The sequence below is a fragment of the Gymnoscopelus microlampas genome, assembly GCF_963454915.1.
Source record: "Gymnoscopelus microlampas genome assembly, chromosome: 24".
Lineage (NCBI taxonomy): Eukaryota > Metazoa > Chordata > Actinopteri > Myctophiformes > Myctophidae > Gymnoscopelus > Gymnoscopelus microlampas.
In genome coordinates this window covers 34,830,025-34,974,203 of record NC_139961.1, presented here as the reverse complement: position 1 = coordinate 34,974,203, position 144,179 = coordinate 34,830,025, and the positions used below count along the sequence as shown (strand labels likewise).

The window sequence follows — 144,179 nt, the reverse complement described above, 5'->3', positions numbered from 1 at the left end:
GGAAGCCAGAATCCATATGGCGAAGTTTGAGCCGACCAAACTGTACCCGAATGTGTCCCAAAGTGCCTCTGCCTTTCTCAAGAAGATGTTGAGTAGCTACCCTTGGTAAGTGATAATTTAATTTAAGGAATAATCTCTCAGGGTTCTTGGGTGGCACACTGGCGCCTGGGTAAAGCACCTGCCCACCACTATGGAGTCTAGCAGTTTGAATCCACCATGGTGCATCTGGCTTGCCAGGCATCGATACGAACACAATTGGCTGTGTTGAGGACTCCTCACTGGCATGTGAGCCAGTACTGCACAACAGCAATGGCAAGCTGTGGGAGGAATTAATAACCATAATGAAATTGGGACTAAAAAATAGGAACTAAAAAAGAAAAATACACCACCGCTATTCTACCATATCTACCGTATGTCTTTATCGATAGGAGTAATGACCAACACAAGGTGATAACTCATTCTTTGTATCGCCAAGGCAAGGAAATCAAATGCACTGCAGATTCCCCATGCAGTGACAACCCCGCAGACATACGTACAACTACATCCATTATAACCTCAGCCACTAGTGGCTACCTGCGGCTATGACCTTGGGAAATTCTCAAGAACCAAGCCTTCACCATGAATTCTGGGTATTGTAGGATCAGACAGCAGAGTGCCATGTTGAGAATAAAACAGAAACATTGTTCTATTTAATTTAGTAAAAATGCTTTTGCATCGATCGACACAGGTAATATCACAAATTTTACAGTGGATTATTACATTAGTTTACATAAAGCATTTAGCTGATGCTGTTGTCCATAGTGTTTTGCAGTGAATGAGCAGCTCACTGCAGTATATTGTCTTGATTGGCTGAGAGGATTCTACTGACAGATTACAATATGTCTGTTTTATTTCAGGTGCAAAATAGTGAGAAATTGTTTCAGTCAAGCAACCATCTTCAATACATCCATCTTTTCTGACGCTACATTTGTATTTGTTGAAATCTATGCCCCCACAAAACCCAAGCTTGGATATTGGTTGGGTTGATTTTTATGAATAATAATAATAATAATAATAATAATAAATGTGTTTTGTTCAGCTGAATGTTACATACATAAAGCAATGTTGTTGTCATTGCTCAGTCTGCCTTGTGTCAACTCTTGTGTTTACTGTGTGTCCAGGGCTCGTCCGACCACGAAGGACTGCTTCACCCACGCTTGGCTGCAGGACTCCTACCTGATGAAGCTGAGAAGGCAGACTCTTACCTTCACCACCAGCCGCCTCAAAGAGTTCCTGGTGGAACAGCACAGCCGTCGCACCGACGGTGCCACCAAACACAAGGTCCTGCTGCGGACCTACCAGAGCTCGCCCCAAACCCAGACCTCTGACACCTCGCCGCGCTGCCCTGACCCTAAATGAAGTGTTGGTGTCAGTTAGAACTACGTAGCAGGCAGAACCATTGCGGCGAATGCAGATGTGCCCACAGCGAAACCAAGTGACATCTTCTTGCATCTCCTGTCCAGAAACTGTTCTGAAGTCCCACTGCTGCATAGCAAAAATGTCTACGAAGCTCCTAGAGGAAATGGCACTACAGATGGGCATGTGGTTCAGTCATAGAGTTATAAACAGTATAGCCCTATGGATTCATTACCTACAGGACCCTCTCATGTAGGAGATTGTGGCAGGATCATTTCAGCTCTAGTAGGATTCCACGGTTAAATGAAAAACATACCCAGAGGGGAACAAGGTAGACTCTCATTTGAAGTGGGTATGAAAACGAGAATGTCACCAGGATTATGGATTTTGTCTTTCTTTGATTGGCTGCACGATGTTTTGTGTCTTTTGATTCACAGAATTCTGTCGCATTGTGAATTCTGAAATTGCATATCGATATTTGGTTTAAATGAACATTGCTCTCCACTTTGCACGATCAGCTTGAAAACATGTATATCAATACCTTTTTTTTGCGCACAGTCTTGTTCATATCACCAAATTTGGTATTAAACTACTCTTGTGAAGGTACCATGATTTAAGCTGCTAATTTATTTTGCATTTAATTACACATTTTAAAATCACCAAAACAAAACAAAAATATTCTGTTTTTCAAACTTGTTTACTTTTTTCCATGTTAATTTATTTGCATGAGTGTGCGTGCCAGCATTTTTGATTCACTTTCCAAATATGTTATCATCAGAACAAGGTAAACATGGGGACTGTGTTCGTGGACGGTGTTCATAGGATTCACACAATAAAGATGAAACTTCATAGAGTAACCTAGCAATTACAGTTTGTGGTTCAAAATATCGTTCTGTGGTTAATAACTGAAGTTAACTGTCAATAAGGTTGTATGAGAAACATACGTCAATAATGTAGATATCGGTTTACTAGGAAAAGTCATACACACTGTTAAGTTACTGTGGTTTCTCAGTATTATCCATTGGTTGGTCAAGTTGCTCCAAGCATGATCACCCGATCAGTGCCTCAAATGGATAAATATCCACAATGATTTATCTTGTAAATGTGTTATTACTGCTACAGTACCAGTTCACAATAGATCTGTTTATTGGTTTAAATAAAGCAAAGGTTTGATTATATTGACCTATTTGGACATCATACTGTTATAGATTCTTAAATACATAAGTACATACATATACAGATACATGCACATGCATTAATACATTAACATACTTGCATACATAGTACATGCACAGTCCTTGTAAGAATAGAATGTCTTGTGAATTGCTCTGTTGAATTTTGTATGAATTTGAACGGTTGAAGATTTGTAAATGTAACAATTTGCGGTGTTTATATGTGGGGAAAAAAGTTTAAAAATGTTTTTATGATATAGAATGTAATAAACTTGATACAATTGGAAGTCCATTGTTTCTTTTTTATGACACTTGAGTGACGTTTCAAGGGCACTCGTTTGTCTCATATATTCTTAAAGTTTGTGTACATGAGAAAATTAAGCTAAATGATTAATGTGCTGTATGAAAATTATAATGCACTGTAATAATTAATAAGATAAATTCAGTACATTGATCATTTAGTTCTCTCTTATAGACACAAATGTAACTCCATACTCTCTCTCTCTCTCACACACACACACACACACACACACACACACACACACACACACACACACACACACACACAGACACACACACACACACACACACACACACACACACACACACACACACACACACACACACACACACACACACACACACACACACACACAATGTACTGTATGAAGAAAATATAATACACTGTAATAATATACTACAAAAGAAAAGCTTGAAGTGTAGATAAAGCCTCAGCTTGTATGATGTTTATTTTAAGGGTTTAAAAGATCCGGCAAAACTTTTACAACTTTTTTTTGGGCTACTGTAAGGGATTGGTTCACAAAGTGGGGTTTGACGACCCCCAGGGGTCCTTGGGGGGGTACCAAGGGGTCCCGAGAAAAAACCATAAAGCTCAGAGTCATAGCGCCTCACTTTGTGCTGCACTATGAGCTTGTAGATCTGCTATTTTTGAAAAATCTCTGGCACAAAATATTTTTGAGATGGGGAGTCCGCAGCCAAATGCATATCATTTTGGAGGTCCTTGACATGAAAAAGTTTGAGAACCAATACTTTAGAGACCTTGGCTTGGTCTAACTCATATTATAACTCTATGGTAACTACTACTAGTCATTGTAATGTTGTGTTGCTGCCTTTAAGTGAAATGGGAGGCCTTGAAACCTCCCACACAGTCAGTCCCATCATGTTTGTATCTTGAAATGGTAGAGCGTATATCCCATAGCCCGAAGGCCGGGCCATTCTGTTGCGCTCTTTGATTGGCTATAGTTGGTTCTCAGGGCAACCGCTGGCTTTAATTAATATATGCGGTTTTAAGGTTTATTATATAAAGTCATTTTAGTTGATATACAGTGGTGTAAAGTAACTAAGTACATTTACACATTTTGAACTCATGAAATGGGACATTCTGCACAAGGAGTACTTTCTACTTTTGGTACTTTGAGTACATTTTGATAGTTACCCATACTTTTGTACTTTTACTCAAGTACATTTTTGAATTCCGGACTTTTACTTGTTACAGAGTGTTTCTACATTGCAGTATTAATACTTTTACTTAAGTTAAAAATACATTTTCCACCACTGTATGTGTGATAATATTTTCTCCTCGAAGTCAATTGTTGCCCGGGGTAACCAAGTAGCCAATCACAGAGCGACAGATCCCCGCGGGCCATGGGATGCAGCCCTACCTCCTGAAACTTTAGAGGAGAGAGAGTAGAACTGAACTCCATGTTGAATCAAAGTTGTCAACTGTTTGCCAAATGTTCTCCATAACCTCCAGTCTTCAGATTACAGATAGATAACAACTTTACACGGTTACGATTTAAATGGACGATAATTCGATGTATCGTTTATCACCGGGGAGTTCCACTTGTGTATCGATGGTGTTATGTTTTATGTGTGTTTAATGTACTGTGTTGGCGAACAATCAGTTTAAAGGTTCAGTTTAAAGAGTAGATATTATAATATTAATATTCTGGACCAAATCATCTGGATGTGATGGACGATCCGTCCTCGATAATAACTCAAGTTAGTCGCGATGAAGAGGCAAAGAAGTCCTCCAGACAGAGAGGTAAGAAAAGTGCATTTTAATTAAAAAGTTTGAGCACATATCACGTCATAGTTCATAGATCTGCTGCTGCACGCATGCATGTCAACAACATGTACAACTTAAACTATCAACTAATCTCAACAACAACTTTACAAACGTATTCAATCAGTGGTGTAAAGTAACTACATTTACTCAAGTACTGTACTATAAGTACAATTTTGGGGTATTTTTTACTTTACTGGAGTATTTCCAGTACTTTTACTTCTACTCGCACTACATCTCAGAGGCAATTATTGTACTTTTACTCCACTATTATTTAAAAACTTAGTTACTAGTTACTTTGTAGATTTGGATTATTATTACAAAACATACATAAACCTCTTCAGCCCTACATTTCGGACATTTGAAAAGATGCATTGTGAGCTTATCAGCTATTATCAGTTTGATTTAAATACATTTAGAAAATCAATGCGACATTCTGAATAAGTAGTACTTTTACTTTTGATACTTTAGATATTTGATGGCAATACTTTAGGTATTTGATGGCAATAATTTTGTACTTTTACTCAAGTAAAATTAGTGAGTGCCAGACTTTTACTTGTAACAGAGTGTTCTACATTGTGGTATAGATACTTTTACTTAAGTACTTCTTCCACCACTGCAACTCACCCTCTTCTTGAAGAAATAGAACCACAATTGAGCAATTTAAAATACTTCACTTGAAAATAGCACTTTGGAACACAGTGTCTTTGGACATTGATTACATCAGGTTTAATTTCCATTTCATTCGTTCGTTTGATATTATTTGCCTTCCCAAACGCTGTTCTCCTTGTTACATGTCTGAGAAGACCATGACATTAAGATTGACACACTTTCCAGATGAACACCTAGCCTCATATTAATAGCAATAGGCTCTATGCACAGCAGCCATATTATGTGAAAGAATTTGGACCTCTACTTCCTTACTTCCTTCACAGGTGTTACCAATGATATTAATGAAGGCCCTGTTCCATTCTGGTCAAACAGAGTCAGGGTGCTGATATTGTTCATGTTGGCTCACTGGAAACACTCTGCTCTCAAAGTGGGGTTCAGGGACCCTCATGGTTCCTTGAGGCAAGTTGAGGGGGTTGAATGGTCCCTTACGGGTGTGTAACTCTGAGAGTGTCCAAATGGATTTGGTTCCATTTGGTACACTCTCAGAGTTATGGGGGTCCTTGAAATTAATACGTTTGAGAACCACTGTGCTACACTAAATGGAACAGAATCATTGGTAAGACCTGTGAAGGAACAAGGAAGTAAGGAAGAGGCCCAATTTCCTTCCAATATTGGCTGCTCTGCATACTATAGAGCCTATTAGCAGGTCACTGTGCAAGTACAGTATGTAACTCTGAGGCCTACAAGAAAGACCTTTTAGAGAGCTGGAAAGCTGGGCTACTATTAGTCTGCCATTCGTCATCTCTGAACGACCCTGTATCATTATATGATTATATTATTGTCATTATCTTAATTGCCATAATGTCGTCATCATCATCTTATGACTGCTGTATATTTAAACGTGTCTGCTGTTACATTTCAACCGCTTCTTGGATTTGTAGCATCTGAATGTTGACATTTGCGTGAAATGTAAAGTGACATTTAGTTCATGCAGAACTACTACTGTGTGTGTGTGTGTGTGTGTGTGTGTGTGTGTGTGTGTGTGTGTGTGTGTGTGTGTGTGTGTGTGTGTGTCAGACCCGGTGTGTGTGTGTGTGTGTCGTGTGACACAGACAAGCCGTGTGTGTGTGTTGTTGGGGTATCTATTTAGTGTCTATGTTTTATATTGAGGTGAGGATAAAAGTAGGTGTGTGGTGGTTGAATTGCTTGGTAGCTGCGTTCTAATTGGGCCTTATAGTAGCCTAATCTGTTGCATAACCGTGTCCCCAGCCCACACATTGTTGTGCATTTGTTTACCCAGTCAAAACACACTTTTGCTGCCTCAGAGAGCATGTTTACACTCGGCAAAAAATGTGGTTTTTCACATCTGGTTTCACAGTGCTTATAAGGACGTATATGAGCTACCTATCCCACTGATAAAACATTTAGAAGTTCCACTGCAGTATTTGATATTCTTCTTCAAGCCTAGTTAATAATTTGGAACCATGTTGGCTGCAGTGCAGACAACTGAAGTGGTACAATAATATTCTGCTGTACATCAGATAGTGATTCTCAACCTTTTTTAATTTCAGCCACCCCCAGTTTGATGTGCATTTATACAGCCCCATTTAAAGAGGTAGTTCACCCCCAAAATAGTATTTGTTTTCTTCTATCAATCACTCACTACATGAAGCCTTGCATTTATGGAGATTTTTTTGCTTGTCGCATTCCTGATCAAATATTCCAATGAGAATATTCGCACTGAGAAGTTTTAAGGGAATGTTTTAAATATAGTTTTGCTCTTGTTAATTTAAAAATATATATATATTTCCAGGCTTTATGGGGTAAGTAATTGATAGAAAAAAAGTGATTTTGGGGGTGCATTAAATACATGTTTTTTTTCATCTCTGGGGCCCCAATCTACACCTGTAAATTGTTAATTTGAGAGGAACTTTGAGAGGGTACAAATGAGAAGGGCCCTATAAGGGTCTTCCTCTATCAGTCCTTACCAGTACCAGTGCTGTACAGTATACCACTAACTATGCTGCAGAGATTGGTCTATTACCGGTACGTAAATTAATCAAGATGTTGGCCGGATAGACCTAAATTGGCATAATTAAGTATTTTGGGTTCATTCACCATACTTGCAAACTGCGTGCTATGTATTGTTGCCCTCCTATTAACATAGTATCTTTAGAATAGTGGCAAACACAGTGAATAATCAAATGAATAATTATGTGACAAGGGTGCAGCTCCCAGAGTTTACATTTTACACCAAGCGTATGAGTCTCTGTATGATTTATTTAACATCATTCAGTGTTTGTTGTCAAACTCTTCTGGAATTCACACAGCAGAGGAAAACACAGAAGAATGTATCAGGGTTCGAGGTTTATTTTTGGCTCGTCATCAAATTCAGAATATTAATAGACAGATAGACAGGGCCAGGCACTCAGATGAGGGTGTTTGAAATGCAAATTATTTCATAAAGGTTAACAAGCCCCCAGCAATAAACTACAGATTGAAGATCCCTCATCAAATATAATAGTGCTGGAATGAGCTTGTTTAGGGAGAGCAGGGGAAAACATGGGCTCATTATTGACAATAATAACATAATCAATGTACTCTAAAACCGGGATTCTCAACCTGTGGGCTGCGAGGGTATTGCAAGTGGGCACCCAAATAATTGGCAAAACACTAAACTATACTAAAACATTAATATAATAAAATAAAATAATTGCATGTATTTATTCTACTACGTTGGTTCCATTAATCCAAGCAAGAACACAGTCGATTGATTGGTCATTAATAAAGTGGGCCCTCAACCAGAAAGGTTGAGAACCACTGCTCTAAAAAAATGACCCCCCTGGGACACTTTTAATTGGTAAATCTCTACAGATTTGTTTAATAAAATGCATGTCAGAGTTGCTGTTGTTGTACATGTGAAGAGCATTCCTATAACTCTGAAAAAGGTTAATGCCGTTCTGGTACATGACAACAAGACTTGGTTCTGGCCGACTTCCCCTCTCTCTTCCCTGGCCTAACTTCATGTCTAAGAGCGCAATCTACCAGTAACAAGTTTGGCTTCTTGTCAGAAAATAGCTTATGATTGTAACATTTTAAGTTATTTGGAGCATGTTAGGTTTCATGTTACCAAACAGGTGTTTTCAAAAGGTGTTTTTGGTCTGTATTTTGTTTTTGGTCTTATCACATGTGTGACTAAACACATGAGGGTGGAACCTGGGGCCAGAGGAAGTGGATAAGGACCCAAGGGAATGGGAAAGAGGCACACAAGAGTGAATAGGGCAACGGGAGAGAGATTAGGGGTAAGAGAACTAAACTGTCTTGTGTCCATGGGAAAACATGTTATAGTCGGTCAGTAATTTTGTGATTCTGTCCAAGAATTTAATATTTTGTAAGACCGAACACAGGATTAGGAAAAAGGCTACCAAAATTCAGGTATACTACAGTACATAAATCTTGCCTTGCACTTAGCCTTGCACTTAGACTGCCTTGGAATGAAGCATTTGTGACCTTACATTTCTTCCTCGTGTGATACCCTTCTGTTTCCTCTTCCTGTTTGTGTGTGCCCATGGCAGAAGCCGGCCGCGGGGTCAGACGGGCTTGAGTCCACAAATAGAGTAGATGGGGAATAGGGGAGAGGTACTGAAAAGAGAGGGGGCGAGACAGAGACACGGACAACAGAGGTTTGTGTGTTTGTAACGCGGTCACGTCCAGAGCAGGACAGAGAAAGAGATGGGTTGGGGTGTAAGAGAACGAAAGGGGGGTGGAGGGGCTGGGATGGGGAGGGTCCATTCTAACACTGAAAAATTTGAAATCTATCTGTGGAGAGACCTGTGTGTAGGCCTGTCACAATTATTACATAATTGTCTAATCGCAATAATTTGAGATAATCGCAATTATTTGTTTGCATAATCGTCATCGTTTCCATGTTGAAAAATGCTCATACATTTTCAATATTAAAAAAAGCAGATCTTCTATTTTTACATTATTAAATATGTCAACAATTTCTTTGTATATTTAATTATTTGTCATAGAAGCCTAAAAGGCAAACAGAAATATTTCTTTTATTCATATGATCCAATGTTCAATGGCCAAACACACAATTAAATTGTTAATCGCAATTATTTGAGTGACAATTAATCGTCAACTTCAATTTATAATCATGACAGCCCTACCTGTGTGTAGTTAAGGTTGTGCATAGTTTTTTCTCTAAATCAATACACAGTTTATTTCTTATCTCTATTTTTGTACTAGTGTACAGTCAGTCAAGGTTACGAATGCTTCTCATTCAGTTGTTCCAGATAAGTGTGTCTGTAAAATACCTTAAAGGGGAAGACCACTCATTTTCAACATTAAACCAAAATTACACAGTGCGTATGTCACTGATCACATGACCTCAATCAATTATCCTTTTCTAGGCAACATAGAAGGGGGGGGGGGGACTTTTTTCTTATTTCCACACAACAGCTCTCTAAGGTGTATTAAAGACATAGTTTAATGTTGAAAATGAGTGGTCTTCCCCTTTAAATGGTAAATGTGAGACGTGATTGAGCACGCTGTTGAGAATTCTGAATCATAATTGATTTAGACTCTTCATTCTCAATACTGTACAGGACATTTCTTTCATATTCCAAGCAGGTGTTTTTTTGTTAGTGGCTTCATCATCTCTTAGCCCTAGGCCAATTCTTTTCAAGAGTACAGTAGGTAATGATGGTGGTGTATGCCATTCATTGGTAGGAACTAGGAAAGAAAGCGCCGTGCTCTCCCAATGGAAGTCCTCATTGTCATGTGTAAAGCAGCTGGTGACTCCAGAAATGTCTATATGACATACTTATTGCTGTTGTTGTTGCACAATTACACATCTCTAAAAATTAGGCCGCTCATTTTTGACACCCATGTAGTTCTGAAATTATGATGCAGGCGTTGAAGAGGTTTTGAAGGCCCTGAGGGAACAGGAAACTTGTTCAACACACAAACGTCTTATGTCACTTCAGGTAAGAAAAGGCAAAAATGTTAAACCGTGGTTAAATTTATCCAGGACAGCTTCTTAGAGCTGCCTTAGCAACACTACCAAGTGTTGAAAACATTCATTGGTGGACTGAGGAGAATGTCTGTCACTGACAGCAGTGTTATGGTTATGCAAGAACTCCTGTGAGGCACGTGTTGGCTTTATTGTACTGTACATGAGTCTAATTAAATGGTAAATGATGCATTTATATAGTGCCTTCCAAGGTGCTTAACCCATTCAATCCGGGAACGCATCTGTGTCATTTTAGATGTTAGCCATAACCATTATTTTATACTTTGGCTATTCAAAAATGGCAGATATACAAGCTCATCTATGAGCTTGTATATTGTATTTTTTTTAATCTTGAAAATGGTTGCAAATCTTGATTGATTTTATTGAACATTGGTTGACTATTTTTGGCGTTTCATGTTTTATTGCTGATTGGGAGGCCAAAGAGCAGGAAGGGCTGGCCATCCCACCTGCGTAAAGGAAAATCTAACAAACTAGCAACACGGGTACTTGTTAAGAAGGAGTAAAGAAGAAAAATGTAAAATGTTGCACAACTCATCTGTCTGCTGTGGTGTTCCAGCAAAAGAGGAGGGGTCCGGGTACCTTTTTTTTTAAAGGTTCAGGAGAAGTACAACATGGAAGGGATGTTCAGGAATGTGAATTGACTAGTGGAGTTATGTTATATTTAGTAGTTATTATATGGGGTGGGTCATTTTGTAACTGTGTCGTTTTGTATATACTTACTTTGATGGTTTTATGGTCATTATGCATTTCATCTATGTATTTATTAGATCTATGTGGTTAGGAATTTCCCCCAGTGAATGGTATCCTCCAGGTAATTACCTGCAGGAGGGGCCATGAAAGGCAGTTAGTATGTTGGGCGCATTGTGCTGTGCTGTAAATAAAAAAGTTGAATGCCCTGCCTCATGCCTTCTCACTGTGGTAACTCCAGCCGTTGTATCGGTAAATCCTACTCTTAGGTTTGGGGCTGAAACCTTGTTGCATCACTAAACCAATAAATCTTCTGTCAATCTATTCATTAATCATTGCAGTAATCCATTAAGACCGGGAACGCATCTGTGTCATTTTAAGATTTCTTTGGCTATTCAAAAATAGCAGTTCTCAAACTTTTTCATGTCAAGGACCCCCAAAACTATATGTATTTGAATAGCCAAAGAAATCTGAAATGACACAGATGTGCTCCCGGATTGAATGGGTTTATTGTTTCATCCACAAATGACACTATGACTAACATGAAGCCCCCCCCACCCCCTCTGTCCTTCCTCATTTACTCCCAGGTTCCTCCCAGTCGTCCAAAAAGCCCAGAAGTGGAGGCCTCCTCTCCAGTCTGTTCTGCTGCCTGTGTGAAGACCGCTCAGAGACCCAGCCGGTCAACAACAACGCCCCACTGCTGGTTGAAGAGAACGGAACAGTCTCCAAGGTGCCTTTTACTAAGCGGTTCTCAACTTTTTTTAATTTCAAGGACCCCCCCCGCCCCCATTTTAATATGCATTATTAGGCCACGGACGACCCATTTGATATGATTTTGTTGAATTCACACTTTAAAATCCTGTGTTAATTTAACTCTTGATTGAATGATTTGGTTCCATTTGTACCCTCAGAGTTACAGATCCATAATGGTCCATTTGGACCCCTGGTGGTCCCTGGATGAGTTGATGCCAAATCAGATGATGTTGTTTATTGTGTCTGTCTGTTTAGACAGCAGCGGCAGCATTAGACTTATGTTACATGAGAGTGAAACCAAAAAATACATTTTCAAGCTGGTAGCGTAGATTACGTACATCTGACCTCTCACTCTCTGTCTCTCTAATGACGCTTTTCCTCTGTGTGGTAACGGCTCAACTCAGTTCAACTCTACTCGCCTTTTCTCCGTTTTACATTTAGGCAAAAGTACCTGGTATCACCTCCGTCAGAGTTGAAAGCGAGCTGAGACGAGAGAAAAAGGTGATGTCAGAAAGACTCATCACAAGCATGATCATGACAGACTCCCCTAAACTGCATGGAAGTTCCCAAATAGGCCTGTCACAATTATTACATAATCGCCTAATCGCAATTATTTGAGATAATAGCAATAATCTTTGCACAATCGTCATAATCATTTCCATGTTCAAAATGTTCATATATTGGCCCGGACTGCTGGCCTTGCGGTCCGGGCACCTAGGCTGCAATGCTAGCCTGACAGCGTGTCGCGGATTCAAATCCCGATCCCCAAGACCTTTGCTGAGTGTCACTCCCCGTCTCTCTCTCCCCATTTCCTGTCTATCTACTATATACTATCAATAAAGGCAGAAAAAAAACCTTTACCAAAGCATAATTTTGCTTTAACAAACTTTTAACTAGCCATTGTAAATGTGAAAGGAATCCATATTGAGTAACTGTGTGGCCTATTACTCACCTAAAATGTTATCGGAAACTATTTTTGTTGGACCGCACTGGTGAAATAGATATTGTTTCCTGACAGCATTAGCGTTAGCCTCACCTTTTAAGATGAGCATTGTTAAGCAACTCTCCACTCTAAACATGTTTAATGGCAACGGCGATCAACACGTTTCCACGTGTGAAGGGGAGAAGGTATTGACCTTCAAGGGACCCTGGATACCGTCATCCCAAATACATAAGTTATACAGGGTTCCGAAAGGGGCTAGTATAACGACCAGCTACATTGAGGCCGGGGGTGTTACTGTGTCTGCAGTGGAAAACAAAGTAAAACAAGTAGAGTTGAGCCGGTACCATGCAGTGGATAAGCGGCTTTAGAGTCTCTCTCTCTCTCTCTCTCTCTCTCTCTCTCTCTCTCTCTCTCTCTCTCTCTCTCTCTCTCTCTCTCTCTCTCTCTCTCTCTCTCTCTCTCTCTCTCTCTCTCTCTCTCTCTCTCTCTCTCTCTCTCTCTCTCTCTCTCTCTCTCTCTCTCTCTCTCTCTCTCTCTCTCTCTCTCTCTCTCTCTCTCTCTCTCTCTCTCTCTCTCTCTCTCTCTCTCTCTCTCTCTCTCTCTCTCTCTCTCTCTCCACACATGGCATTCAGTCTCTGACTTTCTCATCTTTTAGATGTTGCTTTGTAAGTCCCAAGTAAGCGTTGCTTAATGTTTTTGTTTAGAGCTAATGGTTCGTTGTTTTGTGCAGCTTCAAGTAAATGTGATATATACTGTGTGTATTTATTCATTTTTAAATCCAGGTGAAACCATTGCTGCCTCCGGCAAAGTCCAAAGATGCTGGAAAGATCTGTGTGGTTATCGACCTGGATGAGACATTAGTTCACAGCTCTTTTAAGGTAAGTGTATACAAAAATATATAATAATCCCTCTGCATAGTGTAAATGGGACATTTGTCTGCCTAACTATGTTATCTAATCTACTGTATATAATTTTGACATGGTTAACATTGCATTTGTGAATTGTGATACATGGTTTGCTCATTTGGAATAAAACTTAAGATTTATTGGTCATGGCTTGTGGCATGACAATTTATCTTACTGTAGGAACCTGTCTCAAACGGCTCCCTTTGAGAACTGCTAGTTACTTGTAGTCGACATTGCAGTTACAATATGGTTGGCATTGTTCAAAGATTGATATATGGACAGTGACATGTCATTTTATCTTTGTGTATCTCCTGGCTTCTTTTTATGGAAAGAAAGAAATAATCTGTTGCCACTTGTGGGTGCATTACACCATCAGATGCGTATGGTCTATAGTAAGACACACGTAAGGTCTAGCTAATCGTCCTCTGGTTGTTGTTGGCAGCTACAATGACATTGCTGTCATCTTTGGCAGACACCAAACCCAGACTAGCTGGTTCTCGAACACAAATAACCGTGGATATCCTCCTACTTGCAGCTGATAGTAAAGCCGCAGGCATATTTATGTTTCCAGGTAGAGTGTGGCTCTAACCCTGTCTGAGTTGTGGGTTCTATTCCCTATGTAGCCGCAGAAGCGTGGGTCAAGCACTACAGCAGCATACTATAAACAGGGGTGCACATAACTAGTGCGCAGGTGCGCATGCGCACCCAAAATAAAAAATGAGCACCACATCAGACGACGCGAGGCGCTTTTGCGTACCAACAGCTGGGACAGGAATTTCCAAGCTTTAATTTTTTAGCAAAACTAAAAAATAAAAGCCTGGAGATCGAGGACGCATGCTGCGAGACACTCGCGATGCGAGACACTCACACAATCACGTGATTGTTTGAGTGTCTCGCATCGCCTCGCATTGCCTCACTGCGTGCACGCAGCCAGCAGCGGCTGTTTAGAGGCACTCGTCACCGATGATGAACGCACTGTGATGGTGCAAAATATGCCGTGAACGCCCAATCTGGCGGATAAAAGCAGCTGCCTCTGAAATCCTGACTCAACCACCCGCGGCGCGCGTTGACCCGCGGGTTACGGGTCGGCCCGCTCATCACTAGTATCTACGTAGTTAGTGCGCCTCTTTCCCCTCCTGGCTATGCCCTGGGTTGGCTCCCGCAGTATCCGTTTGCTTGCCACAAGTTCCGGGCGCCTGACGCAGTGCCCAGCCAGCCTCATCCTTCTCTCTCTGACCTCGTCTGTGACCTGTGGTAGGTCCCCGTAGATGTCCACGTTTCTGATGGTGTCCTTCCATGTGACACCTAGTGCCATTTGTAGCATTCTTGTGTAGACACCATCCAGGGCCCTTTCCTGCTGTGCTGTGAGCGTCCATGTCTCGGCCCCATACAGCAGTACTGACTCCACTGTAGTGGCCGCCTCTTAAGCTCTTCTCCCATGTCAGATTTCCACTCTCTTCTCATCCCATGTAGGGCATTCCAGGCAAGTGCCCTCCGGTCCTTCAGATCTTGTTCCCTTTGAGGCAGCACAGAGACATTTGAAGTCCACATTGAATTTAGAATCTCTGAGATCTCTGATCGTCTGGCAATACAAAACAAAACTCAGTGCCTTGCTGAAGTCCAATTTCAAATGAGCCATCACTAGAGAGACACCAATGCAAACATCATGGGTGACTGGTCAGGCACTCAATGCGCTCGTGATTTATATTGTTTTACTTCTGCAATGTACCATTACAGTGTTGAATAAAGGTTGTCTGAGGAGATTTGGAGGTACAAACACATGTATAACACGTGTGAGGGACTACAAACACAACCAGATGGCAATGAATTAATGGACGGAGATAGCACACACTTTGTCCAAAGTATCTATCGCCAAATATGACGAAACCTCAGAGACAAATTGCTGCTGACTGACTGCTTCCGATGAGAAGGTTGATGATGCCTTCCATGGTTTACTCCGCCATTGGCGTGTGTGTGAATGGGTGAATGTAAAGCGCTTTGGCGTTATTTACAGTAAATGCACCATAGTTGGGGTTTGCATTGCCTTTACAGTAAACGCACCATAGTTGGGGTTTGCATTGCCTTCGTAGATCAATGGGTATGTTGTTGAACTAAGACCACCAACGTTACTGAGGCTGTGGACCACCAAAGATCATTCTTTGTTTGATTAACACTTTGGCGAAGAATGCACTCAATGATGGAAGGCATTGTGGGTAAGTACATTCACAAAACGATAGCATATGTTTCATTAATTCGTCTTTGTTACTCCCAACAGCCAGTGAACAACGCAGACTTCATCATTCCAGTGGAGATTGACGGCACGCAACACCAGGTACGGATGCCCATACTACTAACTGTCAACCATCCTACTGGGATTGTATTCTTTTGATTACACTGTGTGTTTAGTTGGTTGTATGATGTCTCTAATGTTACTGTACATCAGTAGCCTGGGACCAGATGAATCTGCCAGTGCAAAAAACAAAACAAAAACGTCCTCATAGAAGCACCAGACTCATACCAGACTCAAGACCGCAAGGACTTTCATGAACGACCTGTTAAAAGGAATTATCCTTATCCTTATCCTTATATCCACGCAGTGATATAGTCTGGCTACGCGAGGCTAGTACATCAGTGCCCTCAGATTTTTGTGTTTAAAACCCACCAAAAATGAAAGTGCACATCCAGAAAAAGACCTTGTTCTTTGTTTTTAAAGTCAGGACACACAGGCATGTGTTAATGTGTTGTCTAGTCAACTACTCAGTCGTACCCACACAGGTAACGTTATGTGTTCTCATCCACTGACCCTTAATTCTACCTGTGCTGGCCCGAGGTCTGCACTCTGGAGTTTCAAATTGCTACGTGCCGGTGCTGCTAGCATTTAAGGGATTTTGAAAATGGACGTGTGAAGACAGATGACGTGCCCCAGGTCCGGGCCTGATTCAAGTAATCCAGGATAGGTTTGTTCAGACAAGCAGAGCCTATTCCGGATGACTTGGTTCAGGAACGCTGTCCTCATTCGCGCACACCTGGGAAAGAACATGGAAGGAAGCTCAAGGAACATCTTTATTTGTTTGTGTTTTTTTGCCATTGATCTGAGTCTGGATTTTTAAATTTATTTTCATGTTGTTTTTTTCTAACCAGGATTTCTACACATATATGGAAGAATTAAATTAAATAACATTTCCAAATTTTGAAAGGTTTAAGAATTGAACAGAACAGTATATAAAACAATGGGGAAGTGTTGGTGAGTCCTTATATGCCTATAACTATGGATTTCTGTCTACTGTATGCTATGCTACCCTCCTCCTGACATAACGGTTTTGGAAATCTGGGGTGTTCCAGGTGTACGTGCTGAAAAGGCCTCATGTAGATGAATTCCTGAAGAGGATGGGACAGCTCTTTGAGTGTGTTCTGTTCACTGCCAGTTTAGCCAAGGTGAGAGGATTGTATATTCAGTATTAAAATGGATTATCAGTTCAACTTTTATCACACATCCAGCCCTCCAGATGCCTACAACGGGAAAATAGTTCAACATTTTTAAACTATGTAGCGGATATTTAAACATGTTTAAAACAAATGCTGCTGTCTGCCTGTCTGTGCCCCAGTATGCAGACCCTGTCTCTGATCTCCTGGATAAGTGGGGTGCGTTCCGATGTCGCCTGTTCCGAGAGTCGTGCGTGTTCCACCGCGGGAACTATGTCAAGGACCTGAGTCGCTTGGGCCGTGACCTCAACAAGGTCATCATCATAGACAACTCCCCCGCCTCCTATATCTTCCACCCTGACAACGCAGTAAGACACCTTACATGTACTATTAATCAGGCATAATTATGCAGGTCAGGTTGACTGAGCACACCCTCCTCCACATGTGTACTGTCACTGATAACATCTTTGAGCTGGCCAGAGTTAAAAGTCCATAGCATGGTCTGGTATGTTTAGCCTATTGACCATGATTCACCGTATACTTGACATTACTGTTAGTGTTAACCGTTCTTAACATTTGTGGTCAAGGAAATCAAATCTAAATAACAAAAACATGTGAACAAGTAACCCCACATAGATCTATTGAAAATGGTGAAGGGATTCAAGGAGAGAGGAGTGTGAGGTGAAGTCGGAAGAGGTGAGTTTTCAGACTGGGGTGGAAAGAGGGGAGTGAGTCTGCAGTTCTGGCTCCAAGGGGGAGTTCATTCCCCATTTTTAGAGCCAGGAGGGAGAAGAGACTAGGACGTGTGGAGCATTGGCATCTTAGGGAAGATGGTAACTTATTTCAGTACGGTATGAAACTCAACCTGCAGAGACTTCAAGCTTGAGACTTGAGATAGGTAATCCAATACAGTGAACTTGTGCCATTATTCCCTTTGGCAAAGTTGTGGTTTCATTGCATTTGAATGCATTTGAATGCACAGGCTGACTTTCAAAGGCTTGCCGAAAACAGTCCCTGCATGGATTTACAAACTAAATTGAAGTTCAGTAACGTTTTGATGAGAGCCAAGTCTAAAAGGAAAACAATTAACAGGACAATTGTCTATGTTTATGGCCAAAGCTGTGATTAGATAATGATTGTGAATGTAAATAAGGTCGGAGAGGCTTATTGTCAGTATCAGCTGAGAACACGGGAGTCTATCGCCGTTACAATGCGCTAGACCCTTAGGAGAGGTGGATCGGCACTCCAACCATCAGCTCCCAGTACTTACCGCACGACTTGCCGTACCCAACCCGTGCTACTCGTACGCTGAGTTGGCCGTGCCCGGGATTGAACCCAATGACCTTGTGGTCCAAACGCGAGAGCTCTACCGACTGAGCTACCCGGACACAAATGGTCCTTTCAAGTGCCTTGCTCAAAGGTATTTTGTTAATTGTTGTTCAGGGAGGGGGGAATACATTTCACTCTCAGTGTCTTGCTCAAAGACACTTCAGCATGAATCCTGGCAACATATTGAGGCACGTTTTGCTGTGAAGAGTGAACCTGTTTTCTCTGACTCCCACCCCCCACCCTCTGTGTTTGTGTCCAGGTGCCTGTGGTCTCGTGGTTCGATGACATGTCTGACACGGAGCTGCTGGACCTCATCCCCTTCTTTGAGAAGCTGAGCAAAGTAGATAACGTCTACACAGTCCTCAAGCAGGAAGGTATCATGAGCTAGCAGCATCACTTTGTATCTGAATCAGGAAAAGAAAGTCACTATCAGGCCTTACACAGCATTTAGATGTCAGCTTGGCTGGATATTACTCCCCATCAGAAAAACACACCTAAAACATCCCAAGTAGATGCGGGAAGCTGATTAAAGCGCTTGGCTTCACAACATCGTCGTCTCGACATCACTGTCAGGGCATGCGCTTGGTGGGCAAGTGTTGCCAACACTGCCCTCTTGTTGTCAGACAGACAACTTGACTGACTTTTGAGTTATAACTGTGCCCCCTCCTATCAATACTCAGCCTGTCATGAAACATTTGATATTGAATTGATGTCCAGAATAAGAACACCCCCCACACACACACACACACACACACACACACACACACACACACACACACACACACACACACACACACACACACACACACACACACACACACACACACACACACATAAACACAATTTTCTTTTTAGATTAAATAAAATCTCATTGAATTTACAGTAAAATAACAATAGTCAAAGGCATCCATAACACAGAACTGGGTGCTGGAAATTGTCTGATACTGTAGGTCAGATGCAGTGATCTGGTCCTGCAAACCTAAAGCAGGACTGACATGGAGGATTATCTTTTGTTTGTGCAACAAAAGTTGAAGAATCTAGTTAGTGTAATTGGTATGCATAGGCATTTTTGACAATACTCTGAATGATTCATGTTTTAGCCTCACACTCTCTTTTCTCAACTTGATTTTAACTTCAACACGTTTTCCCATTTCGGTGAGTTTGGATTCTTCTGTGTACTGAAGCGCGTGTGATCCATGGGGATTCGGGAAACGGCTAAAACCTTAGCCACGTTTATCAAAATTGTGACTTGAGAACTTCCACATGGATAAGCGCATCTCATCTAATGTTTTTTTGTATTTTTGTTTCTTTTCTACATTTGTCCCCTTCTGATGTTGGTTTTGTAATTTAACCCCTTTGTAACAGAATAATATAAGACTGGACAGCACTTTACATGATAATCTCTAGGACTGGCCTCAGTTCCACTGTGCTGCAGAAACCTATTTTTGTGAGACAAATTGTATCTGTTTTGGACACCAAAATTGGCACAGTGAAATGGCCCACCCCCTTCAAAGGGACAGTGCTTTGAAACAATTGAGTGTTTCTACACTAATCCTGAAACTAAAATGGTTATCCAACCAGTCGCAAATGACCATGAAAGTGCAGCTAACATGTGTATAGGAGGACATGGAGCTCCAATGGCAGCCTGAAAGACCGTAGATCAACTTAAGTCCTTGAGGACCCCGAGCACTGCTCGCTTTCTTTCCATATATATATATACATATACTGTGTGTGTGTGTGTGTGTGTGTGTGTGTGTGTTGAATTTTATGTCAAATAGCCAGAAGACATTTGGCTCTTCGAAAATCCTATCGAAGGTATAAAAAAAAACTTTTAGTTATTTATATTTGATGGATCTTCCATTGTCTTTGGTTAGACACCAGTTGAATGCAACTAGCTAACTGGTAGAATTCAGGATGGCAGTTTACAATCACTGCAGTGGACTTGGTTGTCAACAGATGTTGATGCCAGAAATGAGAGGACTGGGATGTATACTTGATTGATTTAGTAATGTTCCTACACAGTGAAATGACTTACGATTGAGTATTGATGAGCTCTGTTAACAGAGTAAATCTTTCGAAGACCTGGGAAATGATTACATCTTACTCTTCAGTGGTTGAACTGTCTAGGTTTGTGTTGGGAAACTGTATGTAAGTGCAAACGGAAATGCATCGATGTTCATGTTTTGAGCAACAGAGTGGCCTCAGTTGCATTGGTGTATGAGAGTTGGTTTTGTAATGCATCTGTTGTTTGTTTTATAACCTTAAACAAAACTTGAACCTTAATAGCATTAAAGCGCTGCAGCTGTGTGGCAAACGAAAGTTGTGAAGTTCAAACAGAAATGTTTTGGGGGCAGTTAGTCGTTTTCGCTCCATCATAAGCTGCAGTGTAAAGATCTTTTTCTTTACTAATCGGTACATATGGGCTTGAAACAATTTCAGGATCTTGTTATAAATCATAGGGACTGGTGGAAATATGTCTTGTGAGTTGTTAGCGTAAGTTTCGGTGCCTTGAAAGATCAGCAACAAGTATCAATACATGTCTGAATGTGCCAACCTTTGTGTAATAGCGTCTTTGATCATTAGCATTTCTTTGCAGAGCATATCAGCAAACATAATGCAAATTGTCATTGTTGCCTAGGTATTTGTTTTTCATAAATTATATGACAGGGTTTAAACAGGGACTACATCATATATTGCAATATATTTTCCATACAATATTTGTTGCCCTATACGTCTGCTTCGGCAATGTTATGTTGACACGGATGAATGCAACAGTGGATTTGACTAAGCTAACAGGCTTGTGAGACATGATAGAAGTGGATCAATGACAACAGGTAAATCCACAGTTGAAAACAGATTACACTATTTTTCTAAACTTTGACCGTTGTTCTCAATAAAAACAAACAAAAAAATAACATCTTCAGAATAATCACTAAAATGATTAGATGCCTTTTTTTCTTCTTTTTTTTACCCAAGATTGTAATGCTCTGATATTGTTTCACAGAGGAGAAACATGGTTCTTGCTATTGTAATGCAATTTTCGGTTACCTCATATATCAACAGGTAATAAATCACACCAGCAAACGTTTAAAAGGGTAGCATCTACTGTTGTAGGAACATAACGGGGTAAATATATTTGAAACATACAGTATATTCAATGTACTGTAAGCCAACACATATCTCAATTAGATCAAAAGTTGCAATTGAAGAGATTCACTTAAATGTTTTAATATAAATTCAATTTTAAATTACATGCGCATTGCTTAGTATTTCAAACGTTTTTTTTTACAAACAAGATGACTAACAGCTGTTAAAATAAATAGTACTGAGTGAGATTTACTTACATACCAGCAATTACTTTGTAGACGTAGCTATCACCTGGTACTTTTTCATTTTGGAGTAGAACTCTTTCGTAGAGTTTTTAAATATCAGGACCTGAGGGAGAGAATGACTTTGGAGGAATATTCATCTTGTTTCTAGTTACTTATTGCCTTTTAAAGTGAATGTTCTGTCACGATGGGGCACATTCCCTTGTTACTGTACTTATACATTCGGTGGATATGTATATTCTGTTTTGCACAGTAATAAAGCAAACAAATGACATTAATATATGGAAATATTCATGTATGTACTCATGATTGAATAGATGTAACCTAGTTTTTGGCGTCTGTTTATCATACCAAATTGTATTGAACTGTATGTAATAAGATGTTTTGTTCCATAAATTCTAAATGAAAGTCCTGGTTGATTTGCGAATTTCATTAAAAAAAATATATGTTTAATTGAACTATATTTTTATTGTGGGAACTCACAAATGTAATTATGCCTCATGTGAAGCTATAGCTACAAACGTGTATCACTGCTGTCGGGCAGAAACCTCCATGTATATCTCCATAGTCTAACTTTTTGTGTTTATTCATAAATGAATGCCCTACTTGATCATACTACAGAGTCACACAAACACACCAAAAGCAGCAGATCCACTAGCTTGACATGTGGTGCGTTTTGAGCTTGTAGATCTGCTACTTTTTTATTTGAATCCTGAAAAGTAAAAAGTTTGGACAAATGAGATTTCCACTCGACAGACGATATGTTTGTACATCAGCTAAGTAATCAACATTGTCAAGAGTGTATTTTGTCATTTAGCACTTGGTGTGTCAATTCAGCCATAATGCAGGGCATATTCTTACTCTGATCAGTTCAGAATAAACATATTGGAATCACGTATTTGTAACATCTTTGTCTTATGAAAAACCTTCCAAACATAGACAAAGAGCAATATAATTCCATTTATATACTATAAATACTACACTATACTATCATGTACTGTGTATATTTATGTATGTATTTTAACATCTAGAACAAGGTTTGTGTAACCCAATCACAGCTCATGGAATTGCGATATGATGTCATTAAACAGAAGTCTATGCCTACTAAGACATTCACACAAGCAGCCAGTCTGTATAGTAGCTTCACAACTGACCACATTGTGATTTTTGTGGCTTAATGTGTTCACAAACTGCACTCATAGTAACTTACTATCGATACATAGAATTTGGGCTGGAAGGCCACAAATATTTTTCAATGTGTCCAATCTATTCAATTCCCAAGCTACATACTGTACAGTACATGTACAACTTTACAGACTCCTCCAAAATACGCTGTCATGTGCAGTGCAATCTTTAAAATAGACCAGAGTTATCTTATGGAATAAAACGCTGCTACTTTTATCATATTTATTTATTTTTAATTGTTTTGTTCCGGAGAACATCAGAATGTAAAGTTATTGTCCACCAGAGGAACTGTATTTGTGAAAGTTTCTATGCCGTAGAACCCTTCCATTACATGACTTCAATCCAATCAGAATATCTCACCTTGCTGAATACTGTCCGTTTGAAATCAACGCTGACTTCGGATGTTTCCTCCACAACCACTAGCTGTAGACAAGCTGTAAGGAACGTGCATTACAGTAAGTAATTCACATTTACAAAGTCACTTTCTCTTTCTCACAAAGTCACTTTCTTTTGCTCCTTCCCGAGTCATCTACTCTCTCTTCACGCACAGAGAGGCCGTGCTTTTAGCCTTGCCCGTGGTAAATCGAACTGTTCCACTCATGTCCACACTGGTGTTTTTCAGTGTGAGTTTGTGGACTGTCCCTTTGTTCTCGATGCGGACCCCTGGGCCCGACTGTAGGGCCTCCCCGTTCAGGGTCCAAATGGGGGCCTTGCTGATGTCCACGGACACTTGGCACTGGAAGCACGCCGCATCTGGTTCTGTCACTTCCACATCCTCAAGCTCTTGGACCATCAGAAGGGCTTGGGCTGTGAGGGGAAAACATGTATAATTTTAAGATAGACATGCAGGTAGTAAAGGCCAAATCAGTGTTCCAAATATAAAGAAATAAGTAGCCCCAAAACCAAAAGTTTTGTTTTTATTCTACTGATAAATTGAAGCTGTAATGTTAATACACTACTGTACATTGTTTCCATTTGTAATGTTTATAAACATAATAAAACATTACAGTAAAATAGAACTGTCATTTGACACAACACTGTGATTAGATTCATGGAGTAGGCATATTTTACATCTACAAATGAAACTCTTGAAGAATATATGTGAGTAACAAATGTACTGTATGTGTTCAAACGATCCCAGATTGGGCCTTTAAATACATTGATCATGTATTTGTTCAGCAGCAGTGTTATATCACAGTATCAAACAAATCTGTATGATATATATACTGACCTTCCACCAATAGCTTGGCTTTGGACTTGTGCTCGCCAACCTCGATGGTATACGTGCCCTCGTCCACTACAGCCACCTGCTGAATCACCAGTTTGTGTGAGCAGCCGTCGGCGAGGATCTCCAGCCGGTCCGAGGAGACCAGTTCCTCCCCATCCTTGTACCAGGTGACGCCACAGCGAGCTGAGGACGCGGTGCACTCCATGATGACACGGTGCTTCTCCAGGGCCGTCCGGTCACGCAGGGGTTTCACAATGGACACCGGGCGCTCTTGAACACAAAGAATGTAAAGAAAAGCAGATTTTGGTGAGTTTAGGGTTTCCTCATCATTAAATAAGCCTGTTAACGAAGAAAAGTATTGTGGTGGAAAGCACGTTTACCTTCTATCTCAAGGTAGGCTGTGGATTCAACATCTTTGGCCACAAAGCGGATATCACCAGAGTCCTCAGCCTTGACGTTGCACATCAGAAGGAAGTGCTTGGTCCCTGGGGGAGAAAATCACAGTTTTGAAATTCTGCTAAATTACAAAAATGTATACACATTTTTATATTTGTAATTTGAATTACTTTGTTTTCTGTGCTTTGAAGTTTCTCCAAACAGAATCTGCCTTAACTAATTAATTCCCATAACCAGTAAACCACCTGGTGGCAGTGAACAACTGGAGTGGTTGCGTTCTCTACCTTCAGTGCGGATCTTAATAGTGTCGGTGGGCCGTATCTTGTGTCCATCCTTGTACCACTCCCCTGTCACATCCTCCAGGGACACCTCACACATGAAGACGGCATTGTGGTCTTCCTTCACGAACAGATCCTCCAGATGTTGGACAAGCTCCAATTGATGTTCTGTGAAACACACAATGGGATTCCATCAGGGGAACTGGGGGCCTGGGCGAGCTGTGTAAAACACACAGCCTCCCATGGAGGTATGTATGCTTGAAGAGTTCATAATTGGATGTCTCTGGATTTATGGATGGATGATGCAGTCGATTCCAACTTTTTGTCAATGAATCTTAAGTATTATCCTTGTTTGTGCTGTGAATTACTTTAGAAGAATTGGTACATTTTGTAACAAGTCTTTATTTTCCTTCTACAAAAATAGAAACCACTAATACTTTTCTATAAGGAATTGTTCTTGGATGTCATCTCCTCCTTATAACCACTAGGTGGTGCTACAGTAAAACATACAGTAAGTACAACTGAACTTTCAGTTGCTTGTTTTTCAATCAACATGCAGCATAAAAGCTATAACATAAGTAATACCATTGAACATAATAGTGATAGGATAATTGTTAAAACATTAAATTCCTCAAATGTCCCATATAATACACAATGTTGGTGGTTTAAAATTAAATGTACAGTATAGCATTGTTACAACGTCACAAAGATATTTTTTTCTGTTTAAATGAACGTTAAATGAACAATATCCAATTAGTCAGACATCTGCAGATTTCTGAGTGAGACCTTCCATCTTTTCACAGTGGTGGAAATAGTACTGACATTTTTTACTTAAGTAAAAGTGTCAATACCACAATATAGAAGTTCTCCATTACAAGTAAAAGGCCTGTGTTCAAAATGTTATTTGAGTAAAAGTACAAAAGAATTGGCATCAAAATATACTTACTTAAGTACCAAAAGTAAAAGTACTAAAATGTTTGAAAATAGCAGATCTACAAGCTCACAACGCGTCGCATCGCGACGCGTTGTGAGCTTGTAGATCGGCTATTTTCAAATAGCCTAGGTATAATATAGCGCTAAAGTGGTTAATGTATGTTTTATAATATAATAATTTATATCTGCAAAGTAACTACAGTAGTAACTAAAGTTTTCAAATAATTGAAACAGTTGGAAATAATCCAGTAAAGTAAAAGCACCTCAAAATTGTGCTTAAGTACAGTACTTGAGTAAATCTACTTAGTTACTTTACACCACTGCTCATGATGCATACCGTAAACCTCCAGGGAACAGGAAGTGCTCATCTCTCCCATGTCACATGTGTAGGTGCCGGAGTCGGCCACGCTGCTCTCCAGGATCTGACAGAAGCGCTTTCTCCCCATGGAGTAGATTCTGCAGTTCTTCCCTGGTTTCATCTCCACTCCCGTCTATGTTCCCACAACAGAATGAACAGGTAGACATGCCGTAGGATTAATAGGATCTGAATACTTCGGTGAGAGTAGAGTAGAGGAGAATCCTGGTGTAACAATACAATATACAGCAGGGGTCTTCAACAGGGGGTCCGGGACCCCTAGGGGGTCCTCAGAGCTACTATAGGGGGTCCGCCAAATCTTTGTGTGATAGGATTTCGTTTTTTTACATTAACCACTTGAACCCTAGAATTCCTTTTCTGAGGGGGAACATTAGCCGAAAATAGCAGATCTACAAGCTCTCAACGCCTCGCGCTGCGAGGCGTTGAGAGCTTGTAGATCGGCTATTTTTGGCAAAGAGGCTATAGGTGTAGAGGGAAAAAATAGCAGACTAAGTAAAAAAGAAAAAACTTTAATCTGAAACACAATTTTATACAATATAGAGTAAGGGGTCCCTGCTTCATCTCTCTCTCAGCTAGGGGGTCCTTGGCCTGAAAACGTTGAAGACCCCTGATATACAGCATTGGCTAGAAAACAAACTACTTTAAAAACGAGCCCAGGTCAGGTTATGAGAAGGTTATGTTTTGCATGATGAGCAGGGTGATGATGATGATGCTAGTGAAGTCGTCCAGTAAAATAATGAAAATGGCTAGTTAGTTTTTCATTCACCAGCTACTGTGGTCTGTAAAGACGAAAGAAGCTTAATTTTGTCTCTACCTTGAGCCACTTGACCTCCAAGTGTGGCCTGGAGAACTCGCACTCCAGGGTGGTCTGCGAACCCTCCTCCACGCGCACGTCGGCCAGCTTTCTTAGGATCGTCACCGGTGTCTCTGTCAGTCAGTCAGTCAATCAATCAATCATTACAGTCAAACATGGTTCTGTTATGCTGTTGGTCTCCACTGTGAATCAGGGTGACCTATTTGTTGATATTACTGGTATTTTTGTTTTACTATTTTAGTAGTTTAGTGTAATCTTTTTAATTAAATAATAATAACTCCATAGCTCTAAACAAATTACCATAGATCAGTAACTTTTTTTAAATTACATTTTGGAACTCCGAAACTCCGAAAGTTAACTTGCTGAACCTTTTAAAGCTGCACTGTAACTTGTAACAATGTAACTTTCCTCTTCTACCCTGGATTTTAACCCGGTTTCCTGCTCTCAAGTGCTGACATTTTTGCTATTGAGCTAATAGAGTCGGCCTGCTTATTCAGGGGATAAATTGAATCTTGATCATCAGGTCAAACATTATGTCAGATCCTGTGTGTAGGTGAGACATGACCTTTGACACAAACTAAATGTCTGAGCAGGGAGACAAAATACAACCACCCCAATTGTATGTTATATTGTATTAACATACTCTACCATACAGTTTGGACACAATTACATTTTCTTCATAAAAAGTTAAATAGTGAGGCTTTAACTTTGGGATTATTTGGCGCCTTTATATGGAAACCTTGTGTAATGCACTCAATACCACAAAGTTTAAAGGTAGCAGGTCTCTCATTTTACATGTGCTCTTCTTGTGGTTTCGTGCTCAAATGAATAAACCTGAAAGTAGAAACCTCTGCCGGTATGGTACCTTTAACGGTGAGTCTGGCGGTGGAGCGGACGCCCTCGCCGGAGAAGACAATGGTACCCGTGTCCTCCAGTGTGAGGTTGGGGAGGGTGAGACCGTGCGTGAGTCCGTTGACGCTCACTCGCCACTGGTTGTTGGGTTTGATCCGGATTCCGTCCTTCTGCCACACCCCCTCTACGTCAGCATGGGAGAGCTCCACCTCGAAGGATGCTGTCTCATGCTCAAACGTCTCTGTGTCGTGGAGGCCCTTGCGGATGGAGATCTTACGAGCTGGGGGCAGAAAGAATGCAGAGAGAGATGAGCTACACATTTACATTTCAATAATTTAAATTAAACCTGGATTCTGAGGAGCAGACTCGTGACTGAAATATCTGGTGAAAATTGAAGGACGTCACTTCAAATGCCATTTAATTGAGAGTCAAATTTAACACTCTTTCAATTTTGTCTCCTCAGTTCGGGGATTTAAATGTGAGTCTCCCACACAAGAACCAAAATGTCTACTGCTGAGATAAGATGTAAAGCCTGCAGGGGAGAACCCCCACAGTTGTTAGTTTTGATTTATTAACATAGTCTACTATACAGATTGGTTAAAATAATGTTTTATTTACACAGAAAAAAGGTATGGATTGCAGCTTTAAGGGATTTTTTTGATTTGTTGCATCTATAACTTTCATCAGATAAAGCCCCAGCAAAAACCTGAGTTGCACAGTAATACACAGTAACAGTGTTGAGTCTGTTGTTGATTATGTTACAAAGGACAATCAGGGGACATTCAAGTATAGCCTCTACACAGCAGCTGCTTCTGACATGTGGCAAAAAGTACCTCACACCTAGGTCCATGATCCCTTTTAGTCCCAGCATCACTCAATACACTATTGTATAACAGCATCGCACCCTTTCACCAGCAGGCTTTAGATACTATTTTTAGTATCTGTTTGTGTCTCATGCTAAATAGTGAGTCCCAGCTACTGTATAATGGAAGAACTGGCTGGTCAGGAGGACAATAGTTGGCCGCTGCAGATCATTTTGTGCATTTGTTTTATGTTACAGGATGTACCAGATGGGATAACTCGGGTAATGTCAGCCAAGATGCCAACGATAGAACGGTAGACCTACAGTATACTGTACGAGTTTTGGATGCTTTTCCAGTCATTGAACTTTCTGTCACTGGTGTACATGAGGGACACAGGATAGGTGGGCACTGGGAAATCTGGGCACCTCAATGTAAAATTGTCTATTTTGTCCAAAATGTTAAAAATATATATATATATTTTGGTATACATGATGTGAACATGCACGGTACATCATTATCAGACTTAATTTTATCCTTCAACTTCTTGTTTATTCCCCAAAATGACTGGATACCGGTATACAGGTCTTGTAGCAATTGTAGAAATATTAGACCTTAATTGTCGAATGTTTATTGTATTCTTTACTTAAAACGTTTTCCAAATATTTTATTTTTTAACATCTTAACAAAATAGCCAATTTAACACAGAGGTGCCCAATCTTCCTTGATGCCCACCTATCCTGTTACGTACATGAAGAGCACTTGAACACAAACCACAAAATGCAGTGAGTCGTTCTGTGATGCTGAAAGTGTTTTCAGACATCTAACATCTATTTCTTCTCTTTGTGCGACTGTATACCCTCGCTTACGTTCCACGTTGAGCTTGACTTGTGTGCGGTCGTGCAGGGTTTCACAGCGGTAGGTGCCCCTGTCGGACAGGGTCAGGTTGCAGATGGTCAGGGTGCGCTTGCAGCCGCCCTGCCCCAGCGTGTGTCGGGGTCCAGGCTGGATGACCACGCCTTGTCTCATCCACTGCACCTCGCCCGTCTCCAGACTCACCTCGGTCTCCAGGGTGGCGTCGCCAAACTCCTCCGCCATGACGGCGTCCATCTTCTTGGTGAACATGACCTGAGCCTCTGATGCAGAACAGAGATGGGGGGAGAAATGTAAATAATCACACATTTAAAATGTGTGATTACGCCAATATTTGTTTTCTAAAATAAACTAAAATGATTTTAGTTTATTTTAGAAAACAAATATTGGCGTACATAACTTCTGATATCTCTTCATGGTAGAAGGCTGAGACTGCTTGCATTTCCAAGCTTGTCTCAAGCCACTTCTCTTAGATCACAACCTAAAGCAGAGAGTGTCTATAGGGGTGGAACTTCCGTCGTGCGCATTTCCCCCGGAAACTATATTTTTCGACCAATCACAACACTCGTTTCATTCACGGAGAACGTAAACAGATTTGTAAAGCGTCAACGACCGCGAAATTCCGGTACTTCCGTTTAGACACTCAACCAGCTAGGTCTTGCCCAGCGTGTATCCGACTGGATCAGATTTGGATTTGGGGTGTTACTCATTTGTAAGACATCATATATTGCTGAGATAATTCTTATGATCACAGAATGGATATCATTCCAATACTGTTTTTTGTTTTGTTTTGAACTAGTCAAAATCCAAATTTCAAAACAAGGGATTGCCCTTGTTTTGCAATGATAATTACTGTCTCGCTGTACATCATCCTTTCTATACGTTCTCTCACTCACCTTGCACTTTGAGGCTGGCCTTGCTCACTGTCCCCTCAGCCTCGGCTGTGATTTTGGAGTTGTCCACCAGCTGACACTTCTTGATCACCAGCGTGTGGCACAGGCCATTCTGCGACACCTGGAAACGGTCGGCGAGGGAGATGGGTTCGTTGTCCATGAGCCACAGTAGCTGGACGTCGTCTGGGGAGACTACGCACTTGAAGGTAGCGTCCTCTCCCTCCAGAACGGTGGTGTTGTGCAGCTCTGTGAGGAACTCCACCACCCGAGGCACTGTGAGAAAAACAGGTGTACAGTAGGAAGGTGAAGAGAAGGGTGGGAAACATTTTTGGAAGAATAAAGGGAAGGATGGATCACGTGAAAATATGTATTTATTTAGGCAGATTTTCTGAGGTGCGTTGACCATGCAATCACTTCTGGTTTGATTCCGGCTGTTTTTCTCCGCCAGAATACCTGTTTCTCTGTACGGTCTTGTAAGCTCTAAAAACATATTTTCTTTCATATACAGGTTTTGAAAATACACAGTTTTCAATTTTTTATCCTCCCAATTTATTTTGTGTGCTTGAAACACATTTTATTGTATTATCTCCACCAGGCTAAAGGTAATGGGGGGAGATAATCTTTATTATGAGATAACACCGGTCAGTGCCTAGTTTCTTGTACAAGCTGCAAGTAGGCCATCCGTTGTCCTAACCACCAAGTAAAAAGCATTGTCATCACTTTTCCCAGAAAGATGGAGGGGAGGTACTGTAGGGCATGCCTTCTGGCGGAGATGTATTCTCTACTGAGCACACCTTTTGTAGTTTTGTTTTGTTTAATTTCATTTGATTTTAAAGTGCATCTCTTCACTTACACTCCACTCTCAATTTGGCCACGGTCCTGTCGTCTCTCGACTCGCAGGCATATTCCCCGGCGTCCTCCTTGGTCAGACGGTGGATGGTCAGACTCCTCTCCACTCCGTCCGCGCGGATAGTGAAGCGCCTGCTCGGCACCACCTCCACGCCGTTCCGCAGCCACTGGACGTCGGCCTTGGGCTTGCACACGTCGCAGCGGAGGGTCACCATTCCGTCGGCGTGGGCCATCGTGTCTTGAAGCGGCTTCACAAACTTGATCCTCATCTCTGTGATGGAAGCCATCGAAGTAGATGTTAATGTGTACTGTAAGTGTCAACTAGAACTTGTTTTTTGTTAATATTTTCTAGTTGTAGTATGATAGACGTCTCGTCATCTAGTAGATGACAAATAAACTCAATCACCGCATCAATAAATTAAAAGCTAGTCTGTAAAAACTGGTTTTGAGAAGACATTTAAAAGATGAACATGACCTTGCTGCCCTGACGTCCTCAGGCAGGTTGTAAATGAATCTTACCTTTGACCAACAGGCTGAAGTGGATGCTGTCGGTGTTGACGTCGCAGGCGTACTCTCCGGCGTCGGAGCGCCTCAGCGGGTCGATGGTCAGCGTGCGCGTGTGGCCCACCATGCTCGTGCGGAAGCGCTCCCCCTCGACTTCCGTCCAGTCTCGGAGCCAGCGCACGTGGGCACTGTCCTTGGACACCGTTCCCGTCAAGGTGACGCTCTCCGCCTCATACCCGGTCACCACCACGTCCTCTTGCTTGTTCACAAAGGTGACTGGATGCTCTTTTGACGATTAGGGAAAGAGAGAGTCTAATCACCATCAATTGGCTTAACCTTGTTATTAGAAACAAATTATTTAATTTCCAGTTTCTCTGAAGGGTTTAATTTCAAAATGCTCTATATGCATTCTAGGTAAAAAAAATATATATACATATATTTCAATAACAATATTTCATTGTTCGATGTTCAAATTGATCAAATCTACATTACATCAAGAAATTATAGTCCCAGATTAAATCAAATCAGATTAGATTACTGTCTGTAAGACGTAAAAGGTTCAGGATGGCCAGTAGTTCCAGTAATATTCAATTTTCTTTTACTTTCATACCGGGAACCGTATTTGAATGAAACTTTGTCTCCTCAACCCCATGAAGCTCAGTACCTTGAATCCTAACCATGCTCATCATCTTGTCATCCACCGCATCGCACACGTACTGGCCGGAGTCCGAGGAGTGGACGTTACAGATCATGATCCTTCTGAGAGTGCCGTGGCTTTCGATGGTGATACGAGAGTCAGTGGTCAGCAGTGTGTCGTTGCAGTACCACTGGACGGGAGCGTTGGCACGCGAAACCTCACAGGCCAAAATCAGGTCTTCACCTGCCATCATCTCCTGGTATTCGGCGTCGTCTGAGTTACCCACGATGGCTACCGGGGGCTCTGGGAGATAAGAGAGTTTTTAGGAGCGTATGCACGTTATTTAGCCTAGTCCAATTTAACCCATTCAATCCGGGGACGCATCTCTGTCATTTTAGATTTCTTTGGCTATTCAAAAATAGCAGATATACAAGCTCGTTAATTAATCCATGACCCAAACATTAAACACTACAATGTGTTTCAGAGCAAGTCGTAAAGGAGTAGTTCACCCAACAAAATGCCTTATTTCCTATCAATTACACACCCCATGAAGGATTGAATTATGGATTTTTTTTTTGTCGCATTCCTAAGCCAATAATTGATGATAATAATAAAGATGCTTATGTATCTGGTAGGAGATACAAAGGAGACTCTTTGAGAGACCGCCGGTAATTAAATGATTGACTTAGGAATGCGACAAAAACAAAAAGATCTCCATTAATTCAATGCTTCATGGGGTGTGTAATTGATAGGAAATAAGTCATTTTTAGGGTGAACTACTCCTTAAAGTCAAAGCATAAATAAATGTCCACTCTGTTTACAAGCCACAAGAAGATGTAAAATCACCACTGGCTGAATCAGTTTACCTTCTACGGTAACATGGAAGGTGATGTTATCATCGCCAACGTCCAGGAGGTACACTCCCGAGTCTCCCAGTTCAGCGTTGAGGATGATCAGTGAGCGGAACGTCCCTTCCTCCTCCTCGCAGAACCTCTCGTCATCCTCAACACGTTGGCCATCTTTGTACCATTTAGTTCTGGCGGTGTTGGCCCTGGACAGCTCACATTCCAATTCGATATCGGCAGAAACCAGCACCTTCAGGTCTGTTTTCAGTTCTGCCTTCCCAACGATCTTCACCGGAGGCTCTGATGATACAAAAGTGGAAAATGTTAAATCATTACATGATAATCTAGAATATCTAATGGATAACTGTCATGAATTATGTTAACTGTAATGTTAATATCATTAGACTACAACTGATTGAACCTTTTTATTATGGCGTGTGTGTGTGTGTGTGTGTGTGTGTGTGTGTGTGTGTGTGTGTGTGTGTGTGTGTGTGTGTGTGTGTGTGTGTGTGTGTGTGTGTGTGTGTGTGTGTGTGTGTGTGTGTGTGTGTGTGTGTGTGTCAAAGGAGGGCTGTGGACCGTTCATAAACCTGCCTACTGTACGGTAAGCAGGTTTTGGTCAGATGCAAAATTAATTTCTTTAACACATTGACTGCCAGAGTTTATTCCAAATTTACCCCCTTGACTGCCAGCGATTTGCGTGTTTTTTTGTTTTCTCTATTTTACTCTATATACTCTATATATTTTTCTCTGGCCATGATTTTGAACACATACGACGATCGACCAGCAGAGCGCAGCAAAATGACACCCTCGATGACTCACTGACTCGCCCCCCCCCCTCCCTCCAGGCTCAAACAGTCAAACAACATGAACCGGATGTGATTGTCTTCGACAATCTCTGATCGGCTTGTGATACGATGTGATACACGACGACGATGCCTGATCGTCACTCGGACCAAAGAAAATAAAAGGGGAGCTCTCCCTTTGTATTTTATAGCGTGTGAAAAAAAGTGTTTTTCTCTATTCTGGACGAAAATGACCGGAGAAAAACAATGTGACCCGGAAACGAATTTTTTTTTTTACATCCAGCTTCGGGTGAGTGTGACGTAGATGGAAAACGAAAGTGATGATTAAAAGTAAACAGACCCGCGCGATCACAGATGAAACCAATGAAAATACCTAATATCGAGTTAACTCGATCTAGGCAGTCGAGTGCTGGATTACTAATATCGAGTTAACTCGATCTAGGCAGTCGATGTGTTCGAAATCCTCATTGATGATGTTATTGGTACAGCAGGCAAGTTTCCACAGTCCAACAGTGAGACAAAGAGTGAGCAGACGGAAATTGTACCATTTTATATTGAGCATTAGTGAGGACCAATTATACGAAGATAAGGCAAAAAATGGGTGAAGGGCTTCTTTAAACTATAACGGTTGCAACACTATTAATTGTAGCACCAATTATAACTTAAGCTGAATAACTTTAGCTGAATTTAATGAACGTCAAAAGCAAATAAAGCTTCAAATAACAAGACGTTTTCTTAAACAAAAAATAAATAAATGAAACAAAACAGTCCTCAAAAGGTTATACCAAATTAAATATTCAGCAACTTTTGTCACTGTCCAAAAAAAACAAAATCATTCAAGTCCAAAAGTAAGCAAACTTCAAACTGCAGTTGCAAGTCAGTCTCCTCTTATCACCAAAAATACATAGAAAAATATGTGACTCTGGGCACAGAGGTTACAAAACAAAGGAAAATATTAATTCAATCTTAAACATTCCTACATCACAAATTTCCTTACCTGAAACGTTGACCTGGAACTCGACCTTATCGTCGGCAGCATCGCAGGTGTATTTCCCAGAATCCCCGGCTGTAGTAGAGTGGATGGTCAGCCGACGGATGAGTCCGTCCTCCGTCATGGTCACATTGCTGCTCTCCTCCACCCGTCTTCCATCCACCCACCATGTCACCTCTGCATTGGGCCGGGACACCTCGATCTCCAACACCATGGGATCACCGGCCAAATGCACCATGTCATCCGACACTGTTTTGGGACGGGTAAGCGTCACGGGAAGATCTAAAACAAGGAAGGAGACAAAGTGCAGGATCTGATGGTCATAATAATAAACGAAAGATAGAATCATTATAAGAGTCACTGTCGATAGTACAGCACATAATATACTTCATAAACGAGGTGCCCTTCTGTTACAAATAATGCACAATAGTAATGCAATGTACGGTTCTTTTACCAATGAATTATCCAGGTCCACACAACTAGTACTCTATCAAGCTTTATTTATATAGCACTTTTTACAGCATGGCTCTGAAAGAGGCTAGCCGTCTGTCTGTAAGGCGAGTGTACAGTATTTACCCACTTAAGCCCATAAGCCTTATGTACTTCATTGTCTGACGAACAGCAAAAGTGACCGATCTACAAGCTCACAATCCGTAGCTTCACGATGCGTTGTGAGCTTGTAGATCTGCTATTTTCTTTTTTTTGGTGCTATTTTCAGATTTTTTTGGGGGTTTTTTTTAAATGTATTTTTGGACTTTTATGCCTTAATTTGATAGGACAGTAGGCTAACCGGAAATGGGGGGAGAGAGATGAGGAGTGAAATGCAGCAAAGGCCTTCGGGAACGGGACTCTAACCTGCGACACGCTATCAGGTTACACTGATGGTGCCCTGACCGCTACGCCAACGGTCCAGGACTGTTTTTTTTTTTTAAATGACATTCAATTTTGAAAACATTTTAGAATGTGTCCAAAACATGTCTTATTTTATTATTATTTTGGGGTGTAAAACAATCACTTTGCTCCTTTAATTTGACAGTCTATCTTCAAATCCTGGTGGCTGGCGAGGAACGATCCATCATCACACCCAAGTGTCCTTACCTGAAATAGTCACAAGGAAGGCCACAGAGTCATCCTCTGTGTCACACACATACTCCCCAGTGTCGTCCGCCGTTGTCATGGGGATGACGAGCCGCCGTACGGCACCTTCCTCCTCCAGGATGAGACAGGAGCTCTCCTCCACTTCCAGGCCGTCCTTGTACCAGCGGACAGAGGCGTCTGCCTGGGAGATCTCACAGCTGAGCTCCAGCCGCTCAGAAGCCGACTGGGTCAGCTCCACTTCAGACTCTTCAGGGGAGATGATTCGGATTGGAGGTTCTGAAGCAGAAAGATGGGTGCGTAGAATTGTTATTAGTGTTTAGGAAAATAAAACGACTTGCATCTGTGTGTGTGTACTGTTCTCTCTCTGCTCTGGCTTATGAGCTGACAGGGCTGCTGCATTGCATAAAGTATAGACCAGAAAGGCACCTTACTTTCCTTATTATACTGCAACTATCGATTATTTGGTTATTCCATTGATTCATTTTTCGATTAATCTAATAATTGGAAACTCTGTATTTGTTTTTTTCAACGAACTGACGCGGAAAAAAAACATATCTTTCATAATAGACTATATCAATTAGTCTGATTAACCACTTAAGCCCTGTTTTATACTTTGTCATGCAACTGTGTAATGCAATGCAATGTGTTGCACATGCTTGAGCTGCAATTTTATTGGAAAATAAAAAAGAGAAAAAGATGAGATGCTTTCCCCAAACATTATAATTGATTAGTTCGATTAGCTATTGCACCAACCCTATTATATTGTACTTTCTGAAACTCTTCATCCTACCTGTGATGGTAAGCTGGAAGAAGACAGAATCTCCATCTGTGTCACAGACATATTCTCCAGAGTCTTCTACAGTTGCACAGAGGACGGTCAGTCTCCTGTACGGCCCCTCGGACGTCACTCGAACATTACCGTCGCTCTCCTCCACCACCTGGCCGTCCTTGTACCAGTGGACCTTGCCGCTGGAACGAGAGAGCTCACACTGCAGGCTGATCTCCTCTGAAATGCAACGCTCCATGACCACGTCCTGCTTGGGCTCCGCAATCATGACTGGAGGCTCTGCAATTGTATTTAAGAGGTACAAAGATGCACATTCAGGAGTTTGTTTTCTCTGCCATAATACAATTTGCATTCTATGCACGGAACATACTAAACAAATAGTGTTCAGCAAACTACTTAAATAATTTAGCTATCTAAGCTACAGTACTAGTTACTGCCCAACACTGCAAATAGTTTATTATTATTAATAAACCAGGACAAAAGGAAGCGCTAACACTCACCCCGCCCCCCCCACCCCCATCCCTCACACCTCCCCTCTCCTGTCCCTTTCTTACACTTTAACATGCTTGAACTGTTCCTACCTAAACTGCTGTATTAAGAAGATACTGTGAAGTTGCTTACATAAAGTAATGTGGCACCTACTGAAAAAATATGCTCTATCTTTCTTTTTTCTTTTTTACGGTTTTATTATTATTGCTATTATTATTACCTATGCTGCTGCATTGTCTGAAGGAAGGCGAACAAAAATAAGTTTTACTTTTATGTACCTGTACACAAGATGTAACAATAAAGCAACCTTGAACCATGTAAGCTAAATTTGTCCATCATTTAGATATGTGTTGCTAGCTGATATGTTTTAACAAATGACCTCTAATGTTGACAGTGAATGCCATGTCGTTGTTGCCAGCCTTGCAGGTGTAGATGCCAGCATCTGAGGCGTCTGAAGAACGGATGATCAACCTCCTCATGGTGCCCTCTGCCTGCAGGGTGATGTTGTCACTGGGCTGGATCTCACAGCCGTCCTTATACCTGTAGAACGCCATAGTGAATAGGAAATTATAAACTTTTAACACAATATTTTATGTTTCGACTTCTAGGTAAACATATTAAAGGTAGAGTAAGGGATATTTTTTGGTTAAAACAAAAAGTATTTTGTTTAAAGGTTAAAGCACTATATTCTGATAGTAATCATTGCTATAGTGTGTTTGTTCAGTAACAGGAGTCTCCCCGTCTCTCCCCAGCTCTTTAATAAACAGAAAATACATTTTCCAGTAGGTGTCAAAATATCAGCCAATCAGTAGAAAGTACCCATTTTTAAACTTCATTTTTATAGTGTTCCAGTTCCAATTTTGCCTGCTCATTTCTTAGTGTCATCACTTCCAATTTCAGTTGTTTAATCTATATCCTGATTGAGTTCTCTATCCTGATTGGATAAAATTGGAAATGAAACGGAAACTGAAACGAAAATGCATTTTCTGTTTTATAAAGAGCTGGAGAGACAAGGAGACTCCTTTTACTGAACAAACACTCTCTATAGCAATGAGTACTATCAGAATATAGAGCTATTTAACACTTATTTTAACCAAAGAAAATCACTTACCCTACCTTTTAATCAATTTTGAGATATGGTTACTTCAGAACTTCAGTTGTGATGAGAATTGTACTACTTTATTTTATAATGATTTTATGCTCTCGATAGACTAATCGAAAAATAATCGCCACATTGTAAAAAATAAAACATTGGTTGCAGTCCTACAGCAATCGAGCCAATTTTGTCAGTGTTCTCAACTCTGTTCTTAAGGGACCCAGAACGTAGTGTACATACTTTATCATACTGTATGTGCAGCCTTTATTTTCCCTGGGTGAGGGGAGTGATTCAAGGATTGAGAGGGTGATATGCTGATCAATCCTAGGGCTGATACAGCCAAAGTCCTTTTCAACTTCGCATCATAGACCATATTCACACGGCGGCCATGTTTCTATGAAGTCAATGAAAGTAGCCACTTTCAATGTTAAATTCCAATATGGCCGCCGTGTGAATATGGTCTATTGAGACAGTTCTGTCTCCCAGTCTCCGTCAGTCTGTTGTGTTTGTGTGCACACTGCACAGTTCTGAACTTCCACACAGAATGCTACTATGAAGAGGAGAGCACAATTAGACAATTGGAAGCACCTGCTAATCAGTTGTGCTTTCTGAGTCACTCCCCCCACACTTCACCCACAGCTGTATTAAGTATGTTAGAGTTCACAAAAATGGTAAATAAACAGCTTTGGGAAATTAAGTAAAAAAGTATGCCAATGGTCTATGCCCATGTGCAATTAATCTTTCTTAGGCACTCCACCCACAGCTGTATTAATTATGTAAGAGTTCACAAAAATGGTAATTAAACAGCTTTGGGAAAAGTGAAAAATAATGGCAATGCCCATGTGCAAGTTCAGGACGTGTGTATGTGTTGGTAGCAGTTAACTAATGAATGTTCATTTGTCATACCACACAGTTGCAGCATCCTCTCTAGAGACCTGACAGTAGAGAACCACAGGGTCCAGCTCCATGGCACTCTTATGCAGGTCCTCTTCAGGAATGGGAGTGAATTCCACCACGGGTCCTGGGGGAAAGAAGGCGAGAGGGACAAATGGTGTGTAAGCAACTGGAGGTGAGGAATGATGGGGTGGTGGGGGGGGACAACTTTGTCACCTGAAAGTGTTAGAAAAGTGTTTGTGTTACATTTCGGGCACGCATGTTGTTGTGTTTGTGGCAAATCCCAGCCACTTGACACCTAGAAGTCCTAAAATGTACAGTAGGCTATCATTACACACACACACACACGCACACACATTACTAACTTGTGAGGACATCACCTTTTTAGGATGCAGATTTTATGAATGCCATTTAAAAAAACATAGGTCGTTATGAACCCTAACCCTAAAGCCGAAAATAGCCAATCTACAAGCTTACTACTTACTACAAGCTAAGTATAAATCAGGCACAATTACAGCCTTAACCCCTAAACCTAACCCTAATCTTTTCCAAATTGTAAGCCTATCTCCTTAAAACTTTTTAACCATAAAAATGGTGTTGTGAGGACTCAAACTCTACTATACTTGTGGGACATTTGGCTCTCACAAGTATAGAAATAAAAAACACACACACTAGTGACCATTTGTTAGTGGTAGTTTTTGACCATATGGCCAGTGCACTAAATGTCTACACTACTTGGCACCCTGAATATTCCCTTTTAGTTGGTTTAAACTGAAACACTCATTCATCATGACCACAAGGAATGTTGTGAGTAAAGAACACATTCAGAATAAACATTCAGTTGCAATAAATGATCAAAGTGAGTAAATTAAATACAATTAAAATAACAAGCTGCAAGACGAGGAGACAATTAGATGGAAACACAATGTTACAACATTCAACAGTAAAAAACAACAACATCGACCTTGATAACAAGCGATTAACCAAAACCCCTGATTTATGTTTGGTTAAAACACCAGTCTGGTTAAGAACACGACGAGTCTTCAGCTTTATCACCTTTGACCTCGACCTGAAACGCAGCGAAATCGTCGGCCGTTACACACGTGTACACGCCCGAGTGAGACCAAACAGCTGATTGGATAATCAGTGTCCTTCTATGCCCTTCCTCCAGCAGGTCTACGCCTGGATGGTTGAAGACCTGCTCGCCGTCTTTGTACCAGTACACCTGGCCGCACGGGTCTGTGAGATAGCACTGGAGAGCTATGGGTTCACCCTCCTCCGCGGATTTGGTCCGTTCATCCTCTGGGATCTCGTAGAACTTGACGGGAGCCGCTATGAGCGTTTGGAGTTGGTTAGTGTGGCAGATGAGAGTTTAGATGAGAGTTTAGAAATGGCATTTTCAATGTACAGCTCATTTTGAAATTGGGCTCAAGGTTGAAATGGACTTTTAACCACTTTAACCTGGGCGTCCCTATTTTGGGCATGCCATGCCATTGTAGGTGAAGATTTGACATAAAACATTTTTTTAATAAAAAATATAAGTAAAGAAAACAAGAACTTTAAAACAAATAGCGAAAATAGCAGATCTACAAGCTCATAACATGCCGCAATGTGACGCGTTTTGAGCTTGTAGATCGGACATTTTCGGTATTCGTAGTATGACAAATTATACAGGGCTTAAGTGGTTAAGCGATCATCTAAATATTTGAAGACTACAAACCTGTTATTTCACTCCTTTCATTAAGTCCAAATTAAGTCAACTGTATCTGTGGCTTTTTGCAATGATGCTTTTAGGTTGATTGTGATTATGGTGGGATGTAGGATGGTTGTGATGGCATGATGTTCAGTATAAGATGGGGGTTATTCATATGTGCCAGCTCTTTCAAATTAAAGAACCCCTACACACACACACACACACACACATACCTGCAACTTCCACTTTGAATTCAATGACATCCCCTGTACTTTCACAGCTATACAGTCCAGAGTGTGACGCCTCAGCTGAATGGATCACAATCCTCCTCATGTTCCCCTCTGACTGGACGTTGAGGCCGTTGGCTATCTGGAGCTCCTCCCCGTCTTTGCACCAGCGCACTATGGCGGTGGGGTGGGAGACTTCACAGTAGAGGACGATGGGCTCGCCCAGGTCCACCTTTTTGTTTCCGTCCTGCTCTGACTGCGGGCTGAACTTCACCTCAGCATCTTGGTAGGTAACAGAGGAAGAACTGAAATTAACAACTCATTGTACTACTAACACAGTGGTTCTCTTTTCACTTCTCAACCTTTTCTGGGTCAGGGCCCACTTGAAAATCGTGAAAGTGTTCGTGGCCCATCGTGGCCCACCCATCTGACCACTTAACAAGTCAAGTGGGCAGATGGGTGGGGCGTGTGCATTTTCAGAGCATGTTTATTTTAATGATCAGTCAATCAATTGTGTTGCAGCTTAGAACAATGAAATTAACGTAGTATACCATCACAATGAACACACATTTTTCAAGGTTTTAATGAAAAAATACCACAATGTTTTTATATCGATGTTATATCATCATTATAATCTTAATTATTTGCGGGCCAACATGCAGTATCCTCAAGGCCCACCAGTGGGCCCCGGCCCACAGGTTGAGAATCGCTGCACTAACACAATACATACACAGTATTGCCGCTAAAAATACTTTTTGAGATAGCTAGAAGGTTAATTCAATAGAATAAGGTCATTGTTAAGTGTTTCACTTAACAATCAATTTGCCTCTTCACATACCATACAATGTAATAGTAATGAATTAAATAAACTGTGTTTACACCTACGTTGAACCTTGAGGACGGCTGAATCCCGGACGCCGTTGGCTATAAACGTGACCTCGGCTGCGTTGTCTGTGGTGCAAGTGTCGCGGATAGACAAGGAATGCAGCGTCTGGCAGTGCTTGACGCAGTACCGCCCGCCGTTCTGCAGCTGCGTGCTGTTCAGGAACCATGTTCCGGCCATAGAAGCCGAGAGTTCAATGGAGAAACGGGCGTCTTCTCCTTCTGTGACCTCACAGCCTTGGAGTTGGCTGCGGATCTTGGGCCCGGGTGCTAATGAATGAGAGTATGAACAAGAAAGATCTAAGTAATAAAGAAGTGACAATGGTATGTGTTGTGACGAATAGGTTAGAGTGTGGATTGGAAAATAAACAATATGAGGCACCTGGTCTCTCCATGAACCATTCAAGTCCGTTTACAGTGTTTGAGAATTTTCATTTAGGATAAGCATAGTGATCCACCGTAATTTGTGTACACTTATGTTGAACAGTAAACATGCCTCTGAATAAGGCAATCAGCCATGGTTCCAAAGTCATAGATGCAAAAAAAGAGAAGCTCTGCTAGCTGCTCCAAGTTTCATGGAAATCGATCCATTAAATTCAGATTATGTTGTGTGCAAGTGAACGTTTTGGCCTCAGGGTGGTGCTAGAGGAAAGGTCATGGGGTCATCGTACTTGTTCACCCTCTGGGTATCATGAAGGTGCAGATTTTGAAACATCTTGTTTGGGACCAAGGTGTTGCATGGACCTACCGACAGACTGATATTTCCATCTGAAAACCCACAATCTTGTTTGACTCACCCAGATGGACCACCTTGGGGAACTCCACGTGACCACTTCGCCCATACTTGTTGATGCAGCACACTCTGAAGCGGAAGTTCCCCTCACACGGCACGCTGTCACCGGTCACCTCTGTTGAGGTGGCGGTCTCTGATGTGAAGCACTTCTGCCACTCCTGGGAGCCCACCTCCTGCCTCTCCACCACGAAGATGGAGCGCGTGGTGGTCGGGGTGGCCGGGGCCGGTACCCAGGTGAGGAGGGCACCGTTGGGACCGTCTATGTCCATTTTGATCCCCACAGGGCAGGTAGGGGGACTGTGTCTTGCAGCTGGTGAGGAAATAAATTGTGGAAGGATAGTGAAAAGAGAGAGTAATGTGAGCAAAGTTGTCAGATGAACCATCCTTTAACTGAGAGATTACAGTAAAAAAGAAGTCGAGTACTGAAGACTGATCTGAGCAATAAACTGGAGGAGAGGGCGTAAAAACCTGTTAATCTGCTTGAGTAATTTTTTTCACAAAAATGAAAAAGAGCAATCTGTAGACATTTCATTTTTAGTCTTAACACACTACTGCTGACATTACCCGTAATAGGCTCTATGCACAGCAGCCATATTGGGAGGAAATTGGGCCTCTTCTTACTTCCTTCACATGTGTTACCAATGATACTAATGAAGGCTCTGTTCAAATTCTGGTCAGGGTGCTGATATTGTGCATGTTGGCTCACTAGAAACCCTCTATTTTGGCTCCCAAATGGCCTTTTATGTTACGGGTCCATTTGGTTCCATTTGTACACTCTCAGAGTTATGGGGGTCCTTGAAAATAAGACAACCACTATGCCACACTAAATGGAACAGAGCCTTAATTAGTATCATTGGTAACACCTATGAAGGAAGTAAGGAAAGGGCCCAATTTATTCCCAATATGGCTGCTGTGCATAGAGCCTATTGTGGAGATTAAATCACGTAAGCCCTATATAATTGGTCGTGCAACAAATAGTGATGCAAGATGTGAGCTTGTAGATCAGCTATTTATTTTAATTTTAATTTATTTTTGGACAATTTAATAACATGACCAAAATTGGGACACCAGGTTGAAAGTGTTAATATCTCTGGCTCCTATTTCTTACCTTTCACTTTAAGCCGCGAGGACGTCTTTGACCTTCCTGCCACAAAAGTGACGACCCCCGTGTCATGATGGGCCACGTTGACAAACACCAGGATGTGGGTTTTCCCAAAGGACTTCAGGATCGTCTGGTGCGACTCGTGAAGCGGCAAGCCGTCTTTGTACCAGTTGACCTCCATATCGTCATGTTCCACCTCAACACAGAAAGCAGCGTTCTCCCCCTCCATAACCTCAAGCTTGCGGGGAAGTTTGCGAACAATGGTACCTAGAATATAATATCAAATCAAATCAAATCAAACTTTATTTATAAAGCACATTTACAACAATCGAAACTGAACCAAAGTGCTGTACATGGTGAGACAAAAGAAACATCAAAACAAGAAAGTATGCAAGTGTAACAACAACAAAGTCACAGATCACATACAACAAGAGATAAAGACATGAACTTAGATGTGATTGAAAGCTAAGGAATAAAAGTGTGTTTTAAGAAGGGATTTAAAAGCCTCAATAGAATTGGCACCAATACATTTTAACCATCATTGAAAACTACCGTATTTTGGCTCTGGTGATTGAAAAAAACACAGCCCCTCACGTACAGTATTTGAGGGACAATATCACATTTTTTTTTTCATTTATTATTTTCCCCAAAAAATTATAAAAAATAAATGAAAAACATAATTGAAAAAGCACGGCCCCCTCACACAGTACTCATTATGCAGAACGGCCTATTTCACTATTGTATTATTGGATTTATTAGTAATGCATTAATTTGTTCCACACTTTAATGTTGCAGCTGTTGAATTATCACTTTAATGTTGCAGCTGTTGAATTAATTTGTTCATCACTTTAATGTTGCAGCTGCTTAAAGTGTGGCTGATTTTAATTAGTTTATGTGCTGCTGGGCAGCTTAAACTATAATAAATACATAATGTATATGTTTAAATTTGTATTTGTATCTAAATCTGCAAAGTAACTAGTAACTAAAGCTATAAAATCATTAATAAATAATACGTAGTTGTACAAAATACAATATTTGCCTCTGAGGTGCTGTGGAGTATAAGAATAAAGTATAAAATAATGCAAATAAAGGTAAAAGTACCAACATTTTTACTTTAAGACAGTACTTGAGTAAAGGTAGTTAGTTACTCCCCACTTGCATGGAATATCAAAATATAGACGTAATCATGTACATGCCACCAATTGCAGCTGGCAATAGAGCATAGCAGTGGTGGCCATTTTCTGTTTCCACTCAAAAAAAGCATGCATTTTCCCATAGAGTTTTCCAAAAATATTTCTATCAATTATTTTAAGCCTAGAATCAAGCCATCCAGGTTCCTGGTGAATCATGACCATAAAACATTTGATTCTGTGAAGAAGAAAAAAGAAAACCGCGGAACAAAGGGTAATTATTAAATATAGTATATCATATAATTAAATATTAAAACTTATTTTTCAAAGAATAAAATGTGTTATGGTCATGAAAATGGCCGCCACTGCTATGCCCTATAGTAAATGTCTCAGTGGCAATATCAGTTTGTTGAAATGAGATAGTGCTTCTAACAATACAGTTTGACCTCAGCATACCTTTCACAGCCAGCTCTGCAATGCTCTTTCCACCATCCGGCATCTCACACAGGTATACCCCGTCGTCGTCTGCCCCGACGTCGTGGATTGTGAGTCTGCGTTTTCCCCCCTTCTGCTCCATCGCGTATTTACTGCTGGGCATCAACCTCTGGTCCTCCAGATACCAGGAGATGGGCATGGAGTCCTCAGGCACCTCGCACTCCAGTATGGCTGCATCTCTCTCCCTCACCTCCACGTCTTTTAGAGGACGCCTGAACCGCACCGCTGGGCCTGCAGACCAGAGACTAAAGTTAAGTGGCAATAACTTTTAAGTGTGCTAACTAAGAAGGCAATGTATACATACTAGAGTTGATGTTTAATATGACTTCTGTATGTTCATGCTTGGCCGGGTTGAATTGTTCTCACGTAATGAAGGCCAGCTAGGGGTTGGCTTGTGCTGAGGCTAAAATAAATTCAACCATTTTGTTCTAATGTAAAACTGCCCATTTTACACTGTCAGATCACCATTACTCTCCATTTACAGACATAGCTTTTCGAGAAAATATGAAATACTTTGAAAAAGACAAACAAAAAGAGAATGATTAACGACGAACGAAAGTGATAGTCTAGCCTAAGCTTTACAGGCAGCCTGTGCTCTCTAGCTGCCATACCATGGCATAGCCCATGATTCAGGTACTAAAAATATACAGAGACACGAGTGCTTTTGTAGAGTGAAGGGTCACAATTGGGAGGCAAGAGGCGTTGACGATACAAGGAGAGTTGGAATAGTTGTTGACCATGCCTGTCTGCTTTAATTCATTGATACAGGAGTGGGGAGCGAACTTCAATATTGGCAATAAGATTGATGCTTGAATATCTAAATGTGCAGCAACTAAAATAATAATGTGATATATTTCTAATAATACTATACGTTCTCATTGTGGAATGAAACCCTGGATCTTTGACCTTTGGCCCTCATTGTGAGTCTAGAATACTACACATCAACGCTACATTTCTTCTAACCACTTAACCACCAAAAATGTCAACATTATTTTCGAAAACTAATATTCCAAATAAATAATCTACAAGCTCACAACTAAATTTGCCGCATTTATTTTTTATTTTCACCTGATGACATGCCAGGGTTAAAGTGGTTAAGCTGGACTCGAGCTCTATAATTAAAGATCAAAATGTGAGACAAACCTAATACAGCTGATGCTGCCAGTTGGCAAAGTGTTTTCTATGAAAGAGCTATGTGACCCTAGACTTATCCCTTCCATTATGATGGGATTAGGAGAAAATGATTAGCAGTTAGAAACATGACGTCTGTGGGCCATTTCTACTGTCCATACAGAACGATTGATGACCGATGCAGCTTGGGACTTAAAGGACCATAGCAGTCTCATTTTGATTTACTGTATAGCCATTAGCAGATATTGCCCCGGTCTTCAAAACATGTTGTGTACATTCAGTAAGTGTATGCAGTGCAGGCTATACTTTAGTAGCATACATTATTAAATGTCATTCACTGCCATTCATGTTGAGACTTTAAAGTTAGGTATAGGTTATTCAGATTCATCCTTTTGAAAGTCACTACGCCATATATTTAATCTGAAATTACTGTATTTCTCTAATACAGCTGTTGGGCTGAATTGTATGTATGACTGGAAATATAGTTCCTTTCAATTGCTGCATTTTTACCTTGAATTTTTGCTTGAAGAGGGCTTTTAATGATGACAGCGAGTTTTAGCTAAAGTTGCCAAACATTTTTGGGTACATTTTGTAAAGTTTATTGACTATGGACAAAACATAAACAAGCACGATATCTAAAGAATAAAACAATTTTAGGACTACTTTGGTCAAGGTTTATCTAAACTTTGTGACCAATGTTGACAATGAAATGTAAGAACGCTTATGGTCCTTAGTGTAGTGAGTATCAATCACTGACATTTTCCAATGCCCTGCTGGCTGAAAATGATGAGTTTAGGAGTTAAAGGAGGGTAGAGTAAGTGATATGTTTTGATAAAATAAGTGTTCAATGGCTCTATATTTTGATAGTACTCATTGCTATAGAGTGTTTGTTCAGTAACAAGAGTCTCCATGTGTCTCCAGCTCTTTATTAAACAGAACATGCATTTTCAGGTCGTGATAGCAATTTTATCTAATAAGGAGAGAGAACTCACACAGGATACAGATTAAGCAACTGCAATTGGAAGTGACATGGGACTGGGCCACTATAAAATTGAAGCTGATGAATGGGTAATCTCTCCAGATTGGCTGAAATTGGCAACCCACCTGAACATTTATTTTCTATTTATTCAAGGGCTGGAGAGACAGGGAGATCCCTGTTACTGAACAAACACGCTATTGCAGGGGTCTTCAACAGGAGGTCCGGGACCCCTAGGGGGCCCTCAGAGTTACTTCAGCGGGGGGCTGCCAAATCTTTGTGAGATGGGAACTATTATTATCTTTTTACATTAACCACTTGAACCCTAGCATCCCTATTCTGGGGGAACATTCCCCAAAAATAGCCGATCTCCAAGCACACAACGCATTGTGAGCTTGTAGATCAGCTATTTTCAGCAAAGAGGTTTGGCATAAAGGGAAAAAAGAGCAGACCAATTACAGAGCCAAAGGTCAAGTGTATACTAAGAATTGAGAAAACATAAAGTGTAATGAAATGAAATCTATGAAAAAGTTTAATCTGTAACATCATTTTATACAAAATGTAGTGGAGGTCCCTGCTTCATCTCTCTCAGCGAAGGGGTCCTTGGCCTGAAAAACGTTGAATCTTTTAACAAAAAACTTACCCTACCTTTAAGTAAGAAAAGATAATGCAATAGAATTACATGGGAACGTATGTCAGTTAGTGACTATGATAAACTAAAACTATGTCATGGATTTCATCACTTGTCATTACTCATTGCCTGTGGTTTTGTTCCTGTCTTTAATGTCTTTTTAATGTCTCTATAAAATAGGATTTTGCCAGTCAAAGTTACATTCATCAACCAACAACTTAAGATACCTCACACCTTTTTTAAGATATAGAGTCCTCACCACAGTCATGTAGGTTGCAGCTAAACTGTTTTTAAATAATCAAAATGTGTTCATAATGTAATCTTTAATTACAGAATAGTTGCCACTTTTGAAAAGATTGGAAATCTTTTTTTGTGATCAAAACTGTTTGTTAATAAGAATGGTATTGACATGAAATTATGCGATTATGAAAATCTATGGTTTTCTAAAAAAAAAAGCAGAGGTTTACCTTTGACAGACAGGTGGACAGCGCTGAGAGTGTTTCCCAGGGCGTTTGACGCTGCACAGACATAAAGCCCTGTGTCTTGCACCTTGCTGTACAGAACCTTCAGCGTGTAATAACCCTCTCTGTCCTCAAATATGAGGTGACGTCTCCCAGGATCTAGAGGCACTCCATCTTTCTTCCAGATGATCTCGGGTTTTGGCTTCCCGGTCACACAGCAGCGGAATTTTGCATGTTTGCCCTCTGCCACCGCAAATTTTTTAACTTGGGCCGAGTTGACGGGCGGCTCCTCCGAGTACCTTGTTAAACTGTGCCTCCCTCCCCTATGTTTCGGTGACATCAGGCCGCTAGGGAGACCATTTGAAGACCTCTTGCTGTCCTCCCGCTCTGGAACGGGCTCCACCAATAGAACGGCGCCGGCTAGTGCCTCGCCATGGCAGTTGACAGCCTTGCAGGTGTAGACGCCTTTGTCGGGCATGCGTGTGCGGAAGATCTTGAGCTGGACCCAGCCCCCCTCTTGTTTGCCGACGCTGAAGTGGGTGCTCTCGAATATGTCGTTCAGCTTCTTGCCGTCTTTTTCCCAGTCGACCTCGGGCAGGGGCGTACCCCAGAGTTTGCACGAGAAGGCAGCATCCTCTCCCCGATCCACTCGCAAGGACAGAGGCTTGATTAGGAATCGAGGCTTATCGGCCGACGGCAGGTCTTCCTCCCGTTGAGGCTGCCGTCTCTCACCTACGTTGCCATTGCATTTCCCCGATTCTCCATTCTGGTGTTCGCCAAGTATACCATTCAAGGTTTCACCATTTTGGTTCAAAGGTGCATTCTGGTGCACTTCAGCATGGCCGTTAACTTGTCCTCCGAATTCTCCATTTTCATCTGTCGGCTGCTTCACGCCGTTGACCCCTGTATGCCTCTGTTCCCCTTCCTCACTCGGGGCTTCCCCTTCCACTTTTAGGGTGGCTGCGGCATAGGTTTCTCCTATGCTATTTCTAGCCTTGCAGATGTACTGGCCGGCGTCCTCCGGGGTCACTCCAGCGATGGTCAGCAAGTAAGCCTTTCCGTCCTCTGAGAGTCTGTAGCGTCCTTCAGTCGAAATCTGAACGTTCTTGCGCTCCCAGATCACATCTGGTCGTGGGTCACCGCCTATCTGGCACTTCAGAGTGACAGTCTCACTCCACTGTGCCACCACAGGACGTGGATAGCCCAATACACGTGGGGCACCCCCAAAGATGTCCATGACGCTGGCCTTTTCGAGCTCTTTCTAGTTTTTGAAGGATGAAAAAAGCTTTATCTGGAATCTCCTCTGAAAGTCCCAGTTGTCTTGGGTAGATATAGCAAGAGAAAAAAGAAAAAGAAAGTTTACTTATGTTGCCATACAAATTTAACGTTTATAGATAATTCACACATGTAAACAAAGTCATAATTTCAGAATCTCAAGTTTTGAAACAGAGAACATACAGTAAGCTATATTGGCTTAACTATTCTTCTAATAATCCATGAATCCTTTTCCATGAATGCTTTGTCCTCTGTCTGTTTATGTCTCCTTTACAGTAGTCTTAGCCAGCTGGCATCGCGGTCACATGACAAAGTGTCTAATTTGGGAAAGAGAGCAGACAATCTATTCCAAAATGACTCCCATCAAGGTATTTGGATCGCAGGGGGTGAACTGAATGACACAGTTTCCAAGTTATTCAAATGTCTTAAAATGCCAGTCACCGCAGCTAATGTTAAGTGAACACACAGAGCTCTGAGCATCCAGTCTATGTTGACAAGTCTTCAACAGCTGGTGCTGTTACTCATTAAAGAGTGTATTTATACAGCAGTGTGTCCAGGAAAAGACACGGCATGTGTCACAATCTCAGCGCGACATCACACCTGCAGTCAGTAAAACCTAATTGCTATGGAACACTGTACTACTATTGTTCAACCACATGGATGCTGGAGTCCCGATTCTGGGTATACAGTAGCATGATATGTAAACATTCTGCAAAAATAGGCGAACATTTGGCGCAAATGGCAGATCTACCGGCACCGTCTGGCGCATGCTACTACAGTAGCTACTGTATCCTCCCTGATGGCTGTCCTGATGTTGATAGGATTTAGAACTTGAGTGGGATCTAGGGTGTCCAGAGCAAAATGTGGAACAGTTGAAAGACTTAAAGGACCACTTAACCCATGTTCAACCCATCTTCGTATAATTAGTCCTCACTAATGCTCATTATAAGATCATACACAGCACCATTTCTGTGTACTCACTCTGTGTCTCAGGGGAGGGCTGTGTTCAGTTCAGTTTTATTCATGTGAGCAATGCTTCTATTTCAGCATGCTGTAGGCTGTAGTTTCTATTAGCTTCGAATCCCCATCGAGGATGTCATTGGCAGCCAGTCTGAAATGTCCACAGCACCAATAAGACACAGAGTAAGAAGATGGAAATTGGCAATTCAAAAAGGGACGAGTCTACAAGCTCACAACGTGTCTTAATACAACACGTTGGGGGAATTGCGAAAAGTTGACAATTGTTCTCTTATGGGAGTCCCTGGCACAAAATATTTTCAAATGGAGGCCTGTGGTCAAATATCAATTTGGGGGTTCTTTACATGAAATAGTTTGAACGACTGACTTAGAAGATAAATCAAGCCTTGAAGTTCCTATCCCGTTATTTCCATAGGTTTAAGTTTCAGACATTTGTGTAACCAACATGTCAACAATATGTGTATTTTGTTGTTCGATATGATTCAGTTATAGGCATGTTTTCATAAGGTTTGTCGTACAGTAGTTATTAACTATGCACTTCATCAATGTGGGTTTAGCTTTGCTTTAGGAGCTGTTTGTTTGATGTAGCCAATGGAAATGACACACCAGCATTTCACAGAAGATGCATAGGCCTGGAAACTATTTAATCAATCCAAAGTTAACTAAGTATTTTCATGTTTTTATTTGGGACGGTGATATTTAGAAAAACAAACCCATAGGGTAGAAAACATTGACTAGCTACAGCTGGTAGCACAATTACCACAATTTTGCAAGCTGCTCATATTTCCCACATCCTCTATTTATACCTAAATAGACCCTCTAATTATAGTAGATCCACGTTACTAACCAATAGTCAAATATCTTTGCATTATTGATATCAAGGTATTTGGTCAAAAGTATTGTGATATTTGATTTTATGGAAATTGTTGTTATTTGAATTCATAGGCTGAGCTTACCAGTGAATCGTCTGTGTCCTGTTTAGAACATTACATTGACAGTATGGTGCTACAGACTCTGCTGAAGATCAACAAGTTCAAGTAGATTTATGATGCCCGTCTGCTTAGTTGAATTTCCGTTAGTGACCTTTGCCCCTTGTGTGAAGTGATTCTCAGAACTACTCAAAATGGAGAGCATCCGCCGCCTGTGTCGTACCGTACCAAGACTCTTAACTCCTGTGTCCTTCCTGAAGGATTTCGCTCCTGTGGGTTCACGTCATCCAGTCCTGTATATTGTCTCTGTTACATAGTATGACAGGACTCAAACAGTCAATATCAAAGTTACAAAATCAAACTTAAAAACCTCCATTCACAACTTCGAGCCAAAGCTTTGGTTCCTCCTCAGTTCGTCTTGGTCGTGTCCCCTTTGGTTTTAGCATTGGTTAGTGATGGTAGAGAGTCACCGGGAAATGGACCACGTTCATCTATTCTGAATGCTTGATATTTGTGTCAGTTAGTCCAGTGGTGGCCTGGCACGACAGGGAGAGTGAGAGAGAGAGAGAAAGAGGCAGAGACAGAGAGAGAGAATTGGGTTTGGAGGCGGGCTGAAGAGGGCAGTGGGGGGTATTAAGCGCTTTCTCAGCTGCTGCCACTGCATGCCACCCCCTAAAAATAGCACCAGCTTCGATGACAGTGAGTCAGATAAAGTTAGGCACTCCATTCACAGACTGTGGCCTGCTAAAGATAGAGGAGAGGCAGAGCTCTGTGGTGGATCACTCAGCTTAGCAGATATCCTGACATAAACCCCACAAGAGAAGACCACCCCACCTGCTGGGCCGCTGAATCCTTGCGTCATGGTGTGTACTCACTGTATGTGACCTCATTGGCAACGCAGTGTAGATTGATGTGTCATTGAAGAAGCATCAATACCGTATGGATTTCTGGTGTTGGTGTCTGTTTTGAAAGTTGCCAGAGCTCATCATGAGGGATTCCTTTAATTTGATCTGGAGTCTTGGCTTGTTTATGGAAACCTCTTCAAAGAAATGTTTTCTGATTTTGGGGGGAAAAACAAAGGGGATCAGTCATGAATTAACTGGGATTTAATTCAAAACACGCAGCTATGCAATTCAACCAGTTTTCATGTTGCCTACAACTTATTTCTGGTTCCAGAAAGCCCCTCAAACAAACACCAAACTTTGCAGTGTTACTATCACTTTGGAGTCAAGAATACACAGTGAAATGGAGTCGAGAGGTTGTGAGTGACACGCGTGTCACGTCACGTGTGAATGGACCCCTGTACGTCATTTGTTGTGATAAGGCCAGTATGGACCGCTCACTCAGTAACGTATGGGACAAAGATAAGGAAGTGACAGTGGGTATGTTGTGCACTGAGGTTCATTATGACCTGGCATATATAGAGTCCTCACCACCAGGCCGTTATGCTTGATTTATACTTGGTTGTGACTTGTGCATCATGTTTCACACCGGAAATAGACGACATTTTTGTACTACAAAGACAATTAGTCTTTTAGTTTGCACAGATACTGCTTCAAAAGTGGTGAAATGCACATAAAACTGTATTATAGTTTATATTGAGTGCAGCATTTCCTGTTGACATATAGTTATGAGGAGCCATTTTACTTGTGTTTATGTCTATGTCTAATGGTAATGCATAAATATTCAGTCATATCATTTATACTGTAGGCCTACCTCTCAGAGGAATATTTGACAATATAATCTCAAGCTGTTTTGTTTAGTTTTCTTTTGTCTAAAAATGGGTAGCAGTTGAATTCAATTTGTCCAAAACCAATGGAAAATTACACATTTATTATAGGGGTTCAACAGTTAATCAAACTAATCGATTTAATTGATTATAAAAAAATAATAGATTTTCTTTTAAATGCCGTAAATAGCAGATCTACAAGTTGTGAGCTTGCAGAACGGCTATATTCAGTATTTTGGTGCAATGTTGTATGTAATCATCCACATACAGTACATATGCACATAATGTACCTATGTGGACCTGCTGTGTGTGTTGCCACTTTCGCACATGCACCTTATGTACATACGGTGTACTGGTCTTATTATATGTGTATGTAGATACATTGATATTTTATGTTATGTTTTCTTTGGCATGTTTGATTTTTTTTCTCCCTTCTGTCCCGCTCCCTGGCCCCCATCTTCTTCTCCCTTTCTGAAAAACAACAAAAATGGAGCTTATGCAAAAACAAATTTCACCTGTTTCTTTACACCTCTAAACCAGTCTAAACCTCTAACACTTGTTCAGTGTCACTGGTACTTGTGCGGTAAGGAAACGGCCACCCTTTGTGACAGGTCTGAATCCTCTGCTGATACGCATGCGTTCACATTCTCAGACGATAACTCGCTAAGCTGTCACTGAAGTGGAGTGTTTGGGCACCCAAAGACTGATAGAAAACGCAAGCTGTCATCATCAGCATTTGACCTTTTAAAGGAGGTCTCGTATCCATTTCCTTTGTTTTATTTGCGTGACAGTTGTTGACTGACAACACTCAACATTCCTTTTCAAACTGGCTTTACACAGGAGAATCACATTGTGTTCCTTATTATCTAACCAGACCGTGTTGTCCTCGGGGAAAGGGCGGTGATCCTCTAGTCTCTTCTATAATGTAAGTTTTTCTACGGGATATCTCCAGTTTTCTTTTGTGCTATATTTAAATTAGGGCGTACTTAGTATCCTGGCTCGGATGTTCAAGAAATTAGTATTGGATGAGAGAAGGTTTGTAACTGGGATCTTCAACTGGACTCTTTGTGTCAAAGTGGTACGTTTTAATGCAAATGCAAAAAAATCATACCTCACCCCATATAGATGAGTAGATTATTTTCACAAGCAACAATGCACATACTGTAATGGCCTCTAGGTAGCAAAGACCCTTCGATGACATTAAATGTTTTCTCCATGCCAGCTTTGTCAGACAAATTGTCACCATTTTTAAAACGGCCAAATCCAAGTCCAAATCCCTCAAATCTGAGAAATGTATTGAATAGAAATTAAGATATTATCTACAGCTATTAACAGCTTGAAAGAAAACAATGAACTCAACATGAATGTATTGATGTAATGATTTATCTTTATATATATATTAGTGCCGTTTGAAGGTCTCAAGCCACAGTGACCACTCCACATAAGGTGATTAGTACTTCTGACATTCTCATAGCCACCACAGTCATCCCTCAACAGCTGTTAGTAAGCTACAGTATGACAACCGTACTAGGAATCAAAATCATACTGTTGAGTGATTGGATTTCAACAACAGTATGTGCTCTTCAGTAATAGAAGGCAGATTAAAACTCTATCTGATATGTACATGTATTTATTTAATAGAAACACTGTCTTTTCCTCCAACATCAAAGCTACTGTAGGTTGCTGTGTGTAGATGCTCACCCTAGCTGAACCAACCTTGATTTTATCAAAATCTCAACTTTTTTACAAAAGAAAAGCAGTAATTTGGAGGGAGAGGTGTATTTTATCAGGCACTTACAGTTAATGCTTTAATCCAGAGAGAATTTAAAATGAGAGACATGGCAACGTTCATTGTTTTCTTTTGCACAGGAAGTGATTTAACATATAGTGAGTAATATGTGGTTTGTTTGTTTGTTTGTTTAGATTTTTGCACTGTATACAACCCACCATTTCCCAATGGAACAATATGCAATTTCTTTGGATTGGAACTGAATTATGCTGAACTGAATTGAACTGATCAAGGAGATTGCCAGGACAAACTTCTTGTTCATTAGCTACTGCATGGATCAACATCTCTCAGTTGCAAGACTTGTTTTGCCTGAGGGGAGGTAAGTTACTGTTGCATTAGAAGCTACAGTCAAACAACACTTGTCAGAAAGAGAGATAGGGCTCATCTCTGCCAAGAACACAAGTGCTGACACCCTTACTTCACTTGTGTGGGTGAACGTATATCTGTGTCTGTGCGCATGGCGCGTGCATGTGTGTCTTTGCAAACCGGCCACATAGAAGAGGTTTAGTGAGGTGACTGCAAACAAATGTTACTTTCGCCGCCATGTCCACCTATTAGTGGCCGATACACTATGCCAGGGGTCTTCAACCTTTTCAGGCCAAGGACCCCCTAACTGAGAGAGAGATGAAGCAGGGACCCCCACTATATATTACATAAAATTGTGTTGCAGATTAAAGCTTTTCATAGATGTTGGATTCATATTAATGTGTATTTTCAGACATTTAACGACTTAAACCATCAATACTTAGTGAACTTTCACTCTGTACTTGGTCTGCTCGTTTTTCCCTCTTTGCCGAAAATAGCAGATCTACAAGCTCACAACGCCTCGCCCTGCGAAGCGTTGTGAGCTTGTAGATCGGCTATTTTCGGCTAAAGTTGTCCTTAGAATAGGGATGCTAGGGTTCAAGTGGTTAATGTAAAAAACAATGATCCTATCACACAGAGATTTGGCGGACCCCCTGTAGCAACTCTGAGGACCCCCTCGGGGTCCCGGACCCCCTGTTGAAGACCCCTGCACTATGCAGTATGCACACTTGTGCAGTCCTGGTGCAGAAGGCCAGGTTGGATGTTAAGTCATCTTTATGCTGTCTTTTATATTATTGTGTTACTATTGTTACTACTTCTCTGTATTGCTCTCTACTTGTTCATCCTTACTGTGGTACTGCTATGACGACAGAATTTCTCTCTGTATTAGTAATGGTCTATATCCTATCCTGACATATCCTATCCTAATCTGTCCTGTCTATCCTATCCTATACTAGGATTAACCGGATTCACAATGTGCTGTGTGCCCTTGTCCTGAAAAGAAAAAATGTATACTTCACTTTTTAACACTTCTTTCTCTGCTTCCTTCAGGATTAGAAGAAAATAATCCGGTTACTGTAACTCTGGCCTATGTACTTCACACAATTGGTTGCTTGTGTGGAATGAGGGCTTTTGTGCTCAATGTTAAAGTGATACTTATGATTTGCAAGATTATCGCTATATAATTTGCTGTAGGGCGAATGTTCCATTTGCAGCCATACAACTAAGCAGTCTTTTGTGTGTCTCTGACACGCTGCCAAAGCTGGGCTGAAAGGTTGACTCCAGTGATGTCACTGGGTGGGAACGCGATGCGATACGTTGTGACCGCGAGCTTGTAGATCGGCTATAGGCCTGAAGTGGTTAAGTCACTGAATAGAAATACTTGAAATGTCACCTGAATTGCATTACATTACGTTCAAAATGTAACAGATAACCAATTAACTGCATGCACTGTCATTGTAATTAGGAAGTAATGTGATTACTTTCAGGTTACGGGGTACTCCAAAATCAATAGAATACACTGTTAAATTAAGTAATTACTGTAGTTACTGAAATACATCAGTTTACAATACTTATTAGACTACTGATGCAGGTAATTCGTAATCTGTCTGAATTTGCGATGCAATGTTGCTCAACCCCGGTGGTATACAGCGTGTGTTCAACTTTGTGTGTCTTTGTGTGAACCTTGCCACATCTCCTCTTTTTCTTGTCAATCAAAAATGCTTTCCACTTATGCCAGGTTAGATCTCCTTGATGGTGGCGGTCCTACCTGACAGGTGTTTGTGTCTCACCACAGTCGCACACAGGTCGCAGCATATAGTGGCACCTCCGAAATTGCCCTTCCTGAGTTCTTGACAGCTAATGGTAACAAAGACGACGGCTGGAATGTCGATGCTCTACGGAGGGCCCTAGTGAAACACAGCCGAGGGCAGGATTTTCGGAGCAGTGTGGTGAAATCACCGCGGATAGCGACCTTCTTTTTTGGGGTTTTACGTGTACAGGCAGGATTGACATTAGAAATGAGCACGGGGGGGTTCAGAGAGACACTTTGCATCCACAGGGGGAGTTGTCAAAGGGATTCTTCTGTTCAATTGTAATGGTTCGCCTCTTTTAAAGAGGGCATGTTCTGACAGACCCTATTAAAAGGCACTGATATTTAGGCCTACTTACCTTGGCTCACTGCGCTGTGGAAAACAAACTTTCTTAGGTTAGATCCAGCAAAATGTTTGGGAAATGAAAGCAAGTTAGGACTTTCAGAATGCCCTATTCTATTCTATTGTGTTGAGTGATCTATGTGACCATGTGGGCATGTGTGACCTGGACGAGCTCACCATGCATTATGCAGTGACTTAATGTCTTCAAATAGATTACTTGGACAATGTTAGCTTACTCAAATGACAGATATAAAGTTTACTGTATGTCATCATGAGAGCTGGGATTTGTCTTGCTGGCTTTTACATTGAAGTTGACCAGGTAGATGTTTGTTTGTGTGCGTGTGTGTGTGTGTGTGTGTGTGTGTGTGTGTGTGTGTGTGTGTGTGTGTGTGTGTGTGTGTGTGTGTGTGTGTGTGTGTGTGTGTGTGTGTGTGTGTGTGTGTGTGTGTGTGTGTGTGTGTGTGTGTGTGTGTGTGTGTGAGAGAGACTGTGTTGGTGGATGTGGGATCTGTCATTCTCAAGCCTTTCTCTATCTTTATGGAATGCAGTATTTAGGCCAGAGCTCAGACAGGTGCTGTATATGCTACTATAAGCCAACAAGTCTGGACAGGGGTATAGTCAAATACATGCAATGCTATGCCCTCTGCTTATATTGCACATTTTCTGTGTATCACAATTATAATGACTGCTGGCTTGGCCTACCATAAAGTAAATGAAGAAATGTTTAACCTTAGAGACTTTATCTTCCCATTACGTTACTGTGTGTGTGTGTGTGTGTGTGTGTGTGTGTGTGTGTGTGTGTGTGTGTGTGTGTGTGTGTGTGTGTGTGTGTGTGTGTGTGTGTGTGTTCTATGCACTTTACCCGCCTCAAGGCAACACAAAACCCATGGCTTTTCAATCTCGCAATCGACCTTGTCAGAAATATTAACTCAAATGCCCCGGAAAGTATTGACTACTGTGAGCTAATATCGTCTTCTTCTGACAATCAATCACTTGGAAGATTGACAGTAATTTTACAACCCTTTAATTAGGACCTGGGGGTAATAAGTCGCCTCACAAAGTTCAAGTTCATTCAATATTGTATCTTTGCCCCAGGCGTGCACTCAGTGATGTAAAGTAGCATTTACACAAGGCCTACTTAAGTACAATTATGAGGTACTTTTACTTTACTTGAGTATTTCCAGTTTTCAGTACTTTTACTTTCACTCCACAATACTTTTCTCCACTACAATTATTTGAAAACTTTAGTTACTAGTTAGGCTACTTTGCAGTAACTAGTAACTATAAATGATTATATTATAAAACATAACCACACATTAACATTAACCACTTTAGCCCATATTTTATACATAGGCTATTTGAAAATAGCAAGCTCACAACGTGTCCCGATGCTACACATTGTGAGCTTGTAGATCTGCTATTTTCTAAACATTTGGTACTTTTACTTTTGGTACTTTAAGTATATTTTGATGCTAATCCTTTTGTACTTAAGTAACATTTTGAACACAGGCCTTTTCCTTGTAACAGGGTATTTCTACATTGTAGTATTGATACTTTTACTTAAGTAAAACATTTGAGTACTTCTTCCATCACTGATTGTATATTTTTGATTGATTGATTTGATTGATTGAATACTTTATTTAGCAGTTTGCAAAAAAAGCATATAAAGTACATCTATACAAAGGGATGCTAAAAGAATGAAACCCAAGAAAGCACTATGGCTTGTTTCCATTGGGGTCCTGTGTGTGTCTTGCCCAAAGCGCGCACTCTGCACGAATTCCTGGAGAGCTTGGACAAGACAGTTGCGCGTCAATTGGTGCAGAGCCTCAAGTTCACATACAGCGCTGCACTGGCAGGTACACGTCAGGATCTTCTGGATCTAGCTGCAACCACCCGGACGGAGGACAACTTCTCAGTCGTTCATATGAAAGGACTTAAGCGCTTTATTGCCGCATATCATGCATAAACCCAACAGGTGGTCGATCGGATCGCCGATCCCCTTCGTTTTCCTCCTCTTGATCGTTGTCGTCTCACCGATCAATGCACAGCGACGAGGTAATGCATCATTCATGATCACATGTGTTTTTACAGTTATAATTTCCCATATGCTATACATTTTGTGTGTAACATGCTCTCTTAATCAGTGGTTCCCAAACGTTTTAGCTCAAGACCCAAAAGATAAATGAGATTAGCCGGGGACCCAAAACTTGTGAAAATATCTACAAGCTCACAATGGGTCACAATTGTGTGAGCTTGTAGATCTGCTATTTTCTCTACTTCTTAAAGTTGTTTTAAAATTATTATTTCTGGAATGTATTTTTTCTCCATTTATTTATTGATGAAAGTATTTTTGGAAATGTTTTTTATTGATGGGGGGAAAAAAATTGGTCCGCGACCTAAACATGGGTCCCGACCCTCTGTTTGGGAAATAGTGTTTTAAACTGTAGTTATAATTTCCCATAGGCTATTCATTTATTTTGTGTAACATGGTCTCTAAATGCTACAGAAAGGAGGATTAGGAAGTTGCGCAGGATAAACGAGGGCATTTATAGCCTAATTGTGCAATATTGAAAAAGAAACATCTTGACATCTACAACTTGCGTTTGTTTGGATTTTAATTACTTTAAATGACAGTGTTGTGTTCACAGATTCAAACGGAAATAGACAGAGTCAGGTTGAATACATGATTGTTGATTTGATGAAGATAGGAAATTAGGAATTAAAGTGCGTAGCCAATGCCATGGATCACACGACGGTTGTCTGTCACGACCGTGATGGGTAAACTTCAACCTGGTGTTTGCACTTTAGATATCCTTAAATATACATAAACGTTCAAATTTCAAATATAAAATGCAAACTCCATGGCCACGGATGTTACAATTATGTAGGGCCCTCAAAGGTACCCCTATGTTCCGTATTGTTCAATAGAAAGCATTTTAATCTGATTGGTGGCCATTTTCTCATAGAGTTATCACGTATCAGAGTGCAATACACCTCCCAACCGATAGGGTCATGTAGTTGAAAGCATGTGGTAAAAGTACGAAGAAAATGGCCACCGATCGGATTAAAATGCTTTTTATTGAGCAATACGGAAGATATGGGTATTTCTGAGAGCCCGTACATAATTGTAACATCCGTTGCCACGGGTTAAGACTTAATAATTGAAATCTGAACGTTCATATAGATGTACGGGCCATAAATGGAGAAAGTGCAAAGACCAGGTTTGAAGTTCATCCATGACGGGCGTGACAGACGACCGTCGTGTGATCTATGGCTAGATTTGATAATGATAGGAAAGCGCGTTGATATTGATATCTCAGCGCTTGGTTTTTGAGGGCGGAATGGAGGTTGTTTGTAGCCTAAATGCCTGGACTTGTCTCTTGGAAAACATGAATGTTTTGCTCATTAATGTTGAGTTTGAAGTTGATTTTCTGTTTCTTCAGGCCAGGTATGCTAGAGGCAGTGGTTCTCATCCTGTGGGTCGGGACCTCCAGGGGGGCCCTCACATGATTTGGGGGGTGGGGGTCCCCAGATGACAGTAAAGTGACCATTAAGGACTTTTAAGACCTTTTAATACCTAAAAAAGTAAAATACATAAATCAAAAGTAATCAAACTACCATAAAAACTGGTCAAACATTGGCCAAATTGTCAAATAATGTAAGAAAGAGGCAAAAAAAAAATGAAAATAGACAATCTACAAGCTCACAACATTGAGAGGAGTTGTGAGCTTGTAGATCTGCTATTTTCACAATATGTGGAACCAAGTCCAACTAAATGTAATGCTTCAACTCCTACAATTACAAGTGCTTGTCAGGGTGGGGGGTCCCAGTTCAAATGTGTTTATTTTTGGGGTCACGGTCTGAAAAGTTTGAGAACCACTGGGCTAGAGCATGCAATGCATGGGGCCTAGTAAATTGCTTACATGGATGAGTAGTATATTTACCTCCAGCTTAAGTCTTGCAACAATGAGAGACATTCATGAGTTGGATTTAGCCTCTTCTAATCTTAGTTTCCTGACTTTCTGCTAAATCAGACCCAACCAACCCTCTTGTTGAAATAAAGGGCATGCAGGAGCCAGCCTTAATGCACTGACAGACATGAGTGCCAATTTTTGTGCATGTGTGTGTTATGTGCATACTGAATGGGCTTGTGAGTGCAAGTTATTGTGATTGTGTGTTTGGTATGTGTCTGTGTATGGGGGTTAGAGAGAGAGAGAGGTGTGTGTGTGTGTGTGTGTGTGTGTGTGTGTGTGTGTGTGTGTGTGTGTGTGTGTGTGTGTGTCTGACAGTGTGTGTTGCACTGTTGTAGTCTGTGATAGTGTGTTTGCATGTGCCTGCTTGTGTGAGTGAAAGTGTGTGTATTTGCCCACAGGGTGGTGATTTGCGGTGAGTTCAGATTTTCCCCTCTTCAGGGCTTGTCATTCCCTCCAAAGGGAAACAGACGGCTCTTCATCCCCTCGCCTGACTTCATCTGCCTTTTGTTTCCTGTTCCTGTTGAAGCAGCGGGCACCATGTTGTGGCTGCATGGACCGAGTCCGTTTTTTACACCCATGACAGCTAAACTAAGACCCGACCCTGAATCCTTCACTGTATTGCACTTACTTATAGATGCATATAGTTGCACACATCTGCACCATGCATACAGACAGATAGATAATGCTGTATGCATACAATGCATGTGTACATAGATAGACATGCAGGCATGTATGCACCCATGCACATACACTGGTGGACACGTGCATATTGTCCACATGCAGTGGGATGTCAATGTCAAGTTTATTAATATGTCCCAAACTGGGCAATTTATGTTACAGCAGATAATAAAAACTCAAAAACACAGTAAACATACATATACAAGAACATGGTGTAACAACAACCATCCTCCCCACCCACCTCCATAATTGTGGACAGCAGACTACGACCATATTGCACCATAGCAACTAAAGACAGAAACACATCAGCTCATCGTTACCATCCTCCCAGATGGAGATGGGCCGGTCAACTGTCCCCTGAAACTGAACAACAGCTACCTCCTCCTGCTTCCACCAGCGATGGCACGAATGGAAGTAGGAATAAATGAGAATGTGTTCCTATTGTTTTTAGTTGCAGGGGCCTCTAACCGTTGGTCGGAAGGCAAGAGTTCATATTCAGAATTTAGGGGATGAGAGCTGTCCGCTCTAAGAAACAGACATGCAACACACATGTCCACAGAGGATTGTTGTTTATAGCCACCCAGAAGATTATTAGACTGTGTGTGCGGGCATGGACATGATTTACGGGGATATACCATAATCAGTCTTTGTACTGTGGACGTTATGTCAAAACCAGTCACGACAGAGGGGTGGATGGATGACCTTTTTCTTTTCCAACCAAAGTGCCTCAGGGCTGCCTCAGGCTTGAAAATAACAGGCGTTTCATTTCAGTAGATTCTTTTGGTATTGGTGGGGCTTGAACATGAAGTCCTACTCTCTGGGGAATTCAACTTATCTCTACTCACATATGAGTTTCTCTGACCGTGTTACAGTACAATACACGGAACAGATGTTTTATTTCCCTTGACAAACAAAATCAAAGTCCCCCTTCTCCACCTGTTTGTCTGGAAACAGAGATGCTACATCCTGTACGTTCGACCACAATACAGGCTACTGTCTTTAACACTTTCCAGACAGTAAAATACAGTACTTCAGACGTAGGATGCAAAGTGGGATAAAGGGAATATTTTCTGGTCCCTGGAGAAGGGGAAATTACTTTTTCTACTGCTTCACCCAGCACATGGCTGCTCAGATGGCTTAGATGAGCGCAGGCACCGCAAGAAGACGTCTTGCTCAGGGACACTTAAACATGTAGACTGGGCCAGCCGAAAGTCAAACCAATGACCTAATAATTCAAAGACGGCCACTCTACCTACTCGGCTACAGCTGCCCATAAGTACTAAAATCACACCCTGTGTGAAGGAAGCGGTGCCTTTGGGGCGGGCCTTAACGCATTTCAGTTCGTCCCTATTGGTGGTCTGAGTCCACTTACCAAATCTGTACTTGGTAGCATGCTGCAAACTGGAATGATGGCTGTTTAAAGGCCAGCCAATGGGCAGACAGAGGGGGCGGGGCTTAAGTAATGACAGTTAGTCCCTATTGCTGGCTTTAGTCCATGTACAAAATTTGTACTCCATAGCATGCTGCGAACTTGAGTTATGGCTGTTTGAAGGCCAGCCAATGGGAAGACAGAGGGGGCGGGGCTTCAGCAATTCATGATGGTCCCTATTGGTGGTCTAAGTCCACATACCAAATGTGGACTTGGTGGCATGCTGCAAACTGGCGTTATAGCTGTTTAAAATCCCATGCTCATCCCGTGCTCATACGGGCGCTGGGGGTCCCTGGACCCCTCTTTGATAACTTCATCAATGCATGCTCGTGCCTATTGGTGGTCTAAGTCCACATACCAAATGTGGACTTGGTGGCATGCTGCAAACTGGAGTTATAGCTGTTTAAAATCCCGTGCTCATCCCGTGCTTCCACGGACATCCCGTGCTCAAACGGGCGGACGGACATAACTTACGGGGGGGGGGGGTCCCTGGAGCCTGCTTTGATAACTTCAGCAATTCATGCTCGTCCCTATTGGTGGTCTAAGTCCACATATCAAATTAGGACTTGGTGGCATGCTGCGAACTGGAGTTATAGCTGTTTGAAATCCCGTGCTATAAACGGGCGGACGGACATAACATCATTGGGGGTCCCTGGACCCCTCTTTGATAAGCAGTGGCACGTGTGGCCAAAGAGAGGAGAGATGGCATAGGCAATGTCCAAGGCCGTGTGTGTGTGTGTGTGTGTGTGTGTGTGTTTGTATGTGTTTCTTCTTTGCCGCCAGGCTCATACGGACGGACGGACGGACGGACATACGGACAAAGTCAAGTGTAGAGCGGTTGGCACCGCTAAAAACAAGATTGACGTAATAAGGAATCATATCGGGAACATTAAAAAGCTCAATTCCATTCCCCACCAACCTATGTATTTGGCCAAACAAAAGCTTATTTACAGCTGTTTCCGTAGTGATGTACATAACTATTTCACCTACAGCATACATCGGAAATGAAGCGGCAGATGTAATATAGGGAATCTTATGGTATAATTACACCTGGGGATCATATACAGTATGGTGTATAAATATGGGTTATTTCCTGACTGCACATCTGGTTCAAACCTGTATGAACACGAGTCACGTCTCTACCATCACAGTTGTTCTCACTGCATTTTATTATAGCTATATTTGTCGGTTGACATTTTGATGTGTTGTGGGTTTTAGGCATCTTAATTGCGACGAACATTAGCGTCTGTCGTTATTGTCTGCTTGGCTTTGGGGAAATTACTGTACTGTATGACCACCCGTACGACCACAGACAAGACAGCTTATGTGGATGTCATTTAGATGCAGTCAGTTTAAGCAGACTGTCTAATCAGTTCAGTTGTTTTGTTTCTTTTATGAGATACTGTTAACATACTGCACATGTACTGCAGTTCATAAGATGAGTCATAACACATTCTGGAGTTATCAGGAGTGGTGTAAGTTTTTATGATAATCCACTGTATTATTAATTATTTGAAATGATTGATGTCGTTGACTATGCTATAGTGGCCAATGAATAATTGATCAATTAAAACTGACAGGAAACGTACAAATGATAAGCACAAATGTAATGCACCTAAAGGCAATGAAGGCAGTTGCTTTTCGAGGCAGATGTACAGTAGGTTCCTCCTCTGTTGCTCATTATGGTGTAAAAGGGTACTTATGAGCAGGAATCCAGCCCTTTGGGCATGGCTAGAAAACACGTCTGGCTCGATTCTGTTTTAGCATGTCGGGATCATTAGCATCTAGCTTCTCTCTGTGCTGTTTAAAGGTCCAGCACAGAGTTATTTTGAGCATATAAATTCACATATATTCTGAACGAATTTGTAGATTGTAGATGGACAAAATACGGTATTTGGAACTTTCCTACCTCATCATCATGAAGCAATTTCTGTTTTATTCCAATGTTTACAAACATTGTCAACATAAGTAACCAAACCCTGTTACAGCCCACAAATACAGCAAATACAGTTTTAAAACCATTTATTTGTTGTCTGTAGTATTTATCCTTATATCAAGAGCTGAGTCAATCATCCTTCTATAAATGCACAAAATCACTGTGTGCGTGTGAGAGAGTGCTTCCTCCGTGTATCTCGAGAACTGCCCGACCGATTGACTTCAAACACGTATCGCCAAGAACCCATGAGAGTGATGCGCTGAGTGGGAAGTTGGTTGGATGGGTGGTTGTCCGAAAATATAGATACATCTGTAAATCCCTATTGGAGTACCTGATGTCATCAACATGACGTTGTCTATGACGTAGCTATGACTCCAAACTTGGGCAGGGTTTCAACTTTCAGTGAGATCACAGCCCCTTTGCCTTCCATTATGGACCACTTCACCCATTTTCAACCTATCTTAATATAATTGGTCCTCACTAATACTCATTATAGATGGCATCATTCGCTCTATGTCTGAGGAGAGCTGTGGTCATTTCCGAAACCTGCCTACCAGTAACATCATTGGTAGGTAGGTAGGTTTGGTCATTTCAAACAACATTTTTATTTTTTTATTTTTTTATTAATACAACAATGGCTTCTGCCTTCTAACGTAGGTAGAAAATAGGTGAAGTGCTCGTTTGTGAGATTAGCTGCCACACACAGACCCTCTCATAGACAGCTAGCCTCTTGCAGAGCCTTGCCATAAAAACATGTCTCTAGAGTTATTTAATATTTTTGGTGGTGGATCGTGGAGATACCCATTTGTTTATGTTTGTATCACTGATTGGGCCTTTAAGAATTGGATTCAAGAATAATATCCAGATATGAAGCTGTCTTGAATATAGTATAGCTTGAGCTTCAAATTAGGTTACTGCTTGTAGTTTGAAATAGCAGATGGAAACGATGATTAAAAGAAAGTATAATATTCAGCTTGAGAGATGAGTATACAATTTACACAATGCACATTTATATGCCTTTTTTTCTCCATGCACTTATTATACTATACTGATGTGGATATACTGCTTCTTCATATTGTTTTTTAAGTCTTAGGTTTTATTTTTTCAGAATCAACTTTATTGTCAAAACACAGGTTTACAGGTGCTAAAAAGCGGGTGAAATTAGTCTTGATTATTACTATTGTCATTGTTGTTGCAGCACAGTACTTTGTAGACCACACACAATTGCATTTCGTTCTTGTACTGTACCTGTATGAGTAGTGACAGAAAAAAATAGATTTTTGATAGCAGAAGCTCTTATCCAGAGTGATTTACATGTGCAAGATCAGAATAAATGGCATGAACTCTTGTCAACATGGTAAATTAAATGGTCACGTAAATAGTGCAAAAAAATACAATCAAGTGCTTCAGAATAACCAGGATACCAGGTAAACAAACCTACAGTAGCATCTGTCTAAACAACATGCTACTGTATCTTAATAACATTCTTAGCATTTATGGTCAAGCAATCAGTATACAGTACATCTATCTAACAAGTAACCAACATGCATAGCATAACTACCATCCATAAAAGAATAGGTGACAAGAAGGAATACAAGCAGAGAGGATTGGTAGGGTGTGAGGTTGAGTCTGAGTTGTAAGACTGAAAGAAAATAGGGAGCGATTCAGTCCTGACAGGTGGAGGTCATTCCACAGTTAAGTTGTGAGCCAGGAGGGAGAAGAGTCTAATACACTTGGAATGTGTGCTTCCCACAAGTTTAATTCTCTCAGACAAAGTCAAGGTACTCCTCCTTATCTGTACGCAGCTTTGAGGACAGTTCTTAGTAAGGTTAACTCCCATATTCTGATTTTCCTTTTCATTTGTAATTACTGCTTTTATCCTCTGTCTGCACCGTTTTACCTGTCCGACCTTGACAAAGCCTGTTTTTACTGAGCTATTGGCAGAAGCAAATTTAGACTTTTCTGGACCCAAACAAATACTTTTAATCAAAAATCCAATCCAAAATCTGAAGTAGTGGTGCACGATTTGGGGATTAGAACAATTATTTAGTCAAATATTGTGAAGACAGCTATTAATATATTCGATTTTGTGAGTAAAGGTTTTCCCTGCAGTCTATGAGGCTGAGAAGAATCGTACACAGGAAGTATAGAGACGAGGGTACTAGGTGATTTTGAGAGGTGAGAGGATGTTTTGGCTTGCTCTTTCAGCCACTCTTTGCACTATTATCAGATCTCCAGTCTCAACTGGCCAGTGAATAATTAATCTTCGACAGTGGGGAATGTAATGTTTCCCCAGCTGCTGACAAAGATGATAGCTGGCTTTGAAGTGGTTTGGTTAAATGTTGCTGCACTGAGATGAGGGTAGAGATATGACTTGTTGTGAATCTCCTCCCTATTCAGCTCTTTTTGACTACACTTATCATTTTAGATATTTAGATGATGCCCTCATCTCACAATGAGTGAGCCGACAGGGGTCTATTTGAGCAAGGAGATGCAGAACAGGAGCTGTTTTTGGACACATTGAATGTCACAAGGACAAAACCTGTGGTCTTCCAGTGATGATGGTCCTTCCAACTATTATGTACTTAGACAGTGGGTGTTGAGTTAACCATTTGAGCAATATTATACTTCGTCGTACGATGACAAAGTATCGTACGACTTGCGACTATCATAGGATGAAAATCTAATTTAGTTGGTGGTCTCTATATATGGCATTTTACGTTTGTGATGCCCACTCACGGTCCACTCATCAGGCAATTTTAATAGAAGATGTTTAATGTATAAATTTAGATATATAAATGTATGTCATGATAAGATAAGATGTTTCCATCGACCATGAACCGAAACCTCACATCTGATCAGTGAAGAAGCCTAGATTAGGCCTTCTACCTATTGGGGCATTGTGATGTGACAGTGCCTCGACAAGGATGACAGACTTGATTCAAGTGTACCACTTAAAACCACATAAAAGCTCATGGAATTTACGTCTATTCAGCAAAACCGCATTGATAAATACTCTAGGTGTAATTTCCTCTTCCAGGCCTGCCACCTTCACTTGGTACTGTATATCATGTCCTAACACACACACATGCTGGAGGGGCAGGTGTTGGCAAAGAAGGAGAACAAATTAATACTATATATATATATATATATATATATATATATATATATATATATATATATATATATATATATATATATATATACCGGAAACTCAACCCTGAAGGTATTTTGAAAGTTCATTTGAAATGCACATAAAGGACCTTAGATATCTACGGTTCACTTGACTGCACAAGCACAGGCCCTGATGACTCCTGCTGTGTGTACCTCCCACTGCAACAGCGGTGCTTCTACTGGGAAACTGTCCATAGATCAGTTAGCCAGTACCTTCTTCTCCCTGAATAAGAACTCCCAAGCCGTGGCACTGCCTTTCTTCCAAACATGTTTTTCTTTTCTTTTCTTTTTTTTGGCTGAACCATCCTTAACCCAAAGCAGAGATTCCATCTCATTCTTTCCACATTTTTTGGGCATGTTTTGTGGCACTACACAATGGGCTGAGGAGACATGTGAGAGCGACATTAGGAGGAAGTTTGTTTTAAATCATTTCCACCATTGTTGGCCAAACGGGGCACCATGCCTGTATCAGCCACAAGAACTGGCCAGCTGCCAAGAATTGGGGCGACCATGAACCACTTAAGACCACCACCACGACTACTCCACTGAGGAATGACAAAAAAAAGAGTTGGATGAAGGGATCACATTGTGCCTGTGAGGACAGCTTGTCTTTTTATTGACTAGCAGATTTACAGACCAGCGATTCACCTTTGAACTCTAGTCATGGTTGGTGTTTAGGCCTGGCCAGTATAGAGTTGTTATGCCGGCCTAGAGTTGTGGTAGTTGTTTATGCCAATCTAGAGTTGTGGCTGGTGTTTATTCCAAGCTACAGTAGAGTTGCGGTTCGTGATTATGCCAGTCTAGAGTTAATCCAGAAAATGTGGCAACTAGTGACTGTAGTGAATTGTGTTGTAGGAGTAGGAGGAGCAACTATGCAAAATACATAATTTGTATGTGGGAGACAGACAATACAATATTGTACTATCTTACTGTTGTTTTTTACACTCATTTACACTATTTTAATTGGACTTGACTATAGGAAATCAAGATCTTCTCTGACATACAGTATACAGTATGTTTATTTGAAGACCAGCTGTTGTGCAAAAGTGATCCTGATATCAGACTGAAGAGAAGCAGCCCACTCAGTGGAGTGGGCAGAGTCTATGGTCTGCACCCTGGCAAGTGCAAAAGCAACACAGAGTACATCTTTCCTTTGTCCATTGATAATCACTGATACTCAGTCAAATCCTCAGTGTTAATGTATCGCATTGTAGCTCAGAGTTAGATTATATCTTCAGATATCTCAGAGTTAGATTTAGCTGTGTGGTCTTTCTTAATTTGGGTATGGTGTCCCTGTCCTTGCACTTGTGCCCTGGATGAGACAATGTCCGTGCGGCTTGCCTTTTATCTATACCCCAGATGGTACAGGGCCCTGTCTTGCTGGGATTGCGAGGGATTCTTGCGTTCATGCATCATTGTGTACAGTTACCAGGCTCCTCTGTCCTGGAATGTAACCCTAGCAGTGAGCCTGACAGGGTTTACAGCCAGCCTCTTCCACTTGACTTGAATGTCACATCCCACTGGAAGCTCCAGCAGAATGCATTAGTCACTGACAGGTGAGAGGCGGAGAGCCTGAGACAAAGAAAGACGAGTGGGGAGGGACGCTCAGCAGAAACAGGAGAATGAGGATTCAGTACTATATTCTGTTAGAATATTGTTATGTCAGTTGTGTATGGCATGATAATAGAAGAACATTATTAGGCTATTGTGAGCTTTAAGAGAGAATAACTCAACTAAATAAATACAGTAGTTGCTGTTTTACTTCCGACGTGTCCTCATGAATACAGTCCACTGCTTTACTTCATCCGTCCTCTGACCTCCCTCTGCCAGGTCAAACCCGAAACACTCTGCCAGTTCTTCCACTGTGATTTAAATTAGATTTAGATTTTTTTTAGATTTAAACAGACCTAGCAAGCACAGATTTACTTTTTATTTTCACAAATTTCCAATTATTTAGAAAATTTAAAATTCTTTGAACATTCTTTTCTCAAGATTTCAGGCTATAATGACATGCCCAAAACAGGAACGCCCATCGTAGAATGTACAGATGATGATGATTTTTTAAGAACTGTATTTGTTTGTTTATTTTTTTCTGCTGGCTGTACGTATGTATTCATGTGTATGTGCAATTGTGGCACACAGCTTTTCACACAATCATTGCAGCTGCATTTCGCACAAACAAATGTTCTTGTTTGTGCACAAACTGTCTCCATAACAAAGGATGGGTTGTCTGGGTTTATCCAGACCCTCCTGTCTTATTTAATGCTACTTGGGATGAAACCAAGCTAATCCGTCTGACACCCTCTCGTATGAAAATGCCCCGGTGCTGTCCTTGCCAAAAAAACAAACAACCCACTTCAAAATACCACAGGGTGCGAGAATGGCGACCAGGGAGAGGGTGAAGAGGCAAACAGAGTGGCGTTGCTGGTGATTTAATTTCTCCCTCACATCCGCCAAGATGTCACGCAGGGCGGCTTTCTTTTCTTCCTCACTCGGTAGAGGAGAGGTGGGACATGAGATGTTCTGGCACGGTCACAGACACCAGCGTTCATAGAGGAACGTTGTGTGGTCTCATAGAGTTTGGGGCGTGACTGCATGGTAAACATGAACGGTGTGAAACCAGTTAAGAAGCACTGTTGCTTTAAACTTTAAAGTTTAAAGTGTTTCATTTATTTGAAGGCTTGAAGTCTGTCTGTACTTCCGTCTGTCTGTCCGTCCGTCTAATCTACCTCCAAGTGCATTCCCTCATTCCTGTCACCTCAAGCCACTTTCATGCTTTACAAAAAGAGAAGCTGATAAGGAGTTTGTGTAGGTCTGTATATCTGCCTCAAAGTGCATTTCTTTTCCTTTAACACCTTAAGTCAGCAGTGAGCAACTTTGATGATGGAGAGGGCCACTATATTTCCACACTCACTCCAGAGGGCCACATTGCATTATACTGTTTATCCGTATTTTAACTTTTTTCACCATTCTATGTCACACAAAAGTAGCAAAAATAACTACAAGCTCAAAACACGTCGAAACACTGTGACGCGTTTTGAGCTTGTTATACTTAGTTATACTTTGGTAACTTTATGGACCTAAATACAAATACATTGGACATAAAAAAAGACAATATAATTGTAATACTAGTCATTTACCTACTAATATAGACTGAAGTAATTAAAGCGGAAATACAGCTGAAACCAATAATATATCAGTAATCCGATATTAACCTGCGGGCCTCATTAAGTGAAGGTGGGGGGCGCATGTTGCCCTCTCGCCGCCAGTTGCCCGTGTATGCCTTAAGTGTATTACATACCTCAAACAGCAGATGGCGGTATTTCATCATCTTTGATTTTCCTGTTTTTTATTGCTTAGCCAGTATCAGTCAAGTATCTTGACTGTATGGAACCTCAATGCAGTTTTTAGTTCAAACAGAGTTTTGCTTGTAAATGAAATAAAATGTTAAAATTGAATTAACATTGAATGAGGGTTCTTGCTATTGTCCACTGATTAGTGATTACAATAGGATAGTGAAATGTTTGGGGAAAATGGGACATAATTAATCATTATTTCTTTTTAAAATATATGTCTGTGCGTAAAGTCAAGAATATAAAACAATAACATGGTTATTAGAATATTTTCACTTTTTTGGGGAACATAAAAGTGAAGTTCAGGATATTTCTTTGGACTAGACCTTCAGCATTGTGTTTTATTATAAGCTATTTAGACAGGTGACACCAGGTGTGCAGTAGCTGATTACAATTGGACAAGCACCACTGCCTCCATAGTTCTATCTTGTGGCCAGTGTCAGTATTGCAGACATAATCTTCACATTACAGCACATTTTACTTTGACTGCTAGGCCTCCCTGTGTGCTCTAAATGAAATATCAATGGAACTAATGTAGTGTACTAGTTCCTATTTATCGATATCACAATGAAAACAACATTTTCAAGGTTTTAAAGAAAAAATAGCATGACTTTTTTATATAAACATTTTTATGTTAAAAGGAATTATCCTTATCCTTATATACATTTTTGGCCCACAGGTTGGTAATAGCTGGCTTACAGTGCACACGGATTGGACACTAGATGGACCGACACCTTAATTGTAGTTTTTACTCGGTTGCAAATTGAGTCAAATGACCCTCCATTGGGAGAGGGAGAACATGGACAATACACTTCTGGATTGCAGCTTAAGTGCTAGGGTACAGAGATATGGAAGGAATTTAAGTCATTGTCCCAAAAAGTGTGCAAAACCAGTGTGTGTGCGTGCGTGTTCATGCAGCTGTGCTAGATTTTCGGTGGAGGGTCCTGTCACAGGCTCACTCTAAATCACTACTTTAACCTGAACTAATCCTCACAGCAACAAGACACTTCCAGAACTGTGGGACTGCTGGGGGTCTCTCACTCTCTCCCAATCTATTTCTCTCTATCTTTGTTATCTCTGTACCATCATTCTCGTCTCTATCGGTCCATCTTTCTCTCCTCTGTCTTTGTGTTTACGTAATTTGCCTGCATGTTTGTTTACACACGCGTGCGTGCGTGTGTGCGCGTGTGTGTGTGTGTGTGTGTGTGGTTGCATGGAAGTGCATAATTATGGTTGTATCAGTACAACATTGTGGTTTCAGTGAGTGAGTGAGTGAGTGTGTGTGTGTGTGTGTGTGTGTGTGTGTGTGTGTGTGTGTGTGTGTGTGTGTGTGTGTGTGTGTGTGTGTGTGTGTGTGTGTGTGTGTGTGTGTGTGTGTGTGTTCAGACTTGTCACCAACAGATAATAAGTCACTGATTAGTAGCAATTACATCTGGACAACCATCTACTACTAACACACCCATTTGAACAAGAGCCACTGTATCCTACTTACAGTACCACTTTAACCCCCTAACCTCACCTCATTCAATCTCTGTCTGTCTGTCTGTCTGTCTGTCTGTGTGTGTGTGTGTCTCTCTCTCTCTCTCTCTCTCTCTCTCTCTCTCTCTCTCTCTCTCTCTCTTTCTCTCTCTTTCACTCTCTTTCACACACACACACACACACACACACACACACACACACACACACACACACACACACACACACACACACACACACACACACACACACACACACACTTGCTCAATCTCCTCTTTCTTGCCCCCCTTTTCTCTCTCTACCATCCTCTCCCTCTCTGTCTCTCACTCACTCACTCTACAGTAGGGGTGGGCAGCTTTGATGATGGAGAGGGCCACTATTATATCCAAACTCATTCCAGGGGGCCACATTGCATGGTGTTGCATACTGTCGGGCAGAAACCTCTTATCTCCATATTTTCATAAATTACTACTACTTAGTCATTCTAGTACGGTATGTCACACAAAAGTAGCAAAAATAGCAGATCTACAATCTCAAAACGCGTCACATCGCATGCGTTTTGAGCTTGTAGGTCTGCTATTTTTGTTACTTTTGAATTGGAATCCTGAATACCTTTTTGCTATTTTTTAATTGGAATCCTGAAAAGCATTTTTATTTAATTTCAAATGCATTTAATTATATGTATGTTAACTTAATGAAATTAAATACAAATACATTGGACACAAAAACCAATATAACCAATATTAACCTGTGGGCCACATGGGGGCCGCATGTGGCCCCTGGACCGCCATTTGCCCATATGCTCTACAGTCTCTCTCTCTCTCTCTCTCTCTCTCTCTTTCTGTGCGTACATGCACGTCGCTCCTGTGTGTGTATGGGTGTGCTCATTTGTGTACTCGTGTGAGGTAAAACAGCGAACGAGAGAGAATTATTTGATGGAATATGATCCCATCCATCTGTCCCTGGACTTCATGGACGATTGACAGATGTCATTAATAATGTGTCACGTCTCATTGTGACTCCCTGAGGTGTCATGCAGCTCACAGACTCAGACCCACGGCCATGAACCAAAACACGCGTGTTTAAAAACACACATAAACACAGGCACGCATGCCTTGCCGGCCTGTATGCACCAAATGTGCATGTGTGCCTTGGAGTGTGTGCACATCCAGATTTATACTTGATTGCGCATCGTCTCGCACACTGAAAACCAGCAGATCCACAAGCTCACAACGCGTCGTGCTGCGACGCGTTGCGAGCTTGTAGATCTGCTATTTCCGGTGCGCGGCACCGGCTCGCAACTAGGCATAAGTCAGGCTGTGCACTCGAATTACACTCTCTGCAGTAAGGAATGCGCCTATAGGTGTTGCCGCTGAACATTTCAAGCGGTAGGTAAATACCAGGTGGCTCTATAACTCACATCCACCGAGTCACTGAACCGACCTCGGTTTGTTGACTTGCCCCGCTCCCGGCCCCCCGTCCAGGTCAGTGTCTCTGACGTCTACTCTCTGATGAAATGCATCGGAGCAGCGTCTCAGAGAGGTACAGGGAGGGAGGGCTGGGGGGGTCTCAGACTGTATGGAATGCACCACGGAGAGGTTAGTCATCTATATTCATACAGTACACTGACATTTGTTTGAAATACAGCAGGCTCCTTCTCGCTCTGAGTACATACTTTGAATAGCTGTTTTGATTTTTTTTTTAATTATACCTGAAGTTCGTACTGTACAGTAGGTTTGATTTTTAAAGTTAGGTTTTTGTTGGTGGACCTATACATGCTAAAGAAGTAGTTCTGAATTCCGTCATATCACAATGTTTATGTATGAGCACGGTGTTGTGCATTATGGCTTTTTTCAAAAGAGGTACTGTATACCGTATAAAACTCCTGCCACATGCAATTTTTCAAAAATGACGCACCACTTAACCACTTGAACCCTCTAGAATTCGTAAACTGGAACAGTGGAACCAAGTTGGCTCTGTACTTGGACGACACGTTGCGAGCACGTAGATCGTCTATTTTAGAATATCCGTATATTTTAGAAATAATATGGATGCTGGGGTTTAAGAGGTTGAAATTATAAATAATTCTGTGTGTGTGTGAGCATTGCACAGCTCTTAAGTATTTATCCTCTGTGTGCATGCTGGCAGTGCATGTCTAAACAAGTGGCAAATCACGTCGTACATACTGTGCACACAGTATACACATGTGTATATACGCTATGTAAATATACTGTATACCGTGTATATACTGTATGTATATCATTACAAAAGTACACAACCACCTCTTTCTCAAGTTTGAATGCCAACACCACAGTGGTCATTGCCAAAAGTGTATAGATTCAATCCCCACAACAGCCAGTGTGTCCTTTTGAGCAGGTTTTGAACAGGATGGATCATTCAGTGCCATTGAGCAGGGCACTGATCCCTCACCTACCCAGCACCTTGTAATTTGCTGAAGAGATGAATCACTGGCACCTGAAAGTATAGCAGTTATTTTCTAAATTAATGGTAAAATGAAAAGCAAAACCGAGCATAGGAAAATAAAATGACAATTTAATACACCAGTTAGTCAGATGTGATAAAATATTGTAAACAGAGTTGAAAAGGTGTATTTTGAGTGTTTTTACAGCATGGCTCCTATAGTAGAGCATGATGTGTGTGTGTCTGTGTCTCCAGATAATCTCGCAAACTGCTGGACCACTCCATGCCAAATGTCTTGTGCACACAGCCAGTAGGCCAAGAAATTTTGTGAATATTTTTACGCCATGCTTCTACTACACGAACTGTCTAGGAGAGGGTCTGTCTGTGTGTCTGTCTGTCCCAGACCAATCTCACAAACTGCTGGACAGATCAGCGCCAAATTTCCCGCAGAGTTCGCCAAAGTAAAATATACTGTATATCTCTATTTGCATACTGTTCACATCTTGTTAATTCATAACCTTATTATATGCACCTTCCTGCTATCCCTCCATATTTGGGCAAGACTTTTGCCATCAATATGACGTCATCAACATGTGTCAGAGAGACGCCACACCATTATTAGACACTGTCTTGTTATGAAGGATTGGATTTCCTGATCTGAGCAAGGGAGAGATCAGTTTCAGAGGGTGGGATTTAATAGAGGAAAGGGCCCTGTCAAGTTCTTTGTACTGTATGTAACCCTATGTTTATGTACAAGAAGCAAGTGTTCTGGTAGCATCATAGCTTTATAAGTGGCAGATTAAAAGATTCTCAGATTCAGTTAAGAAGATAAATCTGCCCTGAGCAGAAAATCTGACGTAATGCCTGACTGACTAAATACTTCATTGCACTGGGATGTCTCAGACAGCTGGTTTCCTAAATGATAACACAAATCTCGATTTGGAAATCCCATGTTTTGCTATCCATATTGATATATTGAAATCAATTCTTATTATTACTCTCCGTAGGAGAGTATTGTTTTCACTTTCTAAATATGACACACCGATTGGTCAAGCCTCACGTGACACGTGACAATACGGTGAAATACTGTATAAATACATGGCGTCACTTTGACGGTGTCTTTGCCACCGTCAAAGTGAGGTAAGACAGGAACCATCACGAAATGGCTGCATGGCTGATACATAATTGGCAGATAGGACAGATAGGACACTTATATAGACAGGAGGGATATGACACTTACACAGACGGATAGGACACTTACAGTACACAGACAGGACGGATAGGACACTTATACAGACAGGACGGATAGGACACTTATACAGACAGGACGGATAGGACACTTATACAGACAGGACGGATAGAACACTTACACAGACAGGACGGATAGGACACTTACATAGACAGGAGGGATATGACACTTACACAGACAGGACGGATAGGACACTTACAGTATACAGACAGGACGGATAGGACACTTACAGTATACAGACAGGACGGATAGGACACTTACAGTATACAGACAGGACGGATAGGACACTTACACAGACAGGTGGGATAGGACACTTACATAGACAGGACGGATAGGACACTTATACAGACAAGACGGATAGGACACTTATACAGACGGATAGGACACTTATACAGACAGGACGGATCGGACACTTATACAGACAGGATGGATAGGACAGTTAGAACATAAGAATTAGAACATTCCCAACATTCCCAACACAAGTCTGGTAAGAGTGAGGTAAGACAGGAACAATCACGAAATGGTTGAGAAATGGCGGATACTGTAACAATTGGATAGGACACTTACACAGACAGGACGGATAGGACACTTACACAGACAGGACGGATAGGACACTTACATAGACAGGACGGATAGGACACTTATACAGACAGGAGGGATAGGACACTTATACAGACAGGACGGATAGGACACTTATACAGATAGAACATTCCCAACATTCCCAACAGCGGAGAGTTGTGCTCCGAGGAGCACTTTTTCTAGTTTGTTTTTCTTTTACATTTTGTTCCTGAATCCACCCTTTCTGCCCCTTTGAACAACACACACTGAAGGTTTGATCCAGATCAAAGCTTCAGTGTAATTACGTGATCTAATCTGATTTCTGATCTATTTCAGAAAAATACATTTTTAAGATTTGATCCAGTCAGATTATTTCTGAACAACTGGGCCCAGAAGATTCTCGGTCCAAATTAAAGAAAATATGGCACCTTGTCTTACAAATGATTGCACACATGAAAGTCAAACATACTGTACAGGTATATTGGAGCAGCCCGATGGTTCCATTTAATCACAATTTTAATCCTTCTGCCCACTTAATGCTACGTCTGTGTGGGTTAGAATCTTGTATCATATTTTCAAACTAGGTAATGATAAATGAATGAAGTCTTATATTTTTTCCACACCTCAAACAGTCCATCCTCCATACATTACTCTGCTGACAGGGCAGCCGGTCAGGGTGCATGAGAACGCTGGTTCACACCGATATCGGATCTTTGTGAATGTGCAGCTTATGGGGAGATATCGCAGCAGCTTTCAGGCCTCCAAATGTCACAGAGTGCGTGACTGCGTGTGGGCGTGGGAGGTCCACGCACTGGAATGTGCAACAGCTGGAAGTGCCGGCTTGGCAGATGAGGGCGACAGGGAGGCGAGCAGGGTAGCTGGATGATGGGGGCACCCAGGGCCATGCGGAGGAGGAGAAGGAGGAGGAGGAGGAGAGGAAGGGGAGCCAGCCAGCCCCCACACCTCCCTCCACCCCATCTGTGGGAACTGGGAGCTGGGCAATTAACAGAGTTTTTTTTGCAATGAGGCAATGAGCTCTGTCCCCGGGGAGCAGAGCTTAAGACTTACATCCCATCAGATACGCCTCCCCCCCTCTCTCTCCCTATCCCTTGCTGCCTCATTCTGTCAGCTGCTGTGCTTCATTCACCCCTCACTCTTCCTGAAGATGATTTGCACATCTCCTGCTGGTGTTCTGTCCACCCATTTAGCAACACACATGCTGGGGTCGATTCATCCTTAGTAATAAGCTACCCTTGCATTCGTTTTATTTGCCACTTGAACCCTTACTTAGTTGTACGTCAAGTAGTGAGAATTACTTGTAGATCTGCTAGTTTTGCCAAATGTTCACCTATTATGTAATCAGTAAAATAATTCAATGTTTTTAATGGCACCTGTCTTTTTAAACATCTGTGATCATGCTGAAAGCTGAACATAAACATAAACTCTTTTATGACATGCCCAGAATAAGGACTTCTTTTCTATTAGTGAATATTGAGTATTCTCTCTCCAGTGTATTTGATTGTATCCTTTTTGATTAATTTCAATCTGAATGGCTGTATATCACTGTCAAGAAATTGTGTGTTTTTTGTTGTTGTTTTTTGCCTTTAGACAGGACAGTGTAGACAGAGACATGAAATTGAGCTGGAGCAGAGAGAAAAAAATCACACCCTGTGTGAAGGTAGCGGCGCCTTTGATACATTTTGTCATCGATATGTGTTTATAATGTGTTTATAGCCATGTGTCACGTGAAGCTTGACCAATCACTTTGTTGACGCACCTGACCAATCAGAACGTTGACGCACACGGACAAAGTCAGGTATAGAGCGGCTAGCGCCGCTAAAAAGACCTTCAACACAGGTCTCCACACAGAATTGAACCGGTGATGTTGCAATTACAGTATGTGGTCGTCATCAACTACTGGCGGCGCTCCCTACTTATGTGTTTTTAGTTCTAGCAGCGAGGCCCTGAGGATGGTAATGTTGTTGGTCAGTCACTTCATCTGCAGGTCTGTCCGTCCACCGCTTTGGTTTCAGACAAGATATCTCCACTGGCTGTACTGGCTGTATCGTCATGGCATTTGCTATGCACCTTCATGCTCCCCACAGGATACAGAATACTGATGATGACCCAATGACCTTTCCTCTAGTGCCACCCTCAGGACAAATTGTCAACTTTGCATGCAAGACCCCATGGCCTAGCACCACCCTTCAATCCAAAATATACAGTTGTAAGGAGAAGCATGGCGTCTTATAGTCTTGTTGAACGACAACATCTTGTCATTATTTTGTGTTGTTTTAAATAGCGATTTTGCGTAATAAGCATGTCGTCTGACACCGTCAGACGACATGCTTATTACGCAAAATCGTATACAAAAAGGATACAATCAAGCTGTTTTTTCACCCAAATCTTGGCATCCTCAAGTTCACCATGTTGGTATTATTCCAATTCACAAGTTCCCTTCTGCACTGAACCAAACGCCAGGCATGATTCAACTGAATCTCTAAGGGATTCACTTCCTAATGAAAAAACGTATGTCAGTGCAGGTGTCTGCATGTTTGCTTTCCTCATCCATTTACGCTAGACGGATGTAGCTGAGGTTCTGAGTTCTGCCCTGGGACTCTTATGCCTAATTTATGCTCCCTTGTACAACGCTGTCATACAACGAAGTATAAATCAGGCTTTTTAGCCAAGTAACATGGCTGTCACGGAGATCAGACATGTGACTTTTCAATTACATGGTCTGTCTCTGTAATTACTTAAAGCGCGTTCAACTTTCCAGACTCATGATTTGCACATTTTGAAACGTTGTTTTGAAACCCGTCCTGAGAAGGTTGCAGCATGTCTGTGCAGTTGAAGCTGAGGGCTGCATGCACACATGTGTTCTCTTCATGCTGGAAACACTCTGAGGAGACGTAGACCCACTCATCAACTCCACATAAGGGGGGACAGGAGGGGAGGAGTCACGGTGTGACTCATCACTCATCAGCCAATGAGTTCTGCAAGCCTAGACACTGGGGTCTCCCGCTGTGCGTGTGTGTGTGTGTGTGTGTGCGTGTGCGTGTGTGTGTGTGTCAGACTGAGAGCGCACAGAGCTCTGGCAGAGGGAGGGTCTCTGAGCGTGCAGTGAGGTGTTTGTCTGTGTCTGCATCATTTGGCAGTTCCTCAGTGGCCCATGGAGGAGCAGGGATTTAACTGTTGACCCGCTGGCTAACAGGTGCAACGTCACAGAAGTCACTCATACCCTGACAACCTCAGAGAGCGAGCAGGAATGGCGGGGATCCAGCTGTGGTTCCTACTCTTGGTTCTGGGTACTGGGACCTTGGATGCGTGGTTTTGGATCAAGGATCCGGACCCGACGACCACGCCAGGACCCAAGAAGGCCGCCCCCACGGCGCCCAAAGGAAGCAAGAAAAAGGACGACCTGGCCGGGGTCGGGAAGGAAATCATCGATGTGGCCAGCGGCATCCGTAAGTTTGTCGAGAAGTGGGACGAGACCCCGACCGCGTGGACTACTAACGGAGGACTGGGAGACAAGACCCCTAACACCACGGGTAATACAGACGGGTCCAGAGGGGCGGGAGGGGGGGAGGAAGGCTCTGGGGCAGGGGACGGGTCAGGATCCGGGGTCGATTCCCTGGACGCCTCAGGTGCGCTTTCTGTTTCTGGCTCTGACCCGTCGTGTCTACCCACGCCCTCTGATTGGCCCATTTGCTCTGGCAGAGGGTCCAAGCGGCTCACGCTGCCCAACTTTTTCAACCACACCTCTGTGGAGCAGGTGGGGGCGGTGCTGCGGGAGTGGGCGTGGCTGGCAAAGGCCGGGTGTCACCACGGCGCAGAGTGGTTCCTCTGTCTCCTGTTGGCGCCCGGCTGCCCCGAGTCCCCCGGCGGCGAGGCGCCCGCCTCGCTGCTGCCGCCGTCTGCCCGGGAGATCGCTGCTGCCGCCCCCCGCCTCCTGCCTTGCCGCAGCTTCTGCCATGTTCTGCAAGACAGCTGCTGGGCGGCCCTGGAGAACGGGCGGCTCCCCGTAGAGTGCGATCTCCTGCCTGACAGGGAGCTGGAGCCCGGGTGGCCGCCCTGTGTATCAGTTAGTAACCGGAAAGGTAACTCCGGCGGGTTAAAATGTATCCGTCCCCCACGCGGATACATTTTGAATCCGATGTTGTCTGCCTTGACATCGTTGTGGATGGCATGATGTGCGTTGCTGTTTGTTGTCGTTTTTTTGCTGGCTGCGTGTAGCATTTCCGTTTTGAACATGTGCTGTGTCTTGGCCGATCACAAGGTCCCTTTCCAATGCTTTTGGTCTCTGGCTATAAATGTGGAGCTGCAGGTGATCACTCCTAATCGTGTGTTGTCACTGTCATTCTGCTCTGCATTCATTTAGAGAAGTTGCTTGACTGCAAAAGCATGGCCCGCGCATCAAGTCACTTACTGCCACAGGTTGCATGCTATGCCTCTGTCACTGTCCTGTCAGCTGCACAGCAATAAGCCCCACCCTGAGCTAAGCACCGACCACAGCTATAATACACAGCACAAATATGTGATAATGCAACATTTTGAATGCAATGTACTGCAAGTGAGTTTTATTGCGCTCAAGCCTTTTGGGGATTCTGCAACACTGATTTTACCATACTGTACATTCCAAGAATGTTACATTAGTTATTTATAGGAATTGAACAAATGAATGTGTCTGATAGGAAAGGTTTTTGGGAACAGTAAAAGACCTTATAGGTTTTGAGAGATGTAATGCCTTGTTCCAACACAGCTCACACTGTGGAAAAAGTCATTATGTTGCCATGTTCAGTGCACTTGTAGAGGCTAGAATCTGTAGAAAAGGTAAATGATTTAAAATGGCCAGAAATCCATTCCCCTGAGCAGAGCCTCTTAAGACAGGAAACACTCCCGGGGCCTCAGAGGTCAGGCCAACTTGCTTTTAGCAGCTCCATAAATTGCACATTATACTTGATTCATATGGGAATTGATGGCCCGTGTTCTAACACATAAAACGACAACTCTTTCCATGTTTATCAAGCAATTTGTTTTTCCCATAGAGGTTTCTGGTTGGAAAGAGTAGGAGGTCTGGTTTTAAGCGTCAACTCGTTTTACTTTTAACGTGAAGTGCCACTTTATGCCAGATAGGGTTCTTGTTTGGATAACCTTTACATCTTTTACATAACCTATGTTCTCAGTCGGAGCCCATACAAACAGCAGCCATTTTGCTCTTACATCACACTCGTTGGGGTTTCCCACACCTATAGACTTTTACAGAGTAGTAAACAATGTGCCAATGAACACAAGTTTTTGTGCATTGTCCACCAATAATTTGTGCTTACTGTATGTTTAATTTGACAAGTACAGGGGAAATGACTTCTCCATATACGGTTTTGAGTATATGCTGTCTCACTTGACAAGGGAAGATAGCAAACCTTGCTGTGCTTGACAGTTCACTGTTTATATTGGCTATACACCAAACACCTTAGTGCTTAGACACAGTAAAACCCAATGTTCATTTATCTGAGTGTACTATAACAAAATCCATTTGGTTACATTAACACAGAGAATGGCGCACATAAACTTCTTGGATTATTGGATTTTCCGTATCTTGTATGTTCTATATCCATGTTATGTGAACGCATCTAATTTCAGTGTGGAGTGCAGCTATTACTTGTTGTGTAGACATCTCGTGCTGAAAACACAAGTCTATAGCATTGTCCGTACGCCGTCAGAACATTGACCTCTGGCTGCCATTGCAACACAGCCTGCTGAGGAGATAATCAGAGGGCATTGCTCCCTTATCCTGTGATCGCATCCTACTACCAAGGCCATGCCACGCATATCTAGAGTATCTTCTGCACTGTGCGATTGTTGTGGATCACAATCTGCGGTCCACCATCAGCTGGATTGGAATGCGCCATGCGTCTAGTGAGCTCTGGGGTCTCAGCATCTAAAGACATAGAGAAACAATAGCGCTATCTGATCCAGATTTTTAGGAGGGGGTGGGGTCTTTTGGGTTTATGATGCAGGCCGTGGGTGGGGGAATGATCTTGGGAAGAGTGTTGCGATTGTGTCGCCCCGTGTGAGAGAGAGGGGCGAGGGTGGTGTTGTTGACAACAAGGGAATCCTTGTGGCGGAGATGAGACAGTACTGCTCAAAGACTCCATCAGGGGTCAAAGGGCAGCGGCCAGTTGCCCACCCTCTCATGCACGCAGTTGCTGCCAATAGCAACCAATTATAGTGAATGGTTGGTAATTAGATTTGTGGCTGGTCATCAGAGGATGAGCTGAGACAGAACAGGGGTGAACGTGTGACCATGTAAGAGACACTTTTATGTAGGCAGGAAACAGTCTTTCACTCGTTTGCACTTGTTGTCGAGGACAGAAATACAGTCTTCCTGTCCAAAGAAGAGATCAAAGCCCAATCATAATCGCTTTAGACAGCCAGGGCAATAAATAGTCAGGATTCGGCCTTGGTGACATTCGTCCGGAGACACAACAGTACTGCACATCATAACACCCGTGGTGTCATCAAGGGACATCAAATTACAAAGGGAGCCATGGCGTAATATTAATAGTAAACAATACATATCATTCAACATGTATTATAATAGTACACAGTCAACTTTACAGGATATTAACCGTCAGTGTTGGAACAGCATACAGTAAAGCAGTCATCTCTACACAGTGTCCAGATTGTCCACTCGGAGGAACAATAATGCTGGACTGGATCAGAGCCGAGATGACCCAAGTAGTGCTTCAGACCGGCAAAGATGCCCTTACAAAGTCTAGCACTGACAAAAGGGCTGATGTCATCCAAACTGAGGCTGCCGTTTGTTTTCCCTGATCCCCCTATCAGCCAACTTTAATTGCCCGTGCTCTTGGCGAACCAAACATGGATTAAGAGCTGACGGGGGGAACAGAGTCGCCCCAGCTGTGTCGCCTCTGTTTTGAAATGTTAACTGATGGCCAGAGTTTGTTCCTGTGCTCCCCCCCTTTCAGTAGTTCAGTCCAGTTGGTACGTTTCCCCAGCGTGTACAATTACCTTTGAGTGTGTTAATGGTTGAACCCATTGGCTTTTGTCTTCGACAGGGAGAGGGGAAGAGGGTCACTCGACTTTGGTGTGAATTTAAGTGTTAGATATTTAGACCTGACATATAGTGAAAGTCTGATGTGTCTCTCTAGAGCAGTCCAGGATTTAATGGTTAAATGTATTTTTCTCAGCTTTCTCAGTCTTTGAAAGAGATTGTTCTTGTTTTTAAATGTTGCACATACGCAAACGTTCGCAGGCCAGCTTCTTGCTTTGTAATTGTAGCTTTTCAACTTAGGCGGGCCCCAATTTGTATGCCAATGGAAAGATACAGCAAAACTACCTTGATGTCATACATATCCTTCTGCACAGTTGAGGATTTGAAAATGAGGTGTAATCAATATCCACAAAATAAAGGAGCATCTAGTCTGTAAATAAAATATGTGATTTTGGATTTAAGTTGTCATATATTCATTATACTGTAGGAGTCGAGTCACATTTCCTTTTCATATGATGGCTCTCCCATTTTGGAATAAAACTCAACCAGTTTATTTTTCTTCTCACATCTCTGCAACAGACATGAAACTATCTCGCGCTACCCTGGGGAGGCGCGCTCACACTTTGAAGATCCCGCGAGCAGACCATTGGTCCCAAGAAACTAATGGAGTGTGTTTTAGCTGGCATGTAGTTTGCAGCGTCAGCCCATTGTGGGCTTTAGGGACTGGTATTTAATGTGCGCTACAATGCACTGATTCCCTCATGGTCCACTTTGTGACTTTCCCATGGACATGCATTTCCTTAGACTCTTGTCTTTTGCATGTCTCGCCACACACACGCCTGTGTCTGTGTGTGTGTGTGTGTGTGTGTGTGTGTGTGTGTGTGTGTGTGTGTGTGTGTGTGTGTGTGTGTGTGTGTGTGTGTGTGTGTGTGTGTGTGTGTGTGTGTGTGTGTGTGTGTGTGTGTGTGTGTGTGTGTGTGTGTGTGTGTGTGTGTGTGTGTGTGTGTGTGTGTGTGTGTGCGTGCGTGCGCGCGCGTGCGTGCCCGCCCCCCCAGACCTGTCTTTTCGTGGTATCCTCATTGCATTTCCTGTGTGGAAAATACAGAGACCCTATCTCAATGATCTACGGAAGTAGACTGGGTCAATGTCTGCAAGGCCGTAAAATGTCCCTCAGCGTTGCTGTTCCATAAATTGGAAATTCCAAAATTAACCATCAAATTAGAGCTCAAATATGAAGCGTTACTTTTGAATATTATAATAATTTTGTGAGTTATGCTGCACATTCACCATTATTCATTTATTAGATCAACTATCAATCAGATATATCAGTTCAAGTTAAAAATATTTTCTCCAAAGTTGTATTTTGCGCTGCAAAAGGTTGAAACTCCAAATTTGCATGTTATCATCACTCTGTAAACGTTTATCTTTTATTCACTAATATTAACCCTATTTCATACTTTCATAAATGCAATGCGTTTTGAGCTTGTGAATCTGCTATTTTGGAAAATTTGTGACATTTATAGAAAGATATATAGAGATTTTATTGTTGTCCAGCACTTGTACTTTTTGGATGTGTGTGCTTTCCTTTGGACTCTTCTAGATGGAATAACTTACTATGTTCTTTGGCAGCGTTGTGTTAGAGATTCTCCCTCGGTATCTTACTCATTCATGGGATTCAGGAACGAGGAATGTTTGGCCTGAAAAATGAGCATTCATTCATCTGGAGGTTGGGTGTAATGTTACAACCGTCCCAACCAGAAAACTCGGAAAGTCCGAGCTTGAGCACATGTTATGCTATTTTCCCATTGTTCCAATATCGTATTTTAAATAATTTCAGAAATGCATTTTTTAACAAATTATCTTAATTAATTATATGACTATGTATTCTCAAACAATACTTGGACCATGTAGTGTCACTATTTGGTGGCACTGGTAGGGCAGTTATAAAGAAATCGTAGAAAAAAAGAGGGACATTTATTAAAAAATCAGTCCCGACTAGATTGTTTGGGAAACGGTGTTCTGATCTATTCATTCTATGTCTATGTTTTGACCACAGCTGGACGGGACCTGTCGCCATGTGAGATTAGCCAATAGCAGGTGCACTCTGTGGGAATCATTGTAACCCATATTCGCCTCTCCAGCTCTAATTGGCTGAAATCCCACACAAATCTAGCTGATTTGTACTGTATGTTAGATACGTCACTGACCACTCAGCACTTTGCATGCGCGTGCATGCGTGCGTGTGTGTGCGCGCGCACGAGTGTGTGAAAACATGTGTTATGCATTAACCCAGACAGATTCAAGTTATCCGCTGCAGATGTGTCAGAAGTTAGTGTGCACCATGCATTTACATTGACAAGTTCTCATGACAGCTTCTGCCCCAAGGGACACATAATGGCACTGTTATCACCCTGTAACTGATTATTGCACTGAAAGATTATTGCAGTGAACACAGCTCCCCAGAGAATTTATTTTAGCACTTTACATTTGCCATGCCGGTGATGGAAGTCCGAAGGGTTTGCATTAGCGGAGTGTAGATTGTAGTAGCAACCAATTAAGTCACACTTCAGTCAGTGCTAAAGAGGCAGTATTTCATAAATCACTATGAGGAAAAGAAATATAGTTAATTTACCTTTGCTTCAATTTTAGCATTGTCATTTGTCATGCAGGGCCAAGTGTGACCGATTTTAACTACATTAAAGTATCTAACAACGGGAACGTGGTGAATAAACAATACAAAAATGCTTCGTGAATACCTCACATCAAACTCTAACCCTTAATAAAAGCATCAACCTGTATGAATGAGGCATCACCAAATGTTGGTGATGCCTCATTCATACAGGTTGATGCTTTTATTTGAAAATGAATGATGTTGCTTTATTGCCTTTATTAATGTCCTCATGTTAAAACAGTAGTTTAAATTAATGTGACCTTAACCCTGGCCCATCTCTATCTCTATTTTGAGCATTTCGACATACTGAACAAAATAGCCAAAATCTACGGGCTCACAATGAAGCCTGATGTGAGGTGTTGTGATCTTGTAGATTGGCTATTTTTGCCTTGTGACACGTTCATACAGTGAACTATAGCATAAGGGCTTCAGTGTTTATCCAGGTTATACTATACCTGAATTCAGCTTGAAGGTGTTAATTACACACCCAACCATCCAAGGCTCATTTAGGGACCTCTGTTTTAAATATGCCAAAAGACAAAATCCAGTTAGAAATTTAAGTTCACATTTTGGCCTTTTGGAAGGCAAAGAAGTACAATTCCCAGCGTAACTTGACAGGTAATTTGCACGTTACCACATGGATTCGCAACACCGGTGTCCTGTGTGGGAAACCAACCAACTACCGTTCAGCCAAAACGCCCTGTCCAAGACAAATAATAGGTTTGTGGGCTACAGGCAGGGCTACTCTGCTAGACAGCCATGTGAAGTCCAAGTCAAAACGCTTTTATTTTCTGCACAGAATTAGTGAACATCTATTCTACAAGCTACAGAGCTTTTTGTACGGTTCGACAGCCAGTGTGTGAGCCCTCTTTCACACAATGGTTTTTATCATATTTGTACAGTTAAAAGCTTTTGACAGTCATTAATGACAATGGGTGGAAAATGTAGCTCTATACCCTGGAGGCATCTGTCAGACGGCCTTTGTGTATGAGTTATAGCTTCCTCTGCACTCAGTTGTGCTACATTTGTCATAAGCAGAGATGTATACACTATAGAGTACGCCATTAGCTAACAAAAGCTTGGGAAAATCCTATAGTCTGTGACCAGTTAGTGACCTTTTAATGTGCAGTTAGGACGTTTTGGTCAGCTCCTATCGAGAAAAGGCCGTAGTCATGAATTTATTGTGACAGGCCACCCTCGAGACACTGTTGTTAGGAACTACTGTATCTGCTGATCTAATGCTTTGGTCCCATGTGGTGAGAATTCATGTGAATCTAATAGTCTCACAGATAGTTGCTCATTCTGCCCTAAAGGCTATTTCAGTCTATGGGAACTGAATCAGCAAATCTTTTCCATGCGCAAAATATTCCTTTGACCTCTTCCTGTCTCACCAACACCGAAACTCACTCTGAAGTGCGGGCGCTTTAGTATTGTTTTGCTTACTAGATTGCCATTATCATGCATACCTGCCATTTAAAGACTACATTAATCATATTCATTGTGATTAATCCATGTTTGTATAACCCATGTGTTGTGTTACCAATATAACCCATGAAATGACATCACTGCCTTCAAATGGTTTTGTCATACAGTACCAAATATGTTATATAAATAATAAATATATAAATACATCTTCTTATTTGATTTAACAGACTCTAAAGGCTGTTCTTTGAGCACTTAAGCCCTATATACTTTGTCATACAACAAATACGGAAAATAGCTCTACGGTCTGGTAGAGATCAGCTATTTGTTGCTATTTCTGAAAATATATTTTTTTTAAAGATATTTGTCCAAAATAGGGACGTCAGGGTTAGTGTTGTTAATGATCTTTGCAGGAGGGCTGCAGTGTCTTATGAAACAGGAACTGTGATGAGATGGAGGGGGTCTGAACACGCCAAAGGCAAGGGGTCTTCCGACAGAGAGCAGAGCAGGAAGTACTGTCCACATAGGGGAATTTATGGCATGTATGCTGCAGCATGAATTATGATTGCACATGTGTTGTGTGCATTTGATTTACACTTCTCATGGCACAGAAAGGTGCCATACAGTAGTCAACATCGGTGTTGGGGGTATTATTGCATTGCAGAAGTAACACATTATGTAATCATGTTATTTTCATGAGTAACAAATTGTTACCAACAATGTAATAGTATCACTTCTGCAGCGCATTACTTTTTCTAATGGATAATGTATTATTACAGGAACTATGTCAAGTTATGCATTCATTTCAGAGATTAATTTAAGCTTGTAATGAATTCATGCAGGGTTCGATTTTGTAAAAAACAAAAAAAGTGTGGGGGTTATTTTCTGCTTATGGCACTGTATACTGCACAACTGCTTACGGACTATATACTTCTTCGTACAATTGATAGTAAAACTAGCTGGTCTACAAGCTCAGAACAGGTTGCAATGTGACGTATTGTAAGCTTGTAGATCAGCTACTTTTTCCCAAAATAGGGATGCCAGGATAAATTTGATTAACATATCTATTTATTTTAATAATGTTTTTAAACTGTGGTATAATCAAACATATTAGTCTACTTTTCCGAAAAGGAAATGCATACATTGTGCCCCTCCTGCAAATTGAACCCTTAATTCATGCACACTAATGACATGCAGTCTGTTTGAGATAAGGTGCGTAGAACGGCTATTTTCAGAGCGCAACGCCGCCGAGCGCAACCAAACATACATTAAAATGACTTGTCTTCTAATTCTGCTGGATCTTTTCTCAACTAGTCCTTCCCTAACATTTTAGTCTACTTTTTATTTGTTGACGAAATTGTCAATATATATAATCTTAGTTTTAGTCATCATAGCTTTTTTATTTAGTTTTCTTCAGTGAAAAAAGGTAGTCGATCACAGTTTTAGTCGACGAAATTAACACTGTAACAGGGATAATATACTGAGCTGACTACTAAATGTACCAAAAGTAACTCTAAAGTACCCAGGTCCAGCATTGAAATGTTTTCAGAGTTAGCCATAATGTGTGTGCTACACTGTATACACACTATTCAGCAAGAATGAAGTGCATAGTTTCCATTTCAAGAATGGAAACTAGGAAAGAGTCCATATTGTTGCAACACAGAGTTGATTGTTCACTTATTTCACACTTATTTCACTGTCTGGGATGACACTGTATATTGACTATTTAGTTGTTGTTTTTTTTACAATTTATGACATGATTCATTCATAGTGTGTTGCTATCCGTGCAATGTATGATTATATTATAGTTTTTTAAGTGAAAGGATAGATACACTGTGCATGTGAAAAATATACTGTGCATGAGTCTTCTAACTCTAAGATTATGATTTGTTTTCATTTATAGTAATATGGAATAGATATCACCTCCGATATTGTATATGATTTCTGTACTTGAGAATGGTATTTGTGGTCTATCTATTTATTTTACTGTTTCTCATGACTATTTTGTAAAAAAAGATGATGCATTATACAATAGATGCATTTCTAAAGTCCCTGTTTCTCCCAAAAGCCCTTGAGCGTTTTGTTGTCAATGACCACAACCAAGACATTCCCAGTCTATGTCTGCACGCCAAACCTTACCATCCTACATGTTCTCTATCCTGGCTGTTCAACTCTTTACTCTGCCATGTCTTTTGAACAGTTTTCTGATCACTCTTTCTCTGTATCTAAATTTCATACATTTCTTATGTCTGTATTTATCTGCTGTTGTATTTTGGCTGGACCAGTGGGGCCAGCCCTACAGATGTGCATGACTTTTGACTGACTGAACGACCGACTGAGTGACTCAGTCACTGAGTGATGAAGTTACAGCTTCGGCCGGCTGGCTGGCCTAACATCAAACAAGCCATTCACAATCCCTCTGGGCAATGGGATGTGGTCTATCCTCGGTTGACCTAACAACAAAGTATCAAATAGCACATCAGTGGGATGTACAGTTTAGATTAGGCACACTATGTTCACATTCACATGTGTAATCATTACAGGTATATTTGTGATTATTAATTTGAAATATTTGTGTCATCTAAACTTCTGCAAACTTCTGGTTGTGTCGACTGATCAAATGATAGTGAGCGTTACTGTTTCTAGTGAGTTGCTAGTTTAACTTTTATGCATTTTGCCACTGCCTGATTTATCAAATCAATATAGCAGCAGCCGTGGGTTGTGTGTTTGTGTGAAAATAGAAGTGGAATGCCCCTCAATCATTTCTGAGGAGTAATATGTTAATTGTTTGTCCTGGGCGGATGGTGCAGTGAAATCATTAATGTCTGGACACATCTATGTAGTCCGGTCAGGGCTGGTTTTGTACTATCACAATCCCATGGGTGCATTAAGTTGGAAGTGTTTTTGTGAGGCTTTGATATTTAATATTTTGTTAGTCCCTATAGACATTGTCAGTGGAATTGCATTGTTGCTAGTTAACCGCTTTGGCCCAAGTTTATTTCCTCTCAGCTGCTGATATTCACAAACACTGCAACAGGAAATAAACTTGGAACCGTTGAATGTTAAATGTTGTCAAGTGTGAAAAGGTACTGTAATTGTATTGTTGTTTGTGTCAGGGTGGCATTTCAAGTTTTCAAAACGTAGTTTATGCGCATACTATTAATACAAGTGCATCTACCAGGTGCTTGGTGCAATGCAGACAATACAACATAAGTATAGAAAAACACCTGCATCCTATGTCTTCTGAAAATACGACAAGTCAGTGTCAAAACATAGTTGAATACGAGTGAGAAACTATACATTAGAGGTATTCTTCTTTATCAACAGTAAATCGTATTTGAAGCTTATCACTCCCTGCTGTCTAGTATTTCATTGTTTGGGAGCATTCAACTATTTAACACAGGTTACAGCCAGGTCCAGTATTGATTTATCAGTGTATATTTGATTTGTTCCTCTTACAGCTGGCAGGCTTAAAGTTTGAAAGTGTTTCACATTCTTGGTTCATAAATGTAGTTAATGTTTTGTATTTTCCTCTAAATGTGGCTGAATAAATGTTCAAATGGAAATACCCAAATAAAGAACACATGTGGTGTAGTGAACATGAAGATTTCCGAGCACATATCAAAGACAGACATTGTTGCTTTTAATATACATACAGTCAGTATAAGTAGTTCAAAGTTGGCCAGAGTGGAGTGGAAGTGAGAGGAATAGAATTGTAAAAATTGCATCTTATAATGTAAATTTGGTCGTGACATTTAGAATGTATATTAATGCAATATGAATTTAAAATGAATATATAAGTAAAGAAATGTAGATTGCATGTTGAACTACATGTTGAAACAATAAGTATTCATATCATGTTCACTGAAAATGATGCAGGTAAGACAGTAAAGGGTCCAGCCATACTTAGTATTTGTACTTGTTTTGTTTTTTTGGCTTTTCATTCTGGGTGAGGTGTAGATGGCATTATAAAGCTTGAGTAACGCTTAGTTGCATGTCGTTGTCACGCTCAGAAAACAGCATATCTACAAGCACTCATCATATTGCGCTGCGACATGCATTGTGGTCTGGCAGAACGGCTATTTTTGGTGTGAGACACCGCCGCACAACTATCTATAAATCAGACATAAGAAGAAGACATAAGGAAGGAGACCTCACTCACTGAATTGTTTCGAATTCATCCTCGCGGGGATAGGCTTGACTAACTTAAAACAACAGGAACACAGCATCAGTTAAACCAGTCGTGGTCAATGTGCGGTCAACATGTCGGTGGGATTTTCCCATTGAGGTCTGTGGTTCACCATTTTGACCTCAGGGGGCTACGGGTGGTTTGGCCTATCGCATTAGACGTTTGTATTATTCCACCACATTATGACCTGAGGGATTTTGGTCGACTCAGTGAATCAGACTTAATTGACTACTACTTATGTGCACTTCCTTCTCACTGGCCATTTAGACAGGCCAGATGCTATAGGTATATATGCTTACTTGCTATCCGTGTTACTTTGTACCATAATATCGGTAACTATAATATCTTTGTTTTCTTGCACTCTTAATTTCTTGACCACTTACCCATGTTGTTTTGTCTGTGAATATTAACTTCTTGTCTAGAGTTTTAAGATTTGAATAACTCAATAAAAACAAATTGTTTTGTTTGTGTTCCTCTAAAACCATGAATATCTTAATTGTTTTATTCCACAGAAGAGAGTGGTGTTTCTCTGCTCCAGTTGATTGGAGACCCTCTGCCAAATGAAATCACCAGGATATTCGGGCCGGGCGGCACCATGGCCTACCTCTTCGGGCCCTCGGCGGCGGCCGGCCAGCCGGCCCTGGCCCACGTCCCCAATCCCTTTTACCGCCACTTCTCCCTGCTTTTCCATGTCAAGCCGTCGACCGACGACCAGTCCGTCCTGTTCGCCATCACTGACGGCCCTCAGAAGTTCATGTACATCGGCGTCAAGCTGAGCCGCGTGGCGCCCGGGGGGACCCACCGCCGGCTGCACTTCTTCTACACCGAGCCCGACTCCGAGGAGTCGTATGAGGCGGCCGCCTTCGACGTGCCGCGCCTCACGGAGACCTGGACGCGCTTCGCGCTGTCCGTCTTCGAGGACCAGGTGACCTTCTACCAGGGATGTGACTCGGTGCCGCAGGTGGTGAAGTTCGAGCGCTCGCCCGACGATATGGAGCTGGACCCCGCGGCGGGCATCTTCGTGGGCCAGGCGGGCGGCGCTGACCCTGACCGCTACCAGGTAATGTGTGAGCGCGTCAGACTTTCATGTGGATCATAACTGTCAGTGGGGCTGCATAGTGTTTATGAATCATTTCAGTGCCCTAATCACTTCTGATAATTCAGCTGAAATACTTTATACCCTTTTCTAAATTGATTTCATATTTCAGAATCAGAACTGTAATCTCTTTTATTCGCCAATAAGGCAATAAATAAAGGTTGCCAGCTTGGGGTCTTTGCCAGCAGTACAGGGATGTAGGTCTGTCCTCGACCAAAATTATTCTTAGCTTACTAATAGTCATGGGAATTTGTCAACTAATCGATTAGTTAATTTAATTTAAAAATAAAATTACATTGTGTTTTTTTCTGCATACAATCATGCAGAGGCCAGCCTTTTCAAGTTGGTGAGGTTGAGAACTGAATTATAATGTTGATTTCACTATGGCTATTGGCCTATAGACTGGTAGAATTAAGTGTGTTGCAGGTAAAGTTGTCTTGTTGCACGGGCCTTCTTTACGCAGAATTGTTTGTGGACGCACGTGTACTGTATGTGTGTATCTTTATGCATCTGTGTGCGGTTAGCAGTAGCCTGTGTAGATTTGTTTTGGTGAGCGTGCACAGCTTGAGCTAGCACACATGTTGAAAACCTAATTTATATCTCAATTCAGACTAAATCCCTACTTGAAGCTCTCCCTGTGGCATCGTAAGTGTCTGGGTCAGTGCTAACAAGAAAGACAGACTTAATCCTCCTCCTATCCCCTGTAAAGCTATGACATGACCTTTCACCTCTGACCCTGGCCTTGTGCCCAATCAGTGACCCAGCTGACCACATGTGATGGTCACATGAACCTTGAAGTGACAAAGAAGACTGGTGGTAATTAAAATCCTTAAATATTTCTCGTGGCCTGTAGTTTCCAACGAATGTCTCCCATGGGTTTGCACTTTTCCCCCTGTAAAGTTTCTGCCATGTGTGTTTTTTTGCACCTCTAATCGAATCATGCACATACCTGCCACTATGTGGACCTACCAATGAGTTACCACTTTCACACCTTATGTTTCATACTGTATCTGCTGGTATTATGCAACAGTATGTGTATATATTTAGATTTTTTTTTTTTTGATTACAGTTTGTCAAACATAGACGACGATTTTAACTCAACACTGCTATTCAGTTCTACACTATTCTATTCTTCCATTTGATACCTGTCTGATCATTCTTTACATGTACAACTCAACGTCTTTTGTTTCCATTTTGTCACCCAGGGGCAAAGGTCATAATCCATCTGGCCTGCAGCCTGTACCACGTTTAACCTCTACTCACGGGGGTGTGATTCTTTTTTTAAAAGTATAAAAAATCTGGCAAAAACCTCTTGTCTCTCCATATTTTAACTTGTTGTGTTTTTGTAAATGAATGCCCTACTTGATCATACTACAGTGTCACACAAAAGTGTACACACTGTACACGCCGGGCTTTGAGCTCGTAGATCTGCAATTTTTGGGGGGGAATTCTGGAAAGTAACAGTTTTGGACATACTGTATGAGGTTTCCACCGCACAGAGACGATATGTGAATACGTACCTCTGTGGCGTGCATTGAGCATGCTAACTTTGGTGTTGATCGGTTCAGAGGTTTGTGGGATTAGCCCCAGACACACGGAAACACACACAAAGACCCTCTCTCATAGATGGCTAGCCTCTTGCAGAACCACGCCATACAAAACAACACCCTATGTCTTCTGTGATTTTCTCTGTGTATGCCCGGTGATGTCAAATGTGTCTTTCCATTTCAATTATCTCGGAGAGTGTACGGATGTTTTCAATAACACTTGAGGGTATTACTGTGGACTGTGAATGCTATGAGTCATGTCTCTGCCACGCTCGCATTTTCCACCTCTCAGGAGATTCATGGAGGATTCATGTTGTGACCTGATTGATTGCAAGCTGTGGAATAACAGACAAGAGTTTTGTCATTCACAACGGAAGAGCTCACTGTGTGTGTGTGTGTGTGTGTGTGTGTGTGTGTGTGTGTGTGTGTGTGTGTGTGTGTGTGTGTGTGTGTGTGTAGGGTGGCATTGCCATGTTGAAAGTCGTGGGGAACCCTCAGGCCGCGGAGCGCCTCTGCGATGACGAGGATGACACTGATGCTGTGAGTATTTCGTGTAAAAACGTAAATGAAAAAGTAGAACTTTCCTCAACTATTTCACACGCCACTTTTTGCCGGCTGTCGCAACGAATGGCCCCTCGCCATAGACAATGCATGGAACCACACCACTTTGTCAGAACGTGGAAAAGGAATTCCAGACATGGCCATAGCTGAGTGGTAAGTGCATGAGCCCGGCTGGGGGAGCCAGAGCCCCTGGTTGTCCCAGGTACGATTCCAGGCCAGGTCTCCAATGTGTTGATGTGACTCCCTGAATAAGACTCTTAGCCCCTAATGGACCCTTCGCTAAGCCCCACCCACTCTACTCTGTGACTGGTGGTGCGGAGTTAGTCACACCCAGGCCTGGCAGCGCCTGGCAAACTTTGCTTCTCACCCATTGACTTGCATGTTAAATGACGGCTTTTCCCCTTAAAAATAATCGATCATTTCAGCAGCAAGAGCTTCAAAATCTCTTCTAAATCTAGTCAACAAGGCCTGCAGTAGGCTTTGCACTGGACAAATGTCATGACATTATTTCAATGAACTAAAAACACGGGAAATGTTAGAGGGAGTAATAGCCATGGACAGTGGTGAGCTGTGGATTTTTGAACTATGGGTACTCTATTTTATGACGTCATGTGCGCGCGCACGTGCACGTGCGTGCGCAAGCATGTGCACATAGCCACTCAGCTCAGTGCTAGTTGAAATACTGTATTCAACATGTGATTATTAATGTATTTATATTTCTTATTATTTTGTTGCATTGTTAATTTGTTGTTTTTATTTTTGTTTCAATTAATTAATTATTTTATTTTCCTTTTATTTTATATAAAAGCCCTTTACATAGGTTCACCCACACATAAGTACTTAAAATAATCAGTCAACTTGTCTTTACTTTAATTACTTTTTTTAAGACTTACATTGCTTTCAAAACAGTGTTTTTTAAAACAAGTTAAAAAAAAATACCCTTTTGCTACTCACCAAAACAAAGACGGTTTTATGGAGTTCAAAGCCTACTTTACTAAATGGGAACACTGTGAGCCCCCACCTCATGTCTAAAATACACTTTTTGGCCAGAAAAGAAAATATTTCACCGGAATTAAAACCTGTTTTTGGTTGCTCCACGTGCCCTCTACAGATCTGGTCAATGGAATTTTCCTATTGACCAGATTCTTCCTTCAGGTGAAATATTTTCTTTTCTGGCCAAAAAGTGTATTTTATACGTGAGGTGGGGGCTCAGAGTGTTCCCACTTAATAGAATAGGCTTTCAACTCCATTAAACCGTCTTTGTTTTGGTGAGTAAAGCGTTTTTTTTTTATTTTTACTACAGACGAGAGGCTGCGCTACCGCGGTGCGAGGGGAAAGAATCTAAAGTACCATAGCGTTAAGGAGAACTCCTTCTAACGCTATGGACCAGAGCTAGATAAGGATACCTTTGTGAGTGTCTGGTAGGCTACCAGCTCTTGTTATGCAAAGCAGCCAGGTCGTTGAGTCCATTGTTTAAGGTGTTAAAAACGGCTCGCCCCTGAAGGTGCGTTGTTGTATTAATGATTGACTTCTCCCGGGCGGCTGACGTGTGTGCTCGCGAGTGCATGTGGAGCTGCTCGTGCATGTGCACGCGCGAGTCCCCAGCCCCCACAGTGTCAGAACTAAGGGTACGCCGTACCCCCCCGTACCCCCTACAGCTCAACCCTGGCCATGGATACACGACGGTCGACTGTCTCGACCGTCATGGATGAACTTCAACCTGGTGTTTGCACTTTCTCCATTTACGGCCCGTACATCTACAGAAACGTTCATATTTCAAATATAAAGTGCTTATTCCATGGCCATTGATGTTACATTTATGTACGGATTCTCAAAAGTACCCGTATCATCCGTATTGTTCAATAAAAAGCATTCTAATCTGATCGGTGGCCATTTTCTCCATATGCGTTCAACTAAGCGACCCCATCGGTTGGTAGGTGTATTGCACTCTGATACATTATAACTCTATGAGAAAATGGCCACCGATCGGATTAAAATGCTTTTTATTGAACAACACAGAATATACGGGTACTTTTGAGAGTCCCGTGCATAATTTTAACATCCGTGGCCATAGCATAAGCAATTTATATTTGAAATCTGAACGTTTATATACTGTAGATGTACGGACTGTAAATGGAGAAAGTGCAAACACCAGGTTGAAGTTGATCCATGACTGTAACAGGAGTTTTCATGTACCGCAGGGTAAGACTAGAGTAGCAGTTAATAAATAGACAAACAAATGAATGAATATACTTTAACGTGCGGAATTCGAAACAGGCAGCGCTGGGATTCTGAATTGTGTTACGATTACGGTGATTAGTATCATTGACACCACCTGGGCGAGTGAGTCGTGTAATACTTTCCGAACGTTAAGCTGTGTTCAACAACACAGGCACAGCCATAGCCTTCCAGAACACATTGGCTGCCATTGACGCAGATCTGCGTTCATTTGCGCAAAAGCCCGTTGGCTGCCATTGACGCAGATCTGCGTTCTTTCAAAAAAAAATTTTTTTCAAAATAAAAGTTTTTTTTTTTTTTTTTTTTTTTTTTTTTTAATTTTTCAAAAAAACCCAAAGACCAAGGAGATATGATTTTCCGAAGAGTTTTGCTCCCAGACACTTCATTATAACTGAAAACTTAAAAATTATGTATCTCGGCTCCTAAGTGCTTTTTTTTTCTCATTGAAAAAGTCTGGCAGCCAGCTGTAGGTAAAAATTCAAAAAGCTGGCAGCCAATGAGTTAAGCGCAGATTTCAGCTTGGGAAAAGAACCCTCCAGTTGTGGGTAAGTGGGATCTGTTGCTGGTTCATAGTCATCATTGCGTTATTGTGGTATTCCTGTTCTTGCTATTATGTTGCAAATGATTGTGTGTGTGTGCGGGCGAAATAACATTGACAGCTATGGCAGGTGACGAAAGTTTGCCAGACCTGTGCCAGGCTAACAACGGTTGCTAAGCTGGCATTGGACAGTCGCTTTTGGGGTGGGGTTTAGCGAAGGGTCCATTGCTCCCCGAGCGCCACACAATGGTTGCTCACTGCTCCTAGTGATTATAGGATGGGTAAATGCAAAGGACAAATTTCACGTATGTGCAAATGTATAGTGACAAAAAACACCCCAAGGAGTTGGGACCTATATTAATGAATGAATTAATGATGTGAAATTGAATTTGCCATTATGCTGAGCAGCGCCTAAACCCCTGCCTGACACATCCCCCCCTTCTCTCTCTCTCTCTCTCTCTCTCTCTCTCTCTCTCTCTCTCTCTCTCTCTCTCTCTCTCTCTCTCTCTCTCTCTCTCAGGGCTCAGGTGACTTTGGGAGTGGAGCTGGGGACAGGAGACAGACTAATACCAGAGTAAAGGTCCGTCTTTATATTACTGTCTGTCTGTCTGGTCTGTCTGTCACTCTGTCTGTCCACAGATTTTTCCACCAGAGGGTGCTGAAAACACAAAAACAAACTTGGGCAGAAACACAGCCTTGCGACTCAGCTGTACACCTCTATAGTTTCCATGTTTTGTCTCGTCCTGTTCCGCTCTGGTCTGTCAATGTTCTGGTCTCTCTCTGGTCTCTCCCACAGACCACAGATGTTTTGCCTTTTTATTGATAGTATATAGTAGATAGACAGGAAATGGGAAGAGTGAGACGGGGAGTGACACGCAGCAAAGGTCGTCGGGATCGGGATTCGAACCTGCGACACGCTGTCAGGCTGCATTGCAGCCTAGGTGCCCGGACCTCAAGGGCAGCGGTCCGGGCCACCACCCCTCTATCTAACTAAAAAATAGGACTAAAGTGGTTAATGTATGTTTCATAATATAATCATTTATATCTGAAAAGTAACTAGTAACTAAAGTTTTCAAATAATTATAGTAAAAGTACAATATTTGCCTCTGAGATGTAGTGGAGTACAGTAGAAGTAAAAGTATTGGAAATTGGAGATACTCAAGAAAAGTACAAATACCTCAAAATTGTCCACCACTGTATCTAACTCTGCTCCTCTGTGTTTTCTGTCCCACAGACCACCCCTCCGTCTCGAGTTCAGCCGGTGCCAGAGCCCAGCCTGACATCATCAAAGGGCTCCAGAGTCTCAGCAGGCTCAGGTATGAGCACTCAATCACTCGCGGTCGTGTAGTTTATCTTTACATGGATTTAGTCGGCTGCACTTAGAGTAAATATGAGCAGATTTAGCTCAGCGTTCATGGTGGTCGAAATCTTTTCTTTCTTTCTTTTTATCACAGAGGAACATACATTGTGGAAAAGGGTAGTGGAAATGTTCAAATATGAAGGAAGCCACACTCGCAGCCACGATGCAAGAAAGATTTATTAAATAAAAGCTACTAATGTTTCATGACAAGTCTTCTTCAGGGTATTGAGTGTCATACAATCTCAACAGTCAAATATGGTAGTTATTCTCAACCTTTTTAACATCAAGGACTCCCAGTTTGGTATGGACCCCCATTTGATACAATTTACTGACAATCTCTGGGACCCCAATCTACACTGCAGAATTGTCAATGCTAATTTAACTCCATTTGTGCACTGTCTGAGTTATAAACCTCTAAGGGTCCATTTTGTTCCTAACTATCAATCTTTTAGCTGGAGACCCCCCGGAACCCCCTCAAGGACAACTGTCCTTGAACCGTTGAGAAATATACATTATATACTGTAATATATCTAGTTGTTCTGCCAACAAAAACGCTTCCTAAAATTACACTAAAATACTGTAGTAGGCCATCTTAAAGACATACACGTGAAAGTAGTTGTCAGTAAGCTTAGAGTGATATGGACATGAAGCTCTCTAGCGCCCTCAAGGGGAGACTGAAAGCAGAATGACCTGTTATGGGGTTATTGGACAGTTGATCAGGTCTCATGCTCAGGTTCAGCAGAGGGAAACAAGACAATCTGTCAGAAGTACATTTTCAACTTTCGAGCCACTGCTACTAGGTAATATAGCATGGATTTGTGGCGTGTCAAAAGCCTAATTTATACTTTGTCACACGACTGTATCGCTTACAAAGATAACTGACTGATCTTCAACCAAAAAGATGAATCGGAGACTAGTTATTTTGTGAAGAAAAAAAAGAACGCTGTCATGTGATGCAGTGTAAAGGTCAAAGAATTTTACGATTGCATAACTGCATATAAATGTGATATATAAAATCTTGAATCTGGGTTCTTAAATCTTTAAAGGTTCAATTGAACAACTCATGACTTAAAGCAGCATTGTGATGTCCTGTCTCTACCCCCTCTTTCCTGTGTCTCTCTACTGTACTTTGAAACAAACATGCCACAGAAAAAACTCAAATCAGTCAATATGCTGTACGTACACGTACACTCTGTGCATTATATTGAATCTGGTTATATGAATAAGACTGAAAGCTTCTTAAAACAAGGATAGTTTCTTTCATCACTTCTCATTCAAGACATATTCGTGGAGATTTTAACAAGGTCTTAGAGGCTTCTCTGTGCAGGCTGGTACATGCAGCTTTCGTGCATCTAGTGGAAGGCACTGGGGAAAACATGGGTCTGTGTTGTATTTGTGCACTGTAGACAGCTAGGCTGACGGTTCTCGTCAACCCCCAGTGGACTACAAACATGGGTCACAGGGAAAGCAAAGGCTCAACAACCTGCCCCTGAAGAAATAAAATGGCCATTCTGTGACATCACAGTCATCTATGACAGTGGTTCTCAACCTGTGGGTCCGTACCCCCAGGGGGGTCCCCACATGATTTGGGGGGGTGTCCCCAGATGACAGTGAAGTGACAATTTAAGGACTTTTAAGACATTTTCAGTACCTCGAAAAGAAAAAGACCATTACTGCATCAAAAGTAATCAACAAACTATAGAAACTGGTCAAACATTGGCCAAATTATCAAATAAATAATATAAGAAAGATGCAAAAATTCTACAATCTACAACCTCACAACGCCTCATAGAGGCGTTGTGAGCTTGTAGATGTGCGATTTTCAAAAATGTTGCTTCTTTCTTATATTATTTATTGAACTATTATTTATCTGTGGAACCGAGTCAAACTAAATTGAATGCCTCAACTCTTACATCCCAATATTTGAACTGGGGGGTCCCCAGTTCAAATATGGTTATTTTGGGCGGTCACGGCCTGAAAAGGTTGAGAACCACTGATCTATGACATCGGTCGTCTATGACATACAGTATCTATGTAATTATGACTACAAATCTGGGCAAGGTTTCAGCCTGATCAGAGCCCCATTGACTTCCTTTAGAAAATTAAAGGACAAAAATGTCTACTGGTCGTGTGCACAAGAGGCACTGATCAGTCCAGCGGTTTGTGAGATTAGCTCTGGACACACACACACACACACACACATACAAACAACCCTCTTATAAATGGCCAGACTCCTGCAGAGCCACACCATAAGATGGGGTCTAATGACAGTGTGGTTTCATCTGGATCTCGGACTTCATGTGGCCGGTCCATGACGTCAGTCCAAGGAAGTAGGCTACATCCAAATGAGAATTTAAACAGGTGCAAAATGAACAATATAGTACAAGCAAGCAGATTATGCGCACACTGAATATTGTTGCTTCAAAACTGACATTTATTTAGTACAACATTTTGACCTTTATGGTCAACTCAGTTGAAATGCTGTAGGCTTCTAAAAGAATTTCACTTTGGAATACCTCCCCTACCAATGGGAGGTATTCCCCATCCCCCTTGGGGACTGAAACACACACAAACTCAGAGACAGACCCATTTCTAGATGGCTCACCTCCTACAGAATCATCCCATAAAAAGTATGCCAATGCCATTGACTGACATAATGACAATAGCCTGTACAGCATCCTGTACAGAAGCATGTCCATGCATTGAAGAAAGAGTTCAGGTCAAGTCACATTCATCTGTAGAGCCCTTAATCGCTGTTACAGTCTCAAAGGGCTTGATTGGCCCACATCAAAGAAAACAAACTATTTGCAACATTATCTGAGAAATTAATGATCAGATAATGCTATGCATATTGTATATTTGATTCGCATATGAAAACTATGCAGGGATTACTGTGGTATTGGTATGTATTATGCTATATCACCATCTACTGGACACAGTACTACATTACTTCTACTAACCAAGTCATGTCTACTATTTCTATTTAATTTACAAAGTGCCGTAAAAGACAGCTAAGAAAAGTGAGATATTACTAAAGATTAAAACTATTTAATAATTCTCTGTCATATAATATTAATTCTGCGGCATAAGCAATATTTGGTACATTTTGTTTTGTGTGAAGTCTCAGGGCTCAGTTCCTACAAACTAAGAGACTCCTGAACAATGTCTATATTTGAAATTAACCTGAAGAAGACCGCAAGGTTGAAACATCGTTTCGTACATGCTGTTTTGAATAAAATCTTTGGAGTGTTGAAAGTGACTTGCGAGCCCTTCTCTCTTTTATTCTAGATTAAAACATTTCTTAGTGGAGAAAAAAACATGTTAAGAGCCTCAGACTTTCATCTGTCAAATGCATGTTTGACAATGAGAATAAGCCATCTTTTAATATAGGGATCTTAGAATGTGCAATAGAACCTAGTTTCTATTGGTCTTGGTTGGTTGCAATGTTGCCTCATGCTATGGAAACAGGATATAGGCTCCTGACCTCTGGGCCACATGGCTCAGCAGCCGTTGGTTCCCAAGGCACTTACTGTATTGTACTTTGTTTTCCCACACTCTACTTAAATAGTAGAGTACCCTCATGCAACAATGGCAATTATCTATTTAAAGGTCACAGGTCATGATAAGGATTTTAATCGCATATAAATAGAAACTGTACCAAAGTATACACTACTACAAAACAGTGCCCTTAATACTTGTGTGCTAAAATCACAGGAGATAAACTGAGATAAAACTGAGATAAAAATCGCTCAGTTTCACTACTGGGATAAACTGCTCTCTGCGATTCTAGGTCACAGAGGGTCTGTGTGTGTTAAGCCTGACTTTGACCTGTGACTGTCCTCCAGGCCCTGCAGGTAGAGGTGAGAAGGGTGACAGAGGGGAGAAGGGCAGTAGAGGGGACACAGGCGCTGTGGGACCCAAGGGAGACTCTGGTTCCGGCACTGGATCTGGAACCTCCTCACAAGGAGGTGGAGGAGAACGAGGGCAAAAGGTATTGTGTGCGTGCGTGCGTGCGTGTGCGCGCGGGTCTGTCTGTCTGTCTGTCTGTCTGTCTGTCTGTGTGCGTCTTAGTAGTGTGTCAATAAACTTTATTTACGTAGAGCAGTGGTTTTCAAACATCTTTGTGCCGAGTGCACACCAATGGGCAAATCAAAACTCAAGGCACAAGTTGCAGGATTGTTTATATTATAATTTTAATCACTTTCAATTTATTTTTAAATGCCCAAAATAGGGACGCCAGGTTGGAAGTTGTAAAAAGTACATTTTAAAAATTGTGTGTACAAAGTACTGATATAGTAAACTAAAAAATAATATAAAGTACAGTCAAACAGTATATTGCAGTAATAAAATGTGATTGTCAGAAAATCCCATGGTACACCTGGACTTGTCTCATATGGGAAGAGCAGCAATTTCCAACCTGTGGGCCTCCAGGGTAGTGCAAGTGGGCCCGCAAATCATTGGCAAAGCACCATTCTATAATAATATAAAAAAGTCATGTTTAAAAAATGTCATGGCATTTTTTTCTTTTAAACCTTGAAAAATGTGTTATCACTGTGATTCTGGTAAATAGGAACTTAATGTACGTATACTATTGGTTCTGTTGATCGAACCGGAAACACGATCGATGTGTTTATCAAAGTCAAAATCAATTTGATTGATCATATGCGCTCGGGTGGCGCAGTGGTACAGTCCCTGCCCACCACCACGGAAGTTGTCAGTTCGAATCCACCGTGGTTCTTCCGGCTTTGTCAGGACTCTATGCAAACACAATTGGCCCGTGTTTGGGGGAGGGAGGCCGGACGGAGAGGGTGATATTGGTCATTGCAAGTACTCCAATGGGCTTGGGCGGCACCTGTTAGCAGGGAGTGTTGTGGGGCGGGAGGAGTAGAATGAAGGCCCTATACTGTATGTCCTCGTGGTGGGGGCTCCTCACTGGCAGGTGAGTCAGTAGGATACAACAACAGTGACGACACAGAAATGTGTGTGGGGAGGAATTCATTGGCATAACGACTACATTTTAAAATAAAAAATGGATTGATCAGTAAAATAAACTGCTCTGAGAACACATCATGTGTTGTATTGGCTACCATGTTAAGTGGTCAGATGGGTGGGCCGCAAATGCTTTCGAGATTTTCTGATCCAGAAAAGGTCTGGGAACCGCTTCAGTGGTGTATTCAATATACTATTGAACCATATGAAGAATGGAATGTTGAATATCTGCAAAATATGAGTGATCAAACCGCTACAGGACAGAAATTATTAAAACATACTAGTTTGTAATCAACTTTATCCTATGCTCTTTGTTTCAGGGTGACAAAGGCACCAAGGTATGTTCTCTTAAATTCATTCGTCATTTCTTCCATCCACGTTCAATCCCAATTTTCACATAATCATTGGGATGAAAGTCATCCTGTACTGACCTTATGAGTATGACTGACTTATGTATCAACATTTTTGTAGATCTACACAATATGTCACAAGTCATTCAGTCTTCAACATTACGGTGTTGTTTTTTTCTCCTACCAGGGTGGTTCGGGGGTTGGTTACCCTGGTAACAAAGGAGACCGTGGTCCAGCCGGACCTCCTGGCCCACCTGGTCCTCATGGGCCTGCAGCGGAGGTGGTCCGGCTCGGCGATGGCTCTTCCGTCCAGCAGGTGTCCGGACCCCCGGGGCCAGTGGGACCCCCCGGGTTAGAAGGGCCCGCGGGACCCCCAGGAGCTGAGGGAGAAGCTGTGAGTGGTGGCTTCATGGATAGAAACCTTACCACGTAGTTGATAGACAATTCAGTAGCTGGATTTGAACGTTTTGAACGTTTGGACTGTTTTACAGTATATAACTAAAACTAAACTTAAGATAGCCAATTTGTCACTCATATCCTCCATGTATGATGATGTATTGCATAAGTATGAATCAACTCATTGATTATAGATATGCTATCTTACAGGGAGATCCAGGAGAGGATGGGAAAGTGGTAAGTTTTTCTCATTTCAATTCTCATTGAAAACCCTGGAATGACACTTCAAAATGGGGTTTAAAAATGTGAATATACAGTATGACACATGATTTTATAATGGTGTCCAGGGTCCCGCTGGGCCAAGAGGTTTTCCAGGAACACCAGGAACTTCTGGACTCAAAGGAGATAAGGTATGGATGGATGGATGGATTGGGTTAATTAATGGGTGGTTAGATACATTGTGAAACGATGGATGGATGAACAAATGTAGATACACTGTGCAGAATGTATTTCTGCTCTTTGGGAATGAGAGCGTAACGGCTTGTGAAAGATGGAAACGTGTGACCTCTGACCTTTCAAGGGAGAGCGTGGCGACGGTCGCCCAGGGCCACGGGGTCCCCCAGGGCCACCTGGAGCTGCCGGACCTTCCACTGGTGACCGGCCGGTAGGTGCACTCTGAGAGAACACTGATGTGAGGATTACACTTTACATGGCATGTACGGTATATGTCATTTCTGTAATGCTGCTTTAATTCTGTTTCATAGACATTCTTTGACATGGAAGGCTCCGGCGGTTTCCCAGATTTGGACAGATTACGGGTAGGTTGAATGTTCCGGATACAATAAATTCGATATAATAAATTGTATTTAACCCTTTCATTCCGGGAACGCATCTGTGTCATTTTAGCTTTGAGCTATAACCATTATTTTATACTACAAGCTACAAGCTTGTAGATCTGCTATTTTTCTTTTTTATCGTGAATCTTTGAGTATTATATTGTTTAAGCGAACATTTTTAACTCAAATCTTTGCTTCTGGAGGTCCCTGGAACAAGATATTTTACAAATGTTCGCTTTAAAAAATGTATAGATTTGCACACATTTTCCACGATTTTTCTAAAAATAGCAGATCTACAAGCTCATAGGCGGCACTCGGTGCCGTGCTATGAGCTTGTGTATCTGCTATTTTTTTGATAGCCCAAAGAAATCTAAAAATGACACGGATGCTTTCCCGGTATTAATGGGTTAATTACCCACATAGCGCAAATGTATAAGACGTCATGTAATACATGAGGTTAATTATTCTTTGTATGGTTCTCCAGGGGCTCCAGGGGCTTCCAGGGCCCCCAGGTCCTCCAGGACCCCCTGGTAGATCGGTGGCTGTGGGAGCCGATGGCCCAGTAGCCTTTGGACCTCCCGGACCTCCAGGGAATAATGGAGTGCCAGGTTTACCCGTGAGTATCATTGTGTTTTCTTTGTGAACCTGATTGCATGGTGTTATAAAGTTTGTGCAGTTATTAGATGTTAGAACACAGACCTAATTGACTGACAAAATGGGTACAAATCCCATAAACACCCATCAATCGATTGAAAGCTATTTATAAGGTGAGGCATTTCAGACATCCAAGCACTCATTGCCATTTTATTTTCCACTTTCCAACTTGAAATGTGAATAGCAACATTGTTGGTTATGGTATCATTTGCTCTTCAGTGGGAAACCATCATCACAGTATTTCACTGCATGACTACTTTGTCTCCATCTCTAAATCTTATATTTCATATTGAACTAGACGCGTCGCAATTGGCAATTTCAAAGTGTGGTTGCGCCGACGTAATACGCCGGGAGGAATACCGTCGGAGACTGCGCCAATTACATTGTCACGTCACTCCTGAGATCACTTGCGTTTCATTTTGAGAGGATTGATCCCCCAAAATGCATGTTTTTGCATCAAACGGTTACATTTTGTGCATTTGTGGCGCCCCCTATGGATCAAATGCTTTTGGGGATTGGTTTAGTATACCACCCTTGACATGTGATTCAATTTTGGGATTGACCGGACGTTTCGTTCGTGATTTATGGCATTTTTGGTCAAACGGGCCCCTCCCGCTAACTTTGGAAGCCATTTACGGACGAACGGTACGGACTATCAAAATGCCGCTTGGATAGGTTTATCGTATGGGTCCATAGATCACGTGTACCGATTTTTGTGAGATTTGGAAAAAAAGTTGAGGAAAAGGAGCAAAAAGTGTGTTTGGAAGAAAATTCAAAATGGCGGAAAATCGATCCTGACACAAATGGGCGTGACCTATGTGGGGAGTTGCGTCATGACCCAAGGAATGTAGGGGAAAAGAAATTTTGATTTTACGACCTACGGTTCAAGAGATATAGGCCAAAACGTAAAGTGGGCTGTTATAGCGCCACCATGTGGCTGACTGGTGTGATCCTTTTTTAAATAATTTTGCAATAAACTATTAACCTCCCCTCCAAGTCTTGTAACTGTAGCCCTTACGGTTTCCGAGAAATAAATACTTGAATGGGATTTTTTGCAATTCCCATTAAAGTGGATGGGGAAATTTAATGCACTAATACATCAATATCAAAAAATCTATCCAGACGCAAATGGGCGTGGCCTATATGGAAAGTTGCGTAATGACCCAAGGAATCTAGGGGAAAAGAAATTTTGATTTTACGACCTACGGTTCAAGAGTTATAGGCCAAAAGGTAAAGTGGGCTGTTATAGCGCCACCATGAGGCCGAATTGTGTAATATTTCTTTCAATAATTTGGCAATAAACTATGAACCTCCCCTCAAAATCTGGTAACTCTAGCTCTTACGGTTTCTGAGAAAAAAATACTTGAATTTTTTTTTTTCACCTTTCCATTAAAGTGGATGGGGAAATGTAATGCACTAATAAATCAATATCAATAAAACTATGCAACCAATCTCTTAGCAAAATACAAGCACACGATTCCCGGTGAAGCCGGTCATTTTGACATATGGCACTAAATTGGGAAAAATAAACTGTGGGAGGAGATGCGGTGCAAAGTATTGTTTATCTAGAAAGACCCTGAAAGAAAGAGTATAGAGTACTATAGTCTGGTTGCCCTGTTAGGGCAACCATACTAATAACTGGTGTAGGAGACACTGTACATTACTTTACAGAACACGTGATGTTCTCACTTTATATCTGTCTTCTGTTTCAGGGACCTCCAGGTCCATCTGGACGGGCAGGCCCACCTGGGGCTGCTGGAGCGAAGGTGAGGGTGCTGAACACACACACACACACGCACACGCACACGCACATGCACGGAGGCATGCACGGACGCATGCACGTAAGCACTACAAACAGAGGACTTGTAAAGCAAAATGTTATACTACTGTATATACATCTAATCTGGGTGAAAAGTCGTCACACCACAAGTTGATTTCATCATATTCTTTCAACCAGTTTTTCCTCAATCTTTTTAATTTCAGTAACCCCCCAGCTTGATATGCAGTAGACCACATGGTCCCCCATTTGATATATTTTCTTTTTATCTCTGAGACCCCAAGCTAGTCCATTTGATCCTAACTATCAATCATTTATCTAGGGACATTGAGAAACAGTGCTTTCAACTTAACCTGTGTTTATGCTCAACTGACTCCTGTCAGGGAAACAGATTATTAAAATGTGTTATAAACCTCTCTGTTCGATCTGTCATTTCTTCCATTTCTTCAGGGTGACTGTGGTGACCTTGGCCTTCCTGGATCTGCTGGAGAGAAGGTGAGTTTTACAATCGTCCCAAATGGATTGATTTTACAAAGTCTGCCAGGCTGAATATGAATAACAGGAATCTGATGGATTTAAATGCCTTAAATGCACATCTTGTGCATTTACTGTAGTGCATTTACAGAGGAATCGAAAATCTATTGGGTTGAGGGGAGTCCAGCTCTTAGAACTTAGACCACAGTTGTGATTATGTCTGATTTTTAAAAGCTTTTCGATTCCAGTGGAAATAAATCCTAGGTTTGTTCCCTAAACTGAAGTAAACATTACTTTCTGGCTGGTACAAAAATAGATGGGTTTCTCTCCTTGATATCTACCTTCCTCTAGCAAGACTCATCTGCCTCCGACTTTTTCACCGGTCTCCTGTCTTACTTTACTCCTGGTACTCCTGCGTGTAACGGGGAACAGGTATTGGGTTTCTGCTTTGGTTTGGTTTCCATTCCTATTTCTTTTCTGCCGTTTCTATCTCCTTACTAACCCCATTACACCAAAGTAATAGACTCTCTGTTCTGTCCTTTCTCCATGTTAACGATGCATGATGTTGGCCATATTTCAAGTGATTGTTTACATGCACACTAATACACTGATTACTGTGAATAATCAGGTTATGGCAATAAGTCTATTAATACATTGACAGACATGCATCGCATGAGAGTGATTATGGCAATAACCAGAGGTTACATGTTTTACTCAAAGATATTTTTTGAAGGCCGTTTTGTTCTGATGTAATTTATTGAAATGAATTGAGTTAACTTGCAGAGGGTTTGATTGAATTGATTCTGCTGTTTGTCATCACCTGCTTTGATTGTTTTCATGATACCGTCTGTTATTATTTGCACGTTTCCATGACTACATGTCTTGACTTTTGCTTTAAAATCTAACCTCTGGCACCAGCTCTCTGCCATCATGTGCTTGTTTTGTGTTCAACCTAATCTTCACCGTTCACTCAAAAGACAGCAAGGATTCTGCACAAACACCTAATCTTCACCGTTCACTTATTTTACGTACACTTAGTTTGATTCATTCTGCATGACACAACGCAACACACTCTATTTTCTTGCCTATGTTGTTTTTGTTTTTTTTCTCAACCTCATGCGTCTTTCTGCCTGAGTTCAGGGTTCTCAGGGTACCTCAGGACAACCAGGTACCCCAGGGGAGGAGGGGCGTTATGGGCTGCCAGGACCCATGGGACCTACGGGACCCCCCGGACCACCGGGGACGGGAGGCTTTGTAAGTACTGGTTAAACATACAAAGTATTGATCCTCGATGGAGAGTCATGGAATTAATTGATGGATAGTTGCTAGGTTACATCTACAATCCTACCTGATGTTTTGATAATAGATGACATAGTACGGACCTCATAATACCCAGCATCTCTATTCTGTAGTGAACACATTTTTGGTGAAGAGATTTGTTTTAGATTTAAAAAAAGAGCGCAGATATTTAGTACAGTTGCAACTCAGGTCTGTTTTACTGAGACACACTACTGTGTCTCATTAGTGATCAACCCCTGTAATTGATATCCTTTCCGCTGCTCGTCCTATAGGACGAATCTGGAGGTGTGCCAGGAGTGAGAGGACCCCCAGGACCACAGGTGATCAGATAACTCACACTCCCCACAGTGTTATGTCCCTTTCGTCACAGTGGTGGATGCACCGTGTAATGCTGTGCTGTGTTCTGTTTCAGGGTCCACCTGGCATTGCAGGCTTGCCAGTAAGTACTGCTGTGATCATATGAGCGATTATTTTGTGCCAAGGACCCCCAAATGTTTTGTTGCCAGGGACCCCCCCCCCCCCCCCATCCCAGAAGAGAAGATTTGTGTGGTCAAAAAAAAAGTGTCAAACACTTTTAATATTTTTCAACAATGGTCAGAAATAGCAGATGTACAAGCTCGCAGCACGGCACGAAGTGTCGCGCTTAGAGCTTGTATATCTGCTATTTTTGAACACTAAAATCTAAAATGACACGGATGCTTTCTCGGTTTTAATGGGTTCATCTTCAGCGCTCCCTGCCTGTGAAACTCTGCATCGTCACTCCCTGTATATGCCATTGGCCAATGCCCATGTGCCATTTCAGATCGATTGGTCAACCCGCTGAGGAGGAAAATGTACCGAGGAAAATGTTGCTATTACTTATAAATGTATTATTTTCTCTAGGGAAGGGCAGGGTTCCCAGGTATCGCTGGACTGAAGGGAGCAGAGGGAACAAGAGGGCCGATGGGAGCACCGGGGCTGGATGGATTCCCTGGACAATGGGTGGGAACATATTTATTTGTTTGTTTCTTTATTTATTTACAAAACTATTAATAATTCATTAACCATTTCTCATGATCTTTCCATAGGGAGAAAAGGGAGAAAGAGGAGATAAAGGAGATGTGGTGAGTCACTGTTTCGTTTTGCTCTGTCGTGAACTGCCAATTTCAACCTTCCAGGCTTCTGTTCTCCAAAGCATGTCTGACATCATTACAGTATTAAAACAATTGAAGAAAAGTACCTGGGCACCTAGCCTTGGACCAAGACAGAGATTTCTTTGATCAATTCTGACATTTGTGTATCTCTGACAGTCTTTGACATTTCCCCAGATAGCCATTGGAATTCTGCGGTTAATGCCAGTATTTCTTCATAGATGTACAATTTCAAAATATGAAATGCTTGCAGTAAAGCCACGGATGTTACCCAACTGTATTGTGTACCATACTATATTAATCCGTATTTTTCGATAAAGAGGTGTTTTAATCCTGTCTGTGCCACTGAGCTATATTATATCAATCTGTGTGTTTGTGCCACTGAGCTATATTATATCGATCTGTGTGTTTGTAAGTTAAATATCAATTTATTTCTCAGTCATTGACTATTTTATGTGTAAGTCATAGTATCTTTGAACTAAATTGTTACAGCTTTTATCACCCCCCCCCACCCTGTTTTCCCCCTAATTCTATCACAAAAAAAGCAACTCTATGGACTACAAAATAGTGAACAGCTGAAAAATACTGGAAGAGACCTTTTAAGCCATTATCGGGGGGTCTCACTGTCACATTTCCCTTTCAGTTGTACTTGGTAATAGGAATAGTCTCTTTTGCTTTTGTTCTTGTGTTCATTACTGATGTAGGGTTTGCCAGGACGAGACGGAGGGCCACCAGGACCCCCTGGTCCCCCGGGGCCTCCAGGGGAGGCCATTCGCCAGACGACGGCAGGCGATGTGAGTTGCATGTCACACAACAGAGTGTGTGACGCCTGAACTTGTTCAGAGATTAACCTTCATAGCCTGTGATTGTATCTCATTCAGCTTTATTGTCACATCACAGGTTTACAGCCGTAAAAAAGTGGTAAAAACAGTGGTAAAAAAACAATTTGTTTTTGTGCAAGTTCCATCATTTTGTTATGACCATAGAAATAACACTCACTCACTCACTCACTCACCCACTCACTCACTCACTCACTCACTCACTCACTCACTCACTCACTCACTCACTCACTCACTCACTCACTCACTCACTCACTCACTCACTCACTCACTCACTCACTCACTCACTCACTCACTCAAGCCTTCACTCATTCACTCACTGACTCCAGTATTCACTCACTGACCCCCATCCCTCCCTCACTCAATCACTCCTTCATTCTTTCCCTTTCAGTTATGCATGTAGTAGTTGCTAACAATTGCTCACTTTGCTTGTTCACTTGTTTAGTTACTCCTACTAACTGACCTAACTTTGTTCCGCCGTAGTATAACGACGTATTTGGGAACGACGAGTGGCAGGTAAGTACATTCACCCTCCAGCCTGTTAACCTCCCATACAGACCCAAAATACACTTTACATGTTTCAAAATATACCAACATTGTCTCTCTTGAAAAAATTATGTGGAGAGGCCAAAATACAGTATATCTATTATAATCAAGAAGTAATAGTAGGCTATAGTAAATATTGTCACAAATCGATAATAATAACATTAATTTAGTTAGTATATTCCTGAAACATACATATAAAGTGTATTTTCCCCCCTAGCATGGGCTATGTTACTGTGTAAAGAAGTTCTAATGTATAATCAGTGAAGATGAGTTTTTCTCATGTGTGTGTTTTGTTTTGTTTTGTTATCAAGGGAGGATCAGCAGGTGTTCCTGGAAGAGCTGGATTCCCAGTATGTAATGTTATGACTGTCTGTTTGACTGAAAACTCAACTGGAAAAATGTCATCAAAACCAACGATTGGAGTAAAATTAAAGGTATGTTTGTTTTGATACAGGGGCCTATGGGACCCAAGGGAGACAGAGGGGAGTCAGGGCCTGCTGGGGATACTATACAGGTAGGTCCATTTATTGTAAGAGAGAGTGATTCATAATCTTATTTTGTATGTATTGACAAAATAAGCCACTGTGTGTCGGATGTTTGCTTCCTTGGTGCATAATGATTATTGTATTGTATCCAACGGTCTGTCTATTAACCAAAGACCACACAACATGACACGTGGCTACAATAATTCGGTAGGATGGTCGAAAACTTGAAGACTAGGGGTTTGAATCCTCCATGGTGCCTCCACCATGGTACAAACACAGTTGGCCAGGTTGGTCAAGGGTGCTTGTCTGCAGGGTTGTTGAACAGTGAGGAATAGGATGTTCCTCCGCATGCACTACATCCTCCCATTGAAGCTCCTCACTGGCAGCTAAAAAGAAGCAGCAGGCAACTCCATGTACATCGGAGGAGACAGATGGTTTCAATACCATCCCTAGGACCAACCATTCTGAAGATCAACCAGTAGGGGTCAGCGGTGACAAGACTACACAATTGTGTGGGGGAAATCAGGGAATTGGTGTAGTGATTAAACTTGGAGAAAAATAAAAAGTGTGCTTACTCCATGTGCAGTCAGGCATATTACAATGTTTTTCTCCTTTCATACCCCTGTTTTAACATAATTTGTTTACATTTTGTGCCAGCATTAATTTTGTAAGAGCAGTTCTCACTTCATTTCAAATAGTGGATACTGTATGTCATTTTTAAAAGATTATTATTTTTTAATGTTTTTGTTCAGGGTCAGAAGGGAGAGCCTGGTATTATTATGGGACGTGATGGAAGACCCCTGTACCTGGGTGGGCTGGGGGGACCCCAGGTAAACAACCCTATTGTACCTACTGTGGTACACATTAAAATCCTCATTGTTAATTTAACTCAGAGAGTGTAGAAATTTAACCAAATGGACCCGTAATTCAGAGAGTGTACAAATGGAACCAAATGGACCATTTGGTTCCATTTGTACACTCTCTGAGTTAGATTAACACTGAAGATGTGTAGCCTATAACTCAGTTTACTTTGTGCATGGTGGAGTCATTCATATGTTGTACCACAAATTGTATGTACCTACAGGGAGACAGTGGGCCTCCTGGACCTTTGGGACCGCCTGTAAGTAGCATATATATACCCTGTTATACTTTGGAAGTGCTACATGTACATTCAGCAGCTACAGCTAATAGTGCAGTAGTACATTAACTCTGTTCTAGGCTCAGTGCTGTGTGCACAATCACATACAACAGCTAACAATGCAGTACAACATTAGAGGAGCAATAGACAACATTCAGCACTTCACAACTCCTCTGTTGTATGCTTTGTCAACAAAAAACACATGGATAATGGTAGCCATGCCTTTCAGAAACTATAATTCTGTTTTGCTGGACCGACAAAATTATTTAAATATTATCATATCATCATGATCATTTATTTTGGGAAAACAATATTTTTACGTATTTTTCTTTTCTTTGTGTTATTAATTTTAATACATACATGTTATCTCCTGTTCTGTAGGGTCCGGCTGGGCCTTTTGGCCCTAAAGGAGAAATTGGATTTCCAGGTCGACCGGTGAGTAGGTTTTTACTACAGTCCACTATACATTATAACATCCAAATACATTGTCAAATGTGTAATCTTTTTACACTGAAAGTATTAAATATTAAAACCCTAAATGTTACTTTGTACACACACTTTCCATACATATTCAAAGTTTTATATATTTTTTTAGACAGGGAGAAATGTATGGGACAAATACAATACAGATAAATCTGAGATTCCGAATGCACAGATCAAACCACTTTTAACCACTTAAGCCCTGGCCTATATACATCATCGTACGAGAAATAGCAGAAATAGACGATCTACAAACTCACAATTGCGATGCATTGTGAGCTTATAGATCTGTTATTTTCACTATTTTAGAAAAAAGTATATATTTTTTTCCTATAATGACATGCCCAAAATAGGGCCGCCAGGTTGAAAGAACAGCACCGTTTTGTACATATATGTACATACTGAAGACTATTCTGTGACTGGCATGCTTCGTTGTAGGGTCGTCCTGGTCTGAACGGAGCGAGGGGAGAGAAAGGAGATTCAGGTTCTGGGGACGGTGGACATGGCTATCCAGTAAGTTAAAATGTTCTGCTTGCACCACGTTAATGCACTGTGAAGCACCGTCTCTATTGATTATCCAATGAGTGAGTTGTAAATGTACACGCACACACAAACAAATGCACAGATACACATACACGTACATACTGTACATACTTTTTGACCCTTTCAGGCAGAAACTGTCATCATGAGGAACATGACACACACACACACACACACACACACACACACACACACGATCTGTGTCTGCAATTTTCAACTGGGCGTAGACAAGTCGTCTAGCTTGCCACTAGAACCCCCCCCCCCCCCCTCTGTAAATATACTTTTATTGCTCCTACTATTGATGATTTCTTGTATAGTACTGTCTTTATATGTCTTGATGAATTGAATATATACAGTAGGACCACAATGGAAACAAGCCTCCTGGGCTTTTGTGTTCTCCTTTTAGTATTATTGTATAACTGTACCACTGTACTTTTTGCAAACTGTTAATAAAGTATTCAATCAATCAATCAATCACATACAACTTGTTTAATTGATTAAGTAAGTAAGTAGGTCGAAGCGGCTTATCAACAAGGACGTCTATCCCCCTTAGAAGTTTAAAGCGAAAAACATGTTCCTTCCGAAGTTTTCAGAAAGGCAGGTGATATAACTACAAATTGACGTCATTCAGAACTTCTGATGGTCGGATTCAGAACTTTTTCTCAGAACTCCTCCACCCCCAGATGGGCTGACTCTCTGAACTAGTTCAGAAAGCCTGTCCGAAACGGCAGTTTTTTAGACGTCGGGAGGAGCATGTACAGTATTGACCTTAACTTCTCATTATTGTCTCCGCCAGGCCGAAAGGCATGGCGAGAGAGTATGTTTTGCACCCTGTCCGTCAGTCCGTCCGTCAGTGTGTCCGTCCGTGTGTCCTGTCCGTCCGTTAGCAGCTAATCTCCAGCACCATTGGCCCGGTCGCTGCGAAACTGTGCGCACACACTCCCTCGATGCCAATTCAGAACTCTGACCCAATTTTTTTACATGGGACTGTTATAGCGCCACTAGGAGGCCGATTTGTGCAAAACCCATTTTTTTATATTACTCCTTCAGATTTGATCCAAACATCATGCAAATTGGTACACAGTATCTCTATAGTCATATGATCAACCCGGATCTGTACGATTTTCCAGATTCCATCCTCATTGGCTAAGGTTGGCTTCCAAAGTTTGCAGTTTTGGTCCGTTTTGAACAAAATGCCTCAAATCATGAACGCAGCTTGCGATTTCTATGAAATGTCACATGCACATTCCCACTAGGCCGAGGAAGAAATGCCATCCTTTTCACATTGGCCTATTATAGCGCCACCAGGAGGCGACAATAACGTACCTGACCTGGCAGAGACCTGTGCTCCGAGGAGCACTTTTTCTAGTTTCTCACTGATTTAGTCCTGAACTAGTTTTAATTACTTTACCCCAAACACACAAAGCCATAGTAACTACCACAGATTGAACCAGTTCTCTTGTCTCCCAGGGTCCCCCAGGACAACCCGGACCCCCAGGACCTCCTGGACCAGCCGTTCCTGTTGACAGGTTCAGCGTGAGTAGAGCTGCCTGTCACTTCCCACACTCCACTTCCCACAATCCACCACTAGTTGACCTACAACTTCATATCTGGTGGAAAATAGAAGGACCAATCATATCTATGTTCATTCGAAAACAAATATTAAAGAAACATTTATTAAAATAATAATACATTTTTGAGCATTGACGCTATTGTTGTTCTTCTGTTGGATTTCAGGGTCACACAGACATTTCCAGGCATTATCCTGGTAAGTTAACTCCATATTGTGCCCTATGTGAAATAAAAGACTGTTTATGACTGCTGGAGTGGTGACGTTAAAGGGACATGGTCATAATTTCAACCTAATCTTTATTGATTTTCTAATGTTCCATTTGCAGCCATTCAACAAGCATCTTCTGTATGTCTCTGAAGCACTGCCAAAATTGTGCTTTGAAGTTTACTCCAGTGATGTCACTGGGGTAGAATCTGTGAATATTTTTAGCCAGTACTCTCAGTAGCCGTACCATTGTTCGCTGTGTGTAGAGCAAATAACAATCTTGACTCGATAAAATAAGATTGATGGTATTTGTGGTCATACACTGTGTGGGGCCAAAACTTGCCCGTGAAAGGCATTATGGGAATTGTAGGCACACAGTCACTATACTGTCTCCGTTCATTTTTGAGTGCTCGGAGCTCTTCTTCTTTTTCAAATCATCTCTTTCGCTTTGCAAACATGATAAAAATAATAATAATAATGATAATAAAACTTTTCCTTGTGTTATTATTTGCACATTTTCATGTGAGCTGTTATGTTTATAGAATTCCACTTCAGATTGTGTTCTGTTGCATCTGTCCATTTCAGATTCTAAAGGAGATAAAGGTGACCGGGGAAATCCGGGCATACCTGGAATTCCAGGTAGTTTCATGGTTCCCCTGTCAATATACTGAGGATAAAATAGATTAAACAACAGCATCTCGTATGTAGGACGCTGCTTTTACAAGAACTTCCTTCACCACTTATTAACGCCATTGTTGGATGACTAAGGTTCATGGCCCTGACCTTGCACTTTGTCCAAATGAGATCGCCTGCTAAATGTCTATGGTCATGGTAAATTGAAAGTCAATGTGGATTTGACCTGCCTAACGGTCTTAAACAAATTCAATGTGACAATTTTTGTTTTCTGTTCTAGGTCTTACCACAAATTTTGACATTTACACCTTTAAGGTAAGCTGTAAACTGTTCCACCCTGTGCTGCTGCTAACCCAAACATTGATGTAAATTAGAAGTGCTCGAATATGAAACCAGCTGTGCTGTAGCAAAAGTAAATGACGTGTTATAGGGATGACATCTTGTAGGCCAATGGAATTGTTGCATTGAGTTTTGGATAAAGCTCTGTGGCAAACAATATGGCTTATGATAGTCACACATTTGGTTCAACAATTTAATGTTAAACTCCATGGTATGGCTATATGTGTTGGTTGATAAAGTTTCATGGCATTTACGTGGACTTTGTATGTCACTCTGGATAAGAGTGTCTGCTATTTGGCTTCATTGAAACTAATTTGAATTAGTGCACATTTTAATTAGTTTCTTATTGTGTCTGGTGGTCCACCAGAATGAGATGAAAGGGGAACGTGGTGACCTAGGTTTTAAAGGGGACAAAGGAGAGCCAGGAGGTGGGCACTATGATCCCCGATATGGAGGCGGAAGTGCTTCCTCTGGGCCTCCGGTAAGATCACTTTTTCTAAAACATGTTTGTTGATATTGATACAAAGAATGTGTGCATGTTAAGTTGTTGTGGGACATCAACTGGTGCAAACAGGATTTTATCATGCAAAAACGTTTTTTTGTTTTTTGTTTTTGACCTCAGTGCATGGACAGTCTGTCATGCTTTGCATAATGCTGCCTCCTCAACAGAGAGCGGTGGCACTATTGATCATGTATTGACAAACTCTGCAGTTTTCATTTAAACTACACTGTTCATAAATGTACTTGCTCCTAGTAATTCATTTAATTACTTAATTTGCTGCATTGTGTTAATGTTAATTGATACATGTTAATGGTGATAATTAACTAAAAACAATGAAGAGAATAACTATTAACATGTAACCATGACATTATGTCCCGTAAACAAGAAATATATTCTCTGTAATGTGCAGTATGTGCCCGTGCCCCGAATCGCTCCCAAACTTTTTTTACCCCCCCCTAAGTGGGGGTCTACGAACAAATACTCCGGCCTCGGATTTTGGCTCCGCCCCCCGGAAGTGGGTGAAACAGGCACTTCAAACACTTTGTTGAATTGTTCAAAAACATTCAAAACTTTTTTTTTGTGAATTTGTATTTTTCTAAGATGCTCCTTTTAACGCAGAATTTTTTGGTATTTAAAAAAAAAAATGTATTGGTTACTTTTTTTTTAAATATTTTCTTTTCATTATTATTATTTTTTTTGCGTTCGCTTCCCGCGTTCGCGCGTCTTACCTGTACATTATTCAGATAATTTACCAAGTGAAAGTAATTTCCTTTAGAGCTGATTTTAATTCCACTTGATTGATTGCTGTGAAAATCTGTTCTTTTGTCCCACCAGGGACCCCAGGGAGACTCCATTGAGGGACCCCCGGGGCCCCAGGGCCCACCTGGTCCTCCAGGAACAGGGCACCCTGGGCATCCTGGACAAACAGGGTATCCTGGCCCACCTGGCCCCCCTGGACCTCCAGGAGGATCACTCCCAGGACCTTACAGGGGCACTCAGAGTGAGTTTTATTTAAACACACACACACACACACACACACACACACACACACACACACACACACACACACACACACACACACACACACACACACACTGGGATGTACACAACATACACGTATATGTTTCTGTGCATGTGTGTCCACTATATTCATGACATATAAAAAAAGGTAGACTTTCTCAAGATAATGTCATTATTCAGTTTCATATGAACTCTGTTGACATGTAACTTGTGTATGCTAGCTATCACTGTCCCAGGACCCCCAGGCCCCCCCGGAGCGCCTGGACACCCAGGATCATCCTCAGGAGTGAGTTGGAACGTGTTCTAATTGTTGGCTGTTTTTGAAGAACCTTTCATGATGTTATGCATTGACTTAAACTGTGTTTAAGGTGATGGTGCTGAGGTCCTACAACACCATGGCAGCCACCGCTAGAAGTCAAGCAGAAGGAACGTTGGTGTATGTTCAGGAACAAACAGACCTCTACTTAAGAGTACGAGACGGAGTCCGCCAAGTGCAGGTACAACATTATCCCAGCGCTGTAAACATAACCCAGTACTATAACCATAACCCTGTGATGTAAATATACACCTGTGCTATACGGTCGAGATAATCCATGCAATGATCACACAAAATACATCCTACACATTTCACATAATACAGTATGGGACTTTTGTTTGAAAATGTAATTTGGCTATAAAATGAAATATATTATTTTCGTGTCCGTTTAAAAAAGAAATCTGTCATCCGATAAACGCACAGACACCTTGCACACTGAGTCCGTTGCCGTTATTCTATTAGTTGCGAACGTTTTGCAGAACAAACAGTCAAGCAGTGAGGATGATTGTGTCTGCTGATTAGCTGCAGGATTATCAAACACACACACACACACACACACACACACACACACACACACACACACACACACACACACACACACACACACACACACACATTCCTGCGCACTAGGCAATGAGCCTTTTTACGGAAACCACAGATAGGCTTCATTCATTCTCCAGGGTACAGCCTCAAAGCATTGCAACATTGAGAATTCAACACTTTTATACTAATTTCATTCTTATTTTGTTATTTTCTCAGCTTGGGCCTTACATTGCCTTGCCCAACGATCAGGTGAGTTTTTACAATATAATATACACCTTGCTCCTTGAATGATGTGTATTACATTCATGTCATGCCCCCCATGTTCCATGTGATATTTTGATATTTTAAGGGTAATGAGGTTGCTGCTGTGGAGCCCCCACCAGTGATACACTACACCCCAGACCACAGAGCACACCCCACAGAGGAGCCTCAGAGACGAGAAGAGGGTCAGAGCCCTGTGGAGCCCCGATACCCCCAACAGCCTGATCCAGCACAACCAGATCAAAGATACCCATCACAGCCAGATCACAGATACCCTTCAGAACCAGATCACAGATACCAACCCCAACCAGATCACAGACACCAACCCCAACCAGATCACAGACACCAACCCCAACCAGATCACAGACACCAACCCCAACCAGATCACAGATACACACCACCCCAACCAGATCACAGATACCATCCCCAACCAGACCCCAGATACCCATCACAACCAGACCCCAGATATCCACCTCAGGTTCAACCACAGCCCGAGCCCGATACTAGAATCCCGCAGTACCCCACACTGCCAGACCCGCAGTACCCGGCGCCGACAGATCCGCGGTACCCGAGCTTCACTGAGCGACTGAACAACCCGGACAGTCGTCAGCCCTACCAGCCACCCCAGGAGCGCCCAGTCTACCCGGACGGCCGCTACCCAGTTACTCCTCAGCGACGACCCAGCCCCCCAGAACCTCAAACACATGAGCACACCTCGGGGCCTTCGGTGAGTGGAGGGACTCATGCATGTGGTCAGACTCGATGTGTGAAACGGTTATGATGTTGTACTTCTGGATTTTTTTGTTTTTGTTTGTTTATTGAATTTTGACAGCAACATATAGCATTGCATTGCCTCATATAGATCCCAATTAAGAAAAAACTGTTACATGACAAGTTTGTTTTTGTCCCCCCCCCCCCAAATGAAAAGCACTAAGGACTAGAGTCTTACAAGACAAAAGTGAAATAAGATACAAATAAAAATAAAAACAACAATACACAAAACCAAAAACAGGAACTTAGAAAAACACACATCAGTCAGCTTGCAGGTGATTGTCCATCTGGCTCATTGATTCGATTTATTTCACTCATTACAGGGGAAATTCCATCCGGTTGATTGATTTGCATTATTGTACTCATTGCATGATTGTGAATGTCCATCCGGCTCATTTATTTGAGGCTGGTTAGCTTGAGTTGAAATTGATTGAGGCTGATTTGTTTGAGGGTGATGGGTTTGAAGCCAACTCAATTGTGCCCAATTTGAAGCCAACTCAAAGCCGAACCATATACTAGATAATCTACAGGGCAATTCGAAGGCAAAGAAGGGAAAAAGAAATGTACTTCTGGATTTCTAAATTTGATTTACATTTCTACATTTATTTGAATTTATTTATTTCTTCTTACTTTTATATTTGTGTGGAATGAGAGAGAGAAACCAACCGAGTCTTCTTTCTTTTGTAAATGGACATTCTCAGTCAATTAAACTGATTTGATCCATGGAGGAAATTAAGCGCGACACTCTCCATTTGCAATGAATGAGAGTTCATCTCTCCATGGGATTGTTTTCCCCTCCAGCTCCACCTGATGGCCCTCAACAGTGCCCAGACGGGGTCCATGCGGGGTATCCGCGGGGCAGACTACATGTGCTTCACGCAGGCCCGAGCCATCGGGATGACGGGGACGTTCCGGGCCTTCCTGTCGTCCAAGCTCCAAGACCTACACAGCATCGTCCGCAAGACTGATCGGGGCAGTTTGCCCATCGTCAACCTGAAGGTAGCCTGTTCGATATTTAGCAACTTATTTGAATGAATACAATGTTCTCTTAACCAATCTGTATGGTACAGTATGTTAATACAACTAGCACGTCTGCAGTGGTTGGAGGTGGTCCCCCTACTCTTACATTGAGAAATTTGGACCCTGGTGTCGGGTAGTAAACACTCCAATCAGTAAAGTATTGATAATTGACACAAATTCCTCTCTCTCTGTCCCCATCTATCTCCTTCTCTCACTGTTTCAGTGCTTAATTATAATACCTATTTTACTTTATAATTCATGTCAATGTCATCCTTATTGTATGTATCTTAGTGCATGACACCAATACTGGCAGCCTTAGGGGTTTCTATGTTTTGTTTAATACAATATATGTTACAGGCTGCTATAGTGTTCCCGACCACCTCTACATGGATTCCATTAAACATTTTTGTGTATACTGATACATACATGGTACAATGTTGTATTTGTTGTCTTGTCTCTGTTCAACTAACCTCTCTCTTCTTGCCCAGGATGAGATTCTGTTTGACAGCTGGGACTCCATCTTCAACGACGGCAGAGTGAAGGACAACGTACCGATATACTCCTTCGACGGCAAGGACGTCCTCACTGACAGTGCATGGTGAGCCAACGATTGTGGGCTTTGAACAGTGCCATCATGGTTTCACACATAGCCTAGTCCAGTGATTGGGCCGGCAAAACACTAATATTTTATTGATATTATAACATTAAGTCAAAATATATATATATACAGTATATATTATAATATCTTTTTTTAATAGATCGTATTATATATTTATTATTTTTTCTTTAAAACCTTGACAAATTTGTTTTCATTGTGATACCGATAAATAGGAACTACTATTTCCTACTAGTTCCATTGATCAAAGCTGGAACACAATCAATTGATTGATCGTTAAAATAAACATGCTGTGTAAATGCACACAGCCCACCCATCTGACCACTTAACACAGCAGCTACGAACACTTTTAAAGTTTTAAAGTGGGCCCTGATCCAGAAAAGTAATATAATATAATTAATATAAAGTGATCGCTAAGCCTTAAATGTACTGTTAGTGATATTGTATGGTTTAAACTAAATGTTTTTTGTTAAGAGGTTAGAACTCTATATACAGTATAGCTATAGAGTGTTTCTTCAGTAACAGCGGTCTACCAATCTCTCCAGCTCTTTAACAAACAGAAAATAATCTTTCAGGTGGCTTGCCATTTTCATCCAATCAGGAGAGAATACCAATTTATCAAATTTGACAGTGTTCCAGTTCCAATTTTTTTGTTTCATCACTTCCAATTTGACTTGTTTATCCTGTATTCTGTTTGAGTTCTCTATCCTGACGGGTTCAGTTTCCCATAGCGTCAGTTTCCCATAAACCGGAAACAGTGTTTCCGGTTTAAATGTGCTGCCACACCAATCAAGTGAACTTATGGGAAACCGAACAGGGAGCGGTTATGACACTTCCGGGAAAGTGGGACTAAAGTTAAGCACAGTTATGCCTATTAAACAGCAAAGTTACACCTTGAACCAAGGGCGTATCGTCATAGAGGCCAATGGGGCCATGGCCCGGTCTGAAAAACTCTGCTCCCCCAGGGGAAAAAAAACAAAAAATCAACATAACAACATTAGCACCCCATCACCCATTCTGTTGTAGCCAACCACAGAAATTCGCCTTTGTTTTCAAATCGGGCTTATTTGCATTCGGCCGGATTGTTAATGGGTGGCCATTAAAAACCGGTTTCCCCGTCAAACCATCGTTGCGCGAGCCCCCCCCCCCTCCCCCCCCGCCGGCCCGCGGGGGGGTTTAAGAATCTGGCCCGGTCCACGTTAGAACCCACCATACGCTACTGCCTTGAACCTTTATCTCCCCAGGCCAGAGAAGATGATGTGGCACGGCGCGACCGCGGCAGGCCACAGGCAGGTGGACAGCTACTGCGAGACGTGGCGCGTGGGCGACATGGCGCTGACCGGCGTGGCCTCGCCCCTGCAGGGGGGCGGCAGCATCCTGCAGCAGAGCTCCAGTAGTTGCTCGAGTTCCTTCGTCGTGCTGTGCGTCGAGAACAGCTATGTTGGCCCGTCCAAGAGATAGGCCCCCTCCCTCTCACACACACACACACATGCACACGCCCACGCCCACGCACACACACACACACACACACACACACACACACACACACACACACAAACACCTACCACAATATCAGATTGGAGGTATAGCTGATAACTTTATTGAATTCACGTAAAACACACCAGTTACACCAGCCAGTCTGAGAGAGGCCTTCCCATGAGAGTACATGCACCGTCCGGCACATATGTTATGCACACACTTGCATATACATTTCCACACACACACGTCATGCATATTGTACATAGACACATACATTATACTGTACACGGCCACATCAACTAGACAGGCCCCTCTTAATTTACTAAAGCAGTCAAACACTGAAATTCTCACAGGTATGTGTACACGCATGCGTACACATACACACACACACACACACACACACACACACACACACACACGCATGCGTGTGCGCACGCGAGCATGCACACACACACACACACACACACACACACACACACACACACACACACACACACACACACACACACACACACACACACACACACACACACGTATGCACAAAATGTGGTGCGGTTTGTAAATATGCCCTTTTTCTAAATAGTTATTAGTTTGTGTTTGAAATCCACTCATATATGGTGCTATACAATGACCATCCACTAGGGGGTAAACCTCAGTCCCCTATAATTGTGAACTTTTTGTGGGGAGGGGGGGACTTGTGCTTCCCATTTTAAGAGCCAAACAGAACGCAGCTGTCCTGGACATGCTTATCTCATGGTCATGGCTATCCATTTTCATTTTCTCCTCAACTAATCAGAAATTCAGTCTCTGAAATCAGAAACTGAGTTGAGGGGTAGTCTACAAAATGACCTTGCTTTCATGTGCCTACAGCAGTATCTAAACATCTTGCGACCATTCTGACATTTTCTTTGTTTTTTTGTTTTTGAGAGAAGGAAGAGGTAACAACGGTAAAGCTAAAATCTGGGATGTATTCTAACGAATAACATGAAATGTCATTTTAACCGATCGATATGGTAGAGTATGTTGATATGACTACTTCAGGACATAAAGCGTACGGATTGTAGCTTTAAAATACCACATTTTGTTATTGGTCTTCCATCTTCTGATTTGTAGCTCACAACGATTAGTAACCAGTCCACACTCTGTGTCAGATCTCTATGGTAGAAACTACTTCTGGTGTTGTACATCATTACAAATCTGTTGTAGATCGGACTGATTAACCCCAAACAAAGGCACGTCATTGTGTTCAGCTGTCCAAATAAATCCGCCAGAACCTGGTCAGCTCCCCACTAAGTACTGTGAAACGAATTCAAGACACCAGAGAGAAGAGCAACAAACTCTTAGCCTAATTATTCCCCTGTTTTCCTGCACTCAGGAACGACAGCAGCTGACCAAACAACTGTGTGATACACACCAAACCTAGCCGTCTGTCCTGTAGTTTAGACAAAAACAGTGTTGGTAATGTGTTAAATAATGATGTCCATTATTATATATCTCCTCCACCAAACTGTACAATTGTACAAGTGAATTGGAAGATGGATATCACGGTATGGTCATCAAGGCCTATATTCCATTGTCAAGCTTCATGTTCATTCATTTCAAATATTATCTTCTGTTTTAATTGTATACACTGTTATAATAACCTACAACCAGTAGCACTTGAATAACAGCCTTTTTTTTATTTTACTATCGACATACAAGGGGAGATATTTTCAAATGTCTTAGCAATAACAAAGGAGTATTTATTTTTGATTAACAAAGTAGTTTTAATGTTTCATCGATTGTGCAGTGATGTATTCTTTCCACAAATAAATCAAGTTGGACATCTAATATTAAAGTCTCACATCAGGTAAATATTTCAACCCTCTACACAAATTTGCCTTTGCATTTTGAAACCCTGCAGGAAGATTGAGGGGCAATTCCAGTGGAGAGAGCTTCTGTAATAGCATTTAAAGGGAGACATGGAAACATTATAATATGCCTCCAAATTAAGTGTATGTGCAGATACCACATAAGGAATCAGACAAAAATGTGTTTCTCTTGTCTATGCACTGTTTATAAGAATCATCGTTTTTTGTTTTGTTTTGTTAAATGTTTTGTTGCAGGAGTTTTTTTTTCTTTTTCTTAATGATGATGCACTGTGCTGTAGCTACGCTACCCAATTGTCCAACGGAGAGAACGTGGACACTGATATAAAAATGTCACTTGATTTGTATCAAAGTGTCATTCATCATTTTCAGTTGGAAGTATGGAACGGTATTCCTGTATAGTTGTAACCACATTATCATGCAGTAAGATGTGTATTAACTTTTATAGATTTCATAGATTTTTCCTGACGTGTCTTTTGAAATGCTGCATTTCCTAAAATAAAACCTTTGTATAAATCAAATGTGCCTTTCATACCTGATGCCACTAATGGCCAAGTGTGTATTCTGTCTGTCTGTCTGTCTGTCTGTCTGTCTGTCTGTCTGTCTGTCTGTCTGTCTGTATCTTTGGTTTTATATAGAAGAGTTTTTATGATTTAACTTTTTGAACGCGTTATTGTACGCTATGCTTTTTCCCCCCTACAACATGACTTTATTGACAACATGGAGTAACGTGGGTATAGTATGTTTTTGGTATTACAGTATGATGATGTCAAATATTTTACATAAAACAATTGTCTACATAGAAGTAACCAGGCTTTTTAGGAACACATTATCTTGTGAGAGGGAAGGTGGGTAGGTCCCTCTCACTCCCCTTGGTCCTTTTTAAACATCCTCCCGGTCACTGCGTGAAAAGTTAATTGAATTATTGAAATCAGGCAACAGACAAAGAAAGAAATGAAACATGAAAAGCAATGAATATAGTATAACCAGTGTAGGGCATTACTATGTTACTTTCAGAATACATTGTGTTTGTTGCAAAAAAAAACTAAGAAAGAATCTTTGTGATGTTTATCTGGATTATCTGGATTAGGAAGAAGTGCACATGGATATTCAACCTTTAAAAAAAAAAATATATATATATGCCACATTGGGTTTTGTGATGTTATATTTTGGCATAATCTGCTTCATTTATGGGCTAAAAGTGTGACTTTGAGAGCCGTTTATTAAGATAACGCTTCAATATTTGGCATTACATCATGGCAGAGTAACTACACAACCGCCACCTCTACCGATTTGTCCAATGTGCTTTAACACACTGTAACATCTTATTTTAATTAATAAAACATGAATTTAACCAATCTGTATGGTAAAGTAATTAGCACATATGTCCAGGTGGTTTGAGGTTGTCTCCCTACTTACTGTTCTGTTGAAATGTGACCCTGGTGTCGGGTAGGACACCTACAGGTTGACATCTAGTACTGCCTGAAGATCATAAACACAAATATGAGTCAATGATTGTCTGCTTTATATATATTTTTTAATTTTTTTTACCCATTTATTTCACCCGGTGCCAATTTCCAAGTGATCCTGGGCGCTACACCAGGCCTACACCAGCGCTACGCCAGTCCCCCACAGCCAGGGAGGCCAGGGCCGAGCTCATGCTTCCTTCAATGCATGAGAGCCAACTGACCTTCTTGTCACCTGACAGGGGGGAGTTTCCCCGGTAGGACGTAGCGCGTGGAAGGAACACGTTATTCCAACCAGTCCCCTTCCCCTCCATCAGGCGCCCCGGCTGTCATGGGGGAGGCGGTATAGCGGCCAGGATTACTACATGTTTTTGTGAAGGTATTAACTGCCCTAGGAGACACGGGGAGAACATGCAAACTCCACACAGAGTAGGCCCTTTCGCCAACCCCACCTAGGGTATGGGCGCTGATGACGCGGAGGAGAAGACACGCCCCCAGCGCCCACAGCTGTGAGGCGACAGCGCTACCGACTGCGCCACCGTGCCCCTCCATAATGATTGTCTGCTTTAAACATGGCATCCACAGCCCAGTGTGCCGTCTACACAACCCTGTTACTGGAAATACCTTGGGGTCTATGGGGATAATTCCTCCCATCTGCCCATCCCATCTATTGTATTTAGTGCATTTTCCCTCTGTAGCCTATATTATAGATTTCCAAGCCATAAACAATGAATCCATAAGATATGTATTTTGGTTGTTTGGTGACACGATGTGGTGACTGGTGGTCACCACATCAATTCGGTTATCCACTGACTAATGAGTGGATCAGCCCTGGAATTCAATCATGATGGGCCTTTTGATGTTGTCAGGCCAAATGCCAGGACAGGAAGGCCATCAGGTATGATTTTATGATTCCCACAGCAGCAAACCTGCGCACAGAGGCCGCAAACCCTGTGCATGGCTTTACACAAACAGTGGGGGAAGGGGAAGCCCCTCGTACAGCTTGTTGAAAAGGCAAAGTGTTTGTTAAATCCAAAGAAATTGTGAATTGAATTGAACATTCAATTTAATTTCAAATTTGTCGAAACTCCTGAATCAAAAGTAGGCTACACCCACTCAGCCCTTGACTATTAGAGTCACAACTCTTTAGAACTGGGGTCTTCAACAGGGGGTCCGGGACCCCTAGGGGGTCCTCAGAGCTACTATAGGGGGTCCGCCAAATCTTTGTGTGACAGGATTTAGTTTTTTTACATGAACCACTTGAACCCTAGAATTCCTTTTCTGAGGGGAACATTAGCCGAAAATAGCCGATCTACAAGCTCTCAACGCCTCGCACTGCGAGGCGTTGAGAGCTTGTAGATCGGCTATTTTTGGCAAAGAGGCTAGGTGTAGAGGGAAAAAAGAGCAGACTAAGTAAAAAGAAATGTTTTTTTTTTTAAAAGATTTTTTTTGTGGCTTTTTATAGCTTTATTGGGAGAGGGATAGTGAAAGTAGGCTGACAGGAAATGGGGTGAGAGATGGGGGAAGACACGCAGCAAAGGCCGCAGGGAACGGGACGCGAACCCGCGGCACGCTGTCTATTAAGGGATTTCAACCAGGGTGCCTGGACCGCGACGCCATGGCCCAGGCCAAAAAGAAATGTTTTTATCTGAAACACAATTGTATACAATATAGAGGGGGTCCCTGCTTCATCTCTCTCTTAGCTAGGGGGTCCCTGCCTGAAAACGTTGAAGACCCCTGGACTAGACTCCAGCAGTGGTCCAGTTAAGACTGAGGAAGGACTGTTGATATATTTTTGCTGTAAATATTTGCACCAGTGTTTTAATTTCAATAAGCTACACTGTTAAACTATTAAATAAAGAGGACATAATAATATTTAAATAAAATATGTGTGGATCAAGTTGTGGTCATTTTCTCTCTAAATGTTTCACAAACTGGGTTGGATTTGAAGTGGCAGTGTTGGCAATCTTTGATGGCAGTTTTGCCGTAACCACTTAAGTGATAAGTGATATATCTTTGTGTAAATAGCTCTATATTCAGATTTTCAGGTCAGGATACCAATTTCATCCAATCGTGAGATAGCACTCATACAGGATACAGGATAAACTGTATGTGTGGAAAAGTGGAAGTGCATGGAAACAGAAACTGGTACTCTCTCCTGATTGGACAAAATTGGCAACCCACCTGAAAATGTAGTTTCTGTTTATTAAAGAATTGGAAAGACCCCTTTATGAACAAGCACTCTATATCAATGTATAGAGGAAAAAAAACAAAGTGCTTTTCCACAATTAAAGAATCAATAGTTGTAATCTGATATGGCTCCAACTAAACAAACCGAATAGTCCTCATTATGCACGGCATGGGGACCTGGATATTGGAGATGTATCTGGCCCAGAACAGGTTGAGAAACACTGATCTAAATTCTACAAGGTTAGGTATTTCGTTCTCATTTGCCTCTATCATGCTTCTGTGGCAAGAGAGCTGTGTCAGTGATCTGTAAGTGCAAGGTTTGGGGTTCAAGGCTACCGTTAGGCACATTTTCACATTTCCACTCGCCATCTAAATTCTATAAGGTTAACTATTTCCTTCTCACTTGTATCCATCAAGCTTCTGTGGCATGAGAGCTGTGTCAAAGATTTGAAAGTATAAGATTTTGGGTTCAAGGCCACCATTAGGCATATTTTCACTCTCCATCCACATTCTACAAGGTTAAGTATTTCATTCTCACCTACATTCTCCATGCCAGCATGATAGCGAAAATGACGTAGATGACTCTACCTTCTTTAAATATATCTTGCCTACGTCATGCAGAAACAGAGCCATTCATGGCTAGTTCCTTGAGTTTTTGATATGCAAATCACAATGGCAGTATTTGATTGTTCTGTGAAGGTGGGGGGTTCTTTCTGAAAGATAATTTCTGAAAGATAATTCAAAAGTGCTGGAGTATTTCAACTTAACTGTACTAATTGAGGGCTAACATACAAATGAACGGTACAGTAGTTTACTAATCTAAGACACAATTATAACATGTGGCCGGGTGGTGTGGTGGTCTAAGCGTCAAACTCTCAGTGCAGAGATTCTATGTTCAAATCCCAATTCTCTTATAGGTCAGTGCTGGAGTATTTCAATTTACATTGACTGCTTTGAGGACAGTCAGGGTATGATTATACGATATCAACAGATAAGATAAATAATGAATGAAGTGTTCTTAACTATATACTTTATCGGCGAAAAAAAGTAGTCCGTGGTTGTTTGAAAAAGTAATGTCTCAAGCGGGAGACGAACCCAAACTCCCAAAAGTAAAGGAGTGTAAGTCTAATGATAAACGAGGTGCGCCACTGAGGCCGACGCTGAGGAATGGTATTTGGGCTTGATTAGAATGTGACACACACTGTGATGCCCCATATATTAGTCTGGGTGGTTGTGGGTGTGAGGGGTGTAGCCTACGTGTTTTTGGGACGAGCGTTCCGTAACGGTAGAATAAGCAAATTGAGAATCAGGCTAACAGCTAGCATGATCAACGGAGGGTGCGTTCGAAAATACAGCACTGAGCGCACTGGCCAATACAAACTAATAGGCGAGTGTGCTTTCAAATGTACATATTTTTTGTTTTGATTGTATTGCTGTATTGTTGTATTGTGCTTTCTGCTTTGACAATGTAAACGTATGTTTTCTCATGCCAATAAAGCCCTTTGAATTGAATTGTGTGCTCCGGTGTGTAATTTCCGGCCAGTGCGCTCAGTGCTGTATTTTCGAACGCACCCTCCGTTAATCATGCTAGCTGTTAGCCTTATTTTCAATTTGCTTAAATCTCCATTACAGAACGCTCGTCCCAAAAACACACCCCTTACCGCCGCGGACGGTCTGCAGCATTGCATGCATGGCGCATTTAATAGCATTGTAGATTAGTAGATTAGTTAATGAATACGTGGAGTAGCTACTATAAACAAATATATTATTAGCATCTTTTAAACCAGAGGTTCCCAAACCTTTTAGCTGCGGTAAGTAGTGAAAGTAGCAGATCTACAAGCTCACAATGCGTCACATCGTAAGCTTGTATGCTGTGTGTGTGTGTGTGTGTGTGTGTGTGTGTGTGTGTGTGTGTGTGTGTGTGTGTGTGTGTGTGTGTGTGTGTGTGTGTGTGTCAATTTCTAATAGAGCCCAAATACCACTTCTTAGCGTCGGCCTCAGTGGCGGCGCACCTCGTTTATCATTAGACTTCCAGTCCTTTACTTTCGGGAGTTTGGGTTCGTCTCCCGCTTGAGACATTACTTTTTCAAGGAACTAGCCATGAATGGCTGTGGCTGCATATCAGTGATATTAATAATAATAATAATAATAAAAATAATACCAGCTAACATCCCTGCCTTGTTGACATAATTATTTTTAGCCTGCTTTACATTATGTTCTTTATGGTAGTTAGTTAATAACAATCATATCTTTGATTTGTTGAAGTGAGGGAATGTATTCTACTATTTCTTGATACATTTACAGTAATCCCATCAGCGTGTTTTTGCGACGAGGTCTGACGTTTTGATGGTTACAGCCTGTAAGAGACATCAATTGCCATCTTTTGGGCCTTGAGTCCCAAGACTCAAGACCCAAAAAGAGTCTTGAGTCGAACGCATTAGATCCAAGTAGACATCAAATTTCTCTTTTGGGCCTTGAGTCTTGGCACTTACGGCCCAAAAGAGAAATTTGATGTCTACTTGGATCTAATGCGTTCGACTCAAGACTCTTTTGGGTCTTGAGTCTTGGGACTCAAGACTCAAAGTTTCATGCATTGTCGATGGCAATGGACATTTAATGAGAAAATAATTGTACTCCTTTAAAATTTCAGAGATTTATAATGGAGGTCAATGGAAGATTTTGGCACCTCAAAAAACACTTTCACCTAGAAACTCCATTCACATTTTATAATTCAGCTTACTGTGGACACAATTGCTTGAACCTTTTAATACATTTTGCCAGATTGACAGTTCAGCGACAAATGACAACTAAACAACAAGAGGCGAAAGGGGCGTTGCAGGTCCCAGGCTACGGATGTGTAATTGGGTCAAATGCTAGAGTACTATAAAGTTCTGCCAGCTAAACTACAAAAGAACAACTCAAAAGCACTAAGAGACAAATCCAGAGTAGAGCACTAAAGTTACATAATGCAGCTTTAAATGCTGAAGTATTTCAACTTTACTAACTGAAGGCTAACATACAAAATAACGCTTCAAGAGTAGTAAGAGACATCTGCTGAGAGTGACTGACAGAGTTCTTTCAGACATAACCTTTACTTCTCAGGCAACAGAGGGAGGGACGTGGTCCCTCCGATGGTGTTCCAGCACCTTGATGGCATGGGACTTGAACCTGCTAACTGTCTGTAGCAGAGGCAACCGATCAAGCACACCACACCATTGTGCCAAGGCAGCTTTGGGCCCTCAGCAGGTGTCTTCTAATGCTTTTGAGTTGTTCTTTAGTATTTTAGCCTTGAAAATTCTAAAGTATTCCAACATTGAACTATAGAAGGACTGGGATTTGAGCATGGAATCTCTGTGCTGTGAGTCTGAACATCAGACTACTACGTACCATCATTCAGTCACTCTCAGCAGATATCTCTAGTACTGTTGAAACGTTCTTTTGTATGTTAGCTGTAGCTAGTAAAGTTGAAACTCCAGCATTGAACTATAGGAGGACTAGGACTTTATCATGGAGTGTCTTTCAGTTTAGTTAAAATATAGCATTTAAAGCTTCATTACGGATTTGTCTTTTAGTGCTTTTGAGTTGTTCTTTTGTAGTTTAGCTGGCAAAACATTTAAGTATTCTAGCATTTGGTTTAACTGCAGATGGCCTGGGATGTGACGATGGAAATTCTCAGCTGAAAGACTGAGGGCCCCATCTTGCACGGCACCTTATCCCTTATCTTATTAGACATTTTTTAGGGGCCCTGGATGGTGATCCCTAACCATTTGTGTGACCGTACAATATTTCCATTATCACTCTCAGCCCAAAATATCAACTTTGCACACAAGACACTTAATAGTGTAATTGTATGTTGCAGATTGTGGAATGAATCATGTGTTTTTGTTTGTTTTTGTAGAAAGGATTGTATAGTCTGACAGGACAGCAAAGAGGAATGTGCCGCAACACAAGTACGGTAGTATGTACAGTAAAGCAACCCCCCAAAAAGCTTTCATCCACTATTTATTTGTGAATAAAAAATACACATCTGATTAAAGTTTACATCCATTTTCAGTGTTTATGTTTTACAGCATTGAACAACATTCACAGCGTTTATTTTACAGCTATTATTTAAAAAAAGAACTTCACCCATTTTCAACCTCATCTTAAGATGGCACCATTTATGTCCATTCACTGTGTCTCAGAGGTGGGCTGTGGACAATTCAGAAATCTGCCTTCCACAGACATCATCCAAAGTAATAAAAAAGAAAAATGAAACAGTTGAACAATGGCTTATATTTCAGCATCATAACTTTCCAGGAAGAGAAAGGCTGTGGTTTCCATTAGCTTGGAATAGGCAGGCAATGAGTGAAGTGCTTCTTTAAGATAAGAAAATAATAATCAGATACATACACAATACATGGTGAAATTCCTGTATCGGCCACTGTAGGCCTAAGTAAAAATACATTTTTCAATTCAATAACTTTTCCATGCTCCCACACTTGTCATTCAAGTAATTTCATTCATCAGCACGTTTCAGAAGTTATTGGATGTTTGAAAATTCAGCCCCACGAGGATCTTAAAGCCTGACTTATACTTGGTCACATGAGTGTCCCGCGACGAAATGAGCTGATCTACAAGCTTATACAACGCATTGTAAGCTTATAGATCTACAATTTTCAACAGCGCATAAATTATGCACAAGAGTGGTGTTGGAATTTGCCATGTTTTAGAAAGGAGGGGGGGGGGGGGTCAGAACAACATGGACAGCTGCACGTTCGTTCACATTAGGCGGTAGTGTCATGTCTCAAAGTACCCTTCTTCTACAGTGCATATTATGTTCAGGCCTTCAAAAATATCCCAAAATGCAGCTTTAGGGAGATGTTCTTATTGTATCAAGTAACAATGTCATTCAATCCTCTGCGAGTGACCTAGTCAGTGGTGGAAAGTAACTAAATACATTTACTTAAGTACTGTACTTCAGTGCAATTTTGAGGTATTTGTACTTTACTTGAGTATTTCCAATTTCCTAAACCTTTACTTCTATTCCACTACATCTCAGAGGCAAATATTGTACTTTTACTCCACTACAATTATTTGAAAACTTTAGAATTCTGGACTTGTAACAGAGTATTTCTATATTGCAGTATTGATACTTTTACTTAAGTAAAGGATTTGAGTACTTTTTCCACCACTGCCTACAGTAGGTACGAATAACTCCACCCGTTTTTCTCCGTAACTGTACATTGACACAGCTACATGCAATTCAAAGAAAATGTAAAGGGTGGCGTTATTTTATCACTGTAAGGCCCTGTCAGATGTTCCCTCCCTGTTGGCTGGTTATGTATTCATTACATCTGGTTACTGTATGTATTTACTACTTTTAAAGTCATGTGTTCTATGTTTAGAGCATTTCCATGAGTAGGCAGTAAGAATAGGTAATTTGATTCTTAATGGAGCATACATACATTGACCATACAGTATTCATGTGGCAGCCATTTTGTTCCTATGCCATATACTCAGAGTATAAAGTAGGAGCAAAATGGAACAACTTCAGGTAACATCCAGTGTATAGGCAGTGTCTGTGTTGATTTAACTGATATAGGGGCACATATCACAATTTATAATCATCATCATATGAATATACTTTTGTGATAAAAAACAACTGTTGTTTCCTTCCTCATACAGTAGTTTACTGACATATTGTGCAGTTTACAACCCATTACCCTGCAATAATACACAATAAAATCCTCAGTGTTCATTTATCCATTTGTATCTACATGACTAGGCATTGTTTTCTGACATTCACAGCAGTAGACATGTGTTGGCATTAACAGTTATTCTTCTCTTTCTGACAGTTAAGTTCCTTCAAACATTTGGCTACATACACTCTCAGAGTTAAATTAACACTGAAGATTTAACTGTGTATGCAGGATTTTGGCAATGTGTAAATGTTACTTACTGAATCCAAGCTAATGTAAAGGCAACACTTGTGATAAAGATATTTCCTATGAAAAGTCAGATGCTGATTCAGTGAGCCAAGGGGCTCTTTCTAATAGACAACATCACAGTGCACACAATCTACAACAACATTAAAAACAAGTCTTAAGGGATGTACAGTATATAAAAACAATAAAATCAGTCCCCCAAATAGATTATCTGCTGAATCATCATTTTGCTAAACAAAGTCCTACTGTATATGGTTTATCCACTGCCCCATACACAGCCTAGAACAGTATATATTGTCAAAGTTCATGATCGTTATGATTTTTCCATGCAGTTTTGCACACAGCTCGTTTCAGGTTGGTAACACTGCTGGTAACGTATTGTGTCCTGACCCACTTTCAAAGGGTGACCGAGTTGTCATTAGCTTGTGACACACCATTGAACAAAAGCAATGGGAGGGTGGTACTGTAGCGCAGCTCTCAATGTGGAGTCCAGGCACCCCAAAGGGTCCTTGAGGGGTTCCCCAATTAATGATTGATAGTTAGGATCCAAATGGACCCTTATGGTCCTGTAACCCACTGTAATAATGTCACAGTTAAATGAAAACTGAGAATTGTACAGTGTAGAATAGATTTGGGTCCCAGAGATAAAAATCAAATGGGGGGTATGTGGCCTAACGTATATCAAACTGGGGGTCCTTGAAATGAAAAAGGTTGAGAACCACTGCTGCAATGTACTTATATTGGGCCCTAGTATGGGTAATGCACCATACTTAAACCAATACCAATTGGCACAGCAACCATGAACCTCTAAAAAGAAAACAAAATGGCAACCCACTGCCACTGGAAGAATACATTTCCCACAACCATGTCATACTGGTCCCTCTCTTCATTAAGAGATGACTACAAGTTTGTTACACAAAAATAAAAAAGGTACAGTCTCTTACAAAAATGCTCAATACCGGCTAGAAAATTGGTTCCACATTATTACCTCATTAGTCCTGTGGGGGAAATTTCAGTTTTCAGCTTTACCCAACTGATAGCTGCTCAGATGGTTATGATGAGCGCTGAGGGGGGCAGTTAGGGCTTAAGTGTCTTGCTCAGGGACACTTCGATACATAGACCGGGGCCAGGAGGTGAACTCTGATTGAAGTCTGATTATCAGAAAGCCTCAGTCTCTACCCACTAAACGGTCTCCCAAACTGGATCCTCTACATTTGTGACCGGTACTAGCAAAATCAGTCGAATGATGCAGCAAAAAGTGAGATTTTATGGTCAATGCCCATATTTTAGTAGCTTTGTGGATTTAACATGTTGTATTATGTAGATATTGCTGCACAGTTCAGACAAGAAACGCAATTTCTTCAAAAGTAGACATATTATTGGCAAGACTTGAAGATCAGACTTGTAAACTTGTAGTATAAATAACCCCTTTGCGCCTTAGGCCTTACTTTACGCCCAGATTATGCACTGTTTAACTAGCAACAGTGGAGTAGGACAGGCCAAACTTGCGCCATTCGATTTAGATAATGTGCAATAGATTGTTTAAATAGGGCCCAGTACGTTTTCAGTGACTTCAAACTGATTTTGGTGGGAAGGTTTTAGAGGAACTGAAAAATAACCTTTTTTTTTTACAATCCAATGTGAACAAACTTTGGATTGAAGGTTCTTTGCATTAGAAAAGTACTTGGCAAACAATTCCATCCTAATAAATTAACTTGGAGAGCTATTTAGTTGAGGAAAAAAACATCCTGGTCCGAATTCAATTGTGTAGGAAGAGGACACTTTAAAAATAGGTACCAGATAAGGCACTCAAGTACTGTATAAAATGATTTAGGCACTGTTAACAGAGAAAACCACTCCATCTACAGAGGGTTGCATGATGGGAACATGTTCCCTTGTTGACAGAAATCACAGTTCACATACAGTAAGCAGCTGGTTAGAAAAGGAGTTAAGGCACAGTACTATTGTTAGGGTCAATCCTTGGTGCTTTGTCCGTTAGAAAGTGGTTCTGCCTCAGAATTGATTGGCACGGGACTAAGCTCTGTGGGTGTGGCCTGGTCACCTGCTCCTTTGGGTTGGTTTCTGTAGTGCCGGACAATCACCACAACGGCACAAACCAGGTATATGACGGTGAGCACGGCAAAATAAACAAAGTAGACCAGGAACTATAAAAGAAAAAGAATATACAAATTAAAATGGTGTTAGCCCAGTATAAGCAATAATAATACTGCATTCTAATAATGTGTACAGTAGCATCTAGCTTAACTTCCAGCATTTGATCTAAAATTATATTGCTTGCTTTCTTTCTTTATAACACAATTGCATAACTAAATAAAATATGTAAAAAACAGATTTTCCAATTGTTAGTTTTTTTTTTACAACATTTTCATTACCTTTTTCAGACCTACATACCAGTACAGTTTATATTCCATTGACTCCCTCACTGTACAGTACATTGCCACTTACTTATTTACCCACTGTGTGTCTGTGAAAATAACTACAAAACAAATGGCCAGATTTTCATGGAACTGTGTGGGAAAGATATTTAGGTTGCCCTGAAGAGATGATTAAGTGTTGAGCTGAAAAGTTCATAATCACAATCAAGGTTGAGAAGGGATAGGTGGATTTTCTTTAACTTTATGGGAAAGATCAGTAGGCCGCCCCAAAGAAAGCATTAACTTGTGTTAAAAAGCTCAAGGTCACAATCAAGGTCAAGGTTCAAAACGGCATAATTGGCAATATCTCAAGGAATGAGAAATGCTGGTGCGGGAAGGGGTTGCATCAGCAGATACTTTTTTACCACATAATCCCTATCTTAAAGCATTTTTTAAAATGTATAAAGTATTTTTAAAATTTCAAATCTATAAGCTCACAGATTGTAAACATGCCATTTAAAAAAAAAACTTTTATAATGACATTCCCAAAATAGGGACAACAGGAAGAGGTTAAATTAGTACTATTTTGTTACCTGGGTGTGAACATCCAGTGCCAGACCCCGCTTGTCAACAACGATGAGGGTGATGATGGACTTCAGGATGGTCCCCAAGAAGGTGTTGATCCCAAACACCAAGGCACACAACTCCTTGGTGAGAGACGAAGCTATCTGGAAGCTAAGTACAAATTGTATACGATTTTAATTACATTTTATGCAAGCTGTATATTTCAGTATTGTCACTGTCAGTGTACTGTATTTGTAACTGTATAATGCATTCATTTTTTCTACAGAGTACATGTAGACTCATCCCACCAAGTATGAAGAATGCTGGCTCTAAAAGGTATGTCAACTCAAACTCCCATTTTTTGTTCTCCCCTTGAATGTCACTCCAAAATGTATCTAATTTGGGACAATCCAAAAATACGTGGGTATGATCACCAATCTTCCTGCATTCTCTCCAGCAATGTTCTGGGGTGTTGTTTAAGGGTCCAAAAGACATTTTAGTTTTCCATTTGAACTCTCCGTGTAGGGCTGCTGGTCAATTAGTGATGATTAAGGCATGATTATTTCCACATATATCATTTCTAGTTCCCACTTCTGTTTAGTATCCAGTGTTTCCAATTACATTATCTTGAAGCCTTCTACAGTATATACATTAAGTGGGCTATCAAGATTCCTTGTCATCACTTCCTCCATGGTTAGCATGACGCTTTTTTTGTAGATTAAAGGCAATTTACAAATCTGCTCCCAATTTGTTATTTGTTCAATGCCAAAAACACAAATAAATCTTTAATCACAACTATCTATGTGACCATTAATTGTCAAGTAAAATGTCATGATCTTGACAGCCCTACACACTTACATTGCAATAGGCACCAGGAACTGGTAGAAGCCTCTGAACAGCGCGTAGGACACATAGCAGACCCAGATGTCGCCTGTGGAGCCCATGAGAAGCAGCAGGCCAGCCTGCAGGCCCGTGATGACGCAGATGAGCAGCTCCGACCAGATGTTCCACCGGATCTTCACATAGCCTGCAGCGAAAGATGAAATCGCACCTGTCGAGAGACACACGCTGGTCAGGGAATGGGAGAACAGCCTCTGCCACCATAATGAGGAATGACAAAGATATTCCACTGGCAGCCCGTGGGCTTTCTTGTGGCCCCTGGAGCACATTCCATTAGGTACCCATGTAAAAATAAATATTAAAAAATATATTTTTTTATTTTTATTATTATTATTATTATTTTTATTGGATGGTTGGTTGTTTTGGTATATTTTGCACCCAAATACATACTAATTAAGTATTAACAAGGGTGATATGCGGGGCCTATCACACTAATTTGTGGCTGTGCATCTGCCTCACTTAAGGTTCGGGGGAAAAGTGCATTTGCACCAAAAAAAAAAAAATATTAACCATTTAACCGTTGGGTTAAACAGTTAACCATGAACATTTGCTAAATTCTTTGTTGACATAGGCCTGCGGCCCCCGACCTCAACTCAATTAACAATTTTGGCCCCCTGTCTAATCTAGTTGAATACCAAAACGACGTAATCACTGGCTTCTTTCAAAACTGACCTGAGAAAGCATCTGTCAGTAAAGTACAAGTGTAGATAGAGATAGATAGATCTACAAGCTCACTTTGAAATGTGTTATGAGCTTGTAGATCAGATATTTTCACCGTACAGCAATAAGTGAAAATGGGGCTTAAGTGGTTCATTCATTTAATTGAAATGATTACATGTGAATGAATAACCTGTGTCCACATTGTCAATGCCTCCTCATTTCTTACGTGTGGTCAATTCTGAAAGAGTATCAGTTTTTCAAAGGGGGAATGTCTTATTTTGGAAGCTTAATGCAAACTTTTGCCAATTTAACACTTAACCTGCCTGAGTTATTTCAGATTTTTTGCAGTTGTCTGCCAGAGATTTCTCATTGAAATTAAAAAAGTACTCAGGAGCCGAGATACAGAATTTTTAAGTTTTAAGTTAACAAGGAAGTAGATCTTCGAAAAATGATATCTCCTTGGTCTTTGGGTCAAATTTAAAAACGCATATATGCGTTATTGGCAGAAAATTTGTTAAAGAACCTGCAAATTATGAGTTAAACTCTTAACACATCCAAACAGGGAATAGTAACCTCCTGAAAGTAAGCTTGTTTACTCCTCATCACAATGTTACCAATCTGGGAACCCATCGTCAAATAAAAAGGAAAAACAGCGCCCTCTGCTGTTTTTTACTTTCATTAATTTGGCTCTGGGCGGAGCTGTACGTACGACCCGTGCTCAGGGAAACCGGGGCTTTGGTCTGCCTTCAGCCTTCCACTTCCGGTGGTGCGACTATGTTTTCATTCCCACTAACAATATTTCTCCACGGAACACTAACACAATTTCTCCCAAAGAACATGGATCGTTTTGGTTATAAGACCACTTGTTTCTATGATGAAAGAGCAAGTTAAATTGTTACTAACTTTCCGTGGTTTTGTCTGCTCGGAGGACGCTATTGTTAAATGAGTTTCGGTTTGTTTCCAATGGGAATTGAGCAGCACACATGTAAATCCCGGCCACTACATTTGATTGGGTAAAGCGCGGCCTGCTAACTGATCTGAAGGCACACCCACGCCACGCCAATGTGCACGGGTTGTCAACACGGCTACGGACAGATCCAAGCACAGCGATGGATCTGTTCTTGAGAGATTACAATGTTACTAACTAATACTGATAGCCTGTGGTTTCAAGTGGATAGCCCTCCCTCCTGAAAGAAAAAGTGTCCCCGGTTTATCACAGAGTTAAAAATGGCCTGTTTTTATGACATCACATTCTGCAGTGTTTGCAAGCAACATCTGTGTTAGATGGGCTGGCCAACATAATCTTTAAGACTTTACAGCTGTTTAAAGTACAGTTCACCTGCCATCTGAAGACCTGACCTAGTCACTTCAGATGAGTGAGACTCACTGTGCTATACACTGTGTACAGTCAGTGCAGATGGCTTTCTGTCTACCTTAGCCTACCTTAACTCTCTCAGAAACATTGAGAAAACATTGAGTCTCTCACTAAGCGGGGCCAACAGAAAATATATCTACTTAGGAGAATTAACTCCTTTAAAGTGTCAAAAACCATCCTGTGCACTGTCTACAGGTCCTATATTGAGAGTCTTATAACCTTTTCCTTTATATGCTGGTTTAACGGTTTGTCTGTGAAGGACAGAAACTGCCTCAATAACATCGTCAAAGTCTGCTCCAAAATCACTGGAGTCAAGCAAAACCTGAACACTCTCTGGAAGAGGAGAGTGGTCCAGAAGGCAAAAGGTCTTATAGACCAACCTGACCACATCCTGTCCTCTAACTTCTTCCTCATGCCGTCAGGACGGCGATACAGAGCTTCTATCTGCAGTACAAACCGCTACTCCAAGTCCTTTATTCCGTCAGCCATTCGGCTGCTAAATGCTGATAAATAACTGAAGTGCTTTTTCATTTATTTATGTGTGTATACCTCAACGACAGTATGCAACTATTTAAAAACCTGCACTATGTATACGCATCTTATGTACTTTTTTCTACTGTGTGTTTTTGAATACATATATCTATGTCTTTTTCTATGCATTGCTGCTCTACTCTTAACACAAGGAACAATGTACAATGTATTAGGTCGATCAATCTGAGCGTTCTCTGTTTCGTGTTTTTACTGTTGCTCTACGTATGTCATGTCATGGTGAGATCT

General features: G+C 41.4%; 5 protein-coding genes across 13 annotated transcripts in view; 3 read left to right on the top strand and 2 right to left on the bottom strand.

The window, feature by feature from the left end:
• Positions 1 to 2,854, top strand: part of spega (striated muscle enriched protein kinase a) — a 77,044-nt gene extending 74,190 nt beyond the window's left edge. The window contains exons 42-43 of the mRNA XM_084050647.1: positions 1 to 105; positions 1,161 to 2,854. The exon at positions 1 to 105 is cut by the window's left edge and continues 45 nt beyond it. Coding sequence (XP_083906773.1) covers positions 1 to 105; positions 1,161 to 1,398 — 343 coding nt within the window. The 3' untranslated portion in view covers positions 1,399 to 2,854. The remainder of the gene's footprint in view (positions 106 to 1,160) is intronic.
• A 1,420-nt stretch (positions 2,855 to 4,274) lies between these two features.
• LOC311040371 (carboxy-terminal domain RNA polymerase II polypeptide A small phosphatase 1-like) lies at positions 4,275 to 22,569 on the top strand. The gene is made up of 7 exons (XM_084050618.1): positions 4,275 to 4,632; positions 11,581 to 11,723; positions 13,472 to 13,567; positions 15,870 to 15,926; positions 16,937 to 17,029; positions 17,200 to 17,385; positions 18,606 to 22,569. Exons 1-7 carry the CDS (start codon positions 4,560 to 4,562, stop codon positions 18,732 to 18,734), a joined length of 777 nt encoding a protein of 258 aa, XP_083906744.1. The 5' UTR covers positions 4,275 to 4,559; the 3' UTR covers positions 18,735 to 22,569.
• A 360-nt stretch (positions 22,570 to 22,929) lies between these two features.
• On the bottom strand, positions 22,930 to 52,535 carry obsl1a (obscurin like cytoskeletal adaptor 1a). Of its 3 annotated transcripts, none has more exons than XM_084051708.1 (25): positions 52,030 to 52,535; positions 48,827 to 50,140; positions 45,583 to 45,852; positions 44,003 to 44,263; positions 42,899 to 43,204; positions 42,105 to 42,371; positions 41,226 to 41,501; positions 39,312 to 39,426; positions 37,689 to 37,849; positions 36,824 to 37,099; positions 36,034 to 36,309; positions 34,942 to 35,217; positions 33,160 to 33,438; positions 32,321 to 32,596; positions 31,672 to 31,941; positions 31,157 to 31,423; positions 30,307 to 30,576; positions 29,407 to 29,673; positions 27,751 to 28,017; positions 26,886 to 26,998; positions 26,033 to 26,186; positions 24,769 to 24,930; positions 24,469 to 24,573; positions 24,092 to 24,358; positions 22,930 to 23,667 (listed from the first exon to the last, which is right to left on the bottom strand). In XM_084051708.1, the coding sequence occupies exons 2-25, from the start codon at positions 50,055 to 50,057 to the stop codon at positions 23,390 to 23,392; spliced, it is 6,690 nt and encodes a 2,229-aa protein (XP_083907834.1). In that variant the 5' UTR covers positions 50,058 to 50,140; positions 52,030 to 52,535; the 3' UTR covers positions 22,930 to 23,389. The 3 variants fall into 3 exon arrangements, with proteins under 3 accessions (XP_083907834.1, XP_083907835.1, XP_083907836.1); XM_084051709.1 differs by having other exon boundaries at positions 52,231 to 52,535; XM_084051710.1 differs by lacking the exon at positions 52,030 to 52,535 and adding an exon at positions 51,077 to 51,185.
• A 7,275-nt stretch (positions 52,536 to 59,810) lies between these two features.
• col18a1b (collagen type XVIII alpha 1 chain b) lies at positions 59,811 to 126,610 on the top strand. 7 transcript variants are annotated; one of them, XM_084051570.1, is made up of 43 exons: positions 59,811 to 60,034; positions 94,040 to 94,587; positions 96,630 to 96,710; positions 100,028 to 100,087; positions 100,742 to 100,823; positions 104,713 to 104,858; positions 106,177 to 106,194; positions 106,394 to 106,600; positions 106,813 to 106,839; positions 106,950 to 107,012; positions 107,183 to 107,266; positions 107,367 to 107,420; positions 107,923 to 108,054; positions 109,805 to 109,858; positions 110,320 to 110,364; positions 110,695 to 110,775; positions 111,484 to 111,597; positions 111,915 to 111,962; positions 112,055 to 112,081; positions 112,525 to 112,623; positions 112,710 to 112,745; positions 113,477 to 113,566; positions 113,673 to 113,705; positions 114,095 to 114,127; positions 114,469 to 114,507; positions 114,612 to 114,671; positions 115,395 to 115,472; positions 115,727 to 115,762; positions 116,162 to 116,215; positions 116,699 to 116,773; positions 118,271 to 118,336; positions 118,538 to 118,568; positions 119,163 to 119,216; positions 119,491 to 119,525; positions 119,917 to 120,030; positions 120,886 to 121,051; positions 121,293 to 121,357; positions 121,440 to 121,568; positions 122,147 to 122,179; positions 122,280 to 122,918; positions 123,764 to 123,961; positions 124,471 to 124,580; positions 125,843 to 126,610. In XM_084051570.1, exons 1-43 carry the CDS (start codon positions 59,938 to 59,940, stop codon positions 126,057 to 126,059), a joined length of 4,458 nt encoding a protein of 1,485 aa, XP_083907696.1. In that variant the 5' UTR covers positions 59,811 to 59,937; the 3' UTR covers positions 126,060 to 126,610. The 7 variants fall into 7 exon arrangements, with proteins under 7 accessions (XP_083907696.1, XP_083907695.1, XP_083907690.1 ...); XM_084051569.1 differs by lacking the exon at positions 59,811 to 60,034 and adding an exon at positions 81,348 to 81,694; XM_084051564.1 differs by lacking the exon at positions 59,811 to 60,034 and adding an exon at positions 81,348 to 81,778.
• Positions 126,611 to 135,637: 9,027 nt separating this feature from the next.
• The window catches only part of slc19a1 (solute carrier family 19 member 1), a 15,662-nt gene continuing 7,120 nt past the window's right edge, over positions 135,638 to 144,179 (bottom strand). Inside the window, exons 4-6 of the mRNA XM_084051260.1 lie at positions 141,326 to 141,518; positions 140,497 to 140,638; positions 135,638 to 139,693 (exon numbers count right to left, since the gene is read on the bottom strand). Of these exons, the coding sequence (XP_083907386.1) occupies positions 139,502 to 139,693; positions 140,497 to 140,638; positions 141,326 to 141,518 (527 nt within the window). The 3' untranslated portion in view covers positions 135,638 to 139,501. The remainder of the gene's footprint in view (positions 139,694 to 140,496; positions 140,639 to 141,325; positions 141,519 to 144,179) is intronic.

Bases quoted from the DNA above. Each gene is read 5' to 3' on its own strand.
- LOC311040371 (XM_084050618.1), top strand. From the start codon at position 4,560: ATGGACGATCCGTCCTCGATAATAACTCAAGTTAGTCGCGATGAAGAG. The intron at 11,724-13,471 runs GTGCCTTTTACT...TTTTAAATCCAG, and splicing joins AGAACGGAACAGTCTCCAAG to GTGAAACCATTGCTGCCTCC. The intron at 15,927-16,936 runs GTACGGATGCCC...GGGGTGTTCCAG, and splicing joins TTGACGGCACGCAACACCAG to GTGTACGTGCTGAAAAGGCC.
- obsl1a (XM_084051708.1), bottom strand. From the start codon at position 50,057: ATGGACATCTTTGGGGGTGCCCCACGTGTATTGGGCTATCCACGTCCT. The intron at 42,372-42,898 runs GTGAGTCAAACA...CTCATTCATTAG, and splicing joins CCCCAAGGTGGTCCATCTGG to CACCCGGGCCCAAGATCCGC. The intron at 26,187-26,885 runs GTAGAGACAAAA...GTGGGAACATAG, and splicing joins TGGAGGTCAAGTGGCTCAAG to ACGGGAGTGGAGATGAAACC.
- col18a1b (XM_084051564.1), top strand. From the start codon at position 81,496: ATGGCGGGGATCCAGCTGTGGTTCCTACTCTTGGTTCTGGGTACTGGG. The intron at 112,746-113,476 runs GTGAGTCACTGT...TTACTGATGTAG, and splicing joins GAGGAGATAAAGGAGATGTG to GGTTTGCCAGGACGAGACGG. The intron at 120,031-120,885 runs GTAAGATCACTT...TTGTCCCACCAG, and splicing joins GTGCTTCCTCTGGGCCTCCG to GGACCCCAGGGAGACTCCAT.